Source organism: Sinohyriopsis cumingii, chromosome 19 (assembly GCF_028554795.1).
Source record: "Sinohyriopsis cumingii isolate HCF-2022 chromosome 19, ASM2855479v2, whole genome shotgun sequence".
Taxonomy (NCBI): domain Eukaryota; kingdom Metazoa; phylum Mollusca; class Bivalvia; order Unionida; family Unionidae; genus Sinohyriopsis; species Sinohyriopsis cumingii.
The window spans coordinates 52,743,313-52,887,491 of NC_142979.1; the positions used below are offsets into that span (position 1 = coordinate 52,743,313).

The following is a 144,179-nucleotide window of genomic DNA, read 5'->3' on the forward strand; positions in this document are numbered from 1 at the left end:
GGGTAAGATTAGCGACAATGGAATTTAACATTGGAGAAAGGAAAAAAAAACGAAATATCCATTTTAGCGACAAAGGCATTCGAACAATGGAAAAAAATATCGATTCTAGGGGCAAAGGCAATTGAACATGGGAAATAGAGTTTGGGTCTGTCTAGGGACAAAGGGAATTGAACATGGGAATAAAGTTTGGGTTTGTCTAGGGACAAAGGGGAATTGAACATGTTAGAAAAAAAAAACTACTTTAGGGACAAGGGGAATTGAACATCGGATTTTTTTAAAAAAAAAATTAAAAAAGGTTTAGGCAATGGAAAGTCAGTCTCTTTTCGAGAAATGTGGGTGGCCCTGAAAAGGGCCTTTGGGTTTCTTCTTCTTCTAATTTCTTCTATTTCTCCACCAATTTCTTATTTTCTCTCCTACACTCTTTCTCTTCTTTTCTTTCTTTTCTTCCTTCTTTTTCTCTTCTTTCTGCTTCTCCTCCTCTTCTTTCTTCCTCTTCTCATTTTCTTCTTCCTTTTCAATTTTCTCGTTCCATACTCTGATCCTTATCCTTTCCTCTTCATCCTCCTTCTCCTCCTTTATTTCTTTCATCACAGCACTTATCATTTCCTTTACTTTTCTTAACTTGTTAATCTCCATCTTCACTCTATGTGGGCTATAAGAATAGTGATCCTCGTTTAACCTCACTAACATTTGCTCCATCATACCTAAATTGTCCAGGACGTCTTGCAATGTTTTCATTTTATCGAGCTGGTTCGAAGCCATCTTCTTTTTTTATTCTTTGTAGAATGGTTTGAACGACGAATACTGTGGGTGCTTATAGTGAAAGCGCGGACGTGAAGGAAAACATCCCCCTACTTTCTCATTTTATATAATATACTATTCACATAAGTGAATCAGCAATAAACTAACCCCAAATCTACTATCCACACAATCGTACGTGAGCGGTTACAAAACCCAAACTATACTCTCCACATACGCTAAGAAACAATAAACAAACCCCAAATCTACTATTTACAAACGCAAATCATTAAAACAAAATCCATAATCTACTATCCACACAATCGTACGTGAGCGGTTACAAAACCCAAACTATACTCTCCACATACGCTAAGAAACAATAAACAAAATCCATAATCTACTATCCACACAATCGTACGTGAGCGGTTACAAAACCCAAACTATACTCTCCACATACGCTAAGAAACAATAAACAAACCCAAATCTACTATCCACACAAACATACGTGAGCGCTTACAAACAAACACACACACACACACACACACAAGAAACAAAAAGAGTCAGTGTTTATATTCACACTACTCTACCAAAACACACATTGGCAAATCGATTGTTATATCTTTTCTAGAGATTGGGGTATCCCTGAAAAGGGCTGTTTTTTAACTCCAGATGCACCTATCTAATCTTGGCACCTTCCTGGTCTGGCACCACACACACATCTTCGACTCCAGTCTCCTTGCCAATTCACCCTTGTTGCTGTAAGCGCAGAGGCGGGTTGAGTGGCTTCACTATTCCAATCTTCTGTCTCTGGAATAGTGAAGACTTCCCTTTCTCTTCTTCTATTTCTTATTCTAGGATGAATTGGCATCCTTACCTCCTGTTGTAAATGTGGTGTAGCTACAGGTTGGGGAGATGTTCTTGCCTTAGGTGTCACCTTGCACACAGGGTTCATCATAGGGTGACACCTGATCTCTCTCTTTCTTTCCTCCTCTTCTTTCATTTTTCTCTCTTCCTCCTCCTGTTCTATCCTGGCTTCTTCCACAAGTCCTCTGCAGCCAGCTCGTTCAGGAGGCATCTGGCATATTCCAGGTGCATCTGGAGTTAAAAAAGTTTTTCAAGTCTGCTACTCATTTTTATTGTTGATCAATCAACAAGGGTAGCTAGACTGTCCAGCGAGTTTCAATTTATAGTGAAAGCGTGGACGTGAAGGAAAACATCCCCCTAAAAACATAAAATTGATCTTACCTAGATCATGACCAAACAACGCGCGGACCTAAAAGAAACACTCACTCACTTTTTATACTACCCATTTCTATTCTAAAAAAATTTTACATTAATCACTTCAATATACTATCCACATACGCAAAGCAATCAAACCCCAAATCTACTCTCCCCACACGTCAAACAGCCCAAAAAACATGATCTTAATCTACTATCCACACCAACGTACGTGAGCATTTACAAACTCACAATCCTATACACAAACACATACCCTCACACTATAAAAAGAGTCAGTGTTTATATTCACACTACTCTACCTACACACATTGGCAAATCGATTGTCATTTCTTTTCTAGAGTATTGGGGTAGCCCTGAAAAGGGCTGATTTTTTTTTTTGTTTTTTTGTTTGCTATGGCAATCTTTTAGTTTCTAAGAATGCGACGTCCTCTGAGGATAGACTTTCTGACGATAGGTCTGCTTCTTCGGAAAGAGAAGAAGAACTCTTTGGTGTCGATACGACAATCGACAAAGCCTCTCTCAGGTTCAGGTTCCTGCTGCTGTTGCTGCTGCTGTTGTTGTTGTTGTTGCTGCTGTCTCTGAAGTCTGTACTTCTCTGTCCATTCTTCTTTCTCCCTGTTCACTTCTTCTCTGAAGAGCTCTTCTATCAAGTCTTCAGTGACTTTTAGCATTCTCACATTCTCTATCTCTTCTGGCTTCGGTATCAGACTGTGTCTGACCCTATGCAAATTCACGTAGGCTTCGTTTAGCTTAGCTAGTTTGGAGAACATCTTCGTAGAAGGATGAGTCGACAATGGATGGTTAGACTGGAAACTCCCACCTGTTCTTAAAGTCAAAGCGCGGACGTGAAGGAAAACATCCCTCCACGGTTTTCGAGCCGCAACGTTCAATCAGTGTCATGAGAGGGATAGTAAGAAGTCAAAGAGCATGAATCAACATTCTTATAGCCAAACAAAAGACAAAGGCATTTTTTTCAAAACACAACATTTTTTATTCAAAATCACTTAACATTAACCAAGAACTCTAACATTTTTTAACAATAATCCAACATTATAACATCAAACATTTTTTTCAAATGACAAACATTTTTTTCAATTTACACTCTACTTTAAACAGGGTTGGCAACGTTGTGAATGAAATTGTGATTTCCACTGTTGCAAGTCATTGAGTCATGGATGGACACTACGTTTTCTAGCTGAAGACAACAAAATAAGCATACTAGTCACAAAATCAACGATTTACTTTCTCATCGTTTCTAGAAAAATCATGATCAAAATAAGTCACTAAATGTTCTTTTGCTGATAATAAGTGATCGATTTCGATCTCGACTTTCTCTTTGAATTTGTCAAAGAGGGCTTTGATGTAATGGATTTCTTGAGTCGTTAATGGAGGACAGAAATGTTCACGCAAGTCTTTATACCACCAACGTAACACGTCTTTTTTAAACAGACTCCAAGCTTCGTCCAGATATTCGTTGAATTTTTCTTCTTGACTGATGTTTTGACATTCATAGTAATCATGCTTCATCCATATCGTAACTGTGTCTGCCAGGTATGTAGCACAGTAGGAGACCAATTGCTGTTCTTGTTCTGGACATCTCTCATGATGTCCTTTTCGTCTTTGTCTTGGGATTCTCCTTCCACGGTCTCCTCACATTGCATGTCTAAAGTTTCTCCACTAGGCAAAGAGGGATAACAGTCTTCCATGGCTTCTAATAGTCTAGAATGACTTCTCTCAAACTGTTGATTTCTATGGTATTGTCGAATTCTTCATACAGGAGGACGTTCACTGTGTGATCTGGAGGTGGATTTGCAAACTGAAGTTCCACACGAATCTGGCCCGATTTTATAGGGTGGAAATGTCCCTCGTCGCTGCCTTTGTCTGGAGTGAAATCAAAACCCCACAAAGCATAGCCTCCTGCATAATCGTCGTACGAAATACCGTGACTGGTGTTGGTTCCTAACTGTCCCGTGGCTTCGTACAGGGACAAGTACGATCTCAAATAATTCTTTGCGACACCAAAGTTGGGCTCAAAGGGTCGGGTACACAAGGTCTTGCCGTCGCGACTGACTTCGATCTTGGACACATTGTAATGTTGAAACTCAAAAGGATTTTGATCGTGGGTTCCGTTGAAGGCTGAATTCCTGACGATACCAACAATCAAACGCTTGGGTAACTGTCCTTGGAACAGATGATCTTCGATCATAGATCGCTGTCCAGCGGGAATGGTGAACGTTTTCACTTCTACGCGTCGTATCGGATACTTGGCGGTCGTTCTGCTCAACGTCTGACTGACGTCGTTTCCTACTTTAGGTAACACTTCCACACGACGCACCTAAAGTCGGGCTTCTTGAATGATAGTTTTGTATTCGTTGGTATGGGCCATCAAATGGAAAGCGGCACTGCTACGATTCAGTCTCAGACGGATATCCACCCCGTTCAGCAAATACTTTTCTTGTAACCGCATGTCCAAATGCAAACGATCCATCAGTTCTAAACTTCGCCCTTGCAGAATTTTCTAACGACGGTCGTTAAACCATCGGTTTCAACACCGGGGTCACCGAACGAAAGGCCGATTTTAACATATCTCCTAAACCGTGTCTTCGCTGTCGAGCAACCCCTCGGTACACTGGATACATGACTTACGAGTCGTGAGAGAACCGTTTTCGAAAATGGAGTTTCACCGTGACTTTTCCTTTGGTGAATGAAATATTTTGTCCCAGATCTCCTTTTATAGTAATGTTGACCGTGTCCAAATACGACTTGCTGACGGGCAAATAGTGAGGATGGACAAATTCGCGGTGAACGTGATAAGTGTTTCCACCTTCCTCGTCAGTGACCGTGGCAGAATCCACTTTGAAAGGAATGACACGCAGTAACGGTGCGGAGGTGTGTCCCACCACGTTGTACTCCACCACATCGGAGTACACAAACATCAAATTCAGTCCTTGGTTCAGTTCTACCGGGGCACGAAATAACTTGCTAAAAGATTCGTTGTCGTAAACGATTGGTAATTCGTTTTTCTTGAGCATGGCCATTCTGATGTCCATGTCTCCGCCCAACATGTCAAACAATTCAGGACAAAATAAAATGGACAGGATTTTACTCCCGTCAAATTTCATCGAGAAGCGACGAGCTGCTTTGTGGTATTCCATGGTGACACTTTTTTTTGACACTCTCCAAAGCTTTCAGAAACACGACATTAAATCTGGAGGTTATGGTGCTCACCAAATGTTGACCACTAAAATAATAGCCTGGAGGAATGAACAAGTGATAGGTGGTGTACTTTTGAGTTTTTGTGCCAGAGGTTTTCTTGTCATATTTGCCATAGGTATCCAAGTACTGTTGCAATTGTTCGTCATGAACTTCCACATCAAAAAAATTTTGATTGGGAAGGACATTGAGGACTTGGGTAGGGTGAATGATTTCTACTAAAGCCACTTCACAATGGGCTTCGTGATCTAAGGGTATGGTCTGAGGTAATTTGGCCGTGTAACAGCACCACGTGTTCTTGGGAAACACCTCCATGGTGTTAAGTTTAAGGTTAAGTAAAATTGGTTTTGGTGACTCATAATTCCAGAGTTCTGTGGCTGTCCGAGGGGTTACTGGACGTCAGAGGCGTGTCTCCGCCCAAAATGGGGTTCTGGTTGTGGTTGTTGATGGAGTGGTGACTGGCACTGGCACTGGACACAAGGTTCCTGTGGTTCCCGTTCGAAGAGAATTTCAGGGAGGGATTAGGAAGCAGGTAACCAATGCAACTGCTCAATAAAATGGTCCACAATTGTTTGTCTCCTTGTTGCAAACTTAAATTGGCAATGGCTGCCCCGATGACACAATACACCACGAAGATTTGGCAGAAAAAGACGATTTGCGTTTTAGGCACTCGTTCTCCGCACCACACCCACAAGGGTTGTTTTTGTAAATCTTGCACAGAAGAACTGGGTGAAGGAGTGGTCGACGAAGCTGCGTCTGTGTGAAAGGGCATGATGGTCACTTCTTTTTATAGTCGATGACTTGCGAAGCGTCGATCCAAGAATCAAAACTGGGTGGATATCCTTTCCAACGTACTTTTGACTTCTTTTACACGTCGTTTGCCCACTTTACGGGTACTGCGTTCGAGAATGCTTTCGATGTCGTACACGTCGTCTTCTTTTTTGGTCACACGTTGTAACTCGGGCAAATAAAACGTTCCTTTGAGCACGTCTCTGTTCATGTCTTCCAATTTATAGACGGTAGGATGACGGCCATGCACTCGTCCAGTGACGCGAAACAATTCGGTCGTCCAGTTAGGTAAGTAACCTTTGTCGAAAGTGCGTTTGGTTTTGCCAATGCGCACCCAATCTCCTACAGCCAACTCTCCACTTTTATTTGGGACAGCCCTCGTCGGGGACGTACCAAACAGACGCTCAAACACCAGCACTTCGTTCTCGGGAGTCACTTCTTGCGGGGCACGTCCGATGCTTCGATGGTAAGATTGGTTGTACGCTTGCACCAGGTGCGGTAAGATGTCGATGTACTTTAGAGTGTGGTGATGCGTAAAATATTTCCACATGCGTTCTTTCAAAGTGCGTTGAAAACGTTCCACGATGCTGGCTTTGGTTTCAGGATTCTCGGTGGTAAAAAAATGAATGTCACGTTTCTTTAATTCTTTTTGGAAAGCTTGGTTCAGAAATTCGGTGCCTTTGTCCGTTTGCCATCGAAGAGGGTGACGACCACTTTGTTTCAACACCCGTTGCAGGGCTCGCACTAACTCGCTGCTCCATTTGGAAGTCAAGGGCACGACCCAGGCAAATTTGGAAAAGACGTCGATAACACAAAACAAATATTTGTAGCCACGATTGTAGATGGCCAAATGAGAGACATCGGCTAAATCGGCTTGCCATTGATGATCGATGCCTTCCACTCGGGTGCGACTTCTGGCAAACTTGCGTCGAATGGGTTTGTGTAAAGTGTAGGTAGCTTGTTCTTGTAACCATCGTTGCACTTGAGGTAAACGGAGACTTTTCAATCGAGTTTTGGCAGCACGATACAATTTTTGAACTCCTGCGTAACCTGCAGGATGAGAGGTATCGTAGTAAATGCTGGCTAAGACTTTTTCCATTTTTTGTGTTTGTGTGTTAATAAGACACCCACTCTTGGAGGATGCTACTCTTTTTCTCTTGGGGTAGTTTCTTTGATTGCAATGCTTTGCGTGTGCGACCGGCAATAGGTGTTGAAGAGGAGGATGTCTGAGCGGGGTATATCGGTTCTTGTTTCACTTCTGTCTTCACTTCTGTCTTCACTTTCTTTTTCTCTTGTGATGAAGAAGGGGTGGCCATCATCATTTTAATCCATCCAATTCTGGAGGTAGGTGGTGTTGTTAACTTGCGTACTTTTTCTGGTGGAGTTTGAAACCCTTCTTCTTCTTCTTCTTCTCCTTTTTCTCTCTAGGTCACTGGTAGTGTTGGTACTGGTATTGGTACTGGTGATGGTGCTGGACTTTTCATCAAGGTCTTAAAATCTTTCAGAGTGGGTAGAGCTGTTTCGTCTAAAGCTTTCTGGTGAAAGAGTTGCAGTCGTTGCAAGAGTTGACCGTACTTTTGCGATTTTTCTGTTTCGGACAAATCTTGGCGATCCATCAAGGACTGCAATTCGTGTTGTAACTGGGACATCTCGCTCAAATGGGGATTGGGAGGTAAATGCGGGGTGCGTTGTTCTTGCCAACGATGGTATTCCATCCATCGTTTGTAAGGCACTAAAGCTAGTTTTCGTCCTTCCATGGGGTTGTCAGGGGTCGATTCTGAGATCTTGGGACTTCCGAGGGCCTTTTTATCTTGCTCCCACCAGTCCTCCCAACATGGTTCCCAAGACTCCTTTCAGTATGGGACCTAACAAGAGGGGTAAAATGCCTCCACGTTGGACCAACATCTTCTTCTTTTGACGAATGGGAATTTTTTTTTGAACCATTTGGCGAAGAACGTGACGATGTTTACCTAAGCATTGTTTTTGGTGTTTGGACAAAGGGATCGTGCCTTTCAAGACGTTCAAACAGCATTCGCACACGGTATCGATGACCTCTTTGGAGGCCGATTGAATGAGTTTTTTTCGTCGAGGTGGAGAAGGTTTGGACAGGACAGATAACATGTCCCCATGTTTAACTAAACGAGGAGGCAGACCTTTTCTTTTCTTTCCTTGGGGCTGTTTAGAAGAGGGATGTTTTCTGGAGGGTGACATCTTTGAGTCTTCAGCACCAAAAACACTGATACCCCGACTTGGTCACAGGCCTTTTTTATACTGGAACGCGTCGCCACTGATTGTCTTTACGTCGTATCAGTTTGAGGACAGGCATGACACGTCGTGCAGGGGTACGTAACGGACTAAATCGAGCCAGTTCTTGCTTGGACAAATCCAGTAAACTTTGTAACATGCCCGATCTTTCTTGGACTTTGATTTTGGGAGAAGGTACTTTGTGAGCAGCAGCCACTGCCACTAAATTGGAGGGTCCTGCCACTGGGAAAGTTTTTTTTGGGGGTCATCAACGGAGATGTTCTTGGTGTGATCAACGTCTCCGAGTACTCTTCAGTTCTTGGTGTCATCAACGGAGAAGTGGATGAACTTGAGGCTGCCGGAGACGCAGTCACCGCCCTGGCAGGTCGTGGTTTGCGAGTGTAAAGTTGCGTCCTGGCCGAAGTGCCTCTCTTGCGACTAGTTTTCTTCTGTGGACTTTACTTTTTCTGGGGGCTTCTTTTCTTTTTCCGGGGTGGCGTCTGGTAAGAGGAGGGTCCCGCCACTGGAGAAGTTCTCCTTGGGGACCTGGTCTTTTTCTTGTTCTTGGAGCTTCGTTTGACTTTTTTCTTGGGGAGAAGTTTGGGGGCATTAGGATCCCATCTTAAGAGAGAGCGAATGATGACCCCTCCTAGAGTTCCGCTCCCTCCAGGTTTCAAAATGATTTGTTTTTTGGTTTGAGTGTCGATGCGGGGATCGGCCAGTTGGGTCAAAGCGACTTTGTTTCGATCAAAAAAGCGTTTGGTTTGATGAGGAATCTGAATGATTCCTTGGAGTATTTGACGTGCCGTCACCGTGAACCATCGTAAGACTTCTTTGAGACTAGCTTCTAAGACACGAGCTCGTGTTTGTGAATTTTTTTCTCGACTGATGCCATACAAGGCACGAATCAATTTGACGGGAAGATGCGACTGAAGGGACGTCATGTTCAAAATGTGTGTGAGACAGACGAAAAGGGTCTGAGGTTTTTATAGATTTTTTTTGTGGAGTGAAATGAAGTCGAGGACGGAGACGTGTACAGGACAGGCCCTCCGTCTTGGCACCAGTGGTGAAACAAGTGGGTACGAAATCGCAAATCCTCGGGGGTGGTAGGTTTCAAATTGACGAGTAAATAGTCGTGTGGAGTTTGAGTGGCATCGTCGTACGCCTGAGTCAGCCAAGGTGTCCCTAACTGTTTGGCTAACCCTTGCACTTGCGATTTATGTCGAGGGCTTTTAAACAAGACCACGTAATGCGCATTGAGACTAATGGTGCGATGGGCTTTACTTTGTTGAAACAAATTTTGGGTGATGTAAACGACACTGGCATTACGGTGATGCCCTTTGCGCGTGAACCACAGTTTAATTTCTTCTTCGTCTTCTCCTAACATGTCGTCAAAAATGACCAAATGGGTTTGACGGGATCAGAGACGATGCCGTCGTCTTCTTTAGGAATGCCTTCCACAAACACGATGGAATCGCCTTGACTTTCTCGCAAGAGGCTGTCCGCCGATTGCCACTCTTTGTAACACCACACGATCCGCTGAGGAGGTCGATCGATGAAATGATGTTTATGTTCGATCAAACGTTTGACGAATTCGGTTTTGCCTGAACCGCTAGGTCCTGCAATGAGCACGTTGAAGGGATGGCGAAGATACAAAGCCTCCCAACTGGCACGATCTAAGTGTTCGTCGATGACTTTAACAGTAGAGGAAGAGGGAGCAGAGACAGCAGAGGTAGCCATAGTGTCTGGAATGTCACTTGTGACACGAAAACAAACAAGACGAGAGTTTATATACTTTTTTTCAGAACACGTTTATTCAATGTTTCAAACATGAATACGAAAGACAGAAAAAATACATAAAAGCCAAAGGCTTAAGTACAAGGATAAAAGGCTCATGATAACCACCAACGTGGAATAAACACAAGTGTCTGTACAACATGTTTTGGGCAATGTTCTGATCAGTTCTATAGGGGGTAAGGTCACACAAGTGTCCTCCCGAAAGGGTCTTTCAGGCCTGTCCACGACAGTCCTGTCTTGGGTGACGGGTTCTTCTGGCACCGTCACTAACACAGGTTGAAAAGTCGCAAGGCTCACAATCGCATTCCACTTCAGAAGCCCCACACTTGAATTGTGCCTGTCTAAACTTGTTTTGTGTTTCTCTGAAAGTATTCATCCTGTTCGCTCGGTCTTGGTAGTCACAATGAACTATCGATCATGCCTAGGGTTCCTTTTTATATACAGACCAATACCGACGTGTCCATACGGTAAGGTGAAATGATTGGAAAGTCGCACTCGCTTCTGGAACACGACTTGATAGACTTTTTCCAAGGGTCGACTGACGATGTGGTGAGTGGGTAAACGTACAATCTTGTTGGGTTGATAGGTGGTCACTTTAAAGTTTCCATCCTCTCCCGATTGCAAGGCTTCTTTCAATACCCCAAAGTTCACCACACGACTGGTACGATAATTCAGAGTCAATCCTTTCACTTTACACGTCGTGTGCACTTCTCCTTGTTTGTCACGGTATTCGTAGCCGTAATTTTTGGGACCACCACTGACGAAACTTAGAATCTTGTCGTCGGGATGTTCGTCTGTCCAGGCTCCTAAACGGTCTCCTTCGATGTCAGGGTGCTGTTGACTTGGGTGATGGATGTAAATGCAACTGTCCGTGTCAAAGTACAGGACACGTTCCCCTAACAGTTCTAAAGCTTCGAACAATTTTAAGCGAGCATGAGCTGTCACGTAAGCCGCAATGATGACATTTCCAAAGGGGTCGTCTTGTACAAAGTCCAGATCTTCTTCGTAATTGACCAAGATCAAATCCTCACGAACGACGTCCACGTGTTTCATGTATTGGTTTTGTCGTGAATCATCTGAAAGTAGCGGGAAGGTTCTGTCAAATATTACGTCTTGGGTAAACACGGTCGTTGTGCCATTTTACCCCACAAGCAATTTAACATCACTTTGGCAAACGATCGCCTGCCTTCGTTTTTTTCGATGTGGTCTAAAGAGATGCCTTCTTGTTCATAGTATTTCTCTTTGAATGTCTTTTCGTCTTCGGAAGTGTGACACCAGGAAGGATAGCCGCTGGCTTCTTGCTTCAGTTTCAAAAAGGCATCCACGTAGTCGGCGATAATTCCTTTCTGACTGGGGTCACCCTTGTGGTATTGTTGTGTCTTGGGAAAGTGGCAAATTTCGTACACTTCTAACAGTTGGTATCCCATGTCCAGAGCTTTGAACAATTCTACGCAGACCCAGGTTCCCGTCAAGGCATGTTCTTCCTGGGTGTGCTGACAAGTTTGGTGTTGGTTGCACGTTTCGGCACAAGTACGGCACAAAGGAAACATCAGTTTGCCTTGACAATGGTGAGGTAAGACGGGATGGTATAGGTTCGTGGGAGGCAATACTTTACACTTGATCAAGCCTTCATATTGTCGAATGTTTTTCAGGTCGATGTGTTCCTTGAACAATTGTGGGTGCCCTGTAGGAAAGCGACAATATTTGCACACGTAGGGATACAGCGAACACACGTCCAAGTATTTGATTTCTTCTCCTTTCTCTTCGTCGGCTTGGTACAGGAAACAGGTGGCATTGGTCCTTCCTCCGTACAAACTATCCCTCGGGTTCAGCGGGTCCATGAACTGGTAAGTTTCCACAAGGCGTTTAAACTCGGGATCGGTTTTCATACGGTGATCGTACTCGTGTTCCCACATTTCCACCACTTGTTATCCTTGCTGTTCTAACTTTAGGCGTCGCTGACATGTGTCCTGGTACAAGTCTTCCATGGTCTGTTGTAAAAACTGATTTTTAGTGTCACGGTCAGGGTAACAGACGAGGGCATCCGTGAAATAAGCAACCGTTAAACTCGTAGACGATCTTGGGGTTTTCTAAGTCCCAGCCATCGACCGAATACGTTCCGATGGTCTTTTCACCCCCTCCGTTGCGGGCATGCTGAATCCACTTGTCTTCCTTGTCGCACAAGTAATGTAACCAACGTAGGGCTTTGACCGAGTATTGACGTTTGACAAAGTGGGTCGTTTGAGGACTGATGACAGCCACGGTGTTTTCAGGCATGAATCGTTGTCGATACACTAAGGAACACGCTTTGGCAATGGTGCAAGCTTCTTTCAAAGGATCGACCCCTCCGTGTTCCATGAACAGTTCTCGAAATTTTCCATAGCAACGCCGTAAAATGTCCACGTCGGAACGACAATACTTTAGCATTTCTTCCTGAAAGTCGAAAGGGTCGGAGGCGTCAGTCTGGTACCAAGCGTAGAAAGCTTCTCGTTGTTCGGTACGCATGTTGTCGGGGTCGTAATAGTGAGCCTCAGGCAAATGGGGTAGAACGGCGTGTTGATTGGCTTCCGTATTGAAAAAGTGTGGAAAGTACCCTTTAGCCATTTCTGTCATTCCAAACGTTTTTGGCATTCGACTCAAAGGCATGGCCAAATAGCTCATCGAATCTTTAAACTGTACTTGTCCCACTTGCATGAAAATGATTTTGGCTCCGTTCAAAGTCACTTTAGGACGCTCGGTGCCTTGTTCCGTATAGTATCTGAGAAGAAACTGTCCATCCTATCCGGAGAAATTGTGAGCCATCACCGTGGCATGACGATGACAATCTCCGTAACGTTCGATGTCCTCTTGGCTCCACGTCTTGTCGATGGGGTCTAAGACCCATTGGGCAAAATCGGCTAGCGTATTCGGTCCCCGAAAGATTTTTTCACGTCCTCCAGGAATCTTGCTGCAGTGAGGGCAATGACTGAAGATAGGTTCTTGAATGCACTTCTCGCACGCTCGATGAGCCACGCAGAAATTAGGGATGTTAATGCCGGTCTCTTGCATGCATTCGAAATCGAGAAAGATGAAATTGCCTTTCTTCTTGTGACCGTCCTCTTTCTCTGGTGGGGGTTGGTATTTTTGCACGTAGCATTGGTGTTCCAAGTCCACGATGTGGTGACAAATGTGACATTTTTTCTTTCCTCGACATACGTGTGCCTTGGCAGTATTGGTACATATGCCTTGTCCACAGGTAGGGCACAATTTCAGGAGTTGACAAGCACATTTCTTTTGTGAACCTTGTGTTTTCAAATGTTGTTGGTAACAGGTAGGGCTGACAAACGTGCGCAGACAAGTTGAACAAGGCACTGGTTCTTCGCTCACACAGGGTGGAGAGGCCAAACATCCTGGACATTTCATTCCACAATGCTTGTGTTGCTCTCGATTGTTATAACCATAATCACATTTCTCACAATAATAACCGTATCCCAGGAATCCGGTGATGGTGGTAATGGTATCGAAATGGTCATCGTGATAATAAACATGAATGTATTTTCCGTCCTTAAAATCTTGGCCTCGAAACAACAGAGGCCCACGCACTTCTTGAGGGTGCACTTTCAAGGTGTAGCGTGGAGCTAGGACATCTTGCATTTTTTGCATCTCAGGAATGCCACAGGGTGTGTCTTTGGACAGGCCAGCTTGTTGCAACAGGAGTTCTGCTTCGTTTCGTTGTTTGGCTCGATAGGAACGTTGAATAGTGTTCCAGGTTCTTTTCCATTCTACCGTGTCGTTCTTGTTGGCATAGGTTCGTCCCACCACGATGGCACGGGCTAAACACATCTGGTCATGAGGATTATGAATTTGGACAAGGCTGCGCTTAATGCTGCGAAGCTCGTTCACCAATAACATCTTTTTGCGTCCGGTCCCTTGAGGAGGAGAGACGTGGGTCATGTCCAATGTGGCTTTTCCATCGGTGATGTCAAACTGGTCATTAGATTGTTGCACGTGTTGAATCTTGTTCATGACTTTGGAAGCGGTCAATTCTGCAGGGGTGCTAAACTCGATCCAAACAGGGGATTTCAAACCGTCGTGTTGTATGGAAAGTCTCAAGCGATCGTCTTCTTTGGGTTGACATTGTCGCTTGAGTGCAGTGAGCAAAGAATCCCACACCCCAGTGATAAACACTTCTGCTTTCTCTAAGGGTACTTCAGCCTTGAAATCTTTAAACTTCACTGTGTATTTGTAAGCCGTGGTTCTAAATTTTCTAGAGGAGCGCTTTTCCGTCTCTCGAATGGAATAGTATTTGTCAGGGTTGACTAAGGGTGGTGAACTTGGTTTAGAGGGTTCGGATTCTGGTTCACTCATGTCCTCTTCAAAATCACTGGCATGAATTTGTGCCAAGATTTCAGCCCTGGTACGAGGCGATAGATCACGTTTCTGCCTCTTACTTTCTTCTTCTTCTTTCTTCTCGAATGAATAGGATCGTTTCATCTTGAGTGCAAAATGTCAAATGACTCAAGTTTAAACACCATAGACTAATTTATAGTCATGGCAGACCAGCATATATAAAAGGGTGTGTGTCTTGTCGTTTCACTATTCATTTCACTCTCAAGCCGAGCACAACGATGGAAGAGACTAACCAAATCGAACGTTTCGTCAGAGCTTTGCAAGGGGCCATTAGAAAATTCTCTTCAGACCAGCCTACGGACTACTCTCCTTCCTTTCGAGATAAAAGTCAAGATACTTGCTATATCTGTCAGAAGAAAGGGCATTGGTCTTCAGAGTGTCCAGACCGTCAAAAAAGAACAAAAACAAGGGCTAAAAAAGACAAAAGTCAAGATACCTGTTATTATTGCAAAGAAAAAGGACATTGGTCTCCAGATTGCCCAAAAAAGAAACAAGAGGAGTTAGAAGAAAAAATGAATTCTCCAGAAGAAGAGAGGGATTCTTCGGAAGAAGAGAGGGATTTTTCAGAGGAAGAAAGCAGACAGGTGAAGAAAAAGAAACAGGAGAAGAAAAGAAGAAGGGAAGAAAGCGAGGAGGAAGAAGAGGAAAAGAGTGTGACGGTGAAGAAATTTAAAAAACAGAGAGACTAAACAAGGAGAAAGAAGAAGTCAATGAACTTTTTATTAAAGTGTTCTGTTGTGAATTGTGAATTGGATTGTAAATATTCATAAAAGAATAAATTAATGATATAAGGTAAGTGTCTTTGAGTTATGATTTTAAAATAAGAACGTACACTCACGCACTCATACAAAGACACGTACTATACGGGGTAAAATGGGGTTGTTTTTTTGTTTTTGTTTTTTTGAGTGATTGGAAAATTGAAAGGCTATCTCTTTTCGAGAAATGCGGGTGGCCTTGAAAAGGGCCTTTTTATTTTGGTGTAGGGGTGAGTTTAAGCAATCAACTTTAACTGCCTTAAGCCTTTGCCACGGCAAAGGCCTACTTCTGGACTGCGTAATGCTGATGATGATTGGGTTGAAATCACTAAGGGTGGTACGGTAGGCTTAGTCACAGGGGTAACGTGTTTAGCTCGGGAAGGTCGTAATCTCTTCGGTCGTAATAAAGAAGTCTGATACATTTGTTTCAGACTTCTTAACTCCGCTAAAATGTCCAACAGTACCGTGACCGTTTGATTTTCACCCTCTTGTTTCTTTGCTGCTACTTCTTCTTGCTGTTGTTGCTGTTGTTTTTTTCTTACCTCTTCTTCTTGCTGCTGTAGGAGAAAAGCTTGTTCCGCTTCCTTTTGTCGTTGTATAAATTTCTCCAATTCTTCTTTCTGTCTCTGTCTAAAATTCTCCACTTGCGGTAATGAAGAAGGTAACGAAGGCTCCGGAACAAATTCTTGCGAGGAGAGAAAATCCACAAAATCCCAATTCACCTCTTCTGAAAGTAAGTCCGGGTTCCCTTGGGCGGTCTCCCCTGCTGGTGCACCCCAATGGATTGTTTTCTGAGTTTCCGTCATGTTGAATCACTGTCGCATAGATTGACTGTACACAAGCGCTAGCGAATCTATATAGACCACGTGACGTCATAGACTACTCTCTTCGGATTGGATGCGGGCTGACTGAATTTTGTAACGCGTGTTCGGAATGGTGAATGAACTCAATCCGTTTCAATCCTTCCTCTACCTATAAATAAGCGCAGTTCAGTGCATTGATTCACCTGTTCTCGTCGCTTCAAGATGTGGACCGATGTGCAATCTTCTACGCTTGTGTCTTCCACGACGTCCAGGACGAACATGCTCATGTATGTCCGATCCAAGTGGAACGTTGTCCACAGGACAAACACCAGTCTGTGGATACGTAGGATCTACGTAGAAAGACAAGGATGCCTCAAAAGAGTGCTGATTTACGGGCCAACAGTGAGACGCAGCCTAAGGACAAGAAGAAGACCAATGCGGTGCCCTTTATGTTAATGGATACATTAACATAAACCCAAAGGCCCTTTTCAGGGCCAGCCATATTTCTCGAAAAGAGAATGAGTTTTTCAATTGCCTACCCCTTTTTTAATTTTTTTAAAAAAAAAATCCCATATTTAACAAAAAAAATCCCATGTTAAATTCCCCTTGTACGTATATTGACCCACGATTTTTTCCCATGTTAAATTCCCCTTGTACGTATATTGACCCACGATTTTTTGCCATGTTAAATTCCCCTTGTACGTATATTGACCCACGATTTTTCGCCATGTTAAATTTCCCTTGTACGTATATTGACCCGGGGGGGGGGGGGTCTGTAATGCTAATTCCCATTGTACGTCTAGTATCCCTACTTACTACTTACGTCTAAGCCATTTTGAGTTAGAAGTAAATCCATGTTAGCAGATAGACGCTGCCTTGTTCCAATTGCCATACATTTCGTTTTAGAGATGCTAATATGCATTTTGTTTTGATATATTGTTGAGGTCGATTTGAAGTTTAATTTTAATGGAGTCTAGAGATTTATCAGATAAATGCAATGTCGAATCGTCAGCGAAAAGATCTGTATTAGCGTGCGCTGGATACAAGGCTAAGTCATTGATAAATAGTAGAAAAAGAAGAGGCCCTAATATAGATCATTGTGGAACACCACTTAAGATATGACTTGGTTCGGATGTATGTATGTTTACCCGTGCAAACAACCTGGTGTCTGTTTGTGAGATACGATGTGAACCAGGCAACTGAGTTTGGAGAAAACTTGTAGGCTGAAAGTTTTTTAATGAGCACCGAATGGTCAACCAAATCGAATGCTTTTTAAAATCAATGAAGATTGCACCAGAAAGTTCACCTGATTCTACTGCTAGTAGCCATTGGTCTGTAAGTTTTGTCATTGCAGTCTGACATGAATGATTCTTTCGAAAACCTGATTGTGATCTATGGAGGAGTTGGTACTTGTCAAGATATCTGAAAATATGCTTGCTGACATGTTTTTCCATAATTTTTGAAAGTACGGATATAACAGATATGGGTCGATAGTTGGATGGGTCATTCTTTTCATTTCCCTTATAAATTGCCAAAACTGTTGCTAACTTCAATGACTCCGGGAATTTATTGGAAGTGATACTACAGTTAATTATTTCTTTCAACGACTCTGAGATTGATAAAGCCGACATTTTCAGAGTTTTGGGGTGAATTCCATCTAGACCAGCTGATTTGTTTGTGTCAGGTTTATTCATAATATCAAAAGTGTCATTTATTGTTATTAAGGGAATGTTGAAACTAACATGATCGGGTACCCTTTCATTCACGAATTTAGTAAGTTTGTCTAAATTAGGCTCTGTATTCTTAGACCTGTCAAGCGTTTGGGAGATATTACTAAAAAAAATGGTTCAGCTGCTTTGCAATATCGAGCTCATCAGTATATTTAGTGCCATCAACTATAATTTCACATGGTGCTAGAGGCGCAGGTTTCGTTGAAGTTAGATTCGTAAGTGATTCCAGATGGATCTATTATCGGAGTTTGATGTGATGGCTTCTTTGAAAAAATACTAATACGAATTACGTCCAAATGATGGGTACGGAAATGGGTAAATTAGAAAAAGATTTCCTTCAAAACGAAAAGTTGAATCCATTTGTTTGGTTTGAATTTTAGATGACATGTCGATGATTTGGAACCGTTCATCAGAAGAACTGAACAAAATTCGTTGATCGCCTCAATCATTTTCACCCGACGATTAAATTTACTTTTACCGCATCTAATACGCAAGTTTCAGTTTTAGATGTAAATGTAATAATAAATATTGATAACACTATCTCTTGAAATATTCATGTCAAGGAAATTAATATCCACCAAACATATTTCCAAAATAGAAATTATCCAACACATATAATTGATTATGCACTGAACAAAGCCCGTAATCGTAATCAACATGAGGCTTTAAACACAGCAAAATGTACAATAGAGAAAAATATAATTCCTTTCACAATACGATATACTCCTTCATTACCTAATATAGGCCTTATAATTAATAAATATTGGAGTCTCCTAAATTTATCCAATAAAAACAGCGTAAAAACACTTTACAAAATTGGACCAACTTATGCTTGTACAATACCCAAGAATTTGCAAGATGTTTTTAATTAGAACCAAACAGACAGAAAATTAAAAAAAAAAAGATATTTGTCATCATTTAAATGTAATAAACATCGGTGCACTCAATGTGCAAATATAAGAGAAAGTAATTCTTTTAGAAGCGCCAATAAAAAAGAAGTATTTTCTTTACGTTATAACACTAACTCCGTATCAGCTGATGTGATTTATTTGATAAGCTGTAAAAAAAATGTAACATGTAAAAATCACTCTACTCGATTTTTCTTTTATGCCAATAGATATTGTGCATGAAGACATTAACACACACATAAAAGAAAATTATTGGATTCATAAGATACTTTGTATGATGGCCTTAATACCAAGGAACTATATAAAATTGTATAAAATGTTAATTAAAACATTGATATTGTACATCCTTTATAAAAATTTAATTGTATGTATGACTGTCTCTATTTTATTATTTTACTTTAATTTTAAATTCACTTTTCGTAACATTTCGCAACCTTTCGTAACTTTTCGTAACGTTTCGCAATTTTGGTAAGTTTTTCGCATTTTAGTCAAACCGAATATTCATACATATTCATGGTTCTTGTCCATGTAAACCTATTTTCCGGTCCTTGCCATCTAGGCCCAGTGCGGACCGCTCCATTATGATGAATTATCCACTAAACTGCGGTATTTTTATTATTAGTATTAGAAAAGTCTGACGATAAGAAAGTTGCTTATATAGTATTCTACAACAGGATAATGGCAGAAGGATATTTCAAGCAGAACATTTCATTTGATTTCAGATTAGTGGACAGTAAAGATGCAAAGGGGTCTGCTATTGGTTTCTCCAGTGCTGTGTGTATTTGGATCAACAAGCCACATGTCATTAACAGGAGACTTTGCGGCTCAAGATTGAAATATTTTAAAATTTATAATCGAAGCACCTCAGACACAACTCACATTGAACTACTCGGACAATGTTTAAGCGCACAGTCAAAAATTACGGGCAGTGAAGAGTATGATCTCACTGTTTCCAAGCATGAAGGAGTCGGCGAGGTAGAAAACCTGTCAGAATATGGATCAGACGATGTCATTGTTCTCGAAAGAGAAATGCTTCCCAAACAGCCTGATCGTTGTAAGGCGTACACAGAAATAATCATATATGGTAAGATTGAATAAGTGTCTTATGCCACAATACCAGAGATTTTCAGTCAAAGCGTACCTTGAGCACAGGGGTTCGTTACAAAGAAAATTAGGAGTATCCGTCCATGAATCAAGGGATGGGTGAGGGTCTAACTTGCAGCAATATAACACAAGGGAAGACACCAGTCTGCACCCCTCAGTAGTTCCAACCTTGGCCGATAAATCAGACCTTCACCCGTGATGATATTGATTTTTGGGTGAGGGGCTGATATCACATATTCATTAAAATCTGCAATTATCTGCAAACAGATTTGGTTCACTCATTGATGTATATTTTATACACTTACCGGTATTTCTCGTGGCTGTGCAGCTACCGTCGACTGAAGGGTTCTTTTGCTGACATGTAGACTGTATTTCCTGAGCAAATCATCTGTTTGGTGACTTGTAAATCCACATGGAATAGTACAACCATCTGTCCTGTGGCTATTTTGAATTTCGCGTTTGATGTCGCTGTTTCCAGTTACCTGTATGTATCTAAAGTGTACACTGGTTTGTTCTGGCATGATTTGCATGCAGCAAAATTCCATATTTTAATGAACAGGTGACATCAGACCCACAACATCGTCGATCATTATCAACACAGATTTGTGGGGTTGATTTATCGGACTAGTTCCAACCCTGCTAGCTTATCCTAATTGCAGACATAATCAAGAATAGTTCAATTTTCACAACAGCTCGACACAATACGTTCAGTTTGCGACATATTGTAGAAAATGCAATAATTGTTCGCCGATTTTGATGTCTGGAAAGATTTGCATGCAGCAAAATTGCACATTTTAATAAACAGGTGACATCAGACCCACATATTATCCATCCAGTTTTGGATTATAGGCAGCTCGCTGACAATTAAGAAATTATTTTGAATGGCCTTCGTTTGCAGATGTAAGTAAAATTCCTCATCTTTTGACCTGAAACACTCACTTTCTTAGTATTAATCACTGTCAGAACAGAACACCTATATATCCATAGGTTATTTGACCTGAAAAGTTTGAAGAAATGATTGACCCAATAATCCGCAGGACAAAAGCTGAAAACTCCAGCACAGATAGTGCCCAGCACTATTTGTCTTTGCTAAGATTAATGTCAGAAAAAAGTTGGATAACTACTAAAACTAAGACATGATAATTTGAGCCAATTCTGTGTGTGATTTGGATTTTTAATGTGGCTTTACAAAAATATTCAGTCATATCACTATGATGTCTGCCATGTGAAAGTTTATAGTAATGTCTTGAACTAGGGCATCATGCTGCAGACATGTAGCATGATGTCCCACTCAGTCATATTATCCTGACACCAGGCTGACCAGTCCTAACACTAATCTGTTAATGCTGAGTGCCAAGCGAGGCAGCTGTTTGTACCATTTTTTTAAGTCTTTGGTATGACTCGACCGGGGATCGAACCCACAACCTCTCGCATCTGAGGTGGATGCTTTAACCACTAGGGCACCAGAGTGTTCTTTGGCCAAATCTGCTTTGGTCTGATTTATGCAGCTGATTATCTTGAATCAACAGTGATCATTTTCTTCTGCATCTCTTTTTGTTTAATACTTGAGAATTTAAGGAGTAGTGTAACATATTTAGCTCATTAAAATTCACTTATTACTACAAAAGTAAACTTTTACATGAATCAGATCAATACTTTAGCAACAGAATGAACTGGAAAATATCATACATCTGCAAGTATACACCTAATTCCATGTTTTTGGCAACTTTTGTTCATGAGCAGTGATTACATGATGTTTTTATACCCTTCATTACATTCATTGCTGTAGTCTTTGTGGGAATGCTGATTGTCGTTATAAAAGCTCTTTGACCGACAATTGTCTTGTAATGGGTGCTATAGCAGCTTTTTGCACGGTAGCCGTATAAAATGACAATTTTGCATTAGTCAGATTTATTGCTTACCGACAAGTGAACAGGAAATGTATGCTGACCCACCTGCAAAATCCCACCAAAGCCCAGTTTTGGTGCTTTCTCTGTCCTCAATCTTTTCCACATTTTATTTATCAGGAGCAGGTAGTAGTCACGGTAAATGAGTCACATGTACTTTGGGGAGGGGGACAAGCGTCCAGTTTAACCTGTACAGTGCTAAAAAAAATGTACTTTTTTTCTGGGAAAAATAGCATTTGGAAAAGAGATTTCAACATATTTTACAATGTGATTGTTGTGTTTGTTTAATAATTGTGTTGCAGATTAATTTTGTTGGATAATAGTTGTGCATGTATTTTGATGGATATTTTCTTATGGGTACACTTGAAAATTTAACTGCTATTTATACTTGCCTGTAAGTTGACCTATCATTTTTACTGAGAATTCAGAGTAGGGGTAATGTTATACGCATAACATGCTATCAGTTTAATAAATCTAGGAGTATTATTAGAAATTATGTTTGTAGTGCATTAAAAAAAAACCTGTAAATTAAATGTGTTATATTGTCATGCCACTATTCAGATCCAGAAAATTCATATATGGTATGCACTGTTTATCTTTGATTATGGTATTAATTAGACAATACTATATTAATTTGAAAATATTTCATTAAATACAGTATTACTCACCTCATAGTGAAGTGTCTGTCAATGTTGTTTGTCATTGGGTGTTTACTAATAGGTAATTGCTTCCATTTTCATATAAATCCAAATAACTCGTATTTGCATTATATTTTGTAGTTTGCTGTATAAATACTTTTTGTGTTTGATACAATAAAAGTTTTGATTTTAATTTTCTTCAGAAGCCAGATCTAATTCACAAGAAATATTTCAAATTTATCCATCTACCTACCTACTTACCTATTGAAATTACACCTCTTAGAGTATGGTGTTGAGCCATTCCAAATTAAATTATTTAAAGTGCTGTCAATGGCAGAAGAAATTTCAGAGGCCAAAATGTTACATTATTCTAGGTACCTTTTCTATATTGATCAAGAAAAAACAGTCAAGGCTATTCACAACTTAAGGAGAAGTAGTATCTACTTATACGGATCTTTCAACATAGAAAACTAAAACAGTAGATCTCCAAACCTCAGTGTTTTGGGACTTGCTCTTATTTGTGTATGTTTTGACCTGCTTCTCTATCAGACACTGCGAAGACAGTTTACATATTCTCATATTCCTATCTGTGTGATCATATTTTCCAATGTCGAACACAAGTGCAGGACATCTCTATCCACAGGGGCTCATATTGTTGCTTAATTTGGCTATAATTATGCACATACTATATAGCTGCTCCAGTGTCCTAAGTGGTTAAGGCATCCTCCTTAGGATGTGGAAGCTCATGGGTTCAGACCCTGGCCGAGTTATATAAGAAACGTACAGAAATGGTACTAGCAGCTGCCTTGCTTGGTGCTCAGCATTAAGAGGTTAGTGATAGGATTGGTCGGCCTTGTGTCAGGATAATGTGACTGGGTGAGACATTATGCTACATTTCTGCAGCATGATGCCCTAGTGCTAGACATCACTATAAACTGCCACACTGCAGACATCATAGCGATATGATGGAAAAATTGTTAAAGCTACATTAAAAATCCAAATTACACACACACACACACACGTATTTACTATATAATGCTACAAGGAAGACACTTCTCTCCCTTCTTGCTCTACTGCTTCAGTGGCCTAGTGGTTAGAGCATCTGCCTCAAATACGGGATGTTGTAGGTTTGAACCTCTGCTGAGTCATACCAAAGACTTTAAAAAATGGTATAACAGCTGCCTTGCTAATTACTCGGCATTAAGAGGTTAGTGTTAAGACTGGTCAGCCTGGTGTCAGAATAATGTGACTGGGTGGGACATGATGCTACATGTCTGTGGCTTGATTCCCCAGTGCTAGACATCACTACAAACTGCCACACTTGCCAGATTGTTAAAGCTGCGTTAAAAATCCAAATCGCACACACACACTTACCCCCTTCTTGCACGATCACTTTAAGAGTCAGTGCTGATATTTCAAGTTAAATTTCTCGTACTGTAATAAATTAAGTGCCAATGTTTAGCTCAAGCATTTGAGTTTTATGCCTACACAGACTTAGACTTATTAGCACAACAATAAGGAATGCCATACCATTTTTCCACGTTACCAGTTGACATGGTTGTCATCACACCTACTTAATATGCAAGTACAGCAAACTTATTGGTGAACTAGAAATTACGTTATTTGTAGGTGCATTATATATTGTTTGGTCAACCAGTGATAGGGCAGTATTCAATTCAGCTAGTTGTACTTGGATATTAAGATGATATGATCTGCTACTTAAAAAAGATTTAATTTTTATGTTATTTAGTTTGTGAAACTTCATTTGAAAATGGCATTCAGGTGTTTCTAAACTAATATGAAGCAAACCCTATCACATCTGCATACAACAAAGAACAAACATGGTGCCAAGATTGCCATCTTGGTGCATCTCTTTTTAGAAACAGGGATTTTCTTAATATAACCACTCATACTTTCTAGGTTTGGTACAATAATTCATAGATAGGATTGCATATTTTGCTTTTAATCATTGCCTACTTATTCATAATAAGTTTAAGCATTTTTTAGATATTATGTGCTAAGCTTTTTTGATATTTTCATAAAAATTATTGATGTGAAAAAACAAAAAACAACTTTGACATAACAGTGTTTTTCAAATTCCACAATATTGCTTTGTCCCATAGGTTTCTGATCTGGAAAATTCTATTTTTAAACTTAATCTTCAATCACATAATAACTAGACTTTGCTTATATGAAATATTTATTTCACTTAATTTATGTGTCCAGTGAATTACAAACACAGTCTAATGAAGAGGTTCTGCATAGACTCAGTGATATCTTCTGTCTTTATTATCCATTGACATTGATGATAAATGTTAACTTCGTGTGGGGTAGTGTTTATTTTCAGTCAGCTATTAAAACACATCCCTGTGAATGAGTAAAAGTTTACTATGTCAGCATCAATACCTGCACCAGGTGCATACTATACTGAGTTACTTGGCTGGGTAAAAGGAGCATTTCCAAAGCATTAAGCAACTCTCACTCAGTTTAAGTCTAAAAAATCACAGGACAAAGTCGTTTTCACTTTCATAATAGAAGAAGATGAAGTTTACATTGTTTTGCAACTTAGTTTCCTGCTTCACCTGGTAGAATGACTCCTGAGAATGAGGTCGGTAATGAAAGCCAGATTTGAATCCAGCTAGCTAGCCCCGATCACGAGAAGCAGTAATTCTTTTAAATATGATATCAGTTGGAAAGGTGTCTTGCTGATAGAATAATTTACTGTAAATAATACTGGTATCTATATAAAAGTATTTTTATTTTTTTTATCCACCATAGTTTCTTTTAGTTTGGATTGCTGTACATTGTTACACATTCAGTATGGTTAGTGATCAAATTGCAGTCATGTACTTTGAGATAATGTTAACTGTACAGATGAAACAAATAAATTATTGAGGTACTTTAGTGTATTTTGATGCAGTATTTGTTATACTTTTACCACAGTGGTTTGCCAAGTGTTTATGGTGCTTGCCTTTACATCTCACATCTGTCTGCATGAGTTGGGAGTCTTTGCTTGTTCAGCATGGGTGTATGAAAAGCTTAGTAGCTTTCCTTGCATTGGTGATTCTTCTCAGGTTCTTCTTCCAAAAAATATACTGGCAGCCAGGTTGCAACCATTTTTTGTGATTATAAAACTTAACTACCTTTTTGTCTTTGATTTCAGAGAGATCAGAGGAGACTATAACATTTTATCCAAAAACCTTTGTATGCCAAAATCACCATTTTGATGAAGAATTAGATAGACTGGACTCTGACATTGCTTACCAGTTTATGTATCACACAGATAGGTAGGTAAACACACACACACACAAGTATGAATAATTTTAGGCTTTCACCTGTAATGTAGGTAAAGCACTCATATTTTTTATAGTGTAGTACATATTCAGTACTCCTGTCCCAGACTCCCAGAAGCTTGAGCTGTGGATGCAGTGTCAGTTATTTAGGAAGGTTGTGGGCATTTGCCTGCCCTCACATGGACCTGATACCAAAAATAATATAGAATTTATGGGGTCAGAATTGCAATTTGATTCTGATAACTCCCTTTCTGATGGGCAAGTCCTGGGCCACAGATCTGCCCAGGAAAATTCCAGCCAACTCAGATCTTTTCAAGCAATCAGTCACAGGTGTTTCATTCCTGCCCAGACCATCCTGTTCTCCATGTTTGGCTCTTATCAGAACAGCCTTGTGAGATAGACAATTTAAATCTTCGATTGTGTTGAGAACCTCGAGAGCAAGAAGGCCCTCCATTCAGAAAGCTTATGAGGGAAAGTGGCATGTTTTCAGGGACTGATCCTGTACCAGTAACATCATCCTGCTGAGTGTCTCCATCCCATAACTGGCTGAATTTTTTTTCACTGACTCTTTGAGGTGATACTTAAGCTGAATCTTTACCAAAGGCTATCGCTTCATGATATTGGACACATTACAGTTTTTAGGCATAAGAGCTATCAGACTTTTTAGCCCATTTATTTGGTCTCAGTCAACCACAATCCCTCACTCTGTTAACAAATGGAACCAATTTTGGGTTTTAACTTTGCTCAGATTGTTTCAAGTCGAACCTCTAACCCACACTTTATTAAAGTTCCTATCATACAAGACACATTTCCTGGTTTTCTGGACACAAACAGGCTTTGTAGCCAAAATAGCTTACCGTCCGTTGGTCACCATAGAGTCATCACTCACTTACTCTCTTCCATAGTTAGGTCAAGAACACCAGCCATGCAAGATTTTGTTTATGCTGTCAAGCACTACTTGAAATGCTTCGAGACAAGTCATGGCACAAGCAAATACCTCTTCCAGACGGAGAGAGCACAGACACAGAATATCACCTGTCAGGCCTTTGCTTCATGGCTGAAGTGGGTTGTACTCTGATGTGTCACCAGATCATAGTCACCTCATGAAGATTACAGCTCAGAAGCTTTGAGCCACCGAGATATAATAGAAGTGGTTGGCTGGCATGCACTCAACCTTCTCAAGTTTTTATCTCAAGATTTAGCATTACAGAGGAAAAGTTTACATCTTGCTGGTCTGATGGCAGCAGCACAGTCGGTCAACATATCAACTAGATCAACACAGCCTGTTAGCTTCAATGGATTTGCTGGTTAAATTTTGTAGATAAGAATGGTATGTCACAGTGACCCTAGCTCTGTTGTTATGTGATTAGGAGAAGAGGTTATGAATCAGATGGTAAATCATGCTGCAATTCTTCGGTAAAAGAATACTTCAGGTATAGGTCAGATGCTCAGTATCTCCTCCTGACATAATAAGATTGGGGAACATATTCAAAGGAGAACGCAAATTTTAAAGTAAATTATGTTTCTGAGAATACTTATCCAATCACATTACTTAAAATCTCTCTCGGCCACCACACCATGTGAGCATCTTCTTTTGTATCTCACTCAACTAAAAACTTGGGACACCTGGCAGTGCCAGGGGAAGGTAATGGGCAAGAATTATTGCCCTTTGTTGATTGAAATAGATGAGAAAAGACAATTTTCGTCTTTTAGTGGGGCTTTATTTACAAGGTATGAGGCTAATCTTCCTAATGTAAGTATTTTTAGAGAAAGATTATTTACTTTAAAATTTGCTTTCCATTCCATCATTTTGAATGTGAAGGACTCGAGTTTATGCCAGGGACTTCTATATCAACTGTGGACTCTGGAAATCCATGACTCCTCATCCTGAATTTCTGTTGAGAGCCCTATAAAATCTTACAGGTATTTGAATATATGCTGTTTATGTGCCATAATTAAAACATGTCTTTTCATATAGATTTCAAAGATCACATATCTCACTGAAAAATATCAACTAGTGAATTTGTCGATTAAAGTAAATAAAACATCGATAGACTTCTCAGACCTTTTTGTTCTTGTTGGGATTTTTTAAACTGGTGTTATCTGCTACAACACCCTGTCAAAATTCAACATATCCTAGGCTGGCTAATGTATAAATGGAATGGTCTCTCCATCCCTCAGTTTTCACTTAATAGGTGAGCAATGGGATTGACTTATGATGGACCTATTTGCAACATAGAGGAATGCCAAACTCCTTACTATTGTCTCATCTGTTCTGGATCCGAAGCCTACATAATCAATGCTCTTTATATTGATTGAAACAGTGAAATGTATACACTTCTCCAACACTCCAAAGGTGATAAAGAAATCAAAGGAATCAGTGTCCTCATTCTCATCCTGATTACTACACTCTAATGGGAAATCTTGCATCAGCCTCATCAATTGTACAACAGAATTGCCAAGAATTGAGACATTTCCTTATCTGCTTTAAGCAACCATGACGGCAAGTGTTTTATTCCAGACCAGAGCTCCTGAACCTGCACATCTTGATCTTATTAATATGCCCTTTGCAACAGTTTTCACAACAGGTGGTGGAGGATCCCTCAAGTGGGATGGTCCCTCCACCATAAAGGTATATAAAGGCAGTGGAATATATTTTCAGATTGGTGCGTAATAGAACATTTTATACCACCACAGGCATCCATACCTCAGTAGCTAACTTCCTGTGGCTCTCAGATAAGAAACAACTAGCACCAGTCATTATATTAAACCTACCATTCCACGATCAACAGTACACTGCATTGTCATGGAATAGAGCAGGGGTCGGCAAGCTACGGCATGCGTGCCAGACTTGGCACGCAGAGTGATTTTCAATGGCACATGGCAGACCCCCCAAAAAGGTAATAAGTGGAAAAAAATATTTTTTCAATGCAAGTCAAAACAACGTACGTCAGCATAATGGCTGCTGTGTGCACTGGATTGTGCCATATCATTTTCTTAATATTTCTTGCATTAGCTAGGTGTTGCCACATGTCCGCTTTCACTGGCCAGCAGCATTCTATATTAGTGTTCAGTGATTTACCAAATAAAGAAACTATACTGTCTCGGATTCAAGAAATACCAGCTTCTGCAAGATCAATTGAGAGGCGCATAACTGATTTGGCTGAAAATTTAACAGTTAAACAAATGACTGGATTAAATCAAGCTATTGTATTTAGTGTTGCTCTTGATGAAATCGTTGACTTGAATGACTTGTCACGCCTAGCTGTAGTCGCATGATATTGTGAAAATAATCATATTTATGAAGAGTTGTCTTGCTTGTTAGCTGTTCATGGTACAACCAAAGCAGAGGACATTCTGACTGCATTCGTAAGCTATTTCAAAAATCAGAACATCGAGTTCAATAAATTATTCTGTGTAACAACTGATGGTGCTGCTGCAATGGTTGGCAAAAAGAAAGGATTTGTCACACTTCTTGAGAATCACGTTGGATGTCGACTATTAAACTTCCATTGCATTATATACCAGGAGAGTTTGTGTGCAAAGATCTCATTGTTGGACTTGGACTCTGTGATGGCAACTGTTGTTAAGATAGTCAACTTTATAGTTTCCCGCTCTTCATTGATTCACAGGCAATTCAAGTCTCTTCTACAAGAAATTGAGAGTGAATATGCAGATCTCCTATTGTACAGCAATGTTCGCTGGCTTAGTCGAGGTAAAGTCTTGCATAGATTCATTTCTTGTCTGGAAGCAATTAAGGTGTTTCTTGATGAAAAAGAACAACATTTTCCGGAATGGAATGATGAGAACTGGCTGTTGAAGCTGATGTTTCTGACAGACATAACGACACATTTAAATGAGTTGAACTTGCATTTACAAGGACAGGGTCAAACAGTACTTGAACTTTTTGGCTACTGGAAAGGATTTGCATTGAAACTGGACATATTTTGCTGTAATATCAACGCCAAAACATTCAAGTACTTCCCAGGTGTGAAGGCTCATTCAGAACGATTTACAGTGAATATAGATGAGCTTCAGAAGTACATTGAAACACTCAAAGTGGAGTTTGCTAAACGAAGTCAAGACTTTCAAATTCATGGACCCATATTTTGAAGCCTGACTTGCTTGATCTGACTACTACCCAATTAGATGTGTATCTTTTTAGGTGGATGGATATTGACGATTTTGATTTGCAGCATGTTGAATTTAAGACATCAGAATTATGAACATCAAAATTTGCCGAATTGCAGAAATCTCTGGAAGGAAACTGCTTAGAAAAGTCAGCTGCTATTCTCAACTGCTGGACATCCCTCCCTGAAGCATTCATCTGTTTGAAGAAAGTTGCATTTGCTCTACTTTCAGCTTTTGGTTCAACTTTTACTTGTGAACAGATTTTCTCTCACATGAAAGCTGTTTTTAAGTCCACAAAGAAGTCGCCTAACGCCTGAACACTCAGAAGCCTGTGTGAAGCTGAAAGTTACCAAATATGTACCTGATATTGAACAATTAACCAAGAGCATGCAAGGACAAGGCTCACATTAATTGAGATACAGATTAATTACATTCAATTGAAGTTTTTATGTTCAATTTCTTTAATTAAACATTAATATAATAAATTCAAGATCAAATTTATTTGTTTTAATAGTAGTTTCATATATACGAGTACTTATTTAATATATAAAAATATGGTAGAACAGGTAGACTTATAGGAATATAGGTTGTTGGCACGCTGAATGAATTAGAAATCCTACTTTGGCACACTATTATCAAAAGGTTGCCGACCCCTGGAATAGAGGATATTAGACAAACCAAAGACCTATCCGATATTCTTTTCATTTGGGTTACACATGTCCAGTGACATTGGATCCTTGCCTGTTTACAATTTTTCAGTTGTACTAACTGGGCTGGAAAAAAAGCATTGAAACTGCTCTCAGGATCTTCATTGGTTTACCTCTTGTACAAGTCCTGCCTCCTGACAGCATTGATGAACTGCACATAGAATCAGTGAATACATATCCTGTTGGTGGACCTGTCTTCATGCAGTTCTGAGAAGATGGGTCAGGATCACACATATTGCCCCTGCTTTCATTGTCAGGAACAGACTACTTAAATTGGTAATAGTTCCTATCTACTCAAGACACATAATCTCAAGGTCATCCACAAATCCCAGTGTGAGCTCTGAGATGGTATTGAAGGAAGACCAAGCCCATTATTGTATGGAGGGAGATCACACCTCTTCTTACCTGGAAGGAGGTAAAGTGTCGACACAGACACTTTTATCTTGCATAATGTGGACTATTTGTTCTGCATATCAGAAATAACCCCACACCAATGAATTACTTTGACATCTTAGCTTACTAAGTTAGGACAGTTGCCACAACATTGCACATGAGCAGAACTGATCTCAAACTGTTATTATCCATGCTGTGGGATGGAGATCCAAGTACACTTATCCAGTTTTTATCTAAGAGATGGTGCAACAAGTTACCTTCCCGGGTCATTCAACAGCTTCATTAGGATGTGGATTCATGACCTCTGGTGGATTTGGATTCATAGGAACATGTTTCCCTTTCTAAGTCTCTGTCCAATATATTGAGTCTATTTTCCAGTCGGGTTGACCGGAAACTTTCACACACCTTAAATGAATGGGTGTGGTCTCTCCAGGTTAAGGGGATTAAGATCAGGTAACTTGTTTGAAGAAGAAACCAATATTTTGTAGTAAAATTTGTTTCTTTGATAATACTAATGTTTTCCACTCTGGTATTATTACGACTTTGTGTTCTTAAATTAAGTAACAGAAAAGAGCCACAATGAAAAGTTTTGTAAAATTCAACAAATTTATTTCCGTAGAATGCTAAGTGAAAATTTAAAAAGAACTTAACTTAAATGTGGATTAAATCCCAAATAATCATAAAAGATTTATCACAAGTCCATTTGTATAAAGTTTCAGCTGAGTTCTAGTGTATACCAGATAATTTCCGATATTGAATGTGTTGGTGTGCCAGTAGTTTTGAATGTGCTGATCTGCCATTAGCCTGAATTGTGATGGTGTGCTAACAGTCTTTTGTTGTATTGCAATAATATAATCCAAAAATGTTCTTGTCTAAATTCATTATAATTCCAAATTGATGTTCCAGTCCAAGAATATTATAGAAGAGCATGTTGTATTTCTAGTGAATAATAATTTGAATAGGACCGATTCTGCCTTAGATGTTACATCCAAGAATGAGTAATTGCTCAGGTAAACAAGATTAAAAACCCCTCTACTTGAACTTGGTCAAAATTAACATTTTCTGAAAATACTATGTCACTTAATGGAATTTTCCAATCTAGAACATTCTAAGGTGTCAACAAGACAAGGTTTATTGATAAAATTATAATTAAGAAGATGGGAAACATAAGGTACAAGAGGTATATCCATGGGGAATACCAATGTCCTAGACCCAGACCCAAATAAATATATTTACTTTCATTGATAATGATCTTAATATTTAATCCATACTCATAAAGAAATGTTAGCTATGTGTTATTGCCACTCTGGTGGTCAAAGTGGTTAGAACATCTGCCTTGGATGCAGAATCTTGTGGATTTAAACCCTGGCACAGTCATTCCAAAGACTTATAAACATGGTACAAACAAGGCCTTGCTAGGCGTTCAGCATTAAGAGGTTAGTGTTAAGACTGGTCAGCCTGGTGTCAGGATAATGTGACTGGGTGGGACATCATGCTACATGTCTTCGGCCTGATGCCCCAGTGTTAGACATCACTATAAACTGCCACACTGCAGACATTGTAGCAATATGATTGAAATTGTCAAAGCTACATTAAAGTTCAAAACAAACAACTAATTATTATTTATTTAGAATATAAAAGTTACTGGTGAGGTACATAATGAACTTGATATGTTCAAGTCCAAAATACATTATGTATTACACATTATCATGGAGAAATAAACTAACAAACAATACTAATTAAACACATAACTGTAGTAACTGACAATTTCACATTATTTGGTGCCAATCCTGGTATGAAGGGGAGATCACTCTGCCACATTGGTGGGCAGATACCTTTTTTCTTTTTAGCTAAATCGTTTTAATCTGCAAGGGCTGGATTTGTGACCTAGTAGTAGTTCTCCTAAGGTATTATTATAAGGTGAGTATTCTTGAAAAATTTGGCTGTAAATATAAATATTGGCAATCAGACATTTATTATGATGGCAGCCCATCTTGAAAATCTTGTTATCTGTTCTCTTCCTAAATGGAAGTTGACATATTTTTACTGGAAGACTTCCTACCTGATCCTTAATGAAAACTGTGCCTATCTGACATCAAGTATGGCCACTGTGGCAATCGTTTATTGATAGTGCTGATATTAATCCAGTATGGCCACTAGGATGGCCATCTTGAATATCTTGTTATGGCTGCTTCATCTAATGGAAAGTCATATTGATATGGGTTTTCAGTAGAAGCCATCTTATGATAACTACTTGGTCCTAGTTGAAAATGGTGATGATTTGACATCCAGTATGACCACTGTAGCAGTCATCTTTACAATCTTGTTAAGGCTACTTTCCCAGATAGTTGGTCATGCAGTTTTCACCAGAAGACATCTTGTCATGTATAGTTGGTCCTAAATAAAAATGGTGCCAATTTTACATCATAGATTGTTTCAGGACTAAGCATTTAAAAAGAAGAAATGATCTTACCTTAAATTCATTGAAATTCTTTTTCTCCAATGGAATACCAGTCCCAATGGAGGATTGAGGGGGGGGAGCTGCTTCTTTTGTTATTTTATTTGTGGATATATTTGAGTGAAAGCAGCTGTTTTGGATTGACATTTTGAATTAAATCTGATCAGACTTTTCTGTTAAATTTAAATTTTTCTACTTTCTCATGAAGATTTTAAATAAAACACAAAACAGTCCACCATTACTCTCCAATCTCATCATTCCCAAATACAAGAATATCTGTACTAAATGCATGCTAATTCACAACGGCAACAAATCTTTCATAATTTAATAATTAATAGTTTCTTTGTAATCATTAGTGGAATCACTTTCAGTGATACTGTAAGTAAAGAATTCAACAAACTGAAGCTTTTCTATAATTATGGACAGTATTAAGAACAGTCTGTGCATTGCACCTTGTCTGGCAATTGTGCACAGACATATAGTGGAAAAGGCTGGAAGTATTTTTGTTTCCAGTCTGAGCTAACAGCTAATCACTTTCTCAAGAGATCATTTGCTGCTTGTTACTACTGAAAGATAAAGTGAAAATATAACGGTCCAAATTATATATAAAAAACTGTCTTTTGAGAAGATTGCAAAATTTGGATTGATTAAAATATCCCAGACGTATAATATTTATTGCATTTCAGAATTGACCTAAGGGTGAGCAGTACAGACTTCAGTGAAGACTCCAAGAGAAGTCTATCAATCACTTGGCTGAAGGACAAGCTTTTGACAAAGCTGTGCCGCTGGAGTGAAGAGGAAAATCTTAAAACTACTCTTTCATCACTTCGCCTTTTGAACATTGAAGAATACAATATACAGTACAATGACTTGAAGCAGAAATATGGAATGCATTTTGTAAAGGTGAGACACCATGTGGTGTTATAAAAAGTTTGCAAAATTAATTACGTGTTATAGGACCCTACTATAGTTTTCTCTGGGTTCTTGTGTGGCTTGTACTTCTTCTACATAAGATGAATAAAAGACAAATCATTGCTAATATTATTTTATTTTCTTTAAAATATTTTAACTTTTAAAACGATCCTTTTTCAGTGCCATATCAGCAGTAATTTTTATTCATTTCCACTCCAAATGAATGGCATGACTAATGTTAATCCTGCAGCATTTTTTCTAGGTCACACTTGTTTTATTTTTAAGATGTATGAATCAGTTGCTGCATTTATAAATGAGCTGTTTAACCTTATTCTGTTGGTTTTGCACACTTCTCTTAAGTTACTTTTAATCAATGTACTGTGTTTACTGTATATGTTGGGACACTGTATTTGTTAGGATACCATAAATTATTTTTTAAAGTAACTTTTTTTATGAGCTGTATGTTCTGGAGCACATAATTTTGCTCAAATCATAAGTTGTGGGACACTTTTAAAATCATTCGAAAATTACATGTCGGAAAATGCACTCGAACTAAAATTTTATTCTAAAATATTTAAAAACTGTGTACCTGAGATAAAACTCTTTAATCCACTGTACCATCATATTGTCAATACAGCCCTTCTCTTGCACACGTACAATCAATTCTTTCAGTGCATGAATATGTTTTAGCTATCTCATGCCATGAAAAATTATCATTGGGGCAAGACATCTCCTGAAACAGAAACTGCAAGGACTAAAGTCAGAATTTTTAAAAATCTGCACCAACCATGCTTATTCTCACTTTTAACCCCTATCTTATTTTGTCAGTCCATCCAGGAATGAGATCAAAGTGCACTCAAATTTCATCCATGTTAATGATCATATTGTCTGTGAAATCATCATGTCTTCTGGCCTTCACAAATTCATCAAATGATTTTATTTTCTCCACATTTTCTGGGCGATGCTGGGTCATTGATGTCTATGCATGAAGCACTATATTGTCACTTTAAAAATTGTTCCATTGTTTCAATTTATTTTCAAAATTCCTGTGCATACTGGTGAAAAGGAACCAAAGTTAGCTTCCATATCTCTGCCAACTTTGTTTATTTAAAAAAAAAGTATGTAAAATTTAAAAAAATTGGCACACTTAAAAGAATCCTAAATCAGCTTCTGAGGTCGGCTTTCTTTGTAATAAAATAACCTTTCTATTGATATCCTTTAAAAAAGAATTGGCTTAAAAGTATTCAAGTCGGCTTAATAGGTTGGCTTGCTTTGTAATAAAAATAACCTTTGACATCTTCTTGGTAAGATCAAACAATGAGTTTCCTGGTCGCTGCCAGTTGTGTTTTTTCACTACCTTGGCTTTTATTTACTTGGTATCTATAGTCATAATTAATACAATCTTAGCACATTAACCCCTGCCAACGAATTTACGTGGCAGGAGGTAGTAGACATCTGCCAAGCTCTGTAGCATCACGGTCATGCATGATGCACTGAAGTGGGTGGTATTATAGAAAGGTAGACAGATGTAGCTCTACAATCATCAATGATACCAAATAATTTGGAAGTTCTAGTTGTACTAAAAAGTACAGAGGGAAAACCCTCATTTTTGGACTTGATTTTTTTTTTTCACCCAAAATTCGCCCATGGTCGGAATCCGATTTTGTGTCCGGATTTTAGACTTTTTGGACTCAGATCTGAGGCAGATTGGTATAATCTGCAAACAGACAGATGAACCTTTGCCAAAAGTAGGATAAGATGGGCATTTGGAATAAAGAGTGGTCTTGATACGAAAATAATGGGTCCATTAAGCAACAAAAAAAAAAGAACCCCAACTTTTTCCCTTCTGCTCATACACGAGCCAAATAACCAACAAAAAATGATGTTTCTAACACAACTAGGCATTAGGTTATTTGAAAATCACCTGGAAGTTGATGTATTAGGATGTATTCAGAAACAGCTTTCAAAATGTGTTTCCTACTCAAATTTCAGGCGAAAATGACAGAAACCTCCAGGGGTTAATGTTAAGTCTTTGTACATATCACCTAGGTTAAAAAAAAAGTTTAACCATAAGTTCTGGTACAGAAAAGATAATTATTTTATCACGTGCCAATATATATGGTAAATATGGTAGGTTATTTCTCTAGTATTCACCCCATCTAAAAATATTAGAGTCATCTTGTATCACCTGCATTTGGATGAAGCTAGTCAAGACTACCAAAATTAATTTTGGGTTTCAGATTCAAGGATTGGTTTATCATTAGCCATGCTCTTCACTTTGAATAGAAATGACTGCAGTACTGTTGCATGGATCTTCAGAAGATTGGTTTAAAAGTATTGGAAAGACATGAATCAGTTTCATGCAAATTTAGCAATATTGTGGAAAGCTGCAGAGAAAATTATAGTGTTAGGTAAGTCATATTCTACTCATCAAAAATTAATTTCTGCATTTTCATTCTGGGTGAAGATATGTTTATGTGTCACAAAGCAAAAGCCACAATACTACAACTAACCATAAAACCGTGATCCCCCAACAACAACAAGGCCATCCTTTCTTCACTGAAAATCTTGCAATGGAAAAGGGGTGACCTCTGTTGAAGGTGGGTTAAATAGTATTCTTTTTTGGTGTTGATCGAGGTGAAATCAAATCAAGGGGTGGTTCCGCTTGCAAGGAGCTTCATGAGGTGGGATAACTGTATCAAAGAGCATGCAGATGTTGATGTTCAGATACATATCTTATGGCTGTTTCTGAATTACATGTACAACTGAAACACATCACCATTTATGAAAAGACACATGCTAACTTCTTTTAATTTGATTGAATTCATTTATTGATTAAAATTTAATCATGCATCTGACTTTTAACAGGACCAGTCCAGTGGCCCAGTGGTTAGATGTAGGAGGTTGTGGGTTTGAATCCTAGCCAAGTCATGACTTAGTGCAGGACAACTCTATCCACAGGGGCTCATATTGTTGCCTAATTTATCTATAATTATGCATGTACTATATAACCACACCAGTGACCTAAGTGGTTAGTCTTCATCTCGGATGTGGGAGGTTATGGGTTCAAACCACAGCCAAGTCATATAAAAAAACTTACAAAAGTAGTACTAGCAGCTGTCTTGCTTCATGCTCAGCATTAAGAGGTTAGTGTTAGGATTGGTCAACCTGGTGTCAGGATAATGTTTTCGGGTGGGACATGATGCTACATGTCTGCAGCATGATGCCATGGTGCCCCAGTGCTAGATATCACTATAAACTTCCACATTGTAGCGATATGTCTGATTTTTTTTTAAAGCTACAGTAAAAATCCAAAAAGACGCACACACTGTCTTTAAATGGATCATTTTCAAGGAGCGCATTGAAATTAATGTTCAGATACATGTCTTATGGTTATTTTATGAATTATAACTGAAACAAATCACCATTTATGAAAAGACAAATGCTGACTCCTTTTAATTTGATTGAATTAATTTAAATAGGTTAAAATTTAATTGTACATCTGTATTTAAATGGATCATTATCTTATAGCATTGTTCGTCCATCCACATTTGTATGGGCCGTAACTTTGTAATGGTTTGATACATTTTCATGGAACTTTGCTGAAGTCTTTATCATTACTAGTTAGCGTGTCATATACAGTAGCCGTTCCCCTGGCCCCAAGATCAAGGTCATGGCCAACTAAAATGGATATTTTAATGAAACTTTGCCCAAGTATATATGATGATGAATGCTGTTTCATGTACCATGCATGGGAACATGTAATTCTGTGCTGTATAGCTTTCTGCAATATAATTTTAATTAAGTCAAAGGTATTGAGCATGAATAGGAAGAAGGTCACAAGATATGAGTATCATGAGCTGTTTGTGGTACTCCTGTTTTTATTACTCTCAGGTTTTTACTGTCCTGTATCAGTTGCAAAGTACAGGTAGTTTCTGAGGGTTTAGTATTGGAAGTAAGTTAGATTTATAGTCACAACCTCCAGCATTTGCACTTTGGTGAAAGTAGGTCAGCTGTCTATCGGTATCATAATTTAATAATTGCATCAGGCATTATTGCTCAAACCAAAATGGCTTTTGCTATGGAACAGGAAATGTTTCGGGAACTTTACAGGGATATGAACATGGTCTTCGCTGGAACTGAAAATTCAGTTGGGGGCATCTTCCCTCGATTTGAATGAAAGGGGAGACTTCTCTGAGGTTTTGAGAGATTTAAAGAAGTTATAAAGGTTGGGCTTGATAAGTTGACTTGTCATTTTCAAACGTGTTGATTTTTTTATATAGTGTTTGAGAAATTAGCAGCAATCACATAATCACTCATCCTAGAATAGACCCTGCATCAGTTTGGATGGCTTAGGCAATCAAGCAGATAGTTAGATTTAGGAAGGTTTTGGACTTGCACATTGTCATTCATACTCTGACCCTTTTGATACATAGTTCCTATTCAAACTGCAATCAATGTTCAGAATCACAGATCTTTTTTTAAAAAATTTGTGACGATTAAAGCATAGTTTGTAACCATAGGTAGCCTAATTTTCAAGATACATATATTGTTCATTACATTTGTGGAAGAGAAAGGTCTTCTCACATGACTTAGTTATTTAACAGCACTTTGAACTTTATGCTATATCATTCTTAGATAATGGAAGATAAGTGCCTTTCCCAAGTCATATAGAGATATCTAGACGAGTGGCTTAAGCTGAGATGAAATAAATTTGTACATTGCAGTCTGTCATTGATTTTTTTTTAGGTAACTGGAAATCATTAAAGAAAAGATTGATGTAGAATTTTACAAGATATTTTTGAAAAAAAATTTGTTTGAAAGAACTGAAGTTACTGAAGACCATAACATTTTGCCAATCTGCATTAGTATTTTTTTTTAAACCATGTGTGTCTCATGCGATTTTTAATCTAGTAAACATTGCTTTATATTATTTCATGAAACAGGCTGTATCACAACTGTTTGGTATAGGGCAGGGGTCGGCACGCATACCATGAGGTGGCACGTCAAGAGGTTTTGTGTGGCATGCAAAAGGCAGCCAAAAATATCAATTTTAACAGTGTTACTCTCTCACTGGTGGCACGCACTAATTTGTTTTGTAATTAATCCAGAAAAAAGTGGCACATTATGTAAAATAGGTTGTTGACGCCTGGTATAGGGTATATCTCCTTTTTTTATAACTACCTTTTAGAAATTTTAGAAGAGATTTGCTGCCATGTTTGTGAATTTACAGGCGTTTGAAGACAAGTTCAAACAAACTTGATTGTAAGAATATTATCCTTGGTCCTAAAAAATCTTGCCTGGGTACATTTTCTTTCACAATGTCTTTTTTTTCCACAGATTTGGCCAGAGAAGACAGATCCTCAAAAGTATGTGTATGAAGATGTAGCTATTGCAACCTATCTCCTGGTATGTATTGAATATGCACTGTGTATTAAAATTAAAGCAAATTTTTTATGGTGTATTTGTTTAATCAGGCATTGCTCAGGCTGTGAAGAATTTGTCGACTTTACAGTATAAAGAAGTTCAAGGCCATGGAGGATTATTAGTTGCCTTTTGTTGAGCCCACCTTGGCAGAAGCTTGGGATGGTGATCACTTTGGCATCTGTGTGCATGTCAATACATCTGTCCATATGTTCATCTATATGCATTTCTGTCCACACCCTTGAATAGGATCAGTTTTACAGGTTACTTGTAAAACTTAAGCACAATGTTTGAGATTACTATTTATAGCTAAACAAAAGGCAAGCTCAACAGAAATGGACTTTCTTGTCATGGTTATTGATCCCATATCATGTTCCCCATTAATTCCATATACCACCACTCTGACTTTGTAATGGATTCAAATGTAAGACTTTATTATGGTTCAGTAGACTATCTCCAATCATTTCATCCCAAAGGACGAAATTTGATAAAAGTGGACATTCTGCCCCATGTTGAAATAGAATTTCATGACTGTTGGGTTAAAGTATCCATCTACACACAGATCAGGGGCCCTGAGTGGCTGAGTGGTCTAAAGCGCTATCTGTTGTGGATCACTGCCATCTCACCTCTGTCTGTGTGGGTTTGAATTGAGGATTCGGCTAATGTGGGTATGTGAGAAAGCTCGCCAGTAGCTTCTTGTGGGTCGGTGGTTCTTTCTGGGGTTTTCCCAGGTTCTTCCTCCACCATTAATACTGGCCGCCATGTATAGCCTATCGTGTGCTGAATAATGGCGTTAAACCCTAGAACAACAACAACACAAATCAAATGGTTATACATTCATTATATCATAAATTTCTTTTTCATACTGTAACAGATTGGGGGGGGGTTGAGCTAACTTGTGTAAATGTAATAATAAATTGCAAGAATGCTCAAAGTCAGGACCTTTTTATTTTTACTATGAAATTGTGATAAAATACTTATTACAAGAAATATGACTAAAACATGAATGTACGTGTCTGATTACATGTAACATGTGCAATACACAAATGCTATAATATGCTTGCCTTTGTAACCTTAACGTAATCATTTAGCGAGAAATGGATGACCCACGGAGTAAGTATTTTGAAAGTTCTTCCAGTTTACATAACTTTACATTCGTTTAAAATGGGGTCATTTTGAGAGTTAGTTGTAGACGACATGAACAAATTTTGTCTGTGGCATTATTCTGTAGGATTACAAACATGAAACGAGCATGTTCAGAAATGTGTTGGAGAGAGTTTTGATAATTTATATATCAGATTCAGGGACTTGAATTGTGTGCACAGAGAACTGTATGTTTCATTTATTATCTTTTCCTATAGCTTTATCATGAAAGTACACTTATATGCTTTATTTTAATGAATATAAACTTTTAATTAGATTATGTACTTGGATATAAAAATAATTTTAAAATTGATTTTCTAGTTGCTGTGGAAACAGGAGAGAACTGTAAAGAATCTGACAGAAAAGCAGTCATTTGTTGACCTTGGATGTGGAAATGGCCTGTTGGTTCATATCCTCTCATCTGAAGGAGTAAGTTCCAAAGACACTTCAGAATTGTATTTATTGTCTTCCTACAGAAAATTAAAATATTTGAGTGAACAACTATAAATCCTATGTTCTAAGAATTCTTCCTTATCTGTGATTGAATAAGTCCGAATATTATTGCCCAAGACTGCATTAATGGTGGGTTGAAAATGCTGTATATAGGGAACCGTATAGTTGCTATTTAAGCTAGTTGAGTAAAAAGAATAATGGTAGAGGCATCCTTGACAAATGGAAAACTATTTTTCGTATTTTATGACCCTCTGTAAATGCAATATCATGAAAACCATATTTAGAAATAGTAGAAGGAATAGAATTTATCATTTTAGAGGAAAATTTAGTCATGTAGAAATCAGTTATTCTTTCAGTTATATTCCTATATAGGAACTTTTTTTGATGGAACAGAAAGAAAATTACAGTTAAAGATATATATGGTCAAAACAGAAAAAATGTATATGGCATCAGATGAAATAAATAAAAATATAGAATACTACAGTGATTTCATGAAGTGTCGTATATTTAGAGCATCTTTACCTAATCAATGTATTCAAAAATTGAAAGATAAGGAAAATAGTAAAGATTGTTTATTACATATTAACACAAAGAAGGATAGACAAGGACAATATTTATATCAGAAGGAAATAAGAGCAATTGAAGATTAAATTAAGGCTTGTGAAATGACAAAATGGTTGGGTTTTTTCCAGACGAAACAGTGGAACAGAAACTTGCACATATTATATCCATTTATTGTGCCTTTGACATTAAGTGTAAAAACTTCCAGTAATGAGGAGTCATCGCAAATGAAATTTAAGAAACAAGTCAGATAACTTGGCAAGCAAATGATATTAAGTATTTAGTATTATTCAATGGGTTTCATAACTTTAATTTGAAAGGAGCACAGATGATAGATTCGTTTTTTCACATGATGAAAAATTCTGGTTTTTTTTATTTTATTAAGCTGTAGAATAGCTTAGTGAAATGACTTTGAAATACATTTGGATGCCTGGGTCATTACGCCTTTCCTTTGGGACCCCGAGCAGTCTAAAGTGCTCTCCGTTACGGATCACTGCCATCTCACCTCTGTCTGCATGGGTTCGAGTCTCGGATTCGGCCAATATGGGTATGTGAGAAAGCTTGCAGGTAGCTTCTCAAGGGTCATTGGTTCTTTCCGAGGATTTTCCGGGTTCTTCCTCCACCATTAATACTGGCCGCCATTTATAGCCTATTGTGTGCTGAAAAATGGTGTTAAACCCAACAACAACAACAACGCCTTTCCTTTACATGATGTTATGATGTCAGCATAGCTGCCAGTCCTCACGATTTTGGTGTGAATTTTGTGACTTTTTCATCGATTTACAAATTCACACCGCATGCAGAAAAAATCACGAATTCCCCAGTTCTCAATTATTTTAAATCTTTAATAAAATAACTGATTTCCTGTTAAGTGCAAGTCGTGATATTGGCAGTTGCCAAAACAGTCCGGTACTGCTGGTCACGATATTAGTGCAGCTATAGCTGATTAATACAGTTGGCCCAGTAGCAAGCATTTTAGCGTGTTTTAATCTATATGTATAAGAGTAGTTTTACAAATGCTTTTGAGAGAAACTGGGGCCTAACCAGAATTTTGGTCTGCGCATGCGCCACAAACACGGATTTGAATTACCATTCAACATCGCATAATGAAAATGTCTTCATCAGCAAGGAAAAAGAAATGTATTGCACAAAAAGTGAAGTTTAGTTTGGAATGTACTAAAAATTGGCCGTGCATTCAGCCATCAAACACCGATATACATCAGGCACATTAGTAGCAAAAAGCACATAGAGGTTGGGATAATTAAGAACTCGCAGCAGATTTCAACTCCCAATGGAAGACCTGCAAGCTACCAATGCTGAAGCATTGTTTGTGAGTTTTCTTGTTGAACACAATCTACCTTTATCAGCTGGAGACCATGCTAAACATTTGTTCTGACAAATATTCCCGGACTCGAAGGTCACTTCATGAATTCATGTCAAAATTCACTAGTTTCTATCCCTATTTTCACTAATTGCAAGTCTGGGCAGTTTGCAGCTATGTCAGTTATGATGTTATGAGTGGGGTTGAAATGATCAATTGATATATTGATGCATTGATACTTTTTCTATACCAATAACCATACTGATACAAGAGGTGAAGAATCAATACAAAAATGATGTTTACCTTAAATAAATTACTTTAGTCTTCAGCAGTCATGAATAACTATTAGTTGTTTGCCTTTTTATTCTTTAAATTGAGAATTCATTTGAGACAGCTATGATCACCCTCATATGCAGATATGTATGTTCTATTAAAATATGACAACACAAAATGACTAACTCATAGTTTGAAATCTGCCTTCCCCCAATTCCATGCTAATTATTTCATCCCATCAGCAAGTTCAGCCACTGATAACATAGCAATGTAAAGATGCATTCCAGACTTGTTCTTCTTGTATGATTTAAATACTTTACTGACCATTTAATGCTCACTTTTGTATGAAGCTTTTCTGTTGCTTCATATTTGGTCTCCTTAGGTTCAACTTGAAGGCTACACTTCAGTATGTCATATAAACAAATGATAAGTCTACGGCTGTCTGTAAACTTCGTACTGGAAATACAACCATGATGCCAACACACAAAACGGCACCGCCCTGCCACTAATAGACATTCAAAAGATGAAAAGACCATCAAGTTGATGTGTTTATCAATACTGTATAGTAGCATAGGCTGTGTATTGTGAATGGATACATGGTACAGGTGTATCATTTCATCCCTAGTCAGGAGGTGTTACGTGTGTTACATTATTAGAAATTGTGTTATAGGTCTATGAAAGTAAATAACACAGTAGTGAGAAAGTTTTATTTGAATGCAAAATAGTTGTGCCATTCCTTTGAGTCTTTTTTCACTATACAAGAAGAAACAAATAACCATTTGCTTTTAAACTCTTAATTAATTTGTACATGACTTCTGGGACAAATTTGAGACTTTAGAAAGGAAAACTCTACTGTTTGAATTAAATTATTTTAATATTTATTTCAGGCTTCAAAGACCTAAAAACAAGTATTGTAAACTTTATACTGATATGTTTAAAAATATTATATACAATTATGTAGATGCTGGAAAAATTTGTCAAGAATGTTTATTAATTACGTTTAAATGTTTATTAAATTAAGACAGGAAGTTGAAAAGAATATTTCATTTTATATTGACAAAATGGCAGTGGAAAGTTGAATTTTTTAGATAATCTATATGATTCTTAATCCTTTCACAAAATATTTAATATTTTAAAAAAGTTTTGTAGATTGTTGATGTACTTCAATTGTTATTAAAACTTGTGAACTTGTCAAGGCACACCTTTTTCCTTTTCCACAGCAAAGGACAACTTTTTCCTTCTCCATTCATTTCTCTTCTATATTTTGCCACTATTTCATTTATTAAAAGTAACAGCTAACTAAATTTTATTGTCCTTTACAATCTTTGTATTGTTATGTTCTTGAATGTTGGGGTCACTCAGTGTTTGCTGTGTGCAGGTGTTTTATATAGCAGTAGAAAAGAGATTAAGCTGGGTCTGAAGCCAAAGGGTACAGGGTCTTACCTGAGTGCTCCAGTAACCAATAGTTACATGAACTGGAGCTTAACACATAATGTATATTCCAAAAACCTACAAATAAGCAATTACAACTTGAAGAAAATGTACTAAATGAACACATTCAATTTGAAGTATTAGTTCAAAAAAGAGGATGCTTCTTTTCCTTTTTTTATTATATTCTGATAACATATCAATTGTGGCAGAAGTTTTTTTTCAGACATTAGTATTGTATGATGTGTTGATTTAATCATAAAGAACTTGTATTGTTGAAAATGGTCATAATTGGGATTTAACCTAGATGGGATCCATATGGATTTTAACCTAAATGGAGACTATATGGATATAAATATTGTAAATATTTAAACTTTGAAACTGAAGGAGTATGTTATGTACTAAATAGTTTCCATTTCATACTTGATTTGATACTATTTTCTATCTTTGACAAATACTTCTTCTAAACAGTGGGGGTAACATACATAATAGCATGAAGAAGGGATAAAATCTCTCTCTTCCATATGTGGGGATATTTGATTTTGATCATGACTTGCAAAAAGAAATATGCAATGGAATACTTGCATTTCTCTCTATTCAAAACAAAGCATTTTAGCATCAAAGATACAATTTCCCTGTTACTGGTAATCTGAAATAGCATACAGTGATACCATTAATATTCATGAAACCGGAAGTGCATATAGGTTGTTCCACACAGTATTGCAAATTTTATCTGTAACTCGATAAATTTTCTTGTCAGCTTTATTAAATGCAGTTAAAAGTACTTAATTCATTTTAAATATTTTATGTGAAACGAATTAGGTCCTTTTAGATGCATTCAATGATGCTGACCTGAAAATTTATTGAGTTACAAATAGGATAAAATTCTATGTAGAACGAACTATAATGAAAACAACAAAGTCGAGGTATTAATCTGACCTTATCTTATACTCAGCATTAACTTGTATATAGGTGAAGGATGGGAAATGTACAACATTTGCAAATCTGACTTTACTCCACATCAATTTATAGGCTGTCAGATATGGTACTTAAAATAGTGAACCTGACAAATCTGAAAATTGGAATACAAGCCTGATGATACAAGTTCATTTGGGCTTGGAGATGTATGCAAATGGGAGTTAGGGTAATGATTATGTGTTGATATTTATTTTATTCTCTGATTATGTTCCATAGACATAGTATAGACAGATTGTTTTCAGTTATTACCCTTTGAATCGATTGAGTCTGCTTGGAGTACCACTGCTGTGTCTGCCATTACATTACTGCGAAATGCTGTAAACAAACTGAACTTGCGCTGAAAAGAGCAATGTCTGAAGTGAGTTGTTTAATGCCTGATGTATTTTACAATATAAATGAATGGACTGATGACATGAGAGTCACTAAATGTGATTTACATCGACATTTACAACTATTGAATCTCATCGAAAGTAGTAGATGGAAAATAAATGAAGAACTTTAAAAGCTTACAAAGTTTATATCTACTTCCAGAGTGGAAATATGGATACAATTTTGCACAATACGTTGAACTTTGAGCATACAATTATCATGAAAGGAGAAATATGCTCATCACAGTCAGTAAATAAAGTAAATTAAGCTTTCTTTGTTTATACCATGGAGAGTGTTGTTGAGAATGGGTGGTGCACATGTATGGCAGGGAAATGACATTCATGCAGTCATGTCAGTGCTTTGTTGTGGAAAATTTAACAAGCTGTGAGAAATAATCTTACTGGGGTCAGTTTACGGATAAAACAGCTAAGTGGAACAGGTATGAAAAGAAATGTTAAACCGAAACCCCTTGCAAATATAAAACTTTAAAAAAAAAAAATTGGTGACAGCCCCATTAAAGATGACAGAAAAGTAGTGCCCATTGCCTGAAACGCCATTTTATTTGACAAAGGCAGAGTTTAAAACTGCTGTTGACAATTCACCACTTAAAGCTTTATTTCAGATTAAAGAACAACAATGACCAAAAGTTTCACAAGTAAACCTACGAACTTTACATGTGATACGTGACTTCATTATCATAGCAGTCATGAAAGCTTATCCTGTGGGAAATGTTTAACAATTTTTTCAAAAGTATGTACGTCTGGATTTAGATCAGAATAAACTGCAAAACAAAACTGTCAGTGTAAACGTCCTTTGTGGAGAGACGCTTGAAAATTGAAAATTACAGCTAGTAGTTTACACAAAGCACCCATTAAAGAGACAACTGATTGCATCAATTTCATAAGGATCATTTATATTCAAAATTTATTGGTAACAAATTTACAAACATGGACAGGACAAAGAGGTTAAAGCAAAACAATTTTTAAATTTAAATGGATATACTGTAAGCGACTGTGGATTGTATGTGTCAGATGAGGAGAAATGGTTAAGTGCAAGTCCTGATGGGATTTTAAATGGAGATACTTTGCTAGAAATTAAAAGGCAATTTCCTAATTCTAAATGGACAGTGTTAGAGTAACTCTTTGTTAGTGGCAAATATGAAGTAAACTTTGTAAAGAGTGAAAATGGAAATGTATTAAAAGTTAAAGAAGGCAAGGGATGTTTTTATATGGCATAATGAAAACGACCACATGTTCGTAGATGTTCAATATGACGATCACTTTGCCACGTTTAGTTGATGAACTAGAACAGGACCATCTGATGCTATGTAAAGCATTAAAAATATTAATGAACCTTTAATTGGGATGAGTAATGTCTGCTGTGCTTTTCCATACACTTCATATTAAATGTGTACTGAGATACACAAATATTCCATATCTGATTAATTCTGATGATGTGTTTAACATATTTACGATGCTTCAGCGTGCTGAATGTTACATGGAATATACATGTTACACATTATTATGTCAGTTATTCATACATTAATATCTCTATATTTTTGCTTTCTTCAAATATGTAGAACCCTTATATAAAATGTTCAGCTGTGTAGTATTACTTTAATTAACAATGTACACTTCTCAAGATTACCCCAAATATTTACATTCTAAAATTCAGCTGGACCAGGACCTTTGAGTGCCTATACTAATCAGCCCACCACACTAAAACTGTTGACACATTTGTGATTAAGATTTGGCACACAAAGGGTAATTCATAAGCTACAATGTATATATAACTGGGTGATGTCTTGGAATGCATAGTACAACAAATGATTAGGAATTTTACATCTTGATATCCAGTTGATTAACGATGGAATTATAAATTGGTTTGAAAGCATTATTTTTTTCTAAATGAGGATAGTAAATAAATTAGGTACAAATTTATTTTTTCAAAAGGACTGAATGAGACAGGCCTGGGTGGCTTTAGTGCTATGATCCTCATCAAGTTGACGGGGAAGGATCTTCCATAATTGTATGATCTTAATACATCATGGCATACATTTCCTTTTTATTGCTACACACATCCTGTAAGTATTAATCATATAGTCCACACATTTGCTATTAATGAAAAATTATGTTTAATAAACTTGCTATTTCCAGCATCCAGGATATGGTGTAGACATCAGGAGACGTAAAATCTGGGACTTGTATGGACCTGAAACTGTACTCAAGGTCAGAATAATCACATATTGTATGGACAGAGAAATAATTGATTCATTTTTATTTTGCCTAAAATTTAGGACCAATTGTTTAACCCACTAATAGAATTATATGATAATTATTTGGACTTTTGTAAAACAAAGAACTCTTTTAAAATAAATTATGATAGGGATAAATGCAGTGTTCTTAGGAAGGCTATGGGCACTTCTTACCATAAGGGCAAATTTTTGTGAGCAGGGCCTTTGTTGAGAGTAACATTGTGATAATATTTATAATTTCACAGTGAATGTTTACAATGATATTTTCTGTTCAAATTACAATCAAACAACTAGAATTTAGAAAGACAATAAAACAAATTGAGGAAGTGATGTTTCAGATATATCTTGTTTTGTTTTTAAAAAAATAAAGATTCTAGATTTTACAAAAAGCAACAGATAGTGGATTAATTATTTTGTGCATGTTATCATTCAATGATACTTTGTCAGCAATATGCATTTAAACAACAAAAATTATAAAATACTGATAACATATTTTTTATTGTTGGATGATGTCGCTCACTAAGGGATCTAAATTCCACCTTGATGTGATTATTTTTGTGAGTGTACATGGAGTTTGGCATGGGAATATCTGATATTCTTGACTTCCATCAATAGCCATCCTACAAACCAGTGACACTCCTGTATGTAACGTAAACACTGTTCTAACCATTTACTTGCTACATGTATCAGATGTACAAGGACTGGGTGGGCAGGGACAGTTTGCCTCGAATATTTACGCTCAGAATGAAATAGACCTATAAAGACCAGCACAACTACTTCTTGAAGATTTAAAAAAAAAAAATAAGATGAGTGCATTGCTGTTCATACGACAAATTAGGACAAGTTGTACAGTATCATATTAGGCAGACACATTGCACAGAAAGTATTCATGCCGCAGAATAATAGTTTTTATGAAGTAAGTGATATGGCTTTTATTCATGATGGGTTTGTTTTGTAGCAACTAATTTAATATCATTGGTCATGGTCTCTCTTTTCTGTATTTTTATTAATGCAATATTTTTTATTGTACTTTCAAATTACATCTACAGCTTCTCATTAATTATTAATCCACGTCAAAAAGAGACTGACCGCAGAGACATGTGTCAAGTGTTATATGGCAGGTTATGAAAACATGTTTGTAAAACAATTAAATGAAAAGGAAAATTCTTTCCTGGAGGAGTGTTTGTTTACCAAAGGGCTTAATTGAAATGTTGTTCTTTGCAGCTTTTCTTGTCTGATTTTCAAGTTGTAAATGTCAGTGTTTTAAACTCCACATGGTTTTACCATAGGTGAAGATGCCTTGAACAACTGTTAATTGAATTGGGTTGTTTTGTTTTTCTTTTCTTTTTTGTTATTTGTTTTAAATAATAAATTGGCTTGTACATGAAATATTAAGGCTGTGACAATTATTATTTAATGTGGTGGAGAAAACACATGAAGCCATCTTTGGTGTTATTGTTCTTGAGTGAGATTGATCCTTCCAAGCCAGCTTGTGGTAATGTGTTTTGATCTTAATGTTGACATGTTGCCACTTGTTGTTTACTTAAGTAAGATGTGATTTGCAGTCGTTTAAGTAAGTGATTTAAGCTTTGAAAAAATGATTAAAACTACCATGGTAGCTAAAGAAACGTGGAAAATGATGGTTTGTTTATAAAGATGGTAATTTTGCAGTTCAAGAAGGCAGGGGGGTGTACAGTGGTGTCAGTGGGCTGGGCAAAGGGGACACCCGTCCATTTCTTTCCTTCTGGAACTGAGAAATGATAATAATATGAAGAAACATTGGTAAGTCCAGTTGACATTCTGTTGGTCTTGATGAGTTATGAGCCTGGATAATTTTGATCAATATATGGTCACAAACACTAATCATCATTTATTTTTCTCCAAATCCTTATTATTTTTTTCTTTTCGCATCCCAGTTTTCATTCCACTCAAGGTGGCAGGTCTGTATTGTACACATTGTATGTTGAATTGAGTAAGTTAACTATCTTAAGCAAGAGCTTCTTTTAACAAAATGTTGATAATTTGTGTACTAGTTAATTTTATCGCAGTGCTTTCAATGTAGTTCAGTCCATACATATGTCCATTAAAGCTAGACTACTTAAATTTGGGTTAAATCATGGTCCTTTCAGTGTAGATTGTGTCAGCAGTTTTGTAATTTTGATCTTGCACCTTGGGATGGGACTAAGGGTATGGATGATATTACATAAATTGCACATAACTCCTGAGGATTTTTATCTTTCATGGTTTTGGATTGGCATGTTTGTTTAATGCTTTGGTTGCTTTTTTCAAAGGCACTTTCATATTTCATTTGGCAACATAATACCAAAGGAAAGGGTCACCAGGTCAACTGACCAATAATGGCCTAGCCAGGTATCAAACCCATGACCCTAGGATGACAACTCTGATGCTCTGCCAACTTTGCTACTAGTATGGTTAGTGACCATAGCATCAACATGCATCAGACTGGGACCACTAGGTTACCCAGGGGTCTTTAATTACCTACCAGAAACTAATTAACTTCATAACATATCGTTATAACTATACATACACTTCTTGGGCATGAAAAGAGAAATTAATAGCAGTAATACATTTACCTGCTTTGACTGCATTGCTGTTTATTTTCCTGGCATTAGTTCCCAGTCAAAGGTGATTATTCCCTTCTTCAACGGATGTCTAGAAGTAAAAACAACCTCAACATGATCCCATTTAACATATATACTCACGTATAAACCCATTCACATATAAGCCAAACCCCTCCCCCCAACAAACTGAATAGGTATAAAATCTAGAAAGTGAATAACCCATGAAGAAGCTGACCTAAAAGTCAGAGTCTGTAAGTTCTAAATGCATTTATATAGGCAAATTTACATTAGCAAAAATTACCCATATAACCATTGGCATCCGTGGCAGCAGGTACAGCTGTGCTGTGGGACCTTGCACAACCCGGAAAAAATAAAAAAATAAAGTGACATTAAGGGGTGGGGTGAGGGCCGGTACAAAAAGTTTGCTGTGAGGCCCATTGTAAGATAGTTATGCCACTGCGTATAACTTTCTTAGGGTTGGCAGCTATGATTATTACATATAAATGGTATAAATTTGTTTGAAAAGTCAAGAAATTTATTTAATTGTCTGTTTTCTTATTGTTTTTGACTAATTCGGATTTGTGTATAACTTGATTGGATGATGACAAGAATTGAGCATTCGCAGGTTGCTGTAACACTGCCTCTCCTTTTTGACTCAGTTATTGTTTGTTTATGTGTTACTGCATTAGACTTTTTATATCATTGCACCAGCAATTACATTTTTATTTTGCCTTGGAATTGTAAATACCTAACACATTAAAATATTAGTACAGTATGACAACAATGAACAACAATAGGGTAGGAATCAATGCTCGCAATTATTCTATTAAGCATATTTACATAATATTGCCACCATATGTCATTGTAGGTTTAAACACTCGCTGAATGAAGTACATTCCACTGAATGAAGTATATTCCTTAGATTCAAATCATGGGCACCACTGCATTAAACTTCAACGATAAATCCAAAATACAATAATGAAGTTGCAGAAATAATTGCTTCAAAAATTATGCAAATACCATAAAAGCTGAATTGTAGTTTGCTTTGATATAAGCAACCTTCCATCCTTTTTTTTACCAAACCAGGGTATTCATGCTAATATGGAGTGAAAGGCAATTTCACATCAAAGTACTGGCATTGTTGCCAGTGAAAATTCCCTCTTAATGCAAGCCACTTGCAGCATTTTAATGATTAACTGGCCTGTATTGATGTCAGAAAACAAAAGACATATCTGCCAATTATAAACAAAGGAGATGTTGAAACATCCAGCTCTCCATTATGTGGGAAATTATGATTTTGTTCAGCCAAAACCCAAAAGTAAAATAGATTGATGATGATCTTAGTTGATATATATTCTTAATTTTAGACTTTATTATTACCATTCTTTCATGAACATATAACAGTTATGCTGGTTCTGGCTTGCACAATTGAATGTGTGTACCTTTTCATAAAGATTACCTCAATTTGTATCATTGCTTATGTCATTAAAACTCATGAGCGCATGGGTCAACATGAATGAACAGCTATTACCAACAAGCTGAAGTGTTATCTGAAGAATCTGATTTGGTCAAAAAAATGAATAAAGCAAAATCTACATCTAATATGTTTGGGAATAAACAAGGATTAAAATGACGCTAGGCATGATTTGTACTGTGTAAGTACTGTACATTATAGTACTGCCTGATCTCTGGGGTAGACTCGAATAGTTCTGTGAATTGTGAAGTCTTTTTTTTAACCTTTATTTAATTTTGTGTTGGAGAAATCAGAAAATATGCACATGTAAAGTAATAACAAAAGCAGTCATAGTAGTTTATAACAGTTTAGTAAGTGTTGGGACACCGAGAATATATATTTTTTTTCACATGCATATACATCTTGGGACACAGAAAAATATTTTTTAGTGTCTCAAGATTTACAGCCATTATGGTAGTCAACAAATAGACCTTAGCCTGTGGATAAACCGCCCCCCCCCCCCCCTTCGGGCCTTTCTTTTTTCCTAAATTATTCGATTTATATGTGAGTATATACGGCAGATATCATAGTCATAATATGTGAATCAGAATATCATGATTTTTTTTCCTTGGATTTCATGCAATTTTCATGCATCAGGTTATGGGTTATGCAACTGGTATAATTGACATCTTTAAAGGATCTCCCATAAAATTTGGTTCCAACTGGTATCCCTACAGGAGGAGGTATATCTCTAAGGAAAGGCACAGTGGAGAGGGTGACATAAACTCCAGGATTTTATTTCTGGATATTCCTAATTTCAAAAACCGGGACACTTGTTTCTGACCTTTTCCCATTGAACAAGTTTCTGCTTAAGAGTATTTCAGGATGCAGATGTCAGCTTCAGTCAGGAATACCACCATGCCAAATGATTGCATGGCTTCCATAGATCTCCTTGATGCCTATTTCACATCTCCATCTTCCCAGCCCACAGGAAATTCTGGGGAAGGAGATCTTTCTGTTTCAGTCTCTTCCTATAAGGCTAGTTTACACTTCAGAGCCTTCACCAGTTTGATGGATGTGATAGCCACCCATTTAAAGTCCTTAGCTGTCCCCATCCTCAAGTTTTTTTTATGTCTGTTTGCCACATAATGTCCTCAGATATGCCCATCTGAGGGTCTGTCTGATGGGAGACTGTGACTTGTCTAGGCCTAATCCCAAACCAGAACTTGGATCTAATGCATTTTCAGAATTTTATTTACATGGGCATGAATTTTCTCACCTGTCAAGGGACAGTCTGTGTCCCTCCCTACAGAATCTCTAAAATATTTTCTTATATAGTAAGACTGGATGAGAAGACTTCATTGTTAGGTCACCTCTACCTGTCTTTCCTGGGATACAGCAACAGACTTAGTTTCCCAAGGAAGGCTTCATATGCAGCCACTCCAGTACTTCTGGCAAACTGTAGACCTCATAAGGATCTTCTCTCCACTCTGATTCATTTAGAATTCAGATTTGGTCACCATCTGAGTACTAGGTTGATAAAATCAGGACAAGTTTCTGAACAGAATTCTGAATAACACACTGGAAGCTCAGCTCCTTCCTTTAGCTTATTTCAGATGTCAGCATAACACTTGTACCCCTTCTTTCTACTTTAAGTCTGCAACCTCTTATGTCAAACAGCTTCAGAGGAAATCACTCTCAAGAGTCTGCCACTTTCCAGGAAGAAAGACAAAATAAGCAGTCCTTATAGAATGGTCCTTGCACCAGTAGGTAGAAGAGACATTTTTTCAACTGTGGGCAAAGCTAATGGTAGATTTTTTTGCTGTGAGGCTGAACAACAAGCTCCCTCTTTATATCTTTATAGTGCCAGACCAGAGGCCATAGGTGGTGGACATCTTCAGTCTAAGATTTAATGGACTATACTTCTATGCCTTCATACCTTTCAGAATAATCCATCAGTTCTACACAGAGGCAGGACATCCAAAGTTGTGGTAGCTCCCCTGTCTTCCCATTAATTGGGTTTCAGCAATCTCCTTCACCTGTTGGTCAGTGACCCCTGGGAATTACTACGATCACTTGTCACAGCACAGAGGGTTCTTCTTGCATAACATGCCTCAGATTCTCCAGCTTTATGCATGGCTCCTATTAAATGATCTGTCCACCAGGATGGGTTTTAAAGCAAGAGTGCCATTTACTTCATTCAGGCTACAAGACTATCTACTTATAAGGTTAATGATGCCTAATGGAGAATTTTCTGTAATTGGTGCAGTAGAAAATGCATTAATCCTATCCTTTGCATTTGCTTTATTCAGGCTACATGACTTTCTATTTACAAGGTTAATGATGCCTAATGGAGAATTTTCTAATGTCCCATTTTCTGTTGGACCCATTCCATTCAGAACTGATTACTATAGTCTACTTTCATGCACCAGAAATCACTCTCTTAATCTTCAGTATCTATGTGGAACCTTTTGTGTGTTCTTTAGTCATTACATAAACCTTCATGTAAACCTTTGAGTGAAGCTTCCTTTGAGAAACTTTCTATTAAAACAGTCTTGCTTCTCTCCCCAACATTGGAGAAAAGAAGGAGTGCAATTCATGTATTGTCAGTGAAAAGGATTGTTTATTAGCTACCTTTAGGAGCTCCTGTTCTTGCTGAATTCGTTCTTCTTTGGATGATGTCATGAAAGCTGCATTCTGGCAATCTCACTCCACCATCTTGTCTTTTTGCCAGTTATAATTGTCACAACAGAGTCAGGGCATTTGGCCCAATCGTGTACGCCCAGCAAACTGTCAAGCCATCCTCCAGTGTGTCACCTTAATGACAGCAAGTTCATCCTTTTATTGGGTTGGCAAATTCAGCAATGCAGTAATACTACTATTAAAATTTAGTTTTGGAGTGTAAAACTAATTTTAATTATGTAATATTTGTCTGCAGTTGTTGCCCAATTCCCTTTCTTCCTGCTCCGACACCCTTTCAGTCTCAGTCCAATCAGAGCAGGACAGTATTCTGATGCACCAGTGCTAACTAAGGTATTAGACTGGGATCTCCAATTTCTAATGGAAGCAGGGAAAAATCAACTTTTACTGGGGACTAGTGCTAGGAAAAGATACAGCAATGCAGTAATAGCAGTATGTACTAAGTATTACACAATTAAATTAGTTTTACCTCCCACACCAACTTGTACACAGTGTGTTTAGTTACTGGACATCAAAAGACAAATGAATGAACCAAGCTAACATTTGCCTCCAGAGCAGTCCTTAAGTTCATGGGCCATCCCTAAGAGACTCTCATTTTGTGGCAGAGGTCAAAACAGGGACGTGCAGGGATACATATTTTACAAATGCAGAATTCTAGTTTTCAGACCATATTTATAATAAAATATTTTAATGTTATGTCATTTAGATAAATGGTTTTACTTCTTGTTTGCTGATAATTGGTTCTGCTCTACAATTTTATGCTTTGCGTAGGGTTTGATTTTTAAGAGAAAAGAATTTCCCAGGTTGTCCCTACGGGTTATATAAAAACTACCTTGTGCATCTCATGTGTTGTTAAAATAACTTTTAATTCCCATTATTTTGTTGTATGATTGATGGGTGTAATTTGGGGTAAGAGTTATTTAGCTTGGCCTTACATCAGATCTGCATCTCATAAAACTGCTAGTCTCACTTGGTTGTTTTCATTTCCTATGTTTCAAAGGTAAATTGAAAAAAAGCAAGTCAATAATATTTTTACCTTTCATTTATTTTATAGTTTATTTATTGCACTTCCAGAAGCTGGTATTATCTATTCTGGCAAAATTCATTTTCCATGTTTTAATAATTGCTAAATAGTATACTTTGGAGTAGTTCAGGTTCATTTTTTGAGCACATGGGAGAAACCATTTAGACATGGGAGAAACCATTTAGACATGGGAGAAACCATTTAGATGAGCTGCCTACTCTAGATGGTACTTTGTGTCCATGATTATCACATGTAAATAATTTCAATCACAGTACATGAAAATAGCAAAGAGGTATGTCAACCTTCTCTCCAACATGACAGTTGCAATTGCAAACATCTTCACCTTATACTGGTCCTTCTCTCAGAAGTACATAATAACTGTAGGGCAGAACCTGTACTATCATATTTGATACTTTTCAGGAAGCTTCAATCACTCCATCAGCAGATTGCCTCTTCCCGGATTATGATTGGTTGATTGGTAACCATAGTGATGAGTTAACTCCATGGATACCAGTCTTAGCAGCCAGGTAATAAACACAAATCTTAAATACTTTTCTTGCCTGCAGTTAACATTTGCAATTTTAGGGGCATCCATTGTTAATTGTTCACCTTTTGTGAGCTGTGTCATGGGTCATAGGTCATTTTGCTGTTGGCAATTGCTTGTTATCACTGTAGAGACATCATTTATTCAGAGTTGGTATGTATGCTTTCAATCAAATCTTGGATAGGATCACAAATGAGCAACATACATTTGTATTATTCAGACGTTCTGGCATCTAATTAGCAGAACTTGTTACCACCCTACATATTCCATTTCTTACCAGTTTAATCACACTTTTTGTGTAAGCTTATATTGAGAAGTTTGCAGATGACTTAAGTTATGAGTGACCTATGTGCATACTAATTAGGTGATTTGGCATATGATGGGCTGAGCCTGTTGTTAGTGTATATGATACATTTTTTAACAGACAGAGATCCCACATGGTATGTTAGTTTTTATCACTCAGGTCAAGGACACATTCAAATGGAGTGCTATTATGTTATAACAAGTTTTGTTTTAATGTGATTCTGGATGTAAGACGATACTACTATTGACCCCCTGACCAAAAGCATACCAATGTACAAATGTATGGGTTGAAAGAAAACAACATGAAGATTAGTATTATATCTTTATTACCTTTTCAGAACATTATTCGACAACACTGTGGTTTGGTATATGATGTGGTTTGGTACATAATGTTCTCACTATACAGAGTATAATACAGTCAGTAGTTATGGACCACATAGTATTGGAGAACAAATTCATGTGACAATAAATATTGTGAAATTATTCAAGTCATGTTGAAACTTTTTGGTAAGTTTGTTAGTTTTTCAGCTGATTATTTTATGTGGATCTGGGTTTCATCTTAGAATTAGTAAAACTTAATCAGGAAACCAGGCTAACTTTACAGCAGCACCCCAGACGCTTCAAACTGCACCTATTTGTTCATGCTAAGCATCTGCATGATCAAACTGTTGATTATAGAATTTTTTTAAATGTGAAAGTGATGCATGTTTAAGACAAAAGGGAAAATAAGCTTCTAGAAAAGTGTTAATAATCAACACAGAAGAATAAAAAGGAGTATTCAGATTCTTGTGAATAAATTGTGGAAAGGATAAAATTATGTTTATTGGACATCACATGCCAATTTGAGTATGTCTCTTGGCAGGAGATGTGAAAAATTATGATTACCATCATCATGTGAAATGGAAAAGAATTTTCAATAAGTGTGTAAAGTTGAGACATGACAACAAGCCATTGAGCTGCAAAGGGTTTGGAACTAGAGTTTGTGCAACTTGACTAGTGGTAAAGTCTACATGTACTTCATACACTTTCAGTTGAACATAATGTTGATCATCGATGTATCAAACTTTTAATTATGTTTTCCAGCTTTACATAGCAGTTATTGATATTTGGTTACACCTTACTGAAAACTGGTCAATCTTACAGAAAAAAATCAACTGCCTTACTGAGACGGACTCGTCAGGGTTGGAAGGTCTGAGATTACTGTATTAAATTTTTTTGTCATTTAAAGTAATAAGGAACAGACATGTTGACTTGTTATTATTTGATTGCCTGTATTATAAAATTAGATTAATCTTCTTCCCGCTCACCTTTCTTGGGCCCTTTATTTACTACAAGGAAATATATATGTTATCCGCAAAGTGCCTTGGGAGATAATTAGATATGTATCTTGTGGCCAGTAGTGATGTCAAGGATCAGTAATTACAAGCCTTGGCCCAGTGGAGATAACTACCAAGACAGGCTGAAGTTATGAGTCTTTGCATCATGGAAAATCATGAGAACGATTTCATGACTTTTCCATCAGCCTGAACAATTTACTCTATCTGAATCTGTTTGAGCCACTTTGAACAATAACAGTGAAGAGGATAGTAATGACATTGCGTCAAGTTCTTCGAATGACGAGGATGCTGTTTTGCAATGTGAAGAGTGATGACTTGGAAACATACATTAGTTTGTACTGATTCAAAACATGAATTCTTATTTTAAAAAAGTGAGCAACAACCATATTAAACTTAATTTAAGAAAACTTGAACATTGTCAGATCTTCTCTGTCATTTGATCTCGTTTTTGTGCAACCAAATCATGATAACCCTCCCTCTCAGCACTTGAGGTGGAATTGCCTACAATAGTTAAAATATGAGCGCAAAAAAGTTAAAAAGAGTCCACACATATGGAGATTGATGGTCAGAAGGCAGGGATGGATAACATCATTAATGACAAGTTTGACAATGGAAGCCATAGTTACAGATTGGCACAAAATGGTGCAGAAATAAATGAGAGATTAGCAAGGGCATGTGAACCACTACTTTAATGTATGGCACTTGCTTTATTTCATGTAGGACAGTGCTGGTTTGATTTATGTTGGCAGATATGTCAACATCTTGAAAATACATTTGCACATTTCATCAGCATGATCAAAGTTTCCTCGAGCAAATTATAATTTTTTTTTACAAGCCCAGCCAGCACGTTATTTAGAATACAAGATGGGCCCGATCTGAAATTAGAGGGGCCCCAGAGTTGGGCTATCAGATTTTTTAGCACTGTTCGTAATGGCAGTATAGATGCTTTGTATCCTAATTGTAGTTTTAATTCAGCCACACACTGTCATCACCTCAGATGTTGGCATGAGGTGGTCTTATGGATGATGAAAACTGGAATAATCAGCTAGAATGGGTAACCACTTTACGTGTGCATGTAGTACAATAGAAGAAAAATTTGTCTGCTCCACAGATATTGTGCTTCTATTGTCTTATACAGGCCTAAAGAGGTTTTCAGCAAATAAGGAACATTTGAGCATAAACTTAAAATGAGCCTCAAATACGTGACCTGCACAAAGTCCACCAAAGCTGTGTCCTGTGTCCCGCAAAATGATTGACGTCACAAGGTGTCATGAGAGATAACATAGGTTGTGCTGCCCTTGGGCCATCGAAAATGCCCTCATGTGGCCCTCAGGGTGGTTTGAGTTTGAGACCACTGCACTAAAACCTGGCCTAATGAAAATCTGCATTAAGGTTTCAACATTTACATGTATAATGGTTTAATTTAGCTTACTGCCTGTAAACATTCACAAAATCAGGAACCATTTAAACATACATGCACATGACTGTCAATATCACTGGACCTATCAGTTCGTATTAAATTATATATTTCCACATCTCTGCTTAAGATTTTAGTGGGATATTTTTTATTCTTTATTTCTGAAAAGTAATTATGATTTTACATTAAACGTGGCATCACTAGGAAAAACCTGAAAGTTGACATGAATTTGTTATAAGCAGGTTAATTTGCTGATAATACTGACAACAAATTCTTTGCTCTACATTATTTTACCTTTGAAAGGCATGTTTGTTAACAGAAATGTTGTGTCATTATAATTTAAGAAACATTGTTGCAAGTTGTAAGCCAATGCACATTCCTTTAGTCATAATGGACCCTCCCAAAACATTCTATGCACATTCTTTTAGTCATAATGGACCCTCCCAAAACATTCTATGCACATGCATGGTTCATTCAAGGAATTGAAAAAGGTGAGTTCAAGAGCCCTCATCAGATCAGAAAAAGGGGGGAGGGTAATTTATAAAAGAACAAAAATAAATGCAGGACATGGAAATAAATTTGCTTGCTTCATTTTTTTTTACAAGAAAATTCACACTCAGACACATATTGTCAGACCCCTCCCATCCATAAGCCTTCCATACCAGGATTTGAATCCCTGATGCTAGAACAATGTAGAATTTAGTTTGAATATTAGGGTACATTATTTCCTCTCTGTATGGTACTTTGTGAATAAATGCAGGATCATTTTGCCCCAAGATTTCATCTTCTCTTCATCCCATTTTCTAACCATGATTATCCACCATAGGTTTTTGATTGGTTGCCCAACTAATTAAAATAAGTAAGACAGTTATGTCAACCAGTAAATTGATCATGTTTTGCATTTTTGGCAATGAGTAGACTTTGTTCAGTATTCTAGCTTTGGATGTGCTTGAGCAGTTAGTCTAAGATCAACTGTAATTATCTTTTAAGTAACTTTGTCTCAAGATAAAACTTGAAGGGTCCATAGTGCAGCCTTAAATTAATTATCTGCATGTCCACACAGTATGCATTATTGACCTTACATTATGGATATATATGGAGCAGTACAAAATATTATAATGATGATGTTATGCATGTTTTATCAAAATTGTCACATATATTCAACAATGCCATGTTTTGCAAAATGAATTTTGTTGCAATAGGAGGTAAAAGTACATACAGTAAATGAAGCAATTGCAAGTTGAGTGAGGTACAGAATGCACATTGTCAATGGCCTACATATAGATAAATGCAAGTTGTAGGCCTTACATGCAGATTAGGTCTAAAGTTGAGTTTCATATTGGTTTGAATTAAATGACATTGTTTTGGCTATTGTATACTGTGTACATGTTTACATATTTTTTTCTTAACTGTTGCAACCATGACCTGCACATAGTAACCAACTGTCCACAGAGACCATAAGTTTTCAGTCCCCTCTAAATTTTGAGTATAAGTTTGCCTGCAGATAGCAACCAGTTATTGTAAAGATAGCAACCAGTTATTGTAAAGATAGCAACCAGTTATTATAAAGATAGTAACCAGTTATTATAAAGATAGCAACCAGTTATTATAAAGATAGCAACCAGTTATTACAAAGATAGCAACCAGTTATTATAAAGATAGCAACCAGTTATAACAAAGATAGCAACCAACTTATTACAAAGATAGCAACCAGTTATTATAAAGATAGCAACCAGTTATTATAAAGATAGCTTCCAGTTATTGTAAAGATCGCAACCAGTTATTGTAAAGATCGCAACCAGTTATTATAAAGATAGCAACCAGTTATTATAAAGATAGTAACAAGATAGCAACCAGTTATTGTAAAGATAGCAACCAGTTATTATAAAGATAGCAACCAGTTATTGTAAAGATAGCAACCAGTTATTATAAAGATAGCAACCAGTTATTACAAGGGCACAATTGTTGATGGCTTTACACGATATCTGAATTAATAATCACCTGTATGTTAAAAGCATAATCTCTTTTTTTTTATATGTCCACCAATCTTTTGGAATTTATTTATCTATCCAGATTGTATATAATGACCACCATTTGACTGATCATACATAATTACCACCTGTCAATAAAGACCATTTCTGTGTAGTCTTCTGATTGGTCATTATGCACACATTTGACTGAATTATTTCTTTTTTTAGATCTTCCTACACATGCTGCTACTTTGTGCTACCATGTTGTCCATATGACTTTGGCAGCAAGTTCAATAATAATCAGAAAGACTTCAGCCAGTATCGGTCATATTTGGACTATGTCCATCTTGTTGGAGAAATATGTGGCTTCATTGTGGAAGAGGACATGTTGAGAATTCCATCAACCAAACGAGTAAGCACAATTTTTATGTGATCGATATGCTACATATATGGTGAAACAAAAATAAAAACTTCACAGTAAAATGTAGACACAAGAAATAGTAAAAGGTCTAACTCCATTAAAATAATTATTACCTGATTTGACTGGATAGAAATCTACTGATGAATATAGTTGCTTGGTTAACCTAACTGAAAGTAAATTTTTCCCAGATTGTTGACTTGTAAAAATTAAATTCATATTGGACTGGAACAGAATACCAGAAAAGCTTAAACAATTTTGTGGGATAAAATTGCTATTTCTTTTTGCATTATTTTTTTTTATGTCCCACATTATGTAGTTTTATCCATGTCAATCCATTCATACATCTGTCTATCAACTTAGTCAAGTTTTGCTTGTTGGTCATTTTCGTAGGTACTTTGTTGACCGTTATGTTCCATGAACACCTTTTTAATCATTTTATGTGTGTCTTTCTTGTACATATCAATTACAGGTGTGCTTTGTTGGATGCAACAGATCATATTCTCCAGCAGAAGAGACTGTAATTGAGGGTGAAAGATCAGCTTTTATTCAGCGGAGATGTCTGACATGTCACAAGGATGAAAAGGAAGATTGCAAAGGAGTTAACTCTAAAAAGAGAAGGAATAATTCTGATGATGGTGAAAGTAAAGTCTGGCCTTCAGACTTTCAGCCAAGAGAGAAAGTGGAAAAAATTAGAAACTGTATTACAGTTTCTCAGTCCACAAAAGATCATGTGGTGAAGATAGTGTTTGATAGAGTTTTAAACTGTGAAAATGGTAGCACAGAACAACTGCCAGATGGACGACTTTGGAGAAAAGGTGGTAAGGAGAAACAGCAGCTTCATTTCCTGTTCTTTCTTTGTATTTTCATATTTATGCATTTGCCTCATAAAATTCAATGTCTAGCAGTTTCTTACAAAGATGTATCAATTGATCAAATGTTATTTCATGCATTTGATTTTGGCAAGGTCATACAGAGGTAAAACAACAGCTGTAAGATTCAATGAAAGGTTTAATGTCCAGTATCTGACTGATGCCTCCCTATCTGCTGTATTTTTCAGTTTATATTCCAGTATCTTTATTATATCAGAAATTGTATATATATGTACTGTGACTTTGACCTCCTACCTTTTAACCACTCCATTTCTCTGCTAACATGTGACAAGTCTGATAACAGTACATGTATGGAAACTGTATAATACAGTACACACATCTTGTTTAATGGGTTGCCTGTTCAATCCAGTCAATGTGGACAGAGGGACGGGGGATTAAGTTCCCACTAGGAATAGTGGAAGTCCATTCAGCCTGGTAGATATTACCTCAAGACTAGTGGAAAACCACTCAATCTAGTGGAAGTTAGTCACTGATTTTATTGCAGTCATAGTGGATTTTATGGCACCCCATGCCAATTTTATTGTATTCTCTCCATGAATCAACACACTAAACAAACAGATGGGAGAAACTCAGACACCATAAACCCAACTCAACAGGGGTCAATTGTATACCTTTTTACTGATACAGACCATACAGTGGTAACATTTTTTGTGTCATAATTCTTTCTAAAGTTTATTCTACAAGAATGATATGGCATCATATATTAAATTAAAAAAGATACACTAACTATGCTACAGAAGGGTTCTCAGTACTTTAACCCTTAAACTTTGAAAATAACTTTGGTTATGAGAAAATGTGACAATTTTTTTATCTACACAGAATTGTATACACTGTATTGACTATTGCACTCGATCAGTAGTCATTCATGACAAGAACAAAGTGATTCATTAAAAAAGTTTCTTTCTGTCCTGACTGTTTTTGTTAAAGAAATCTAAATGCATTACCAGGTACTGGTGGAGGAGTGGCATTCTTTCCTTGAAGGCAATTGCTACACCTGCTACTTCAGCTTCCTGCCTCAAGTCAACAACAGGCAGTAAAGACAGTTCCTACATGTATATGTTCAATGTCGCACTTCGATGTTTCAAAATGTACAGTAACTGTTGAATGAAAATATTGCACCACCACACACATTAGAACAAAAATGAGGATAGTTTGTGCGGAAAAAAATTTGGACAGAGAAATGCATTTGATGTTAAGGTCTCATAGTATCATACAACAGGTCTCTAGCATTTAACTTAAATTTAGAAAAAAGTGAAACAGCTTTGATGCACATCTAGACTTTCATTTCTAAAAATTTGAACAAGTGTGTTTGTTTCAAGCCACATCCCATACCATCCGTCTCTCTTTGTCTCCCAGCCTAAAATCCACTCCCAACTCTTTAGCATGTAAAGTGAGTTGAATATAATAGAATCTTAAATGACTTGAATTATAAGGTAACTGGTAATCTCAGCCCATAGTTGAATCAGCCCATAACAAAGTCAGACCATTACAGATTCAGCCCATGCAAATTTAATTAAGAAATTTCCCCATAACATGCTTGGTCCATTATGAAGTCAGGCCACTACAAAGTTGGCCTTGCCATAGATCTTATATGACTTAGTGACACTTGTTGCTATTGAACAAAAAGTATCCCACGTTTTTATTCTTCTTATTGACTTTGTCCTCCAGGAGTTAAAGTATATATGAACATAGTCATGTAGGCACATTTACTCAGATTAAATATTAATTCATAAGTGTCATCAGAAAACTTCAGAAGAAAATTGTTATTCTATGGACTTTTTACAGGTATTAAATGGGGTCAAAAAAGTGGATGTCAAACATTTACTGCTGATAAGAGATTTATATAAATAAAATATTTAATTACAGTTAGTTTTGAGAGAAAGAATAGCAGAAGGCAAAGACACAAAATATTATACTAGACACATATATTAAATGCAGAAGAATTTGAAATGTTTGCTTTGTCTCTGTGCTCCTCTCTTTTTTGTATCTATCTATTAATATCTATTTAGCTCAGTTAACATAGTGGCCTTACAAGGACAGAGATGTTTTACATCTAGAATAATGGAAAAAGGTTACTGTTGATACAAACATTTATAGTGTGCGGATGGGAAGTTTGACTGTAATCAGATTATATTTGTCAACACATGTTTACTAGCGCAAGTAATACAGTGCACATGTGCTACCATCAGCTTAATTAAAAATTAAAAGCAACGGGACAAGGACAGTTTCAAAATTTTAATTATGCATTACATATTTTAAGTAGTCTGGGATTATGGTTTTTTCCCCACTATATTTCTTTTGCAAAATAAATGACAATTGAAAGAAATATACAAAGAATTAAAAAATGAAACTTCGGAATGAAAATGTTTTTATTATATTTTGCAAATTAATTCCAAACTTGACTAAGTAAAATAATGTGGTTAAGTTGCGACATTTTCATGTAAAAATTGGTTTCTAGCTATACATAAAACAAACCATATAAAATTTGTATTATCCCCTTAGTCATTCAGTGATACAGTTTACATCTCTCAGCATCACAAATGTTTACCAAAGCTATATCACACTATAGGCTTTCTTTATTTTATATTAAAAATGCATTATTGCTTGAAATAAAATGTGGTTTTACAAGTAAACAAAAGAGAGAGTTTGAACCATAACTTTTGATCAAAGTTACCCATAGCATTTTATCACCAACATGGAGAAAGGCATTGATACTTAAAGAGTGTGCCTTTTTTAAACGTGCGATATTTATCTTCACTTTGGAATTCAAACGCTGACAAAATTTAAAAATATAATTTTGATTCTGCTATTTATTTAAATAGATAAATTGCTGCTTAGAAATTCATTTTCTATTTAACGAGATTTATATAATTAATTGGGCTATTAACCTATTATTGGTGTGCTTTTCTTGTTATGATCTATTGTCAAATCTTGCCATAATAAACATCTATGAGCATAAAGCTTCAGGAATGTAATAGATTGTAAGCTGCGCTACTGTTCTGATCACATCATACAGTTTATCCTTCGATAATCCAAGCAATTTGTTGTTCTAATTGAACCATCAAACATTCCTTTTGGATCTTTTGTGTAGATTAATCATTCTGCTGTAAGTTGTATACTTTTTCAATTTCTGCCAAATTTGAGTGATTTTTTCACCTTTAGAGACTTTATCTTTTTAAGACCACGTCACACCATGTTGTTTTTGATCTCTGCAAGGTCATTACTAGTTAGTGCGACTTTGACATTTTTTGCTTGTACCATTTGTTGATTTTAGCAAGCTATTAACATGCTGCATTGCTAATTTATGCTTTATTTTTCACTTCTTGTCCTATTAAGACCACATAACATGCTATCATTGACCTCTGCAAGGTCATTATGAGTTAGCACGATTTTTACAATTTTCACTCATTCCATTTGTTACTGAGTTGATTTTAGCAAATTATTAACATGCTGCATTGCTTATTTATGCTTTGTATTTCCTTTCTTGTGTTTTTTCAGTAGAACGGTCAACTAAATACTTGAAATGCACAAGTTCAAAACATAATCTATAAGTTTTGAGTGCAACACTATCTTTTTCGATTCCTTCATTAATATTAGCTAGTTAGCAACTCCATGAATTACTAATTTATGATTTGCTTTCTCTTGTGTCATTTGAGCAGAATGTCATTTAAGTGCGTTATATGCAACTTCAGAGCATGGAAGTCTACCATGAGAACTTGTTTATACAAGTATACATTGTCTATGATATGCAGCATCTGATTCAGTAATACATGGTCAAAGAAAGACTGAGCTAAGCTAGTTAGTCACATACTGATTTGCTAATCTATGCTTTGCTTTCTCTTCTTGGGCCATTTCTGGAGAAATATTTAATAAATGCATGAAATGCAAATTCAAAGCAATAGTCCATTTAGCATTGAAGGGAAGGAAATATGGAATAAGTCAAGGAAGACAACCTATGGTTCATTGTTGGTAATGATGACTCATTGGGAAGAATTCCCGAATTTTAGGCAGTCCAGTGGGTGCAAGTTCCCCCACATGTGTGAGCAATGCCTTTGGGCCTGTAAGTCGGGGCGCATGGAGTTCATACCAGATCAGTTGGATCCACCTCCTTATATCACTGCACCATTACCAGCTGTCCAGCCATCAGCAGCCTTCCATCCATTATCGACCATACATCTGGCACTGACCATCCAGAACAGGAGACCTTTTGAGAAGATGGTCCAGCCAATTAGTTCATTGCTTGTATTTCTGACTCATTGTGGGAGTGTTTCTCAATTTTAGGCAGCCTAGTGGGCAAGTCCCCCTGCTTGTCCAAGCATGCTCTCCAGGCCTACAAGTAAGGACACCTCAGTTTTGTACCAGATCCATTGGATTGAATGCATTAAAAAAAACGCACTGTCGCTGCCATACTGCCATCACTGGTCGTCCAGCCATTCTAGTATGGGGACTTTTTAGTTGAATCAGTCCAGCCAACTATTTATTTATGGGAATCTTAGTGGCAGATCCATCTGTCTAACCATACCTTGGGAGACATGCCCTTTTTATGATGGAGATATCGGTGAGAAACCTCTCTGTACAGCCATGCCCTTGGACTGGTTGGTATCAGTGATAGATGGATCATCTTCTATACTGCCAGCTTCCAGGCTGACCATTCATTGGGTAAACCAGCCAGCAGTACCTGACTTCTGTATGTTCACTGCTTGTCCACAAAGGAAAGTTTTTTCATTAGGATGGAATTGAGTCTTTATACCACCTGGTATGTCTTCTCCAGAGCTGCAAATAGACCCAGATTGGTTCTTGATGCACAGTGAGTGCCACAAAACTCCTTTAAATCCACTATCCTTCACATCATACTCAGATCTGACCATGGAATGGACTGAAGTTTAGCTTTTAAGCCACTGTTGACATTTCAAGGGAGTTGGCTACTTCAAAATGCCCTTAATTCTTGCTGCTACTCTGAAAAATTAGTAGATTGTGAAGAGGAGGAAGAGATGCCATCCTTCTGGTTCCCAATCTTATAGACTTAAGGCGACAAACACATTCAGTACTAATCTTCTGGCCTTTGACAAGAATAGAGCAGCTGTCCATTTGTTGGCTCATCTGTTTAATGAGATGGATAAATGTGCTGCATGCCCCTCAGAGCTGGTTTAGGACGTTGTTGCATCTTCTTCATTGTTGCATTTGGGCTCTGTGGCACCTTTCAGACTCAATGGAGGCACCCAGCAATAGCCATGCTTAGGAGGCGATGGTCATTATTGCTGTAGTCATTAACCAGGGCTTCTTAGCATACCATGGGCAATACTTTGACTGGTTCTACTAATTTACTCCTGATATGATACGTCGCTCAAACCTTGTCATACCCTCCCATTCTGGATGGCTCTGTTCGGGTCACCATTGCTATGGAGGAAGAATAGAGGAAGTTAAGAGGCAGGTAGCTCAGGAACTGCCTCTCCACCTTGCTGCTCAACCCACAGGTGTTTGGAACCACACAACTCCCACCAGAGTGAAGGGATGTTAAACGACCTCAGGACAGGGGATTTTCTCAGTCACATGCACCAATATAGATTCCTGGGAAACAATCTTACAGAGGCAATAAGAAACCAAATTGGATCTCCCTGTTCCCTTAGTACAGGGTAGTGGGTGATCCAGGTCATTTGGAGGGGTTTCAGGTTTCATTCATCTACAACCCCGTCACCTCTCCTCCATCTCCCCTCTTCACAGGTGCACCATCAGAGCAGGAGAAGGATGACTTTCTACAACAGGAGATACAATTGCTCATATGTAAAAAAAGAGCAAAAGAAACAAGGGGTGATGCTTGTGCAAACACCACAGTCCTTGGGGTTTTATTTAGGGCTGTTTCCTTTTTGGACAGCAAATAGCAGGTTGAGACCCAACATCAACTTCAGTCACCTCAACCAATTCACTGCACTTGAAAAATTCAAGATGGAGATGGCAAGTTCAATTCGCCTCTTCTTTGGATGGGATGAGTATGCGGTCAGTCTTGATCTCACTGGTGCACATTTTCACATCCCTTTCCACTCTGTGTTATGAACATTTTTCTGTTTTGCTTACCATGATACAGTTTATCAGTTAATAGTTCTCACTTGGACCTAAACATCAGCCCTTGGGCTTTGACGGAGATTATGGATTACGTCGTCACCTTGTTCCGATCAATGTCATCTACAACAACAGTAGTAACATACCTGGACAGTATCCTCCAGAAACATGGCAAGTTCTATTCTGCCCCAAGGTAGGAATGATCTCCTCTCCCCTTTAGATCATCAAGGCTTTTAGTGAATGGGGAAAAGTCAGACATGTCCATCTCCTAATTTTGGCCATCTGGATTCATGATTTTTAACCAACCGGAATCTGCTGCGACTTCCTTGTGTTCATGTAGCCAGAACCATCAAAATCGTTGAGTCTGTTTCCAGCAGGTCTTGAACAGCAGCCATGCAAGATCCTGTTCATACTCTCAAGCACTACTTGAAATGCACAGAGACAAGTCATGTCATGGCATGCATAAACACCTCATCCTTCTGGTGTGAGCTGGAACACAGATTATTACCCCTCAAACCTGTGCTTCATGGCACAGAGTATTCTGAGGTCTCACCAGATCTGGGTCGCCTCATGATAATTGTTACTCAGAAGCTTTGAGCCATCTCTGCAAGCCTCACATTCAAACACATCGTTTCTATCCAAGATGTAATAGAAGCAGTTGGCTGGCATGCAGAGTCAACCTTCTCGAGCCTTCATCAGAGATTTACCGTTGCAGAGGCAAACCTTGATTCCAGTTGGTCTTGTGGTGGCAGCACAGGTGGACACCAGACCCATCTAAATCAATCAACACAGCCTGTTAGCTTCACAGGATTCACCCAGTGAAATTCTACAGGTAAGAAGATTTCAATCTTCATCTTCTTTACTGTACATAAGGGTCACAGATTTACCTCTGAAGTTCAGGAAGTGAAAATGACCAAGTCGAGCTAGCACTTTTGAAAGGTGCACATCTGGAGTAATGCCAAGCTGTATACCCTATAACCCATATTACATTCATCAATCATACACAAAAATAAAGGGAATTAAAGTTTCTTTGAATTATACCTAAGATATACAAGGGCTTTTTTAAATAGCCAGTATAACCAGTGAGGAAAGCCAGGGAAATTCTTTTTCTGTAGAATTCCAGCCCTGTGCATAACACAAAACTGTAGAGCACCACCTTATGTAATTAGGAGAATAAGTCATCATTCACATGGGGAATCAAGCTGTTCTTCCTTAGAAGGATATCTGATGTAGAGGTCAGATGCTCAGCATCCCCTTCTATTACTTATGCTCCTAACCTAATGTGATTGGGGAGTGTATTCGCAGGAGAAAGCAAATTTTTAAGTAAATTATATTTCTCTTAGAATATTTACCCAATCACATTACTTAAAAACCCTTCCAACCACACTGCCATATAAGCATATTGGTTAGTATCTTGCTCAACTCAAAATTAGTGACACCTGGCAATGCCAAGGGCAGGTAATGGACAAAAGTTATTGCCCTTAGTCTATTGGATATAGACAGGAAAAGATAATTTTCAACTTTCAGTAGGGTTGGATTTGCAAGGTAGCAGACTAATATTCCTAATGTAATGTGATTGGGTAAGTATTCTCAGAGAAACATAATTATGCTTAAAAATTTGCTATACCCTGATAAACATTTTTCCTTTCTAAAGCAACAATAGATCGTACTGCCAGATCCAAAACAATTTCTCCATGTAGTCTTTGAGTTGCAGGCTCCTTAGCCATCAGTCTTTGTATATTTCTTCCTCTCTGATGTATTTGAGGGAAAATTCTGATGAACATTCCCTGAACAAAAAAATACCCAAGTTGATACTAGACAAACAGACACTGTGAACATTGTCTTTTCTTTTCAATGTTTGTCACAGGTAAAACAAAAATGAATGTTTTAGATATATCCTTTTCATAAAAAACAATTATATTTCTCCTCAAATATGTTACCCAATCATAATGCCTTAAGAGTATGACTACTATCCCATAAATCCACTCGTCCCAAGCTAAAGATTTGCTACAAAAGCTAACACTGTCCACACATTATTAGAACTGGAAAGTGCAAATGGAGACAGCATTGAATGATTTTGAACCCACAATTAATGTTGAATGTATGCCAGATGAGTGCGATTTTCATGTTTTGTCTCAAACAATTTAGCCTTGCAGAATTTGGTGTTGTAAACTGTATAACCCTATGACAGTTAGATAAAACGAATAATTAAGAATCTAAAATGAAATCAAAAAGTGCATTCATTTATTTGATCAAAATTTATATCTTAAAAAAGGACACTCTGTCAATGATGGACTGAAAACCCTAATATAGCATTATGGAACATAAAGAAATAGTAGTCAGCAAAGCATTAATTTAAAAAAGTGAAACTTTTGCAGAGCTTATGTTAGTGAAAAATCCTGTTTTGAAGTAGAAGCATCCAAAAGACAATACCTATAAGCTATGGAAAATTGTACATAACAACCATAAAGACAATACCTATAAGCTATGGAAAATTGTAAATAACCATAAAGACAATACCTATAAGCTATGGAAAATTGTACAACCATAAAGAATAGTTTCCCAACTTTTTCAAGCTGGCTTGCATATAGCTAGCTATGTGTATGCCCCTTTCAGATAGCATAATATGAAATGGAGTTCTTAGCATAGAACAATGTTCATAGATAAGGCACAAATTAAGCTCGAAAACAATCAACATATTAATTCTTACATAACTAGAAGTGACATCTTTTAAGTATTTTAATTTCAGTAGGGTTCTAACAGAGTGAAACAGGAAGAGAGATGGATATTGAAATACATCTGTTTCCCCCCTTTAGATAAAGTCTTGGCAGCATCTCTGGATGTGTAGCAATCCACTTCCATCATCCTGAAAGAGCTACTAAAGGCCATGCATTAATCACAACCATTGTCCTCCAACCTACTCTTTAATGGTCATTTGGAGGAAGTAAACAGATGGGCTACCAAGGATACAAATATGACTCATAGCCAGCATCAGAGACAATGGTGATCTTTTCATAATAATGTTCTGAGGAATATAAAGGACCCCGTTAGGGCACACCAGATGGGGAAGCAGTGCATCAGACCCTATACATGTTCAAGGCCACAGTTGTAAAGAATAATTTTGGACATGAATGTGAGGGGGGGGTCATTTTCACCTTAGTTTCTCTCAATACCAACCTCCTTCCAGAAAGAAATGACATTCTCACACCACCAAGGGGTAGGGGAGAATGGAAATTACATTGTCCTTAAAATTCATGGATCCTACAAGTTATTTTGGAGGTGTCTCGATAACATTCACTGCTCATCACTCATTGTCCTAGAGTATCCATATAGAGCAAATGTTCTGCAGCAGGAAATAATCTTCTCCAAAAATGGGTGGTAGAGATTGTTCAAAACATAACATCAAAATGCATTTTTAAGACCCTTTTTTATACTAAAAGCCATTAGCACTCCTCAGCTAGTTTTAGACCTCAGTTTACTCAACACCAAGACTGGTTCTAAGTGCCATTCAGGAGGGAGACTTCACAATCGGTATAGATTTACAAGATGCTTCCATCTTTACATGTTCCAATTCACAAGTCCTCCAGGAAATTCCAGTGGTTCACTTTCAGAGATACATTATACCAGTTCAGGGCACTCTATTAGGTCTCAGCATCAGTCCCTCGGTCTTCAAATGAATTAGAGCAAAATAATGATTCACTTTAGAACCATCATGAGTTGAGACAACAGTATCATCTGTAATGGTCTCACAAACAGGCAACCCAGGATAATCAGACCCAATGCCACATAGAGGAGACCAAACAGGCAAAGGAATTCGTTGAGAGGCAATTCTTTACCAAATCTGAAGCATCTGTTGGGATGATTTTCAAAGCACATTTCTATAGGAGACAGATCCCGCTCAGATTCAAGGCCGAGTAAGAGTGAAAAAAAAAGGAATTTATGTCGACAGCATACTACAAAAACACCAAGTGAGAATTTTAAAAAAAATCTAGACATGAATTCCTTTTTTTTTCACTCTTGATCAGTCTTGGATTCCTTGTCAACAAGGACAAATTCAATACCATACCATCTTGACAGTGCAGTTCAAAATGCGTCTAAAAATTGTCCTGGATTTTGCCCTGCTTGTTCTTTATCAAACAAACACTGCTGAGAAAGATGCAATATATGAGAAATATGCATGGGCACATGAAGAGAACTGAACAAGGACTGGGGTAAAGAAAGAACAACATGTAGTACACAAGTCACAGTATATTATATAATATATATACTCATACTCACATTGTGTACTCACTGTTACTTGCTGTTCATGCTTAGGGTAGATTAATGTGATGATATATATATATATATATATATATATATATATATATATATATAAACATTAATACAGTGTGAGTTGGTAGATATTGATACAGATGCCCTCACTTTCCACAGTTTCCTATTTTTTTTAATATGTTCTAATATAGTAACCCTACCTCAGGTATTATGATTGGATAAATGTTATTGAAAAGGTTCACTTTTGACATGCCCTTCACATATATTTAACAGATGTCCTTCACATAATTATCCATATGCAATGAGCTATGTTCTCTATGTGTACTATTTCAGGTCATGTACCTTTGCTAGAAGTGGTTTCTCTTCTGGACAGAGAGATCCTGGGGCAGCTGAAGTCAGAATGTGGAGGGCTACAGACACTGCTGAGGAATCACAGCCACATATTCCAGGGTAAATCAGAAATTCTTTCATAAAATAAAAATGTCCACTCCTCATTTACATGACCTACAAGACAAACATATTTGAGGTATGATGGATGGACATTGTGACACTATATGCCTCTTCCACACTTATCGTGGGACATAATGCAACTCTATTTGTTCCTCATGGGGTATGTGAGAATTAAGTGTTAATTTTGTGGTTGTGTGTATATTTTAATTAAGTGGATGTGGGTATTGTCTTTCTGTTCAGAGTAGGATGAGGCATGTAGGTTGTCCTGGTCATCCACTGCAACCGATTCCATCTCCCGCTATCTTGACCTTGTCTTGCCACAGGATCCAGATGGTCTTGGATGAGACAGTGAGACAAGATGCAACTCTTCCTCACTTTAAATCAAGTCAATGCGCAAGTCACTTTGTCATCTTTCTCCCCAAAGTCCTGTGGCAATGGATGAGTGACGAAGTGGCATGTGTGGGTCCACTGGCAGCCATAGCCACAAATCTGCACACAGGCAGCTTAAACCATATGGTCGTTCTTCACTGACACGGAGCAGCAGTGGAGTTAGGCAGCCCTCTGAGGGACTGAGGATTCACACTGTTCACCTCCGTGGCATGAGGAAGGGGCTAGGAAAGGTGCCCTAGAAATTGCCTGCTCCATCCTTCCCAAACCAGCTAACTGCGACTGAAGGGGACCCTACATTGGTGGTGGAGACACTACAGTGAAAAAGATGAAAGTTGTTCCTCTCACCCTCAGGGCATGGAACGTATACACACTTATCGACAGAAGTAATGCTGACAGATCTCAGAGGAGAACTGCCCTGAATGGCTGGGAGCTAGCCAGATATTGCAGCCTTAAGTGAAACCTGCCTTGCAGGAGAGGGTGAACTTTGTGAAAGGGGTGCTGGCTACACCTTCTTTTGGTGCTGAAGAGGAAGTGAGGAGCGACAAGAGGCTGGATTAGGCTTAGCAGTGAAGACAAACTTTGTTAACAAGTTAGCTGGACTTCCAAAGGGAGGGAATTACAGGCTTATGGCCATGAAACTCCCCCTGTTGAATGGAAGAAAGCATGTCATGATTGTCAGTGCCTACACTCCAAACCATGGCCAATCCAGATGAAACAAAGGACTAATTTTATGAAGAACTCCACTCTTATCATAACCTCTGTTCCCAAATCTGACAAGCTCTTCATCCTCAATGCAAGAGTTGGCTCTGACATCTCCTTGGAAGAGGTCATTGGAAAGTATGGCATTGGCTGCTGCAACAGCAATGGTCTTCTCTTACTTCAGACTTGTGCAGCGCATGATCTGCTTATCACCAACACTGTCTTTCGTATCCCTACCCACAACAAGACGACATAGATGCATCCCAAATCTGAGCACTGGCATCTCATTGACTTCGTGATAATCAGAAAGAGGGACAGGCAGGATGTATGGATGACCAAGTCCATGTGTGGTGCAGAATGTTGGATGGCCACCACCTTGTGGTCTCTTAAGCTAATTTTCCGTATCAGAACTAAAAGATGCTCACAAGGTAAGCAGATTCCAGACCGGCTGAACATCGCCAAGCTGAAGAACTCCAAATTGACCTATGTCAGCACTCCAGAAAACCATCTTCAGTCCAATCCTCTAGACACCCAGAATGTGGAGGCAGCCTGGGCGACCCTTAGAGAGCTGGTCTACAGCACCACCACAGAGATCTGAGGGCCTTCCCCACGAAAGCACAAGGACTTGTTTGATGAGATTGCATAAACATCAGGCAGCTATTGGATGAAAAACATTGCCTCCACAAAGCATACCTAAATGATCCAAAGTCCACTTCAAAGAAAGATGCCTTCAGTAACATCCGTAGGACTGTTCAACAGAAACTCTGGCAGATGCAGGACTCCTGGCTGAGTAACAAAGCTGATGAGATCCAAAGCCACACTGTCAAGCATGATATGAAGAGGTTTTATGATGCGCTGAATGAAGTCTCTGACTTATAATCTTCAGGATCATCCCTCTCAGTGCAGATGGGAACATGCTGATCACAGACAAAGAAGAGATCCTCGAAAGGTGGACTGAGCACTTCAGCTGTGTCCTGAATCAGCCAACATCCATCAGTGATGAAGCCATTGATCATCTGCCGCAAGTACCAGTCAGTGAATCACTGGATGACCCACCAACCATGTTAGAGACCCAGAAGGCAATATGTCTGCTCTCTAGTGGCAAGGCTCCTGGCTCAGACTCAATCCCAGCAGAGATATATTAGGAAGACATTTCAGCTCTTACTGAAAAGCTACATCAGTTGTTTCATCTCATGTGTCAGAAAGAACTGATCCCAGAGGAATTCAAGGATGCTACTATTATACACCTGTATAAGTGCAAAATAAATCTTCAGGTTTGCAAAAACTACCGAGGTATCACTTTGATCTCCATCATAGGCAGGATGCTTGCCAGGAATCTCCTCAACACTCTCACATCACACCTAGATCATCGACTCCTACCAGAAAGCCAGTGTGGATTCCAAAAGAAGCATGGAACCATCAGCATGGTGTTTGCTGCTAGTCAGTTGAAAGAGAAAAGCCAGAAGCAGAATACTTACTTTTTCTCTACCTATGTCGACCTTACCAAGACCTTTGATGCTGTTAGCAGAGAGGGCCTTTGGATGATCATAGCCAAGTATGGATGCCCACTGAAATTTATCAACTTGGTGCATTAATTCCATGATAGTATGGAAGCATGGTGAGGCATTATATCCCTTTCCTGTCTCAAACTTAATGAAGCAGGGCTGTGTACTAACGCCAACACTTTTCAGTCTTGTGTTCTCAGCCATGCTCACTGATGCCTTCAGAGATGGTGATGTGGGAATCAGCAGCAGATACCGAATTGATGGCAAACTGTTCAACATCAGGAGGCAACAAGCTAAATCTAAGGTCACAAACGACATCATCAGAGACTTTTTATTTGCTGATGACTTCACCCTCGAAACTGGCTCTGAAGCTGACATGCAATGCAGTGTCAGCAAGTTCTCAGATGGTTGCACAAATTTCGACCTTACAATCAAGACAAAGAGACAGAAATAATGCATCAGCCATTCCCAGGAAAACCATATGCTGAACCAAAAATCACAGTCAACAGCTACAAACTGAGCACAGTGAACAGGTTCACCTATCTTGGCAGCACTATGTCCCAGAATGTTGTAATCTATGACAAAGTTAATGCCAGGATTGCAGAGGCCAGTGCAGCCTTCAGCAAACTACATGCCAAGGTCTGGACTAGAAGAGGCATTAGTCTACAGACAAATTTGAAGGTGTATTGAGCAATAGTATTCCGTGTGCTATATATATATGCTGCAAAACCTGGACAGTGTACCAGTGCCATGCAAAGAAATTGAACCACTTCCACACAATCTTCCTCAGAAGACTCCTCATCATCAAATGGCAAGACAGGATCTTGGATACAGAGGTCCTTGCCCAAGCAACCCTCCCAGTATCTATACCATCTTGATGCAGTCACAGTTGCAATGGGCAGGTCATGTAGCTCGCATGCCAGACCACTGGCTTCAAAATAACTCTTTTATGGTGAGCTTGAACAAGGTAAATGCAACAAAGGAGTCCCGAGAAAATGATATAAGGACACCCTGAAGATGTCGTTGAAGAACTTTAGCATAAGCTATGACACGTGGGAGCAGACTGCCCAGAACAGGGTCATATGGCACTCTGTCATCATTAAAAGTGTTGCAGCTTGTGAGGAAAAAAGGTGAACAACAGAAGCAGGCCAGGAAATCCCGAGCCAGTAACCCCACGATCAGCATTGCTACCTTCCCATGTCCGCATTGCCAGAGAGCATTCAGGGTACACATCGGCCTCATCAGCCAACTATACACCCACAGACCATTTGTTCCTGCTAAAACATTGGATGACTAAAGTGGTCCTCATCAACTTGATGGACGAACGACTATAAAAGCTAGCACTTTAGACCTCTCAGCCACTAGGGGCCACTAGGTCAGTCGTGAAGGTAATAAAACAACAAAGTTGTGCATGCAATCACTGCTTTGTCAGAAAAAGCACATTCAGTATCATACAATACTTATCATTTGTTTTGCAAGAATATTATCATAAAAGCAGCAACACTAATCCAAAGTATTATGGTGGAAGTGATATCTACATTTAACCAATATACACACAGCATATAAACCACTCCATCTTTATAAGGTTTGTCTTTTTAGTGATGTTGTATATGATTTTCCCTTTTATAAAGTGGTTTCACTTATAAGGCAGTGCTATTCATGGTTTCTATCAAACTGGTTTCCACTAAAATATCAGTTTGTAAAAGACACTTTTTCTGATGAGCTAACAATATATGGGGTGCTCAAAATTCTGTAAATTAATTTGGCTTCAGTTCAGATACCCATTTCAACCATTTATCTTATGAAACTAGGCTGAATATTCATTTATATTTCAGTAGGACACAAAATAAGCCCAGGTGCCTGGTACACAATGCTGCCCTTCCTGAAATTCACTTTTAGTCCTGCTTCTGAATAGCACAGTTGCAACAGTTTAATGTGCATGTTTATTCTGACAAGTAGATAATTGATGCTGCACATCCATAGGTTGACTATCTTAAGGTCATTCATTACATTCAAGTGATATAGTGTAGCAGTGGAGACTTTTAACTTGTTAGAGAAGATAAGTCTGCTGAATCCCTCTGATGATTTGAAATGCAACCTGCTTTAGATGTTTCAGAATTACAAGAACACCACTACCTTAAGGACCATGAGGCAAAGGCGTTACTACATTTTGATGAGCATGGTTATTGCTCCACCACATAAACTTTTTCCTCCCATCAAAAATATACAGTTTGTTAGAGTAAAGAATCTTAACTTTTGTCCAGGAATGGGAAAATAATTTTGTTAAGAGACACAGTTGGTACATCTCTTCTAGTTGTTTATCATTAGGATGAAATGTAAACAAATCTAGTAAAAATGGACTTGGCCAGCTGACAGTAGCTGAAATTAAGATTGCTCTGAACAGGTCGCATGTAAAATCTACCAGGAATTGGAACAATAAAGCGTTACCCCTTCTGTTGTTGTCTGCCACTGAAAATGATAACAATGTTGAGGAGAAAACGATGACTTTATTGTTTCTGGTTGCATGTAAAGATTGTTTATAATATCTTGCAGGGAATTGAGAATTTCAGAATATTATTAAAGAGAAAAAATATATCCAGATTCATAGTTTATTTTTCAAACTGTATTTCACCAGCAGGACTCACGATTGAAGTACTTGTCCGAACAGACAGTGTAGAAAGCGTTTTTTGGTCATACTTAAGCCACTTATTTATTTTTTCATGCATTTCTGGTACATTCTTAATCTCGTCTCTTGATCATATTAGCAATAATGCTCATTTGTCATCATTCAGTTGCTGCCATTTTGGTGGTGGCTGCACACCTAGCAAATACTTTCACAAGCTACAGTTGTCACTGCGTATTGCATTGAATGTTTATCAACAACAGTATCAATATTAAACACATTGTTCAATATAATTCTAGATTATTTATTGAGTTGATAAGCATGACCTTTTGCAATTGGTCAGTACTAGCTGAAGACCCTGTGCATATTATTACCATCAGTAATGAAATCAATGCTCGGAGGCTAGGTCCACCTGCATGAAGACTTTGGAAAATAATCACACTAATAAACTTGATGGGGCCCCGAGTGGCCGAGCGGTCTAAAGTGCTCTCCGTTGGATCACTGCCATCTCACCTCTGTCTGCGTGGGTTCGAGTCACGGATTCAGCCAATCTGGGTATGTGAGAAAGCTTGCCAGTAGCTTCTCGTGGGTCGGTGGTTCTTTCCGGGGGTTTTCCCGGGTTCTTCCTCCACCATTAATACTGGCCACAATGTATAACCTATCGTGTGCTGAAAAATGGCATTAAACCCTACAACAACAACAATAAACTTGATGAGTGCATGACATGTTTAACACATGTCCATTTGTGCTACAAACATTTGTACTTGGTTAAGTAGGATGTTGGTAAGTACTCATTTAACACAATAAACTGATTAGCTAACCGTTAAAGGGAATTCTGACTTGCAACCACTTCTTTGCTGCTATAATCGCATCTGGCCGTGATTTTCACTGCACCAACATATTAGTGATGGCTGAGTTTTAGTGATCCATTACAAAAATCACAAACATTGGGATAGCAGATTACCAGTAATTTCAAGCCCTGAGCAAGAAAATGTATGGGGGCCGAGTGGTCTAAAGCGCTCTCCGTCACGGATCACTGCCATCTCACCTCTGTCTGCGTGGGTTCGAGTCTCGGGCTCGGCCAATGTGGATATGTGAGAAAGCTTGCCGGTAGCTTCTTGTGGGTCAGTTCTTTCCGGGGTTTTCCTGGGTTCTTCCTCCACCATTACACCGTTAATACTGGCTGCCATGTATGGCCTATCTTGTGCTGAAAAATGGCGTTAAACCCTGTAACAACAACAATAACAAAAAGAAAATGTACACGGTATGATTACTGTCAAGTCTCATATATAATGGTAAAAAAATGTCAATACAGTTTTCAAGAAACAACACACATTTGTATGAATGTTAGTATGAAGAAAGAAAATGATAAACCAGAACTAAAAGTGTCATGTCAGATTAAAAGTGTCATGTACCAACTGGTGAATCATCATAATTACTTTTGCATGAAAACATCTTTGATCAGTAACTTAAAGGCTAGTAAATAAGTCCCTTATTTAATTGGATAAGAAGAAAATATCAGTAGTCTGTTTGTTTTTGTTAATCTGAGATTATGTTTATTGTTTTTCAGTGACATGCTCATAAATAATATCAGGCATGTCACACTGAGCTTGTAGGTAATGCCCAATGTGCCAACTAGAACTTCACCGACTCCTGGTAAGATGGCTTGTACTGAATCATCATCCATGTCACTTCCAGGAGCAGAAGCATCAGTTAATTCTTGGCCATTACTAATTTCGCAAAGAACATCCCCAGTTGTGTCGCTATCAGATTTAATATGATCCAAGAAATGAACATTATCTTTACCGGATCCTGGATCCAAAGTAGGAATTATGCATATCATTATCAATATCACTATCACTAGTATTGGCATATATTTGCTCACTAGACCTTGCCTTACCAAAACAGTTTGCAACACTATGGAAATATCATGCTGACAATACATTTATTTCACTCAGTTTTGTTTCCATTTGTGAGAACCAAACAAAGGCACAAAAACTTCATTACAAAAAGTGATTTTTTCATATTTTGAATATCTATATTGTCCCAGTAGTTATCCAGTAGTTTCATTTATGAATTGATATTGTTGACTTTGTTATAAAACGTTTCCTTATTTTAAGTTTTTGCGGTATAGCCTCAAGAATAATTAAGGATTTGACACTCCCCAACCCCATTTTTTTTCTTCTTCTTGGTATAAGCTTATGGGCACCTATATAAGAATAATGAAAGTGGAGATCATTGAATACTTGTGCAGACACAATCTTGAAAATGTTTATTTTTCATGTTTTTTTGGGAACAGTATGTGTAAATTAAAAATCTATTTCTCTGGTAAACTTTGCTACAACCAAATTCATTGTATATGCTGTTAAAGTTAATGAAGAGTCGGATTGTCCAAAATTACTGACTGCAATACTATCATTAACTAGGTACAGTTTGCTGTTATGTGTGATGTCAGTCTGGAACAAGCCAGTCAGCCACTGATGTCTAAGCATTATTGACTGCATGATTATTTCAAGTAAAAAGATGGATTTTGTGCAGTATATGGCAAAAATTGATGTGAGCACTGTGACAGGAAAGATGTTATTTTCCTTTCTTAATAAAGAAAGATAAAGAAAATAGTGATCTACTGAATATAATGTTAAACCTGGAAGTAAAATGAAAAACATTATAATAAGGCCCTAATGCTCATTCTGATTATTTCCCCAATCATATTTCAAGCAGTTATCACATCATGGATACATCTAAATGAAGAGAAAAGGATTTAGACATATGTAGGCAATCACCAGGAGAAAATCAGAGAGATAAGCATGAAAATCATCTTTTTCAAAGGGAACATAAATTTAAACTGCAACACACCTCTTCGTTAAACCTTTCCTTTGTATATTTATAATGGAGAAAGCAGAGCAGCATATACAGCTCTCCCTCATTATAATGCTATTCAGTATAATGCAACTCTGGATACAATGCTTTACCACTATGGACTGTGACTGAGATGACAGTTTTTAAAAAATATGACATTAACATTTCAAATTATCAGAACATGAAAAATTATGAAAATTGTTATACTCTTGTTCTGTCAAATGTATGACAATAATGGTTAAAAGAAAACAAAAATCTTATTATATTTTTATTACCTTTTCAAAACAAAAGTAAATGTTTTAATACCATATGGTGAAGAAATATATTTAGTGAACTACAATTACTACTACATGTTTGACAGGCATTTTGTTCCCATATGCAGTCATAAAATTTTCATTCATGTTTGCTACTCCAGTTAGCAGTTATGTACAACTACCAGGATAGAACAAGAAAGAGCTGTATCAAGCTGAAAATGGTGGAATATTATTTAAGTAAATCAGGGGTAACATTTAAAGGGTGTAGGTTTCCCCATGTACAATTTCAAAGAACTGTAGTGCATTGTCAGAGATGTTGATAATTTTGAGTTAAAATAGGGAATCTATTTATTTTCTCAATCTGGCTTAAAATGATATCAAAGTTAAATATGTTGAGATTTAAAAGCATCATCATTCTTTCTAGTAAAAATGAGAATTTGTTTTACTGTGCATTAGGTTGATTTATTCATATTGTTGTAAAATTCTTTAAACTAATTCCTTTAAATAAAAAAAAATGACGAGTTAAAATTTACTTTTAAGAAACATTTTATTCTTCATACACCACTTCAGTTTCTTGTAGTCATTGTGTATTCTACTCTAGGCATGTCTAGTGCAGTATGTCTATTTTCATTATGGTTTTTTCCATTATATACATGTGGCAATATAAAATAATCTCTTGAGGTTTTACCGTAATGGTCAATTATTTTGAAGAAGTACTTGTCTTGAAAACTTACTTCTGTTGCAGTAAGATGTAAAAGATGTACAGTAAATAAAAGTACGAGTTGGACATAGCATGCCCATGGTCAGTGGTTTACATACAAATTTTAATCAGCAATGAGCTTGATGTGCAGATGAGGAGAAAAGAATATAGTTTCTAATCATTTCAGTAATTGTTTACCACGTACATGTTAACAAATTTTGGTAAAAATTGCAGCCTTAAGCATTATTCATTTGAATTCCTTCGTTTCAACAGGATAGCTGTTCATTTCATAATCTGTTGCAAATTCCATATGCAATTGCTTCATTTGTAAGTTCTTTTTTCTACGACACTTTTGCATGCATATCTGTTTAGGTAATATTTGTATCATCTTTTGTGAGGGTCATACTTTTTAAGTGCAATTGTTTGTAACAATGCAGTAGAAATTTCCATACTGAAACAATTGTAATGAAGCAATTCCAGATCTGATGGTTTCACCTTGTATTGTTGGTCCCAACTGAAAATGGTAGTGGTCCAACTACAGGACTGGGGGTTATTTTTTGTTGCCTGTGCTCATACAATAATTAGTTCTGTAATTATAGTAGAATAATTAGTTCTATAATTAAAGTGGCTATGTTAAGGGCTTCGGATATGTACTTGCCAAGCATCTGAGTCATAACAATCAGTACAATTTCCTGTTGAATCATTCTTAGTGGAAACTTTTTCCCAATTTTAGGCATAAAATCTTATTTTATTTCATGGATGGGAAACAGTAACAACCCTGGTTTCATGCAATTTCATTTGCATCTTCTTAGCATGCCAAACTCATGACTCAAAGGGCACAGGTTCAAAGTATACATTTTATCATTATTAGCATGTTTGTTCAGATACCCATGTTTAGCTATTATTCTTATGATTATTAATACGTTAAAAAATATATATACTGCAGTGTTTTTTCTGATGGTTGGGCTGCCTGAGGCGACACTTGCCCAGGGTGCCATTTCATCCAGCATGAACTTTGATGGTCATGATGTTAGTGTGAACTTTTACCTGTTTAAGTAAAAATATTCAAATAACCTACTTGCTTTCTCATCCACAACTTAACATTTACACTATTGGAATACAGCATTCCCTCACTATAAGGCCCTTCATTATAATATAATTCCTATTATAAGGCAAGTATGTTCATGAATCCCATTTTAAATAATACTAGTTATACCATGTACTTCATTAATGATAAGATAGTACACATTGCAACTCCCAGACAGTGTTAAATATAAGGGAGTACAGTTATTTTCCTTTAATCAAATACTTCAGAGATTGGACTAGCATTGACAGTAACTGATTTAATACAAACAATCTTCTCTTTCAGTTTCATGTGGAGAAGTGCAGTTGAGAGACTTTACACAGGATGAACCATACAGTAAGAGAGCAGCTGCCCGAATGAAAGACAGAGCTCAGTTCTTTAAGACTGTACCCTGTTGGTTTTATTCACACCATCCTGACGGCTGTCCCAGGACATCCAAGAAATGCAGTTTTGCTCATGGAAATGATGAATTAAGGGACAGACCCATAAAATCTGAGTGATTAGGTGGATCATGTACTTCTCATATATCAGATAAATTTATTAGTTTCAAGATACAAATCTTATGTTCTTTCCTTGGACAATAAAGTAGTGATTGTACACTGGAGAAGAATTATTGTGATTTTAATCTTTGAACAGGTATCTTTTGCAGTTAATAAATCTTGATCAGCACCATTTTCATCACATGGATCTGTTCTGGTCTAAAATAAAATTCACAAAATAAAGTCAAACTTTGCTGCAGTGATAAAAATGATTTATTATTATAAGCTATTTCCAGCAAAAGACATGTTACCAGATTCACATGCTCTGCCAAATTATTTGATGATTAAAACAAAATGGGAGATTAAATGTAGAACTATTAGCAATGGGTGTTCAGTAGTCCCCCTCTTATAAGGCCACCCCTATTGCAGCAGGGAAGTGGCCTTATAATGAGGGTGGCCTTTCTAGAGGGGGATGACAAATGTGAATAGTAAATAACATATGAAGAAAGTCACATGTACATTTAATTCTAAACCATTTAATATTTTCATTAAAAAATCACATGCATGTTGTGAAATAAATGTAAAACAAACGGTTTCATCATTTTCAAAAGAATGTTATGAATAACCATTGATATAGTTTTAGAATTGTCTTTATAATTATGTTTCAGATCACATCATCTGTTTCTTTGTTGGTAACAGTTTAAAAAAACAAACCAGTCTCGTCACAATTAAAAATATCCTTCTTGTCATATCCCCTGCATATGTTGTTTAGTCTTTTGTTCCAATCTTTGATAACTTCATTATTAACATCAGCTGATTCTCCACTAAGGACAGAACACTTAATATTGTGATGCACCTGAAATATGTGCAATCATCCGTTACTTGTTGTAAAGTCGTCATATCCCAATTCAACAGACAAAATTGTTGCTTTTTCTTGTCATTCAAATCAGAATAAAAACATCTTCTGGCTCAAACAGTCTTCCTTTCTCCATCGATTTCACCTTCCCAGTTCTGCAGAATCATTCCTTATCTTTCACAATATTGTTTATCTGAGTCTTTCTGACATTAGTTTTCTGCAAGGATCCTCGACCCCACCCCCCACCTCTAGGTCAGTCGAATTACTTTTACTGTCTCTTCTAAACTGAGAATTTTTCTTTTCCTTGATGACATGTTTATCTTTTTGCAGTAAGTTGTTCATGTTGCCAACTACAATACTGATAAAACAATTTTTTATGCATCTAAAAAAAATTCCCATGTGTTTGTAAAGGAAGTGATCTTGTCACGTGATTTGTTAGTCACAGTCTGGTACCCTATTGTTTTTATACATTTCTTTATACTAAGTGAGAGAAGCCAAAACGGCTTCGATATGTACCATTAACATCATGCAGATTTGACCTTGCGACTGTTAGGATTTGTAATGTTGACAATTATTGTCAGTAGTATTAGCCACTAATTATCAAAGTGAACAAGCTGAACATCTTACTAAGGGAAGCCATAAAGACTCTCAAACCATTTTCCAGCTGACGTGTATTGTACATCGATGCTGCCACATATCAGCTGTTACTACTGTTCAATAATTGTAATCTTAACAATTATCAGAGTGACTAAACTGGACATCTTATGATAACACAGCAGTAAGGCTAATTGGATTACATGTACTTACCCTTTGTACGGATTAAAATTCGAGTCTTTCTCGGCTTTATGGAATAAATGTGGCCTCTCGTGAGGTGTAAATCAAATATTATTAACCTTAGTGGTACATGTACTTTAGTCAACACTTCTTTCAGTAACGAAAACCTGACATCGGGAAACAGAAATCGGATTACTTATCACACATTATGAATAAAATACTGGTTCTGGATACATATTAAAATAAAATGTGGCCGCTTGTGAGGGATAAATTTTATATTATTGCACTAATATGCTGGCCGCGTTAGCCTGGTGGCCTTTCATGAAGGGTACTTTTGAAAACAAACTCGTCGGTGCCAACAGATTCTGGCCATAAGGAGCGGGTGGCCGCTGGTCAGGGGGCCGTTTAAGAGGGGGACTACTGTATTGCAAAGGGCCATGAGGAAATGAAAGTCTCCTAAAATGATGTGGAATGCTGGGAATTAACTTGTACAGGGTATCATCAGTATAAAGGTACCTGTCAGATCTGGTTGGAACGAACAAATATGGGTAAAGCGGTGCTACAGAAACTAGTGTCGGGAAGGGAAATCGGGGCAAAATTCATACAAATGGTATCATATAAAGTTGGAAATAAACTTCAAATGTTTGGGTAAGTAAAGCTACTGAAATGAAAATTAAAAGAATGAGCAATTAGGGATCACAACTCTCTAAATAAAAACAAAAATGGCCAAATCACTCTTCTGAGGTCTTGAAAGTATAAAGCTGCATCCCAAACTGGATTCAACTGAGAAAATTTCCAGTAAAGGAGTCTGACTAAAACCACTGTTTATGGACAGAAGGACTTTAGTGAGTAGGGCCCACATGAGTCTACGTGTTTACTTTCTAAAGAATGGTCAATACTGGATTGTTTCCACTGTAACATGACCTCGGCCTGCGAAGAGGGTTTTAAAAAATTATGAACCTGAACAATTAGGTTAGAATTAAATTTAAAAAATGAGGATGCTAGAATATACACAGGCACTCTTTGTTCGTACCTCACTTTACCCGCAGATGACAAAAGAAACCTTTCATCTGAAATGACAGATGAACATCACTGGAATGTGAAACATTAAATTGATTGCTTTAATATTTATACTTAAGATGACTACTCTCATCAAATACAATACTATAACGTTGTTCATGGGAACTATAAAAGTGGAGTGCCTTACTGTAAGGGAATACAGTACTTTACAATACATTTTCTCATAATGTTTTGCAGACTGGGGACAATTTTCATATACAAGAAAAACAAAATTCAAACAAATATTTTTATTCAAGAGACTTTATATCACTGGATAAACTGTATAAAATTCCAAACATTTTAAGCTGTGAGACTGTTGTCAAATAAAACTTAATTTACAGCTTGTGTGTTTTCAAGTTTCTATCAATTCTCTTTCTTGATAGAAAAATATTTTTGAAAACAATATCTGGTAATTTTGTAAAAAGACTTTCAAATTACCACACAGAGCAATACAACTGATCTATATACTTAAAGAGTCTCTTTTTTTAATGATGATGATGCTCCATTTCTTCCTCGTAACCAGTGCCAGGAATGGCATTGGTCTGGGCATTGTGGAATAGGGAATGGTTTCCATCACCCCATGGGAATGGCTGAAATTAGATAAAAGAGAAGCTAGTTATTTCAATACCTTTAGTGAAATCAAATTTCTGACTCAAGGGAATACAACATGACATTGATGCAAAGCATCAAATCACCCTCAACAAAGAGTTGCAATGACTATAGGTTGAGCAGGAATTTGTGCAATTAAAATTTTGACATTTTACAATTGCGTTTATTAATAAATAACATGTACTACTTTATGATAGAGCTCTCTTTTAAAGCTTTTATGTTTGGCAGTTTTATTAAAGTAATTGCTGATCCTTTCAAATCCCTTATAATATGTAACAATAACCTGTGTCATCATAAAACAGCACGAGTATTACATTTGTAAAAATTGATTAGGAATCTAAATTGTATTAATAACTATTACTATTCATGACATCACACCTGTATCATAGTGATAGTAGAAATCTATGAAAATAATGTAAATTGCAACAGACTGATGAACAAGTGTCCCTAGAAGGGACTAATGCTCTACCGAGTGAAAAGAATTTACAGGAGTTCAAGATGAGACCATTTCTTCCTTTTAACTATTAAGCATTGAAACCATCTTAAGCAGTAACAAACTGTCAAATTAGTTGCCGTGGTGCAAATATTGGATGTAAGCTTGGCACTATTTTCATTCAGGAAGAAGTAGATATCATTAGACGTTTTTTGATGAAACACGATGTCATAATGATCATTCATTCAGGGGGTGTAATGATAATATTTTAAAGATGATTATTATGGCAGCCATACTGGACGTAAGAATGACACCATTTTCCTTTAGACCAAAATAGGTTTCATAAAGAGCATATAGGTGAAAACCATGTTGCTATAGTCATCCATTTGGGAGGAGCAGCCATAACCATATTTCATACTGTATTTCAGAAATGTACCATTTTAATTCAGAATCAAGTGGACATCACAAGTCTTTCAGTGAAAACCCCATGTTCATATGACCTTCCATTCAGGAGTAGCAGCAACAACATATTTTCAAGATAGCAGCCATTTTGGACAGGATATCATAACAAATACTTTAGTAAAAACCACACATGCTGATATCTGAAAGAGTAGCAATAATAAGAGTTTCAAGATTGCCATTGCTGTGGCGAAATTGGACAACAGATTTCATTTATGATCAAAGAGATGTCATAAGAAGTCCAAATTCATTCAGGAGTAACAAAAAAGATTTTCAAGTTGGCTGTCATAGCAGCAATACTGGATGTTGAGAGCAGCATCATTTTCATTTAGAACCAGCTAGACCATGGGCTGAATGGATATGCAGTTTCAGTTGCATTGTCCATTCAAAGAATAATTTTATTAGTTCATTTTTCTTTTAAAGTCGTACTTTTAACAGTCTCCTGAAGCAATATTATAGCCCAACACATTACATGTAAGCCAATACAAAAAGCAGCCAAATAAATCTTTTTAACCAAATGGGAGTTAACTTACTGCCTTTCATAAAATGTGTACTATCGTAGGTTTCACTTTACATCGTCCTATAACACATTATCCAAATATCAAGGAGGATAATGATTCATCTTCTTTCTAATAAGTTACACTTGAACTTTAAGATCTTTCTTTTATTGCAGCAAAAGTTAAAAACCAACAAAATCTGCAATGACCCGCTGACTTTGTAAGTTTACTGATTTCTTTGCTGTGAAATAATGTCTTAGGTTATAATGTGTTCTCCAGATATCTTATGGCAAACGAGGACAGATTTTTAAAAAATTCTAAAATCCTGTCACGAAAGGGTTATTCACTTTTGCAGTCTTTGCAATCACGCGACCAGAAGCCACACTGGTAATCCTAATGAATGTGCCGTATTCCAGTCAAGGGAATTATTTTCTCCATTTTTCGTTAAAGTTAGATCCAGTTACTCTTTTGTGTTCTGCTTCTTTCACTTTCTTCGCTAATGCTTTTTAGTCACGACATTTTAATCTGGAGATCACTTTCTAGTGCAACAAGTCTTGAGGTTAAACATCTAGATGACAGCTTGCTGAGCTAGATGGAAATCGCGAGATTCGGGGAAGCTACTCCGTCATAACATTGCCTATGCTAGTCTGGTTCATTGTTTCGTATGTTCCCGTGTTGCACTCTGCTATACAAATAGAGAAGCACAAGGCAGGGAGCAAACAAAGCAGGGAACTAGTCAATGCCTATACTCGAAGTATATACGATGCCATCCATCGTCCAATGCATTGGGTATTAAATAAATCCTGATCATATTATGAAAATTCTCTGCATCAAAAACAACGCACGGCAACAAAAATGTGTGCATCAATTTTCTCCAGCGTGCGTCCCTGACACATGAATGTGCTTGTAGAGGGAAAGCTACCAGTAGGATCTTTACAAAAGAACTGAATTCTGATAAAGATGCACTAAGCAAGAGGTGTGTGACCGGTATTTTTTCCCTCTTATGATAGATAAGACACAGGGACTGCAAGAGAAATGAAGGATACAGAAAAAAATCAAATCTTCCAATTACCTACCCTCACCTTAGAAACGTGTTCAATACAAAAAATAAATAATTACAAATGTCCCTTTTACACAGAGGGAAACATAACTGACCAATGTACACCAAGTGTATGGAATAATAACTCTCAAGAGAGCTAAAGTGTATAACAACCAAAGAGGTTTTTGTCTTAAAACAATCAGGATATACATTTAAATATAAAAGATGAAATTAGCATGTTTTACAAAACTGAATTACTCATTTTCCTCTAGGAAAAGGCACTAATCTTCTTAAATGTCAACAATGAAGAACACTGCAGCGTGACAACCGAAAAATATATGGGAGGGTCCTTCATGCACGCCTAATGTATAGGATTATATTGCAGGGGCTTATATGGTATTTCATGATAATGAGTTATGTCCCTTTATAAAGCTCAAGTGACTTTTGAAGTCCAAAAGGCTAACAGAGCAATAGGAAGGACCTTATTATTAGAAATATGTACTTTGTAACAGAAGAGTAAACAGCATCCCAAAGCTTTAATGGGATTTTAATTCCGCAAATCATCAATCCAACAAACGACTAGAGAAATGATTCAAAGTGTTGCAAAAAGCAAAAATTTCAGTTGAATATAGCCACTGATGTAGAATTTGTATAACTTACAAAAACAATAACATTGAAGTTATATAACTTTAAAAACATGGAATCTTAACAATCAAACACCACAATCAAAAAAGTGAGTTTGAATGTCGAGTTCTGTGCTCTGAAATTATAGTTATATTATGCACATATCACTATTGGAATACTTGCCTTGGTTCTTTTTCGGAGATGCTCATACTCAATATAATCTGGCCGTGCGTGTTCCTCTCCAACGATAAAGGCATTATAGTAGCAAAGGGATATACCCGGAATAGCAACAAAGAAAGTTAGTAACTTCCATCGCTTCATACCACCTGAAAAACAGATGATGTCCTGTAATGATTGAAACACTATAATTAACCATGACAATGTTAGGATATGGTGATAACATCAATCTTGACTCCATGAAAAAGTTATAATTCTTAAATATGTCAAAGATAGATATTTTTTAGCATGTTTCATGCATAATTGATAAACATTTTGGTTGTTGTTGTTGTTGTGGGGTTTAACGCCATTTTTCAGTACACGATAGGCTATGCATTGTGGCCAGTATTAATGGTGGAGGAAGAACCCAGGAAAAACCACCGACCCACGAGAAGCTACTGGAAAGCTTTCTCACATACCCACACTGGCAGAATCCTAGACTCGAACCCACGCAGACAGAGGTGAGATGGCAGTGATCCGTAACTGAGAGCGCTTTAGATCACTCGGCCACTCGGGGCCCCAAACATTTTGGTAAATCATCCGCTATATATATATATGCCAATGAAGGAGCATGTTGTTGGAAGAATTGCAAAATGTCAGAAATGAAAACAACTTCACAAAAAGTTGGTCCTTTGAGTACTGCTCAGAAATTTCATGTCAAAATGATTCAAATAAACATCATCAGTCATACATTCTGCAGTAGTGGGAAAACGGAATGGACAGAAATTGATAATTACAAACTGATTTTGGTAAAAGTTTCTTTTAACTGCTTTTGCACCACAAATGATTATTCATAATTATTTTAAATAATACAAGTTTCATCACATTGATTTCATAATGGCATTTGATTTTGAAATGAAAATATTAAATATTTTAAAGATAGTTAAACTTCTTAGTTTATATGCAATTATTTTATATAAATATGCTATTGTAACCTGCTAGACTTTTAGCATAGTTGTATGTGCACCTAACTGTGGTACATACGAACCACGATTACTAAAACTCCTGCCATCACTAATCTATTGAAGCAGTGAAAATATACACCAGTTGCTATAATAACAGTTAACATGTCGCCTTGTGCCAGTTGTATCAAACAGAATGTGAGATGTCATTCCCGTTCATTGTTAATTGTGCTGCGTTAAATGAATGGCTACCCACATCCTGTACTTGATGAGATACAATAAATCCCAGAGTGGAAATAGGTTGTTCCATGGTTCAAGCAAATTAGGATGATTATTGTTAAATTAGTCCTATCACACACATGAAAGTATCCTGGTGTACTGGCCCTAAACACTGATTTCAATATGGATGATACAAAATTATACATGTATGTGGTATCAGGCTAGTATTGGTCAATAAGGAAGAGATTTTCTACAAGACAACTTAAGGAATATTATACTGAATACAGTAGCATATTTTAAAATTTATACTGTTAACAATCACTCAATGCACCGTTCAGTGAAAATTGGAAAGTACATGTACACTGTATGTAGTAGCATTTCATGGCCTATGTACAAAAAGGGTTATATGACATCTAAAGATCAGGTCAGACAAATGAAGTTAACTTTTAGAAAGAGTTGCAGGCACCACTGAAACATCAAGAAAAAGATGATGATGAACATAGTGCAATCATAAACAAGAACATAAGAAAATACTAAAAGAATTCCAGAAATGCTGTAAAATGCACATGAATGGCTCAAGTATGACCCAGAAAAGGATGTTAAATTGTGCACTTTCTGCACCACTTATTCAGAGAAATACAAAAGTGTGTAGTGCACTTCATTATGATTCTCTGACAAGTGTAAAAACTTTCATAAATTGTACCTTAAAATTGCACCAATACTGGTACTAAAGTCGTAAACCAATACTGGTACTAAAGTCGTAAACCCAACAGATGCCAAACTATGGCATGCTGTTGGACCAAGAAAAAGATCACAGACTTGGCTTAACACAAAATGAATAGAAACTTTCAACTTTCTATGAGTCTTGTTTGTGAAATATAGTTATTCTCATTTAGAATTGATGTTATGAAAAAGAAATTTTTAATTAGCAATTGAACTGACTTTTGAGTTTTGCAGGATCAGTGAAACAAAATCTTAATTTTAAGCTGACACAGTCAACAAGGCTGCATTCCATGGTAAATGGTTAGGTAATGTATGCATTCTGGCCAGGCATTTTTAATTCAGAAAAATGTAACTCCAGGGCAGTTTTTACTGCTTTATCTGCTCTTTCATTACCCTTAATACTAATGTGATTAATCAGCTAGCGATGCAAAAGACCTTTTCCATATTACTGGAACAAATTGAGTTTCTGCAAGATTTTGTATATAAACTGGTTGTCATATTTCAGGTTTGGCAAGGCTTTCAGAGTCAAAAGAGAATCAGAAAAGATTTTTACAAATTTTCAGGGGTGAAGGGGTGGGTGGGGTTCAATGTAGTTTAAAGTTATGAATACGGCTATAAATTCTATTGAAATAAGGAGTCTTTATTTGGTAATCTGCTTACAATATGGCGACATGTCATGTTGCAATGGCAGAACTAACCATGTCTCCACCATTCAAACCATCTGTGTACAGGAAGATGGGGCCACAATAAGGATCTGACTTCACTGAATCTACCTCCACCAATGATTATTATTTCAAAACCTTTTGAATTTTCAAGGACCAAATATTATTTGGGAGGTTCTGATAACCATGGTAGTTGTTGTTGTTGTAGGGTTTAATGCCATTTTTCAGCACACGACAGGCTATACATGGTGGCCAGTATTAATGGTGGAGGAAGAATTTGGTTAAACCCAGGATAGAACCACCGACTCATGAGAAGCACCTGGCAAGCTTTCTCACATAGCCACATTGGCTGAATCCGAGACTCGAACCCACGCAGACAGAGGTGAGATGGCAATGATCTGTAATGGAGAGTGCTTTAGACCACTCGGCCACCCCAGTAACCATGGTAGTGATTCGGGAATACAGAATGTTCTAATATTTGCAACACTGATTTTTGTTGTTTCTAGGATAAGATTAATTCGTATACCAAAAGGTGGAATGAAATTTGGTTTTGGTGTGTACAATGTCTGGTATTTTAATCTAAAAATGACACAAAGCCACACAAAGCCTGCTAGAGACATGCAAAGTAAAATTATAAAAGTTTATTTATGTTCTAAAATACATGTATATTGATGATTAAATTAACCTAACAAAAGACTAGTTTTCAACATAATCATGCTGAATTAACTGACCAAAATTTGAGTGACAAAGTTCGGAATGTAATGTTGATAATAACAAAGTCTAACAAATTTATATTTAAAATGTTTGTTATTATTATAAACTGCTGATTTGACTTATTATCAAAAGAAAATACAATTTTTAGATATATCATGTCTGAATAAGTTATCAATAATGTGTCTACTTTCATCTCCATTCAACAAAGCAAAATAAAGGCACACAAAGCCAGACAAAGTCATATTTGAAGGGTGCATTTATAATGCAATGTGTTTCATGAATAATCAACCAAACTGAAATTATTATCATTAATGAGATAGAAATCTGTATGCACTTAAATCCTAAGAAAGACAGAGAAACTAGGCAATGAGAAGATACTCTAGTATGGAATGCATTATACACATATTTCCCTACATAATTTTGAGTTGTTAAATCTTCAGTTAGTTTGTACATGAATGGCTTCTGCAAAAAAAAGGATCAATATAAGACTTTCTAAGCGAGAGATATAGACAGATTAAGACGAAATAATATTCATGTTCGATCTCATTACTTAAAGTTCACATATTCTTTCAATCTTTCTTCTTCTACAATTCTACTGGTCTCAATATTGCTGATCACACACACAGCCTAGAAATATTTTCAAGCCAAATCCAACTATTGAAAAAAAAAATCTAATAAAAAAAAATTCATGTTTGTCATAAGCATATGTGACTGCATATAATACAAGTAATCCTTTGTAAGGCTGTGAATCATCCTACATTTTTCAGGAGCCCACTTGTTTCCTGTCTGAATTGTTTTTCTTAATTCCACTAAATTTCCTCAGTATTTTAGAGTTTTATGTTTGCTGTTTTCTCATAATACAATAGTAACATAGGAGTAGCAAACTTATCTACAACAAGGGGTTGGCCATTTAATGTTTGGGGGTGGGGTGGGACCATGATTTTCTTTCAAGCTGAAATATTTTCACTTTATCTCAATCTTTTTTTCCTCCAAATAATACCAAGGATATAATAAGTGTTATACTGGTATACTGCAGTACAAAGTTTTCACAGTAACCAACTTTATTATTGCACTGTTTCTTTGGCTACAGGTTGTTTCGCCCTGACCCCTATTAAGTTTTGTCCCCAAGAAATATCTGTCCTACCAACCACTACAAAGACATGGCCAAAATGGCACATCTGCATTTAAACTGACACTACTGGAAAAATATTTACTGTTGATTAAAAAAAATGATTGTGAATAAATATGTTAGAACTTGAAAATATTTGCTTTGCCTACTTGTTGATCATTCCCAGTGCTCAAAAATCCAAAAGCCACACACATGGGGCCCCTCTAATTTTGGATCGGGCCCCTAATGTATTCTAATTAATGTTTTCATCGGGCTTGTTGATAAAACACTGATGCGCTGATGAAGCAGAAATTTATTTTCAACATGGATCATGTTGAAAGACTAGTAAATTATTAATAGTTATCCACATGTATGCCCCATACCCTTATGAAGATCATCCAATTATTATACTTAGCTGCAAACTTTGTTTTCAAAGCAAAGTACATAATTTATAAATGGAGAACAGATTGCCTGGGTTACCATAACTAAGGTTCAAATGGCTTTAACATACATATGATTATAAAATACTGTTTTGGATAATTATGTGCCAGATACCAGCCAAATCAGTACTGGAACTTTTCAGCAATTGTTTCAACCTGTAGAATGACGCTTGGCCATGTTATAAAACTTAGGTTAGCATGTATACACAAGCTGATAATTGATTACTTTATTGGTGTAATCTGGAGAGTTTAGGCGAAATGGCACAAGTTTTAGAGTATTGTAAGTAATAAAGGGATAAAAGGTGGTTATGTTTGCTTCTGAGTCGTTGATTAAAAAGTGAACATCCTTTGGCGGAGTTGAATAAAAGAGGAAAGCCAGACTAAAAATGATTTTTGCAAAACCACTTGAGTATTTTTATGGTCTTGTTTAATTGAAGTGGTTTCAAGCTAAAGTTTAATGAAAAATAATTCAGCCTTCCCATGCTCATGCTTACACTAGTGTAATGAAACACGAGTTAAACATATTAAACATAAACTATAAATCAAGTTTCAGATGCTAAATGAACATAAACACCGTTGATCCACCGAGTAAGGAGGACATTGTTAGAGCAATTAGACAACAGCTTATCTCAGGACCTGAAGGAAAACATTAAAGTTTTTGAGATCTAACTAAAGACTCAAGTCAGTTAAATATGATTTTGTTTTTGTCTTTTCATACCTGAATTGTAGCAATATCAACCTTTGGTGACAATTGATATTAAAAAATGAGCAATTTTGGGTATATGGAAATTGGAGTCGGGGCTTGTGATTTTTTTTTTGGTCACCAGCTCTTGGCCTATGTTTAAAAGAAAAAATCTTTGAGTCCTGGTTCCTTCTTAATATCTGTTTAACCCAATTAACGCAGCAGCAGTACATGGAATGAGATGTTTTTAAACTTATAATACTGGAAAATATTTACTGTTGATATAAAATGCACATTGTCTGGTAGTAAAGTGCTAATTTGATTAACACGCATCTACATGTATTACAACACACAAAAATAATCACAAATACCTGAGTAGATGTGTACTATCTTTAACTCAATTAACGCAGAGGTAGTATAAGGAACGTTTGAAAATTTTGATTCTATAATAAGTTTATTTCTCTGTGATCTGGATTTTTCTCCTTTACTTCTATTTGAGTTTCAATTATTTTTTATATTAAAGTCAAGTTTACAGTGTATGTATTAGACCAGAACACAATATTTTAAAATAACTTACTATACTTACAGACTAATAAGTTAGCATTAATATTTTAACAAATATGGTTATATAAACTAAAACTTCATCTGAGATAGTGATTATGATTTGGTTACACTGGGATAAATATTCCAAGTTATAATGGCTTAATACAAAGAACCATATTGTAGGCTGTCAAAAACAGTTATAACTACCTGAACACCAAGGCAAAAGAAGTATAAAAAATACAAAAAAAATAAAAGACTCTTGACAGATCAAAGTGGAAATCGGAATGGAACATCTTTCAACATATCAAACTTATTCACTGCCTTCAACTCTCTCACATAATTGGATAGTTTTGATGCAGACTTGGATGATCTTCAACCAATTCTGACAACAGGCGAGTCAACTGTCTCCTTAATGGACTGATGTCTAACATGTACACTATACTGAAAGCCCCAAAATTGTCCCCAAAAAAGCCAAACCAAAGAACAAAGTACCAGGTGACAAGAACTCAAAAATTATGACAAAAGTCTGAAATGACCAGAATACAGAAATTTTAAAAGAATAATACACATTTTTTTGTTACGATTTTGTCAGGCTTTCTATGATATAATAAATTTTCAATTTATCTTCCAAAAGATAATGCACATAATGTCATACACTTTTATAATTACTTCCCTTTAAATCACTGTTACCATATCTTTGGTCATCTTTCTTAGCAAATGTATTGGAAACATTATCTCCATCAAAAATTGAATGATTTCCAGATGTCTGCGTGAATGCAAAAAAAAAAAAAGGGAATAAAATAGTATATAACCAATATTATATACAAAATAAATCCTTTATGTATAGTTCTGAACTTCTCATTATGCTAGTATGTGACAAATTCCATTCCTTTAAATAATGTCAAAGATTCAGGCTGACCCAAAAGATGACAGACACCTTTCACAAGGGAGGTAAACCATAATGGAACCAAAAAGGTCTATTACAATTCATGCATTATCTAATATTTCTCTTCTGGTAGTCACCATTTCTGCAACCACTGACGAGAGCAAAATAATTTGAAACTTTGGTCTATTTCTATACTGCCATTTTGCTATGTCATCATCACTATCCTTGTAGCAGCTCTATGTAATTTTTGGAAAGTTAAGACTATCCAAATACATCTTTATGAACTTTAATACGGACAAAATAACAGATAATCAAATTCCAGAAAAATATACCTTTAAAATTTTGCAAACTTTAAGACATGGAAATATTAGTCATACATATAACTCGTCATATCCACCAAACTGTGCACTATTTATTGTCCTGGATAATTACAGCTAAGACACCAAGAAGTAAATAATAGCCCACATATAATAAAACATGCGAAAACCTTTATATGATGCAGATACAGCCCGTGATAAAGATTCATATTTTGAAACAATGAGTAATAATTTCAATGGTCTGAAATTTGTGTCTGCAATGTTACGTGTAATCCATTGGATCATATGGGGACTTTTTATTGTGGTGCTCAAATAGTTCTCTTAACATCACATTAAACTTCCTTACATCATTAAAACACGCAGATATTGCCATCTGTCGTTATATGCGAAATCAAATGTGACTACAATCAGAGGAGCACCAATTTTGTTCAGGTAGCAGAAGTTTCATCTGAATCAAAGGTAACAGTTACATTAGACTATTGGTTGTAGTAATTTTAATGCCAGAAACGGTGTTTCTGAAGAAGGTATGTTCTTTCTCTGTAGATTTATGTACATTTGGTTGAATCTGTAAAAGTGCCTTTACATGGCTAGCTGCATTATTTTGACCAACATACCATATTACTGTTTTGCATTATAAAAGCTGCATTTAATTTAGGACAGAGTAATGGCTTTTGTATCCGTCCTTAATGCAGCAAGTACTACGTTGCTTTGACATTATCTTCAGGACTATCGTTTTTGGTAATGCAAATAACTAAGACATAAAACTTCATTATCTTAATTATCTCATCTATTTTCTCTCCACCCATTTATTTATTTTGCTTCTATTTACATTTTTTTATGAAATTATGGATTTTTCAACATCTCTTGTAATGTTTTATTTTAATTTACTTGAATATCTATAGATCATTTGCAGTCTTCGTTGGGATTTGGTGTCCAAGTTATGAGTAACAACTGTAGTTTCTAAACAAAATATGGTTCATTACCATATATACTTACGTATAAGTCAAATAATTTAGGAAAAAAATAAAGCCCTGGAAGAAGGGGTGTGTGTTGGTTTGTCCATGGGCCAATGTCTAAGCTTGACAGTTTTTAAGTCTTTTTGTTGACTACTGTAATGGCTGTAAATCTTGGGACCCGAAAAAATAATTGTTTTTCAGTGTCCTAAGACATATGCATGTAAAAAAATCAGTTTCGGTGTCCCGACACTTATTGAACTGTTATAAAACACTATGATTGATTTTGCTATTATTTTGCATGAGCATATTGTCTGATTTCTCCAACACAAAATTAAATAAAGGTAAATATTGACTATAAATTCATTGGCCGGTTGAGATTAACAGGTGACCAGGCTGCACTTACATAGTGCAAAGCATGCATAGTCACTTAAATCCTTTTTTATTCCCAAACATTATATGCAGAATTTGCTTTATTCATTGTTTTGACCAAATTGCGTACTTCCAGATAACATTTCAGCTAGTCCATAATAACTGTTTCATTTATGCTCAATCATGCGCTCACAAGTTACTCATTTTCAATGATATAAGTGCTCATACAAACTGAGGTAATATTTAAGAAAATGAACGCATGTTTAAATGTACAAGGCACATAACCAGCGTAACTTACATGTTCACGAAGCGTGGTAATAATAAAGGATAAAATTCTTATTATAATCAACTAAGATCATCATCAATCTACTTTAGTTTTGTGTTTTGGCTGAACAATGGTAAGCCTGAACGTTCGACGCCTCCTTTGTTGATAGTTGGCCTGATTTGTGCTTCATTTTCCTACAGCAATACAGGCCAGTTAATCATTAAAACCCTGAGACTGGCTCGTGTTAATGGGGAATTGTGAACGGCAACCATACCAGTTCATTTATGTGTAATTGCCTTTCATTCCATAATATCAGCACGATTACCGTAGTTTTGTAAAACTGGGTGTAAGGTATACCTGTAAAGTGTCAGAGGAAACCAATTTGACCGCTGCAGTGAAGGTCGACTGCGTTACAAACAATATAGCAGTAAAGATATATGTAACGAATATTATAATAATCTACTTAAACAAAACATTAGTATAGCTATTAGAAACGATATTCTGCTTTCATACTTTCATGATGTGATCCACCGGCTACTGCGGTGGCGTATCTCCGCAAACCGAGGGTAAATGCTCCCAGTCGCGAGGCCATCTTGTTTAATATGCTGGATGTAGTCTGGATCTAATATCAGAAACCTTTTCAGCCTTAACTTTATACTAAAACAGAAGTACAAAACCAGACCATTATATTTTGTGGTTGATTATTATCAGTTTAATTGTCATTGAACGATAAACGAGCTAAATTTAAATTGAACAATTTAACTAAATATAATTTCTTTTCTCAAAAATAAATGGCAATAATTCCAGTTTTCGTTTGCATAGGTCTAGTCTGGTTCCCTGAGTTGTAAATGCCTTCCGTTGCAATCGGCCATTCGTATAGGGGGCGCTCACCAGTTATTATGTACTTTGGAGAGAGTGACGTATATAAGGTGAAGTTCTTTGCATCTAAAACATGCACCGTGGAGAGAATGTTAGCTTACCTATATGCTACTTTAACGTAATGTGGCGAAATTTCTTTGGATATTGTACTTTTTAAAATTGTACATGATCTTAACAAACTGTTATCTAAAATGACTGTCCCCTTGTGCTAAAAAAATAATAATCAGCTGAATTAGTCTAATGTACACTATCCGTAGCAGCTATTAAAATAGGGGAAATGAATTTTTCCAGACTAGACACTACGAGCCTCTGAAAGTGCAATGAATGAATTACCAAATGTATAAAAAAATATCGGCTCTTTTTAAAATACAATTTACTTCTGAAGTTCAGGAAGTTAAAATGATCAAGTGGATCTAGACCTGTTTGTGAAAGATGCACATCTGGAGTAAGGCCAAGCTGTATACTGTATAACCCATATTACACCCAACAATCAAACACCAAAATAAAGGAAATTAAAGGTTCTTTGAATTACACCTAAAATATTCGAAGTCTATTTTAAATAGACAGTATGACCAGTGATGATAGCAGGGGAAATTCTTTTTCTTTAAAATTCTAACTATGCAAAATATGAAACTATAGAGCGCCACCATAACGAGTGCAACTCAGTGAGCATACGAAACATGGAACTAAACTAATTAATTAGGGAACCGGCCTGGACTGATGCTAGACTAGTCCCATATCGTAATTAAATGCGTATGACAAGAATGCATGTAACAACGACACCACTCTGTGCCATAGTTGCTAAGTACTACTCAATTGGACATAGAGCACAATTAATTTTACTATATGTTCTCTACATTTGTTTCTCAGTACTGACCTTTCCACTGTGTGACAATCAATGCAAATCATATGTTAATTTAAAATACCTTCAAAGATGACTTCATGGTGAAGTTCTTGTCAAAGGTTGACCTGTTCTTTTTTGAGATGCTGGGCTGTCAACAGAGCAGCATGTAAATATAACACAGATTTCACTTCCGAATCATCACCAAGGCCTTATTACTCACTGTGCACTGTCGCCAAATTACACACAGACAACAACACCCTGAGCTCATATTATCAAGAATAAACAATTACCTTTAAATTCATAAATAAAACTCTTCTATCACCAACAAAATGAGAGAGGAAAAAATGTTCCAAAAATAGACTAGAACTACATTACTTAACTGGAAGTACTAATTGTGACCTGATTCCAATTGTGGACATTATCCCTACGCCGACTTGGACCCATCTCTGAGGACACGTAATTAGTTCCAAACACGTTTTTGTTAAAATCAGTCTACTACATCTCATGGAACTAATCTTAAACTAAGCACAATTCTTTCAATTAAAGTGTGTTAACGTGTGTTTGCTAAGCGTACAATTGCCGATATTTATTAGAGCACTTCTGTTATAAAATATTACTTCCTACCTTTCTCAGAGTCAAGACCTTCCACTTCCGCAGAAAAATAAAACTTGGACTAATTTCGCGAGGGAAAATGCTTCAAACACAAAATCCCGTGTGGGAAACACAACCCCCTCCCTTATTTAGCTTAACCAGTCAGAATTAAATAGATCTAACCGTCGAAAATGTACACATAACCAGCGAAGTTAGAATAATAGTTCCGCCTTTATTAAATAAACTAATTGCTGGAATATTTCCCTTTATGGCACTCAGATCAAACGGCACAAAATTGTCCCTGGAATGTCTCCACCTTGTCATTTATTTCCGTTACTTAAATCCTAATTCACATTGCCTGGTCCAAATGTCTGCCGGTTATCCCAATTAAAAATCAATCACGCCCAAAACGAAAGAAGTTAAATCCATTGCGGTCTAAAGATTTAATAATAGTAATAATGGATACAGTATGGTAAATGAGAACATATTAGGAAAAACACCCTGGGAACGTATAGGAACAAGGAATATTTGACATGGGGAATTTTAACATGGGTGCGACTATATAGGGACACAAATTATTGGGACTGTGAAGGGACAATAGGAATGGAACAGGAGATGTGACATCACGGTACTGACTATTAGCAATAATGCAGCAAGGGACTGATCACAATCGGACCAAAGATCGGGGAAAAATAGAACGTTTGGGTTACAGAGACATTGATAACATATACAACAGACAACAGACAAACACAAACAACTATACAACTGACTAAAAAAAATTAAGGCAAGAAAGCAAATCTTTTCGAGGCATACGTCTGGCACATTCCAGGTGCATATGGAGTTGCATCAGTTTTGCGAGTCTGCTGCTCATTCTTCACAGTTGATAAATCAACAGTGGGTAGCCAGACTATCTATCTATAATTGAATTTACGTCGATTTCGCCTGTTAGGGCATGCTCGACGATTTATTTCAGCAAAACTGAATGTTTAATTACTCCTGGGGAAGGAATTAGAGCCTCATCCCCGAGGTATTTATATGTTCAAGGAATACTGATTAATTTGGCCATCAGATCGTTGGACTAATTATTCCATAACGACCTGAATGTAGGGCCGTCATGAGTGGGAATGAATCCAACACGCACTCATTAAAAAGGGATTGAAATTCAGTTGCGATTGAACGCACCAGGTTTCAACCCAAGCAGTATGTAATATCCGCTACGATTGGTTGGCAGCGATGACATCACATTAGGACACCTGGTTTTATGACGGGTGGAAATGGTTCCACATTCCGTCATGGTACGAAGTCCGAGATAGGTCAGGAGGAAAGGTACTCGGAAAGCCAGCCATGATGTTGTGTACTCCCAAAAACGCCAGCCCTTACTTATTTCAAATTTAGTCCAGTTTTTCTAATGGACAGTAAAAACTACCAATAATGTGTTAGCCACCTGTGCAATTAAATCAAATACAACAAGTCATAAAATTTTCATACTTCTTATCAAATCTATCTAAGTGTACATAAGAAAAATGCTCTATTTGTCTTGTTTAACTGATATGTCCAAGCGACATTTTAAATGTTGGGTCACTATCAGGTAATAGAAAGCTTTTGAGATTTGACGTGGCAATCCAATGGATCATGTTTGTGTAAATGGAGTGTTTTTTTAGAAATTGTTTTCAAGCCAAATAGAAAACCTCAAGGCATATAATCTGTTTCCACACTGGACAGCACCGATGGTTTCCCATACCAATTTCTGACTCCTTGCTTTAAGTGGGCCGGGAATTCCACTTGCTGGGTTGCAACATGGATTCCATCGGCACCTGGGTTGATCATATCTGCTACACTGCTGTGTATAAATCTTCCGCTCACAGTCAGTAACCAGAATACTGGGTCTGGAAGGTCATGGATGAATACAATATGGTGGGCAATCATGAGAGCAAGCATGACTGAACAGTTGGTATATTGTACCCCTCTAATTCGAATGGCTTTACGGGCCTTCCCTAAGACCGCTTTGCTGGGTAGCGGTATATTGGGGTGCGGCTCATAGTTTCTCGCATTAAAGACTATGTTATGGTCCGTCAGATGTTTGATGCCCTCGTGTTTGTCAAGAAACAGTTATTCAAGCCCCATTTCATCAGCATGTTTTTTAAATTTTTATTTTTTTTGCTGAGATCCAGTTCAATTAATTCTCCAAGACTCCATGTATCTTCGTCCTCAGATACAGTCTCTGCTAAGAGCTCGACTGCTTCCTCATGTGACTGGGGAGCTGGTGATTCACTTTGGGCCGGTATCTCTTTTCTGCCAACATGTGGAACTGGTGGTGGTGGTGGTTCTGGTGGTGATTGTGGAGGTGGGGGAGGTGGTATAGATGGAATTCTTTCCCTCATCTCATTGTTTTTTCACGTCACCTTTGTGGTGCGGTTAAGGCTGTAGGTGCTCATCTCTTCTGGGGTGGGGGTCACGTCTTTGATCAACTCTTCTAGGGGGGTCCTGTCTTTGCCGTGTTGGCTTGCGTGAAAACGTTCGATCATGTTGTTGTGGATATCTATTACAATATCTATCCTTGCCGTATCTATTTCGCCTGTTTGAGTTATAACTATCTTCTTCTCTATATGTCGTTTCTTTTCTCCCATATGAGCAATAGTGTCGTTCATTTAGCTTGGGCACGTAAGCTCCATCCTGTGGCCAATCTAAGTCCCAGACTTCGCAAGGCATCTCTTGCAGCGGCGGAGATAAGATCCATCGCTAGCGCTGTTTTTCATTATGTGTTGCTTCTACTACGCTCGTTGCAGACTGAATGGTAGCTAGACTGACGAGCATTTCCATTATATTTGTAAAGCATGGACGTGAAGGAAAACATCCCTTGTCACCAAACCTTATATTGCCCATATCATTACCCCAATGATCGCGCGGACATAAAAGAAACACTCAATCACTTTTTACTTACAAACCCTAACTACTGTTTAAAAAAACTCACTGACTATTCGACAAGCTAGATAAACGAAGTGCTTATAGACACACTTCTGCCAAAGTCAAACATATGCAGTGCTTACATACACACTTCTATTGTTTAATTTACTAATATACAATTGACAATTCAATTAGTATCTCTTTACTAGAATATTGTGTAGCCCTGAAAAGGGCTGTTTTTGTGGTCGAGGAGTTATGCCAATCTTTTATTGTCTAAAATTGCGTCCTCTGGTTCCTGCTGCTACTGCTGTCTCTGCTGTTTCTAAAGTGTGTACTTTTCCGTCCATTCTTCCTTTTCTTTTTTGATTGCCTCTCTGAAGAGCTCTTCTATCTGGTCTTCGGTCACTTTCAACATTCTGACGTTCTCTGTCTCTGATGGCTTCGGTATCAGGCTTTGCCTGACACGATGTAAATTCACGTAAGCTTCGTTAAGCTTTTCTAGTCTTGAGCACATCTTCATAGGAGGATGAGTCAACAATGGTTGGTCAGACTAGAGACTACCAATTGCTGACGCGATAGAAAACATCCCTACACTTTTTAGAGTCTGAACGCAAGGATAGTTTGATCTGAGGGTTGTTGTTGTTGTTGTTGTGGGGTTTAACGCCATTTTTCAGCACACGATAGGCTATACATGGCGGCCAGTATTAATGGTGGAGGAAGAACCCAGGAAAACCCCGGGAAGAACCACCGACCCACGAGAAGCTACTGGCAAGCTTTCTCACATACCCTCATTAGCCGAATCCTAGACTCGAACTCACGCAGACAGAGGTGAGATGGCAGTGATCCGTAACGGAGAGCGCTTTAGACCACTCGGCCACTCGGGGCCCCTGATTTGAGGGTGCGGGATAGAGAGAAGTCAAAGAGTATGGTTTATCATAAAAATGGCAAACAAACGACATATTTTTTTCTTCAAAATACAACATTTTTATTCAAATAACTAACAAACAACAATTAACAATCAACCATACAGCATTTTTTTCAAACAATCAAATAAACTAACAAACTTTATGTTCTAATAACAATGTACTTTGGACAAGGATGACAACGTTGTGAAGTTAAGCTAGACTTCCACTTTGGAACTCATTGGGCCATTGATTTACACTACGTTTCGTAGCTAGAGACAAAAGATAACCATAATGGTCACAAAACCATCGATCTATTTTGTCATCGTTTCTAGAAAAGAGACGATCAAAACTTGTCACTAAATGTTCTAAAGAATATCCAAGACTGCGTTGATGAGGAAAATGCACACAATATTGTCCACACACCATGGAATCTGTGCCTTGTAATTTCACATTATTGAATCGTGTCTTCTGGGCATTTCTTCTCAAAAAGTCGATGATATCGTCTTCCAAAGGTGGCAATCCATACGAAGCAAAATACTCCACACAACCTTCTTTAGGAAAGTAGACGGCAACCCAGTTGGTTCCTGGGAGATGACTTTCGTCCGCGTTGATGACATTAGCTTGATGGTCTTGAGGTTTGCGATGACGTAGTTCATCTTTAGCATACACGACAGGATTCCTAGAAGGAGTGTACGAACTGTGGTTCAAAAGATAATAAAGTTCCCAGGTATCCAATTTTGTGAAGTTTTCACTTCTTGTTTTTCTTCACAGTTAATAATAAGTCATCAATTCAATCTGACCTTTTGCTTGAAAATGTCTGACAAGTAACTGTTTCTTCGTTTCCTCTCTACACTCTGTGCCAAGAGAGCTTCGATGTGATGGATCTCTAGAGTCATGAATGGAGGAGAAGAATGATCACGCAAGTCTTCATACCACTGATGCAACACGTCTTCTTCTTCGTCCATATACTCGTCCAATTTTTCTTCTTGACTCAGCATCAGACATTCATCGTGTTGAATTTGACTGGGATGATCATTTTGACATCCATAACAATCTTTCTTGATCAATTCCGAATTCTGCCAGGTGTTTGGCAAAACAGGAGACTAAATATTGTTATTGTGCTGGCCATCTGGACTTCATCACTACGTCCTTTTCGTCTTTGTCTTGGGGTTCTGCTTCCAAGGAATCCTTCCATACCATTTCCATAGATTCTCCACTATCCTGACAACAAGATGGCCGCTATCGCTTAACCGGCTCGAAGCAGTTGTTCCGTTTTTGTAGTGCCGTTTTCATGATATTTGTGCTTGTTGCCTGTTTTCATCTTCGTTATTGTGTTCATTATGTATTGGCTGTTAAATTCGTATGTGTTTCTTCATCTCCTTGTTTTGGAAACGAGAATAATTAGACTTTTTCCCATCTGTCTTGCTCCACTGTTTTTGAAGAAACCGCCATCACGTGATACTCGCCAGTCAACCCGTTTGTGCTATGATGGATCCTCATTAATTGCTTTAAATGTTCACTCCTTGGCTGTCCACACTACACAGTGCTCCAGACTAAACGAACTGGGACTACATTCATCATTACCTAAATGTAAACAGAAGCGAAAGAAAAAACGTTGTTTCAAAGTTGGCCGGCGTAGAATAGGAAGAAGAATTCCTGTTATCTCCCTTATTACAGGGATAAGTACGACAACAAGTAATTCATCTTGACACTAAAGTCAGGTTTGAAGGGTCTGGTACACAAGGTCTAGCCACTGCAACTGACTTCCATCTAGGACACGTCGTAATGTTGAAACTCGAATGGATTTAGACTGTGGGCTCAGTTGAAGGCTGCATTCCTCACGATACCAACAATTAATCGCTTGGGTAACTGTCCTTGGAACAGATGATCTTAGACCTTGGATCGCAGACCAGTGGCAATAATGAAAATTTTCACTTCCACGGATCGTATCGGATAGTTGGCGGTCGTTCTGCTCAAAGTGTGACTGATGTCGTTTCTCACTTTAATTAAAACTTCCACACGTCGCACGTAGAATCTGGCTTCCTCGATATAGGTTTTGTAATCGGCAGCACCAGCCATCAAATGGAAAGTGGTACGGTTGAGATTCAGTCTCAGGTGAACATCCACGTCGTTCAGCAAATACTTCTCTTGTAACCACATGTCCAAATGCAAACCGTCCATCAGTTCTAAACTTCGGCTTCCAGTATTTTATTTGACGTGCATCAAATCCCTTATTGGTGAAATCTTTTTCTGCCACCTCATCAAACTGTGTCAAGTTTCCATACCACGCAAACATCCAGATGGGGGTTTTTTGGCTTCTTTTCCGTACGTCAGGACATTTTCCAAGTACGCTCGATAAGGGTAAGTAACACTGCTGCTGCTAACCAGTTTGTTATTCAAGTACAAGTCTACTTCTCTGAACAAGGAATGCATGAAATTGTTGACGGGAGCTAGTGCTTATCGGCATCTAGATCGCTATCATCCGAATAGTTCACTTCGACTTTCAAATACAAGTAACTACTATTCAGATCAATGAATTTTCGAGAAGTCCTTTGATTTCCAACTCGATGGGAGCTGAGGCCGTCAAAGAAGAGATGGAATGAAATTCGACCCATGGGATTCTTGCATCATCATTATAGTGGGAGGCATGGCAAACAGATCCAGTTCCGTCTTGGAACAGGAGCAAGAATCTCGGTGCATCATTTTTTGTTTCTGTGACGTTTAAGTCTCGAGCAGTTATTTTTTAATAGTTTTTCTAGCTTTATCAGTGTGAAGTCTTCTGAAGGGATATCTTAGTCATATCTTTCTGCCTTGTCCTTCCTGTGACGTCATGGAAGCGGAAATGCCTGACTCAGTAGAGCCCAGGGTATTTATAGGAGTTTCTAGTCGGCCCAAAATGTCCTTGCCTGTTTGAAGTAAGACATTTTTGTCTGCTCTCAGGAAAGCTTCTATGGGGTTTTGTTTGTCTATGATGACATTTTGGAGAAATTGTTTACTGTGCGTCATTGCGGCATCTTTCAAGGCGTGCAATCCTCGTGTCACCATCAGTTTCATCATGGGAGTCACCAAACGAAAGATTTATTTATTAAACCATGTCCTCGCTGTCGAAGAACTCCTCAGTACACTGGATACATGACTTACAATTCGTTTGAGAATCGTTTTCGAAAATGGAGTTTCACGGTGACTTTTCCTTTGGAGAATGAAATATTTTGTTCCAGATCTCCTTTTATAGCAATGTTGACAGTGTCGAAATACGACTTACTGACGGGTAAATAGTAACGATGTACAAATTCGCGGTTAACGTGATAGATATTCCCACCTTCCTGGTCATTGATCTTGGTCGAATCCACTTTGAAAGAAACGACACGCTGTATCGGTACGGACGTGTGTCCCAACACGTTGTACTCCACCACATCGGAATACACAAAGATCAAATTGTGTCCTTCGTTTAGTTCTACCGGGAATCCAAAAGCCCTGAAAAATCCACATTACTGTTGATATTTTGGCCCAGATTCTGTGCTACCATGTGTGTATGTCCACCCAAAATTTCAAATAAACTACCACTAAACCTGTTGGACAACGTGTCGGTGTCCTGAAATTTTATCAGTAGGCGACGATCCACTTTATGATACTCAGTCTTAAACCTTATTTTGGCTCTGTTCAGGGCTTTGCTAAATGCTAACTCGAACCTGTCAGAAATGGTGTCCACCAAATATTCATCTCGAAAATAATAGCCTGATCAAATTTTCAACGTGTAGATGCTAAATGATGGATTGCAAGCTGACTTTGTGTCACCTGAAAACCCGATTTTTTTATTTCTTCTAGCAAGTGGACGTTCAGGATTTAGACCTGGAAAGTGTTTTGCTTTTCAGTGATGTTTTTGATTTGTGTAGAGTAAATCATTTGCACCAATGCCACTTCCCAATGGGTTTCAGGATCTAATTGGATGGCCTTAGGGAATTTGGCCGTGTAACAACACAAAGTGTTATTGGGAAACACCTCCATGGAACTGTCACTGGGTAAGGTTAAGTACAATTGGTTGTTATCGTTCATAATTCCAGAGTTCTGTGGCTGTCCTAGGGGTAACTGGAAGTCAGAGGATGTCTCCGTCCAAAATGATGTTATTGTTGAGGTGGTGACTGACGCTCGACACAAGATTCCCGTTGTTCCAATCGAGGAGTATTTCAGGGAAGGATTGGGAAGACGGTAACCGATGCAACTGCTCAGTAAAAAAAAGCCACAATTGTTTGTCTCCTAGCTGCAAACACAGATTGGCAATGGACGAGCCGATGACACAATACACTACAAAGATTTGGCAGAAAAAGACGGTTTGCATTTTAGCCACACGTTCTCCACACCACACCCACATGGGTGCTATTTTAGATCTTGCAGAGACGAACTGGGTGAAGGAGTGGTCACTGCGGTGGTATCGGCAGCTGAGGCTGTGTGGAAGGGCAATATGGTCACTTATTTGTATAGTCGATGACTTGCGAAGCGTCGATCCAAGAATCAAAACTGGGAGAATACCCTTTCCAACGCACTTTGACGCGTTGTAACTCGGACAAGTAAAACGTTCCGTTTAACACTTCCCTGTTCACGTCTTCCAATTTATAGACAGCAGAATCATGGCCACGCACTCGTCCAGTAACATGAAACAATTCGGTAGTCTAGTTAGGGAAGTAACCTTTGTCGGAAGTGCATTTGGTTTGTGAATGCGCACGTAATCTCCTACAGCCAACACTCCACCTTTCTTGGGGATAGCCACCGTCGGTGACGTACCAAACAGGCGCTCAAAAACGGTCACATCGTTGTCGGGAGTCACTTCTTGGGCGGCATGTCCAATGCTACGATGGTAAGATTGGTTGTACGTTTGGATCAAGTGGGGTAAGACGTCAATGTATTTGAGAGTGTGGTGATGCGTAAAATATTTTCACATGCGTTCTTTCAAGGTGCGTTGAAAACGTTCCACGATGCTGGCTTTGTATTCGGGATTCTCGGTGGTGAAAAAATGAATGTCACGTTTCTTTAATTTCATTTTGGAAAGCGTGGTTCAGAAATTCGGTGCCTTTTTCAGTTTGAAATCGAAGAGGGTGACGACCGCTTTGTTTCAACACCAGTTTGAGGGCTCGCACTAATTCACTGCTCGGTTTGGAACCAGGCAAATTTAGAAAAGACACAAAACAAATATTTGTTGCCACGATTGTAGGTGGCCAATTGAAAGACATCGGCTAAATCTGCTTGTCATTGGTGATCATTCGGATGAGACTTATGGAAATTTTCGTCGAATTGGTTTATGCACGTGGTTTGTGTATGTGGTTTTTTCTTGCAACCTTCGTTGCACTTGAGGTAAACGGAAACTTGGCAGCACGATACAATTTCTGAACTCCTCTGTATCCCGCAGGATGGGATTGCTGCCTAACACTTTCTCCATTTTTGTTAATAAGCCACTCACTCTTCGCTGATGATACTCGTTTTTGTGTGTGGTATTTTCTTGGTTTGTAATGCATTGCGTGTCCGGCGAGTGATAGGTGTCGACGAAGAGGAGGATGTATGAACAGGGATAATCGGTTCTTGTTTCACTTCTGTCTTCGCATTAATTTTTTCTTCTGATGAAGAATGGGTGGCATCATAGTTTTAATCCATCCAATTATGGATGTAGGTGGTGTTGTTAACTTGCGTACATTCTCTGGTGGACTCTTCTTCTTCTCCTTTTCTGTCTTAGTCATCAGGGGTGGTGATGGTGATAGACTTTTCATCAAGGCCTTAAAATCTTTCAGATTGACCAGAGCTGTTTTGTTTAAAGCATTCTAGTGAAAGACTTGTAGTCGTTGTGAGTGTTGACCGTACTTTCCTATTTTTCTCTTTCGGACAATTGCAATTCGTGTTTTAACTGGGACATCTCGGTCAAATTCAGATTGTGAGGCAAATGCGGAGTTCGTTGTCCTTGCCAACGATGATATTCCATCCATCGTTTGTAAGACACTAAAGACAGTTTTCGTCATTCCATTCGATTTCAACAGTCACATCTGAGATGTTTTGTCTCAAGAGGTCCCTTTTGCCTTCTTGGTACTTTTATCTTGCTCCCATGAGTCCTCCAGCATTGTTCCCAATACTCCTTTCAGCAAGGATCCCAACAATGTGGCAAAATCCTCCGCGGTGCAGCAACATCATTATTTGACGAATGGTGATATTTTTTTGAATCATTTGGCGAAGAACGTGAAGATGTTTGGCTAAGCATTTTTTCTGGTGTTAGACAAAGGCATCGTGCTTTTCAAGACGTTCAAACAACATTCGCACACGGTATTGATGCTATCTTTGGAGGAAGTTTGAACGAGTTTTGTTCGCATCGGTGGAGAATCATTGAACAAGACGGACAATATGTCCCTATGTTTGACTAAACGAGGAGGCAGTCATTTCCTTTTCAGAAAAACACTGATTCTCATTCTTTTCCTCAGGCATTTTGTTATACTGGAACGCGTCGCCACTGATTGTCTTTACGTCATATAAACTTGATGACAGGCATCAAGCGTCTTGCTTGGACAAATCCAGTAAACTCTGTAACATTCCCGATCTCTCTTGGACTTAAATTTTGGGTAGTTTGTGAGCAGCTACCACTGCAGCTAAAGAGGAGGAGTGTGGTACAGCTGAAGGAGAAGGTTTTGGCAGGCATCACCAAAAACGGAGACGTAGAAGAACCTGAGTCTACTGTAGACGCGATCACCGTCGCTACAGGTTGTGGTTTGCGAATGTAAGGTTCCGTCATAGCCGAAGTGTCTCTCTTGCGAATAGAAGCTGTTTTCTGAGGTCTTTTCTTTGATGGGGGACTTTTCTTTTTCTTTTTCTGTGGGTTTTTTTTTTCCTTGGGTTGTGACCTGGTCTTGACGCCACTGGTCCTTTTCTTCTTTGGGCTTCGTTTGGGTTTTTTGGGAGTGGCTTCTTTTTTCTTTGGGAGAACTATGGAGGTATTAGGATCCTATTTTAAGAGAGAGCAACTGACGACACCTCCTAAAGAACAGCTACATCTAGGTTTCAAAATGATTTGCTTTTTGGTTTGAGTGTCGATGCGAAGATCAGCCAGTTGCGTCAAGGCTACTTTGTTTCTCTCAAAAAGCGTTTGTTTTGATGAGGAATGTGAATGATGCCTTGCAGTAATTGACGTGCTGTCACCGTAAACCATCGTAAGACTTCTTTGAGACTGGCTTCTAAGACACGAGCACGTACTGTGGATTTTTTTCGCGACTGTTGCCGTACAAGACTCGAATCATTTTGACTGGAAGATGAGACTGAAGGAACGTCATGTTGACTTTGTGTGAGACAGATCCAAAGTGTCAGAGGTTTTCATAGATTTTTTTCGTTATGTCGACGACGAGGACGTGTACACGACAGGACCCCCGTCTTTGCACCAGTAGTGAAACAGATAGGTACAAAATCGCAAACAATCTGGGATGGTGGGTTTAAAATCCACGAGTAAATATGCGTGTGGGGTTTGAGTGGCATCGTCGTACGCATGGGTCAGCCAAGGATTTCCTAACTGTTTGGCTAAGACTTGCACTTAAGATTTATCTCTAGGGCTTTTAAACAAGACAACGTAATGAGCATTGAGACTGATGGTGCAATGGGTTTTACTTTGTTGAAACAAATTCTAGATTGCAAATGACCCTTGGATTACGATGATACCTTTCGCGGGTAAACCACAGTTTAATTTCTTCTTCGTCTTCTCCTAACATGTCATCGAAAATGAACAGATGGGTTTGATTGGGGTCAGACACGATTCCGTCCGCTAGGAATGCCTTCCACAAACACGATGGAATCGCCTTGACGTTCTCGCAAGAGGCTGTACGCGGATTGCCACTCTTTGTAACACTACACGACCGTTTGAGGTGAACGATCGATCAAATGATGTTTATGTTTTGACAACATTTGACAAATTCGGTTTTGCCTGAACCAGTAGGTCCAGCAATTAACATGTTAAATGGAAGTCGAAGATACAAAGCCTTCCAACTGGCATGATCTAAGTGTTTTTCGATGACTTTGAAAGTGGAGGAAGAGGGTGCAGAGACAGCAGATATAGCCATAATGCAAGGAATGACACGAAGACAGACAAGACAAGAGTTTTTAAACTTTTTCATGACACGTTTTTTTGCAAGTTAAAATGGAACAACACGAAAGACAAAAATTCATAAAAGCCAAATGGTACAAAAAGTACAACAATAAAAAAAAACATCAAAACGATCAAAGTTGAAAAGGAACAAGTCACTGTACAACACGTTTGTGGTAACCAAGGTGTCCTAGGGACAGGTTGTAAAGTTCTTACAGTCGCTACATTGGTTAATGTCGCACAGGTGTCTTCCCTGAAGGGAGTCGTTGATCTCAGGGACCGGTTCGTCTTCTAGCACTGTCACTAACACAGGTTTAAAAGTTATTCTTTTCCTTGGACGTTTGAATTGAGGATCACAACTCTTGGGCATAACTGGCCACTTCTTTGGTCCAAGTCTCAAAAACCTATTTGTTCCAGTCACTTACATCTGTCCAGTGAGGGTGTAAGTCACAAGCTACACACACAAAGTCTTACACATCTTCGGTACCTAAAAAGTTACTAATCTTTATTCCCTGTAGAGGTATACGGATGAAAACGCAAGGCTTTTAACAAAATGAGTCTCTCGTGGACATTTAAAGGGACCACTTTCTTGTTTTATTTGGTGGCAAGTACTGTTCGTAAAGTGTCCACAAGGAATCGGCTGCTAAACGAAATCCCAGAAAAAGTCATCAAGACACACACCACATGTCGACCCCAATTCACTGGACACAGTTCCTGTAATAAGTGTTGGTAATCCTCCATTGTCTGAATAGTGACATTGATTTCCTTCCACGGAATTTGATAAAGGTTGTGGTATGGTAGCACGTTGTATACCCTCTTAAGTGTTTTTTCTGCATTGAGATGATCGTATGTCAGAGATGACCCAGTGACGAATATAAATTATTTAGTCACTATCTTGCACGTCACACTTCGTTTGAAAGATTTTGGTAACCCTCTAACTCTTCTTCTGGAATTCGTTGCAGTAAGTCTACCTTGTAGAAAATAGAGTCAGCAGTAACAAAACAATCATTTGTGCCAGTCTGAATTTGATCAATGTCTGACCACTGAAACACTTTCTCCTGAATCAAACCTCTTATATCATTCAGGTACCAGTGGTTTAAACATCGGTGACGCAACGTATGCAATTGTTCTTTGAACTTGTATTTTGATCAGCTCTCGGTAAATGCGTTTTCTCAACTCCACAGGCAAACCACGAATATTCTCTTGTAAAGTATTTATGATCGTGTAATTTAGTTTTACTTTATTTAAAATCTTCCCTTAGAGCGAAAGTAATGAATATAGTGAGTAATTTCTTACCACTGTCATTCAGGGTAACAGTCAAGAATGTCAATAAAATCTTCCGATGTAAACGGTCTAAAGCGGAAAAATAGGATGAACGCACACTTGATCCAGAGAAATCTGACCCGTTTGTTTCACTTTCCTCTTGCGAAATTCTCGACACAAATGTTCTACAATCACCCATTGAGATTTTGCTCTGGCAAGTCCCTGCCAAACTTTCGTGTAGATCTTCTCTTGCAGTTGGTTTGGTAATCCTTGAATATTATTTTTTAAATGAGATTTAAATACTTGTCTTGGTGTTGTCCAACGTTTCACTCCTAGCCAAGCTGGTTCCAAAACGATGGCTAGGGTCCCACTAAAGGGTCCCACTAAAGGAAGTGACAATTCGGAGACCATCGAGCATGTTCCATGCAAGCCGAATCTTTCTGCTCCCACCGGTGAAGCGACACACTACAACTGAAGCACTTGACTTTATCCCCTTCACCCAAGTAGAAAAATCCATCTCCGGCTAATTCTTCGGGGGTAGGTCCTCACAGATATTTAGGACATCTTCCAATGTCGTCGTATTCAGGCAACGCACAGGGAACGAATATTTGTCTTTCACAGGCGCATTTAGATGAGAGCAGGGTGAATGAGTTCGCTCAGTTTTGGATGACATTCGTAGGGTGGTAGACGCATGGTCTCGCCTGACGGTTGACATTGACAGTGAAAACCAGCAAAGATTCCGCGATAACGAGTGGCATGGCTTTCGCATCTCTCAGGTTTGACACGCACATCATCCCTTTCCATGGTAGGTGTAGTGGTAGTAGTAGTAGTTATAACAATGTTCCCATGATGTGGTACTGCATCGCTGTGGCCACAACTTACTGCATCGCTCTCATCGCAAGGAACTGCATCAAACTCCACTTCAGAATCTCCAAACTTGAATGATGTCCTTTTTAAAGGATTCATCTTCCTGTCTTGACGTTGGTAGTTACAATGAACTATCTGTCTTGGACGTTGTACCTTTTTATATGATGGTCAAAATCAACATGACCGTACGGCAAAGTGAAGTAGCTGGGAAGCCTCACTCGCTTCTGGTACACGATTTGATACAGTTTTTCAAAAGGCCGACTTACAATTTGGTATGTGGGTAAACGTACAATCTTGTGCGGTTCATAGGTGATTACTTTAAATTTTCCACCCTGTCCAGACTGTAAGGCTTCTTTTCAAGACGCCAAAGTTCACCACTTGACTGTTGCGATAATTGAGAGTCAATCCTTTTACTTTACACTCCGTGTGCACTTCTGCTTCTTTGTCCCGTTATTTGTAGCCGTAATGTTTCGGTCCGCCACCAGCAAAACTTAGAAGAATCTAGTTGTCTGTCCAGACTCCTAAATATCTCCTTCTATGTCACGGTGACCTTGACCCAGGCGGTCAATGTAGTTGCAACTGTTCGTGCCAAAGTTCAGGACACGATCACCTAACAGTTCTAAAGCCTTGTACAATTTTAAACGACCATGGGCTGTCACGTAGGCCGCTAAGATGACATTTCCAAATTCGTGGGCTTCTACAAAGTCCAGTTTATTTTCGTAATTGACTAAGATCAAATCCTCACGAACGACGTAGACGTGTTTCATGTATTTGGTTTTGCCGTGAATCATCTGGAAGTGGCGGGAAGGTACTGTCGAATGCGCCGTTTTGGGTACACACGGTCGTTGTGCCATTTTGCCCCACATGCATTTTAACATGCCTTTGTCAAACGATCGCCTACCTTCGTTTTTCTCCACCTTTTCTAAAGTGATGCCGTCCTGCTCCCGGGATTTTTCTTTGAATTTCATTTGGTCTTCGGGAGTTCGGCACCAGGAAGTTTAGCCACTGGCTTCTTGTTTCAGTTTCAAAAAGGCATCCACGGAGTCTGCGAAAATGCATTTCTGGGTCTCGTCACCCTTGCATTATTTTTCTGTCATGGGAAAGTGATAGATTTCGTACACTTCTAACAGTTGGTATCCGAGGTCCAGAGCTTTAAGCAATTCCATGTTGACCCACGTTCCCGTCAAGGCACGTTTTACCTCGGTGTGTTGAGAAAGTCGGTCTTGGCAACACGTTTCGGCACAAGTAAGGCACAAGGGAAACATCAGTTTTTCTTGACAATGGTGAGGTAAAACGGGGTGGAAAAAGTCCGTGGGAGGCAAGACTTTGCACTTGATCCATCCCTCGTATTGTCGAATGTTGTCCAGATCAATGTGTTTCGTCAGTAATTGCGGGTGCTCTCTAGGAAAGCGACAATATTTGCACAGGTATTGATACAGCAAACAAACGTCCAAGTATTTGATTTCTTCTCCTTCCTCATCGACAGCGTGGTACAAAAAACATGTGGTATTCGTCCGTCCTCCGCACAAACTGTCTCACGGGTTCAGTGGGTCCACCAACTTATAACTTTTAACGATACGTTTAGACTCAGGATCGGTTTTCAAACAACTATCATAATCATGTTACCACATTGCCACCACCTGGTATCCTTGCTGTTCTAACTTCAAGCGCTGCTGACAAGTGGCCTGGTACAAGTCTTCCATAGTCGGTTGTAAAAACTGATTTTAAGTGTCATGTTTAGGGTAGCGAAGGGGACATCCGTGAAATAAGCAACCGTTAAACTCGTACACGATCTGAAGTTTTTCTAAGTCCCAACCATCTACTGTTCTAAGTTCCGATTGTCTTTTCGCCTCCCCCGTTTAGTTTTTTATTTTATCCATTTGTCTTCCTTGTCGCACAAATAATGTAGCCAGCGCATGTCTTTGACCGAGTCCTGACGTTTGACAATGTATATTGTTTGAGGGCTGATGACAGTCAGCGTGTTTTCGAGCATGAATAGTTGGCGATACACTAAGGAACACGCTTTGGTAATGGTGCAGGCTTCTTTCAAAGGATCGATCCCACCATGTTCCATGAACAGATCTCGAAATTTTCCACAGCAACGCCGTAAAATGTCCACGTCGGAACGACAATACTTTAATATTTCTTCCGAAAGTCGAAGGTGTCCGAGGCGTGAGTCTGGTACCAAGCTTACGTATGTTGTCGATACGCACGTTGTCGGGGTCGTAGTCGTGAGATGGTGTTGATAAGCTTAGGTATTGAAAAAGTGCTGTAAATAGCCTTTGGCCATTCCTGTCATTCTAAACGTTTTAAGCATTTGGCTCAAAGCATGGCCAAGTAACTCATCGAATCTTTAAACAGCACTTGTCTCACTTGCATTTTATTAAATTTAGCTCCGTTCAAAGTCAATTTCGGACGTTCGGTACTTTGTTCCGGATAGTATCTGAGAAGAAACTGCCCATCATCTCCCGAGAAATTGTGAGCTATCACTGTGGCAAGGCGATGACAATCTCCGTTACGTCTTTTCGATGAAATATAAGATCCATTGGGCGAAATCGGCAAGAGTGTGTCTTTGGATAGCCCCGCTTGCTGTAACAAGAGTTCTGCTTCACTTCGTTTTCTGGTTCGGTCCGATTTTTGAATGTTCTCACATACTCTTGTCAGCCTACGTTAGTAGTGAATGGGGATACCCTACGGACAATGGGAATTAGCATTAAAAACACCCTTGGGACACTCTACGGACAATGGAAATTTAACATGGCGAAAAATCGTGGGACACTCTACGGACAAGGGGAATTTAACATGGGAATAAATCGTGGGACACTCTACGGACAAGGGGAATTGAACATGGGATTTTTTTATTTTTTAAAAAAAGGGGTAGGCAATGGAAAGGCTATCTCTTTTCGAGAAATATGGGGGCCCTGAAAAGGGCCTTTGGGTTTTTTCTTCTTCTTCTTTTAACTTCTTAACTTCTTCCACCATCCTCTTATCTTGTCCATCATTCCTTTCTTCTTTTTCTTTTCTGTTTCCGGCAGCCAGTCCGGGTGGCCCATGGCCCGGAACTTCTCTTGGATTTTCATCCAGTTTGTGTTCAGTTTTTCAAATTCATCCCTTTTTTTCTATTTTCTTCTTCTTTTCTTTCTTTATACCATCTCTCTTTAATCTTCTTGACTTCTACCTCCATCACTTTTCTCATCAACTCCTCTCCTTTCCTCAGTCTTTCCTGGCCTCTCTCCACATAAGAGCACTCTGTCCCATGTGACATTTTTTCAAGAAAGCACCTGACTTTGCTTGCATTGTCAAGTGCTTCCTTTAGGCTTCCCACTCTGACATAGGTGGGATTTATCATACCTCTCAATCTTTTTTCCTCCTCTTCAATCATTCCTGCTATCACTTCTTTTGCTATGTTTAGACATTTAGCGTAGTCCAGGTACTCTGCTATCTTCCATTCTTTTTCCAGTCTCTCCACTACATAGATACCATCTATTATCCAGTTGTATATATGTACCAAATTGTTGAACAAGTCACTTGGAACCACCACCTTCGTTTTTATTATTCCGTAGAATGGTTCGAACGACGAAGGTGGTGGGTTATTATAGTGAAAGCGCGGACGTGATGGAAAACATCCCCTGAAAACATAAAATTAATCTTACCTAGATCATGACCCAACAACGCGCGTACGTGAAGGAAAACATCCCCCCTACTTTTTTCATATAATAAAACCCTAACTATACTCTTCACATACGCTAAGAAACCCATAATCTACTATTCACACTAACATACCTGAGCTCTTACAAACACAAACACACAAACACACAAACACATACCCTCACATTTTTTAAAAAGAGTTAGTGTTTATATTCACACTACTCTACCTACACACATTGGCAAATTAAAGTTATTTCTTTTCTAGAGTATTGGGTAGCCCTGAAAAGGGCTGTTTTTATGAACTCCTGATGCACCTATCTAATGGTTGCACCTTCCTGGCCTGGCGCCGCACACGCATCTTCTTCCCCAGTCTTCTTTCACCTTTCTTCTGGGGAGCGCAGAGGGAGGATGATTCGCTTCAACACCCCAATCCTCTGTTTCGGGAATATTGAACGACATCCTCTCTTCTCTTTTCTTTTCCTCTTCTTCCCTCTCTCTTCTCTCCTCCTCTTCCTTCTTCATTCTTGCTTCTTCTACTATAGCCTCCGCTGATAGTTCGTTTACTATGCGCCTGGCATATTCCAGGTGCATCTGGAGTTCTAACAGTTTCACTATTCTGCTATTCATTCTTCTGGCTGTGTTCATCAATCAACAAGGGTAGCTAGACTGCCCAGAGAGTTTCAATTTATAGTGAAAGCGCGGACGTGATGGAAAACATCCCCCTAATAACATAAAATTCATCTTACCTAGATCATGACCAAAATAAAACAACAACGCGCGGACCTAAAAGAAACACTCACTCACTTTTTTATGCTACCCATCACTATTGTAAAATTTTTTATAAATCACTTCAATAGACTATCCACATGCGCAAAGCAATCCAATCTAACTCCAAATATACACCTCTAACAGCCAAAAAAACAAACATCATTTTAATCTACTATCCACACCAACCTACTTTATCACTTACAAACACACAAACACACAATCCTATACACAAACACATACCCTCACATTTTTTGAAAAAGAGTTAGTGTTTATTTTCACACTACTCTATCTTCACACATTGGCAAATCGATCGTTATTTCTTTTCTAGAGTATTGGGTAGCCCTGAAAAGGGCTGTTTTTTTTTTTTTGCTATGGCATTCTTTTTTAGTTTCTAAGAATGCGATGTCCTCTGAGGATAGACTTTCTGGCGATAGGTCTGCTTCTTCGGAAAGAGAAGAAGAACTCTTTGGTGTCGATACGACAATCGACAAAGCCTCTGTCAGCTTCAGGTTGCTGCTGCTGTTGTTGTTGTTGCTGCTGTTGCTGCTGTCTCTGAAGTCTGTACTTCTCTGTCCATTCTTCTTTCTCCCTGTTCATTTCTTCTCTGAAGAGCTCTTCTATCAGGTCTTCAGTGATTTTTAACATTCTCACATTCTCTATTTCTTCTGGCTTCGGTATCAGACTGTGTCTGACCCTATGCAAATTCACGTAGGCTTCGTTGAGCTTAGCTAGTTTGGAGCACATCTTCTTAGGAGGATGAGTCGATAATGGATGGTTAGACTGGGAACAACCCCGGTTCTTAAAGTCAAAGCGCGGACGTGAAGGAAAACATCCCCCACACGGTTTTCGATCCGCAACGTTCAGTGAATGTCATGAGAGGGATAGTAAGAAATGAAAGAGCATCAATCCAACAGTCTTATAGCTAAACAAACCACAAAGGCATTTTTTTTTCCAAACACAACATTTTTATTCAAAAATCACTTAACACTAAACAACAACAACTCTAACATTTTTTTAACAATAATCCAACACTATAACATCAAACAATTTTTTTTCAAATCACAAACATTTTTTTCTCAATCTACAGTTTACTTTGAACAGGGCTGACAACGTTGTGAATGAAATTGTGATTTCCACTGTTGGAAATCATTAGGCCATTGATGGACACTACGTTTCCTAGCTTGAGACAAAAGATAAGCATAATGGTCACAAAACCATCGATCTACTTTCACATCGTTTCTAGCAGAAGAACGAGGATCGAAATGAGTCACTAAATGTTCTAAGGAATAGCCCAGGCTGCGATGATGCAGAAAATACACACAGTACTGTCCACACACCAAGGAATCTGTGCCTTGTAATTTCACATTATTGAATCGGGTGGTTTGAGCATTTCTTCTCATAAAGTCAATGATATCGTCTTCCAAAGGGGGCAATCCGTACGAATCGAAATATTCCACACATCCTTCTTGAGGAAAGTAGACGGCTACCCAGTGGGTTCCTGGGAGATGACTGTCGTCCGTGTTGATCACGTAAGCTTGATGGTCTTTAGGTTTGCGATGAGGGAGTTCATCTTTAGCACAGACGACGGGATTCCAAGAAGCCGTATACGAACTGTGGTTCAAAAGGTAATAAAGTTCCCAGGTATCCATTGTTTTGTGTTTTCTTCTTCACAGGTAATAATAAGTCGTCAATTCGATCCTGACTTTTTGCTTGAAAATGTCTGACGAATAAACGGTTATTCGTTCTGTTTCCTCACTCTGATTCAGGAGAGCTTCGATACGATGGATCTCTTGAGTGGTTAATGGTGGACAAGAATGTTCACGCAAGTCTTTATACCACTGGTGCAACACGTCTTTGTTCGAGATGAGACTCCAAGCTTCGTCCAGATACTCGTCCAATTTTTCTTCTTGACTCAACATCAGGCATTTATCGTGTTGAATTTGACTGGGATGATCGTTTTGACATCCATAGCAATTTTTCTTGATCAATTCCGTCATTTTATCGACCAAGTGTTTGGCAAAACAGGAGACTAAATGGGCTTCTTGTTCTGGCCATCTCGACTTCATTATGATCACTTCTTCTTCTTCCACAGTCTCCTCACATTTCATGTCCAAAGTTTCTCCACTAGGTAAAGAGGGATAACAGTCTTCCATGACTTCTAGTAATCTAGAATGACTTCTCTCAAACTGTTGATTTCTATGGTATTGTCGAATTCGGCATACAGGATGACGTTCAACGTTGGATTAGCAGTAGCGGGGTCTGTTTGGCTTGCAAACTGAATTTCCACACGAATCTGGCCGGATTTTATAGGGTGGAAATGTCCCTCGTCGCTGCCTTGGTCTGGAGTGAAATCGAAAGCCCACAAAGCATAGCCTCCTGCATAATCTTTGTACGTAATGCCGTGACTGGTGTTGGTTCCTAACTGACCGGTAGCTTCGTACAGGGACAAGTACGATCTCAAGTAATTCCCGTCACCAAATTTAGGTTCGAAAGGTCGGGTACACAAGGTCTTGCCATCGCGACTGACTTCGATCTTGGTCACGCCAAAGTGTTGAAAGTAGAAAGGATTTTTTTTTCAAATTTCCGTTGAAGGCTTCATTTTCGACGATACCAACGATCAAACGTTTGGGTAGCTGTCCTTGGAACAAATGATCTTGGATCATGGATCGCTGTCCCTTGGGAATGGTGAACGTTTTCACTTCCACGCGTCGTATGGGATACTTAGCGGTTGTTCTGCTCAATGTTTGACTGATGTCGTTACCCACTTTAGGTAACACTTCCACGCGTCGTACGTAGAGCCTGGCTACCTCGATGTCAGTTTTGCAAGCGTCATTACCTATCAAATGGAAAGCGGCACTGCTACGATTCAGTCTCAGGCGAACATCCACCCCGTTCAGCAAATATTTCTCTTGTAACCACATGTCCAAATGCAAACGATCCATCAGTTCTAAACTTTTGTTTTCTATGATTCTGTTTCTTCGTTCTGTAAATCCCTCATTGTATGATTTAGTTTTATCCTTTGTATCAGTTTCGGTTGTTTCAAACTCGTTAGCATCGTCAGCTTCCCATACCACACAGGCATCGAGATGAGTGTTCTTGGCGTCTATTCCGTACGTCAAGAGATTTTCCAGGTACGCTCGATAAGGGTAAGTATCCATGCTGCTGCTGACCAGTTTGTTATTCACGTACAAGTCCACTGAGCTGAACAAGGAATGCATGAAATTGTTGACTGGAGCTATTACATCAGTACTTTCTAGGGGCGAATTATCCTCTTCGACAACTTTGACTTTCAAGTACAAGTAACTGCTATTCAGATCGATGTAATCTTCGGGCTGTCCTTTGATTTCAAACTCGATGGGAGCTGAGGCTGTCAATGAGGAGACGGGATGAAATTCCACCCACTGGGATTCTTGCATCGTCATCATGGTGGGGGGCATGGCAAACAGATCCAGTTCCGTCTTGGAACAAGCGCAAGACTCTCGGTGCATCATTTTTTGTTCTGTTCTTTCTCAATAATCGAAAACGTCTAAGTCTCGAACGGTTCTTCTTTTCTTGGCCTTTCTAGCTTGAAGTCTGGTGAAAGGGTGTTTTCTTCGTCGTCTCTTTCTGCCTTGTCCTTGCTGAATGCCTGACTCGGTAGCGTGCAGAGCATTTATAGGTGTTTCTCGGCGACCCAAAATGTCTTTGCCCGTTTCAGCAAGACATTTTTGCCTGCCCTCATGAAGGCTTCTTTAGGGTTTTGTTTGTCGATGATGACATTTTAGAGAAATTCTTTGCCTTGCGTCAGTGCCGCATCTTTCAAGGCGTGCAATCCGCGTGTCACCATCGGTTTCAACACCGGGGCCACCGAACGAAAGGCCGATTTTAACATGTCTCCTAAACCGTGTCCTCGCTGTTGAGCAACCCCTCGGTACACTGGATACATGACTTACTTACTTACGAGTCGTGAGAAAACCGTTTTCGAAAATGGAGTTTCACCGTGACTTTTCCTTTGGTGAATGGAATATTTTGTCCCAAATCTCCTTTTATAGCAATGTTGACCGTGTCCAAATACAACTTGCTGACAGGCAAATAGTGAGGATGGACAAATTCCCGGTGGACGTGGTAAGTGTTTCCACCTTCCTGGTCATTGGTCGTGGTACTATCCACTTTGAAAGGAATGACACGCAGTAATGGCACGGAGGTGTGTCCCACCACGTTATACTCCACCACATCTGAGTACACGAACATCAAATTCAGTCCTTGGTTCAGTTCTACAGGGAATCGAAAGAACTTGTAAAATTCCGTATTGCTGTTGATCTTCGGTTTAAAATTTGGAGCCATGTTTGTGTCTCCACCTAAAATATCAAACAAGTCACGATTAAAACTGATGGACAACGTTTGGGTGTCCTGAAATTTCATCAGGAAGCGACGAGCCACTTTATGGTACTCCAGGGTGACACTTTTTTTGGCTCTGTTCAGGGCTTTGCCAAAGGCGAACTCGAACCTGGAAGTAATGGTGTCCACCAAATGTTGGCCACTAAAATAGAACCCTGCTGGAATTTTCAAGGTGTAGATACTGAAGGGTGGATTGCTGGCTGGTCTTATGTCCCCTGAAAACCCGATGTCAGTCATGGCATCTTGTAATTGTTGGTTCAGGATTTCGACCTCAAAAGTGTTTTGCGTTTCAGTGATGTTTTTGATTTGTGTAGGGTGAATCATTTCTACTAAAGCCACTTCCCAATGGGCTTCGTGATCTAAGGGGATGGCTTGAGGTAATTTGGCCGTGTAACAGCACAACGTGTTGTGGGGAAACACCTCCATGGAACTGTCACTGGGTAAGGTTAAGTAAAATTGGTTTTCGTGACTCATAATTCCAGAGTTCTGTGGCTGTCCGAGGGGTTATTACTGGATGTCAGAGGCGTGTCTCCGCCCAAAATGGGGTTCTGGTTGTGGTTGTTGGAGTGGTGACTGGCACTGGCACTGGACACAACGTTCCCGTTCGAGGAGAATTTCAGGGAGGGATTGGGAAGCAGGTAACCGATGCAACTGCTCAATAAAATGGTCCACAATTGTTTGTCTCCTTGTTGCAAACTCAAATTGGCGATGGCTGCCCCGATGATACAATACACCACGAAGATTTGGCAGAAAAAGACGATTTGCGTTTTAGGCACACGTTCTCCACACCACACCCACAAGGGTTGTTTTTGTAAATCTTGCACAGAAGAACTAGGGGAAGAAGGAGTGGTCGACGTAGCTGCGTCTGATGTGTGAAAGGGCATGATGGTCACTTCTTCTTTTTATAGTCGATGACTTGCGAAGCGTCGATCCAAGAATCGAAACTGGGTGGATATCCTTTCCAACGTACTTTGACTTCTTTGACACGTCGTTTGCCCACTTTACGGGTTCTGCGTTCGAGAATGCTTTCGATGTCGTACACGTCGTCTTCTTTTTTGGTGACACGTTGTAACTCGGGCAAATAAAACGTTCCTTTGAGTACTTCTCCGTTCATGTCTTCCAATTTATAGACGGCAGGATGACGACCATGTACTCGTCCAGTGACGCGAAACAATTCGGTCGTCCAGTTAGGTAAGTAACCTTTGTCGAAAGTGCGTTTGGTTTTGCCAATGCGTACCCAATCTCCTACGGTCAACTCTCCACTTTTCTTGGGGACAGCCCTCGTCGGGGACGTACCGAACAGGCGCTCGAACACCAGCACTTCGTTGTCGGGAGTCACGTCTTGCGGGGCACGTCCGATGCTTCGAAGGTAAGATTGGTTGTACGCTTGCACCAGGTGCGGTAAGATGTCGATGTACTTCAGAGTGTGGTGATGCGTAAAATATTTCCACATGCGTTCTTTCAAAGTACGTTGAAAACGTTCCACGATGCTGGCTTTGGTTTCGGGATTCTCGGTGGTAAAAAAATGAATGTCACGTTTCTTTAATTCTTTTTGGAAAGCTTGGTTCAGAAATTCGGTGCCTTTGTCCGTTTGCCATCGAAGAGGGCGACGACCGCTTTGTTTCAACACCCGTTGCAGGGCTCGCACTAACTCGCTGCTCGATTTGGAAGTTAAGGGCACGACCCAGGCAAATTTGGAAAAGACGTCGATGACACAAAACAAATATTTGTAGCCACGATTGTAGCTGGCCAAATGAGAGACATCGGCTAAATCGGCTTGCCATTGATGATCGATGGCTTCCACTCGGGTGCGACTTCTGGCAAACTTGCGTCGAATGGGTTTGTGCAAAGTGTAGGTAGCTTGTTCTTGTAACCATCGTTGCACTTGAGGTAAACGGAGACTTTTCAGTCGCGTTTTGGCAACACGATACAATTTTTGAACTCCTGCGTAACCTGCAGGATGGGAGGGATCGTAGTAAATGCTGGCTAAGACTTTTTCCATTTTTTATTTTGTGTTGGTGTGTTAATAAGTCACCCACTCTTCGGTGATGCTACTTTGGGTGGGTCGAAAGGGTGGTTTGGAAACGGATTTACGTGTCCGATGTTCTACGGGAGTAGAAGTCGAAGGTAGTGGTGGTGGAGGTGGAGGTGGCAATGGAATGGCTTTGGTTTTCTTTTCTTTTTTCGCTTCTGGTTTCCCTTCTTTCTTTTTCACTTCTGTCGAAGGAGGCGTGGACATCATCTTTTTAACCCAAGCTTTCATTTCTTCTCGTTGGGGTGTGGGGGACGGGGTCAATAAGGATGCTGCAATCTTACTCGAAATGGGAGCTGCTGGCGGTGTTTGAAACACTTCGCGCATCTCTTCTTCCTCAGGTCTTTGTGGGGTGGCATCTCTGGTGACCCTTGGGGATGGTAGTGGTGGTGGTAATGATGATGATGGTGCTGGACTTTTCATCAAGGTCTTAAAATCTTTTAGAGTGGGTAAAGCTGTTTCGTCTAAAGCTTTCTGGTGAAAGAGTTGCAGTCGTTGCAAGAGTTGACCGTACTTTTGCGATTTTTCTGTTTCGGACAAATCTTGGCGATCCATCAAGGACTGCAATTCGTGTTGTAACTGGGACATCTCGCTCAAATTGGGATTGGGAGGTAAATGCGGGGTGCGTTGTTCTTGCCACCGATGGTATTCCATCCATCGTTTGTAAGGCACTAAAGCTAGTTTTCGTCCTTCCATGGGGTTGTCAGGGGTCGATTCTGAGATCTTGGGACTTTCGAAGGCCTTTCTATCTTGCTCCCATCAGTCCTCCCAACATGGTTCCCAAGACTCCTTTCAGTATGGGGCCTAACAAGAGGGGTAAAATGCCTCCGCGTTGAACCAACATCTTCTTTTTTTGACGAATGGGAATTTTCTTTTGAACCATTTGACGATGTTTGCCTAAGCATTGTTTCTGGTGTTTGGACAAAGGGATTGTGCCTTTCAAAACGTTCAAACAACATTCGCAGACGGTATCGATGACCTTTTTGGAGGCCGTTTGAATGAGTTTTTTTCGTAGGGGTGGAGAAGCTTTGGACAGGACAGATAACAGGTCCCCATGTTTGGCTAAACGTGGTGGCAGTCCTTTCCTTTTCTTTCCTTGGGGTTTTCTGAAGGGTGACATCTTTGAATCTTTAGGAGCACCAAAAGAACACTGATACCCTACTTGGTCACAGGCCTTTTTTATACTGGAACGCGTCGCCACTGATTGTCTTTACGGCGTATCAACTTCATGACAGGCATGACACGTCGTGCAGGGGTACGTAACGGACTAAATCGAGCCAGTTCTTGCTTGGACAAATCCAGTAAACTTTGTAACATGCCCGATCTTTCATGGACTTTGATTTTGGGAGAAGGTAATTTGTGAGCAGCAGCCACTGCCGCTAAATTGGAAGGTCCTGCCACTGGGGAAGTTCTTTTGGGGGTCATCAACGGAGAAGTTCTTGGTGTGATTAACGTCTCCAAGTACTCTTCAGTTCCTGGTGACATCAACGGAGAAGTGGATAAACGTGAGGCTGTCGGAGACACAGTCACCGATGTGGCAGGTCGTGGTTTGCGAGTGTAAGGCTGCGTCCTGGCCGCAGTGCCTCTCTTGCGACTAGTTTTCTTCTGTGGACTTTTCTTTTTCTGGGGACTTTTTCTCTGTTTCTTTTTCTGGGGGCTTCTTTTCTTTTTTCGGGGTGGTGTCTGGTAAGAGGAGGGTCCCGCCACTGGAGAAGTTCTTCTCTTTGGGGACCTGGTCTTTTTCTTCTTGGGGCTTCGTTGAACTTTTGTCTTAGGGATAACTTTGGGGGCATTAGGATCCCATCTTAAGAGTGAGCGAATGATGACCCCTCCTAGAGTACCGCTCCCTCCAGGTTTCAAAATGATTTGTTTTTTGGTTTGAGTGTCGATGCGGGGATCGGCCAGTTGGACCAAAGCGACTTTGTTTCGATCGAAAAAGCGTTTGGTTTGATGAGGAATCTGAATGATTCCTTGGAGTAATTGACGTGCCGTCACCGTGAACCATCGTAAGACTTCTTTGAGACTAGCTTCTAAGACACGAGCTCGTGTTTGTGGATCTTTTTCTCGACTGATGCCATACAAGGCACGAATCAATTTGACGGGAAGATGCGACTGAAGGGACGTCATGTTCAAACTGTGTGTGAGACAGACGAAAAAGGTTCTGAGGTTTTTATAGATTTTTTGATGGGGAGTGAAATGAAGTCGAGGACGGAGACGTGTACAGGACAGGCCCTCCGTCTTGGCACCAGTGGTGAAACAAGTGGGTACGAAATCACAAATCCTCGGGAGTGGTAGGTTTCAAATCGACGAGTAAATAGGCGTGTGGCGTTTGAGTGGCATCGTCGTACGCCTGAGTCAGCCAAGGCGTTCCTAACTGTTTGGCTAAGACTTGCACTTGCGATTTATCTCGAGGGCTTTTAAACAAGACCACGTAATGTGCATTGAGACTGATGGTGCGATGGGCTTTACTTTGTTGAAACAAATTTTGGGTGACGTAAACGACACTGGCATTACGGTGATGCCCTTTGCGCGTGAACCACAATTTAATTTCTTCTTCGTCTTCTCCTAACATGTCGTCGAAAATGACCAAATGGGTTAGACGGGAGTCAGAGACGATGCCGTCGTCTTCTTTAGGAATGCCTTCCACAAACACGATAGAATCGCCTTGACTTTCTCGCAAAAGGCTGTACGCCGATTGCCACTCTTTGTAACACCACACGATCCGTTGAGGTGGCCGATCGATCAAATGATGTTTATGTTCGATCAAACGTTTGACGAATTCGGTTTTGCCAGAACCGCTAGGTCCAGCAATGAGCATGTTAAAGGGATGGCGAAGATACAAAGCCTCCCAACTGGCACGATCTAAGTGTTCGTCGATGACTTTGACAGTAGAGGAAGAGGGAGCAGAGACAGCAGAGGTAGCCATGGTGTGAGAAATGTCACTTGTGACACGAAAAACAAACAAGACAAGAGTTTATTTACTTTTTTCAGAACACGTTTATTGAATGTTTCAAATATGAACACGAAAGACAAAAATACATACAACCCAAATAGTGATGTACAGGAATATAAAACACAGCAAAGCGATCAAAGTGGAATATAAACAAGTGTCTGTACAACATGTTTTGGGTAACCAAGATGTCCTAGGGACAGTGTGTAATGTTCTTACAGTCTCTACATGAGGTATTGTCACACAAGTGTCCTCCCGGAATGACCTTTCAGGAATGTCCATGACAGTCCTGTCTTGAAGCGAGTGGTTGTTCTCGGTGACGGGTTCTTCTGGCACCGTCACTAACACAGGTTGAAAAGTAACTTTTTTCCTTGAACAACTCTTGTGCATACTGGGCGACTTCTTGGGTCCAAGCCTCAAAACCCCCCTTTTTCCAGTCACGAACATCTGTCCAATGAGGGTGTAAGTCACAAGCTACACACACATCGTCATACACGTCTTGGGTAGCTAAAAGTTGACGAATCTTTTTTTCCTGTTGAGGTCGAGAAGTATCCAGATGAAACCGCAAGGCTTTGAGCAAAAGGAGTTTTTCGTGACCATTTAAGGCCATGGAGGTGGTAAGTACTGATCGTAAAGAGTCCACAAAGAATCGGCTGGTAAACGAAATCCCAGAAAACAAGTCACTAAGACACACACCACTTGTCGTCCCAAATTGAATGGACACAGTTCTTGTAATAATCGATGGTAATGATCCACGGTTTGAATATGGTCATTGAGTTCCTTCCACGGAATCTGTTGGATTACATACGACATAAGTCGTGGCATAGCTGCCTGTTTTTATAGTCTCTTTGTTTCGAAAAGAATACACGTACTTTCTAGCCAGTGATGTTCGTTTTCCAGCTGGGAATGTAAATCTTGCATACTGTAACCGAAACGTCAGAGTTCGATTAGAAGTTTCCTCTTCCGCTAAGTAGATTCCACGGAAAATATGTTGGTAATCCTTTACCTCGTCTTCCTCAATGGGTTGCTCTAGGTGAATCTCGAAGTAACCAAAATGATCAACACGTGAATCATCGGGGGCCTGGAAGTATTGAACAAGGTCTGACCACGGAAACAATTTCTGACGAATCAGTTCTCTTATACCCTTCAGGTACCAGTGGTTAAAGATCTGGTGACGTAACGGATGCAATTGTTCTTTACGTTTCACTTGTATTTTGACCAGCTCTCGGTAAATGCGTTCTCTCAACTCCACAGGCAAAGCACGAATGTTCTCTTGCAAAGTATCCATGAATAGGTCATACTAAATCCTCTTTGGTCTGACACAAGAAATGTACTCTTTGCACAAACATGGTTTCACTTCAGTGTCGAATTTAAATCGTTGAGTCACTAATCTACACATTACAATTCGTTCAGAAGTTTCCTCTTTCACTAAGTTGACATTGTGTTCAAGATGTTGGTAATTCGTTAACTCTTCCTCTGGAATTCGATGCAGTACGTTTACAATGATGTAACTACAATCGTCCATACCAAACCAATCCTTTTTAAAACTAGAGGATCGTTGATCAATGTCTGTCCGATGGAACACTTTCAATTGAATCAATCCTTGTATAGCTTTCAGGTACCAGTGGTTCAAACACCGGTGACGTAACGGATGCAATTGTTCTTTACGTTTCACTTGTATTTTGACCAGTTCTCGATAAATGCGTTCTCTCAACTCCACAGGCAAAGCACAAATGTTCTCTTGTAAAGTATCCATGAACAGATTATTATGGTAAGAAGTTACTTTAATGTCTCGGTCCCACTAAGGGTAAGTAATGACAATTCGGTGACCATCGAGCATGTTCTACGTAGGCCGAATCTTGCGGTTCCCAGTGGTGCAGTGACACACCGCAACTGAAGCACTTGACTTTATCTCCTTCGCCCAAGTAGAAAAATCCGGCTCTGGCTAATTCTTCAGGGGTCGGTCCTCCCAGATACTTTGGCCATTTTCCTTTGAACGATTGAAGACGATTTTCAAAGTCGCAGTATTCCGACAAACGCACAGGGAACGAATATTCGTCTTTCACAGGTTCGTTTCGATGAGGGTTAGGTGACAGGAACAGGAGTTTGCTCAGGGCTGGATGACATCCGTAGGGAGGTAAACGTGAAGGTCGACATTCCCCTTTAAACCCGGTAAAATGTCTAAGAGGACGAGCGGCATCGCTTTCACATCCCTCAGGTTTGACACGCACAGCATCACTTTCCATGACAGGGGCAGTGAGAACAAAGTTCCCATGATGCTTTACGGCATCGCTCAGGTCACAACGTACAGCATCGGTCCCATCGCAAGGCTCACAATCGCACTCGTCTGCAAACTCCGTTACGCAGTTACAATGGTAACCACATGGACAATCGCAGTTTCCTTCCGGACATTTTCCGTCGCAATGCATGGGTCTTATCCATCCAATATTAGTCACACTAGAGGAAGATACAACTTTTTTACAATCCCCAAACTGAAACGATGTCTTTTTCAAAGTATTCATCTTGTTCGCTCGGTCTTGGTAGTCCCAATGAACTATCGATCTTGCCTAGGGTTCCTTTTTATATACAGACCAATACCAACGTGACCGTACGGTAAGGTGAAATGATTGGGAAGTCGCACTCGCTTCTGGTACACGATTTGATAGACTTTTTCCAAGGGTCAACTGACGATGTGGTGAGTGGGTAAACGTACAATCTTGTTCGGTTGATAGGTGGTCACTTTAAAGTTTCCATCCTCTCCCGATTGCAAGGCTTCTTTCAATACCCCAAAGTTGACCACTCTACTGGTACGATAATTCAGAGTCAGTCCTTTCACTTTGCACGTCGTGTGCACTTCTCCTTGTTTGTCCCGGTATTCGTAGCCGTAATTTTTGGGACCGCCACTGACGAAACTTAGAATCTTGTCGTCGGGATGCTCGTCTGTCCAGGCTCCTAAACGGTCTCCTTCGATGTTAGGGTGATGTTGAATCGGGTGATGGATGTAAATGCAACTGTCCGTGTCAAAGTACAGGACGCGTTCTTCTAACAGTTCTAAAGCTTCGTACAATTTTAAGCGAGCATGGGCTGTCACGTAAGCCGCAATGATGACATTTCCAAAAGGGTCGTCTTGTACAAAGTCCAGATCTTCTTCGTAATTGACCAAGATTAAATTCTCTCGAACGACGTCCACGTGTTTCATGTATTTGGTTTTGTCGTGAATCATCTGGAAGTAGCGGGAAGGTTCTGTCAAATATTCCGTCTTGGGTAAACACGGCCGTTGTGCCATTTTACCCCACAAGCAATTTAACATCACTTTGGCAAACGATCGCCTGCCTTCGTTTTTCTCAATGTGGTCTAAAGTGATGCCTTCTTGTTCGTAATATTTCTCTTTGAATTTTATTTGGTCTTCGGGAGTGTGACACCAGGAAGGATAGCCGCTGGCTTCTTGCTTCAGTTTCAAAAAGGCATCCACGTAGTCGGCGAAAATGCCTTTCTGAGTAGGGTCACCCTTGTGGTACTGTTGTGTCTTAGGAAAGTGGCAAATTTCGTATACTTCTAACAGTTGGTATCCCATGTCCAGAGCTTTGAACAATTCTACGCTGACCCAGGTTCCCGTCAAGGCCCGTTCTTCCTGGGTGTGCTGACAAGGCTGGTCTTGGTTGCACGTTTCGGCACAAGTACGGCACAAGGAACACATCAGTTTGCCTTGACAATGGTGAGGTAAGACGGGATGGTATAGGTTCGTGGGAGGCAAAACTTTACACTTGATCAAGCCTTCGTATTGTCGAATGTTTTTCAGGTCGATGTGTTCCGTGAACAATTGCGGGTGCCCTACAGGAAAGCGACAATATTTGCACACGTAGGGATACAGCGAACACACGTCCAAGTATTTGATTTCTTCTCCTTTCTCTTCGTCGGCTTGGTACAGCAAACAGGTGGCATTGGTCCTTCCTCCGTACAAACTATCCCTCGGGTTCAGCGGGTCCATGAACTGGTAACTTTCCACGGCACGTTTAAACTCGGGATCGGTTTTCATACGGTGATCGTACTCGTGTTCCCACATTTCCACCACTTGGTATCCTTGCTGTTCTAACTTTAGGCGTCGCTGACAAGTGTCCTGGTACAAGTTTTCCATGGTTCGTTGCAAAAACTGATTTTTAGTGCCACGGTCAGGGTAACAAACAGGACATCCGTGAAATAAGCAACCGTTAAACTCGTACACGATCTTGGGGTTTTCTAAGTCCCAGCCATCGACCGAATACGTTCCGATGGTCTTTGCGCCCCCTCCGTTGCGAGCATGCTGAATCCACTTGTCTTCCTTGTCGCACAAGTAATGTAACCAACGTAGGGCTTTGACCGAGTACTGACGTTTGACAAAGTGGGTCGTTTGAGGACTGATGACAGCCACGGTCTTTTCAGGCATGAATCGTTGTCGATACACTAAGGAACACGCTTTGGCAATGGTGCAAGCTTCTTTCAAAGGATCGACCCCTCCGTGTTCCATGAACAGTTCTCGAAATTTTCCACAGCAACGCCGTAAAATGTCCACGTCGGAACGACAATACTTTAGCATTTCTTCCTGAAAGTCGAAAGGGTCCGAGGCGTGAATCTGGTACCAAGCGTAGAAAGCTTCTCGTTGTTCGGTACGCATGTTGTCGGGGTCGTAATAGTGAGCCTCTGGTAAATGGGGTAGAACGGCATGTTGATTGGCTTCCGTATTGAAAAAGTGTGGAAAGTACCCTTTAGCCATTTCTGTCATTCCAAACGTTTTAGGCATTCGACTCAAAGGCATGGCCAAATAGCTCATCGAATCTTTAAACTGTACTTGTCCCACTTGCATGAAAATGATTTTGGCTCCGTTCAAAGTCACTTTAGGACGTTCGGTGCCTTGTTCCGTATAGTACCTCAAAAGAAACTGTCCATCGTATCCGGAGAAATTGTGAGCCATCACCGTGGCATGACGATGACAATCTCCGTAACGTTCGATGTCCTCTTGGCTCCACGTCTTGTCGACGGGGTCTAAGACCCATTGGGCAAAATCGGCTAACGTGTTTGGTCCCCGAAAGATTTTTTCACGCCCTCCGGGAATCTTGCTACAGTGAGGGCAATGACTGAAGATAGGTTCTTGAATGCACTTCTCGCACGCTCGATGAGCCACGCAGAAATTAGGAATGTGAATGCCAGTCTCTTGCATGCATTCGAAATCGAAAAAGATGAAATTGCCTTTCTTCCTGTGACCGTCCTCTTTCTCTGGTGGGGGTTGGTATTTTTGCACGTAACATTGGTGTTCCAAGTCCACGATGTGGTGACAAATGTGACATTTTTTCTTTCCTCGACATACGTGTGCCTTGGTACTATTGGTACGTATGACTTGTTCACACGTAGGGCACAATCTCAGGAGTTGACAAGCGCATTTTTTCTGTGAACCTTGCGTCTTCAAATGTTGTTGGTAACAGGTAGGGCTGACAAACGTGCGCAGACAAGTGGAACAAGGCACTGGTTCTTCGCTCAGACAGGGTGAAGAGGCCAAACATCCTGTGCATTTCGATCCACAATGCTTGTGTTGCTCTCGATTGTTATAACCATGGTCACATTTCTCACAGTAATAACCGTATACTAGGAATCCGGTGATACTGGTAATGGTATCGAAATGGTCATCGTGATGATAAACATGAATGTATTTTCCGTCCTTAAAATCTTGGCCTCGAAACAATAGAGGCCCGCGCATTTCTTGAGGGTGCACTTTCAAGGTGTATCGTGGAGCTAGGACATCTTGCAATTTTTGCATCTCAGGAATGCCACAGGGTGTGTCTTTGGACAGTCCGGCTTGTTGTAACAGGAGTTCTGCTTCGTTTCGTTGTTTGGCTCGGTCGGAACGTTGAATAGTGTCCCAGGTTCTTTTCCATTCTACCGTGTCGTTCTTGTTGGCATAGGTTCGTCCCACCACGATGGCACGGGCTAAACACATCTGGTCATGAGGGTTGTTAATTCGGACGAGACTCGTTTTGGTGTTGCGAAGGTCGTCCACCAATAACATCTTTTTGCGTCCTGTCCCTTGAGGAGGAGAGACGTGGGTCATGTCCAGTGTGGCTTTACCATCGGTGATGTCAAACTGATCATTAGATTGTTGTACGTGTTGAATCTTGTCCATGACTTTGGAAGCAGTCAATTCTGCAGGGGTGCTAAACTCGATCCAAACAGGGGATTTCAAACCGTCGTGTTGTATGGAAAGTCTCAAGCGATCGTCTTCTTTGGGTTGACATTGTCGCTTGAGTGCAGTGAGCAAAGAATCCCACACCTCGGTGATGAACACTTCTGCTTTCTCTAACGGCACTTCAGCCTTGAAATCTTTAAACTTCACCGTGTATTTGTAAGCCGTGGTTCTAAATTTTCTAGAGGAGCGCTTTTCCGTCTCTCGAATGGAATAGTACTTTTCAGGGTTGACAAAGGGTGGTGGACTTGGTTTAGAGGGTTCGGATTCTGGTTCACTCATGTCCTCTTCAAAATCACTGGCATGAATTTGTGCCAAGATTTCAGCCCTGGTACGAGGCGATAGATCACGTTTCTGCCTCTTACTTTCTTCTTGTTTCTTCTCGAATGAATGGGATCGTTTCATCTTGAAAGCAAAAAGTCAAATGACTCAAGTTCAAACACCATAAACTACTTTATAGTCATAGCAGACCAGCGTATATAAAAGGGTGTGTGTCTTGTCCTTTCACTATTCATTTCACTCTCAAGCCGAGCACAACGAAGAAAGGGCATTGGTCTTCAGAGTGTCCAGACCGTCAAAAAAGGACAAAAACAGGGACTAAAAAAGACAAAAGTCAAGATACCTGTTATTATTGTAAAGAAAAAGGACATTGGTCTCCAGATTGCCCAAAAAAGAAACAAGAGGAGTCAGAAGAAAAGAGGAATTCTTCAGAAGAAGAAGAGACGGATTCTTCAGAGGAAGAGAGGGATTCTTCTGAGGAAAAAAGACAATTCTATTTACAAGAGGCAAAGAAACAGGAGAAGAAAAGAAGAAGGGAAGAAAATGAGGAAAAGACGGTGAAGAAATTTAAAAAACAGAGAGAGTAAACAAGGAGAAAGAAGAAGTCAATGAACTTTTTATTAAAGTGTTGTGCTGTGAATTGGATTGTAAAAAATGGAGAAAAGAATAAATGAATGATAAAAGGTAAGTGTCTTTGAGTTGTGATTTTAAAATAAGAAGCTACACTCACGCACTCATACACAGACACGTACTATAAGGGTAAAATGGGTGGGTTTTTTTTTTTTTTGAGTTATTGGCAAATTGAAATTGTATTTCTTTTCGAGAAATGTGGGTGGCCCTGAAAAGGGCCTTTTATTGGTGTAGGGGTGAGTTTAAGCAATCAACTTTAACTGCCTTATGCCTTTGCCACGGCCAAGGCCTACTTCTGGACTGCGTAATGTTGATGATGATTGGGTTGAAATCACTAAGGGTGGTACGGTAGGCTTAGTCACAGGGTTGACGTGTTTAGCTCGGGAAGGTCGTATTCTCTTCGGTCGTGATAAAGAAGTCTGATACATTTGTTTCAGACTTCTTAACTCCGCTAAAATGTCCAACAGTACCGTGACCGTTTGATTTTCACCCTCTTGTTTCTTTGCTGCTACTTCTTCTTGCTGTTGTTGCTGTTGTTTTTTTCTTACCTCTTCTTCTTGTTGCTGTTGCTGTAGGAGTAAAGCCTGTTCCGCTTCCTTTTGTCGTTGTATAAATTTCTCCAATTCTTCTTTCTGTCTCTGTCTAAAATTCTCCACTTGCGGTAATGAAGAAGGTAACGAAGGTTCCGGAACAAATTCTTGCGAGGAGAGAAAATCCACAAAATCCCAATTCACCTCTTCTGAAAGTAAGTCCGAGTTCCCTTGGGCGGTCTCCCCTGCTGGTGCACCCCAATGGATCGTTTTCTGAGTTTCCGTCATGTTGAATCACTGTCGCATAGATTGACTGCACACAAGCGCTAGCGAATCTATATAGACTACGTGACGTCACAGACTGCACTCTTCGGATTGGATGCGGGCTGACTGAATTCTGTAACGCGTGTTCGGATTGGTGAATGAACTCAATCCGTTTCAATCCTTCCTGTCCCTATAAATAAGCGCCGTTCACTGCATTGATTCACCTATTCTCGGAGCCTCAACATGTGGACAGACGTTGAATCTTCAACCCTTGTGTCAACAATGATGTTCAGGACGGACATGCTCATGTATGTCCGATCCAAGTGGACCGTTGTCCACAGGACCAACAGCAGCCTGTGGATAAGAAGAGTCTATATAGAGAGACAAGGTTGCCTCAAGAGGACTCTGATGTATGGCCCTGCTGTAAGACGAAGTTTGAGGACAAGAAGATGTCGCAAATGCCCTTTATGTTAAGGGCATATTAACATAAACCAAAGGCCCTTTTCAGGGCCAGCCATATTTCTCGAAAAGAGATAGCCTTTCCATTGCCTACCCCTTTTTTAAAAAAAAAAAATCCCATGTTCAATTCCCCTTGTCCGTAGAGTGTCCCACGATTTATTCCCATGTTAAATTCCCCTTGTCCGTAGAGTGTCCCACGATTTTTCGCCATGTTAAATTTCCATTTCCATTAGAGTGTCCCAAGGGTGTTTTTAATGCTAATTCCCATTGTCCGTAGGGTATCCCCATTCACTACTTACGTTCGTCCCACCACGATGGCACGGGCTAAACACATCTGGTCTTGAGAGTTGTTAATTTGGACAAGGCTACGCTTGATGCTACGAAGGTTGTCCACCAATAACACCTTTTTGCGTCCGGTCCCTTGAGGAAGAGATACGTCGGTCATGTACATTGTGGCTTTTCCTTCGGTGATGTGAAACTTGTCATTGGATTGTTGCATGTGTTGAATCTTGTCGATGATTTTGGAAGGTGTTAATTCTGATGGGCTTCTAAACTCGATCCAAACGGGGGACTTTAAACTGTCATGATGAATGAAAGTCTCGAGCGATCGTCTTCTTTGGCTTGACATTTTCGCTTCAGTGTGGTTATCAAAGAAGCCCATACCTCGGTGATGAACCCCTCTGCCTTCTCCAATGGTAGTTCGGCCTTGACATATTTAATCTTCACAGTGTACGTGTAAGCCGTGGCTCTAAATTTTCTAGAGGAGCGCTTTTCCGTCTTTAGAATGTGGAAGTACTTTTCAGGAGTTAATTTTAGTTAACTTTCGTTAAGTGTAGACTCTCTGGGTCTGGATTATGTCTCACTCATGTATCTTCAACATCACTGGCATGAATTTGTGCCAAGACTTCAGCTACTGTACGAGGCGACAAATCACGTTTCTGCCTCTTACTTTCTTCTCCTTTCTCCGTGATATCTTGACTGCAAAAGTCAAATGGCTACATTCTAAACGCAATGGGTCTATCCATGTTAGACCAGTGTATATATAAAGGGTTCCTGTCTTACCTTTCAGCATTCATTCACTCTCAAGCCAATAAGAACGATGGAAGAGCCCACACAGATCGAACTTCTGATAGAGCGTTGCGAGGTGTCATAAGAAAGTTTTCTTCAGCCAATCCGACGGACCAACCCCCCTTCTTTCGAGATATAAGTCAATATACTTGGTATATCTGTAAGAATAAAAGGCATTGGACTTCAGAATGTCCAGACCGTCAAAAAAGAAAATAGGTGTCAGAAGAGACAAAAGTCAAGATACCTGTTATCATTGTCAAGAAAAAGAACATTGGTCATCGGAATGCCATAAGAAACAACAAGAGAAAGAGGAAGAAGAGGTAACCTCCCCAAAGGAAGAACTCAGACACGTGCAGAAAGAGAAATAAGAACAGAAAAGAAGACGAAGAGAATGTGAGAACAAAGAAAACGGAAAAAACTGTGAAAGTGAAGAAATTTAAAAAACGGAGAAAGTGAACAAAGACACAGAGCATGTCTATGAAAATTTTGAAGTGTTGTGTTATGAATTCAATTGTAAAATTTGTACCAGAATAGACCAGGCATAAAACATATGTATCTCTTGGTTTTGATTTGTTTGAATATAGACCTACACTCACGCACTCACTCACTCACTCACACACGTACATCATGGGTATAAAAGGGTTTTGAGTTTAATTGATTTTGGCGATTGAAATACTATCACTTTTAGAGAAAAGTGGGTGGTCCTGAAAAGGACCGTTGGGTACTTGTTTGTTTAAAAAAAAAAAACTTAGAAACGGAACGTTATGACATTTAACTGCCATAAACCTTTGCCACGGCCACGGCCTACTTCTGGACTGGCTCCTGTCGATGATAACTTGGTAGAAATCACTAGGGGTGGTATCGCAGGCGTTGTAACAGGGCTGGGTTGTTTGGCTGGGGAAGAACTTTTTCGCTTGGGTCGTAATAAAGAGGTCTGATACATTTTTTCCGACTCCTTGACTCTGCTAAAATGTCTAAGAGTACCGGTACGGTTTGGCTTTCAATATTCTCCTTCTCTCTTAGACCTTGTTTCTCCTCTGCTACTTCTCCCTGTCATTTCCTTCTTGCCCTTTCTTCTTCTCGCTGTTGCTGTTGAAAAAAACCCACAACTTGTTCTTCTTCTTTCTGCTGTTGTAAAAATTTCTCAAATTCTTCTTTATGTCTCTGTTTAAAATCCTCGACGTGTGGTAAAGAAGAAGGTGGCGAAGGTACTGGTACCGGAACAAATTCTTGAGAAGAAGAAAGAAAATCGACTAAATCCCAATTAAAATCGACCTCTTCTGGAAGTAGGTATGTGTTAACTTTGGTACCGCTGCTATGCCATCGATTCTCGTCCCCACAGCTGGTGCGCCCCAATTCATCGTCGTCTTAGTCTCCGTCATGTTTGAAAACTGTCGCATGGATTGACTGCGCACAGACGCTAGCGCATCTATATAGGGAATGTGACGTCACAGGTAGCTCTCTTCGGATTGGAAGACAGACTCCACAATGTGACTGAATTTTGTAACGCATGTTAGGATTCGTGAATAAACTCAATCCCTTTCGATCCGCTCCTCCACTATAAATATATGTTCACTGCATTCCCTCCACATGTTCTCGTCACAAGATGTGGACAAACGTAGAATCATCTACTCTCGTATCGAAAATTCTGTTCCGTACGGACTTACCCATATATGTGAAATCGTCATGGACAATTATCCGGATCACCGATAAGAACGTTAGGAAAAGAAGAATTTATGTGGAGAGACAAGGCTGTATGAAGCGAGTTCTCATCTACGGCACAGAAGTCAGAAAATGTTTGAGGAACAAAAGAAGACATGCGTTGCCCTCTATGTTACCGGAATTATGTTAACATAAACCCAAAGGTCCTTTTCAGAGCCACTCTTATGCATCGAAAAGATTTACTTTCTTGCCCAATTTATATTTAATCGGTTGTATAGTTGTTTGTGTTTGTCTGTTTTCTGTTTTATGTGTTATCTATGTTTCTGTCCCGCCAAACGTTATAGGTTGTATCCCGCTCTTTGGTCCGATTGAGGTCAGCCCCTTGCTACATTGTTGGTAATAGTATCGTGATGTAACCTCCCCTGTTCCATTCCTAATGTACCTATACTGCCCCAATACTTTTTATACCCATATAGTCGCACCCATGTTAAAACTCCCCATGTTAAATTCCCCTTGTCCCTTTACGTTCACGGTCTGTTTTCCTTATATGTTCTCCTTTGCCCTACGGTATCCCCATTTACTAATAATAAGGTACCTAATCCATTAGTCAATTAATTGTTACGTGTCACACCGACCGCGCGCGGCAAAATATGTTGTGTTGCGATAACATCTAAAAATAAATTACAGTTATTGTATATATATATATATATATATATATATATATATATATATATATATATATATATATATATATATATATATATATGTGTGTGTGTGTGTGTGTGTGTGTGCGCGTGTGCGTGTGTGTGTATGTGAGTGTGTGTGTATGTATGCATGTGTGTATGTATGTGTGTATGCATGTATGTATGTATGTATGTGTGTGTATATGTATGTATGTGTGTGCGTGTGCGCGCGTGTGTGTGTATGTATGCATGTATGTATGCATGTGTATGTGTGTGTGTGAGTGTGTGTGTATGTATGCATGTATGTATGCACGTGTATGTGTATGTGTGTGAGTGAGTGTGTGTGTGCATGCATGCATGCATGCATGCATGCATGTATGTATGTATGTATGTATGCATTTGTGTGTGCATGTATGTGTGTGTGTAATAAATCTAATCACTCGCGCTTTTTATTTTGTTTTTCTTTTCATCGATCGTTTTCTGTTAAATCGTTTCTCTTTCCACCTTTATGTTTGTTACTGCGACGAAGTATTAGCATTAACAACTAATTCGTCTCCAGGTTTATCACACCAGCTTTATACTTTTCAGCAACTTTAAATTTCTGCTTCTTCTCATCGTTAATTATTCCTAGAATGGTTGAAGTTAAGATAAAGAAGTTTTATAATTTTTAAGAAGCTTTTAAACGTCCTCTTTGTTAGTCTCTAAGACTGGCATATCATTTACCCTTTGTTCTTTTGGTTGCAAATATTGATGCATGTTTAGCATTTATACAGGTCTTTGGCAGTTTCTAAAGGGCGTAAAGCACTGGAAATATTCATTAATCTTCTGGTAACAAAATATCTTACGCGTCTTACATCTTCCATGTGTGATTGTTCGTTTGTTTCTAAACGTCTGAGAAATATTGGATTTTCTTTTCTATTATATTCTTATCAGCAGGCATTTGTTAATGTAATCTCAGCTTCTTCTTATCATGGCTTTCTATTTCTAAAACTATTAACCGTAAAATTATCACGTATTTTTTATGAACTCGTTTTTTTACACAAACATACAATTGCTCTTACAAGGTCAACTACATTAATAAAAATGCTGTTTACGTTTGTTTCTCTCTTTGTTGATGACTGACTATAGTGACGAATATTTTGCCGGGATGATTCGCTTATCTCTGTACTGCCAAGTCTAATGTCGCTCGGACCGCTTAAGGATATTTCCATTATTCTGAACATGTTCTCTCTGCTGTTTACTTAATGTGAAAACAATACGTTACATGTATTCTGTGGAAACACATTACTTTCATCTGTAATCCTAATATATGATCTGTTTGTGGTATATGTTTACAGTTGCTTATAATTTCTATGAAAATTCTATGAAACATTCACCTAAAAAATAGACGTTTTCGACTGGTAATAACTCTAGATTAAAAGGGTTCTACCATCAAAGTAATTTAATGATTTACCTGGTATTGCAAAATGTATGAATTGTTATGTCTAACAAAAACCACAAGCTATATAAGATTCAGTACTTGTCTATATATATATATATATATATATATATATATATATATATATATATATATATATATATATATATCCGTCTATTAAAATTAGATTTGTAGTTTGTTGTATATGACGTGTGATTATTATTAATTTATACGTTTGGATATGTTTAATTATTCAATATTTGTTCTTGTTTCATTATCGTTATTAGCAGCTATTCAATCTGTGACTTTTTATATACATTTCGAGATCTGGAATGAAAACGGCCGTTGCTTCATTCTATTCGTTAATGTACTAGAATATGTTGTCTGTTTTATGGTGGGGTGTTCTGATAACTGAAAATGTTATAATATAACTGAAAATATTATAATATGCAACTTTAAAATCAATTCTATGTAGTAAGTTTGATATTCATTTAATTTCTGTTAACAAATGGATTTTTGTATCGCTTACTGACAATATCACTATTACTATTTAACTTCATTCTACCAGAGGTTACAATCTCATCCCGTTTTTAAACCTCCTTGTATAGCATGTTGTACTTGAGAGTTTAGGAACAAACCCTTGTAAAGTTGTACCCAGTAAAAAAGGTAGAGGAATAATAAATCATATTGCTTTTCCAAGTCACTTCTACATATGTACCACTTAAAGTTTTAATTTTTGTTTGAACTTGTCAGCGAATTCACTAAGAATTTCTGTAGACTTACTTAATCATGTTCTGTTTCACTATTAGCTGACTTACAAAACTCGCTTGCTTATTATTAATATGTTTCTCCTGTTCTTTTACTGCCATTTTGTTACCATACGGCATATATAAATATTAATAGTGACACCAGCAGTTGATAGAAAAGATGCGTATATTACATGATATTCAGTACACACGGAATAGGTTTAGTAACTCTCTCTTTCTCTCTCTCAGAAATTTCTCTTGCTTTCCTCAAATGAATGTGTGTAATAAATCATGTACTTAATACAGATAGAGGTAGTTACTTTTACCGAATAGCCTGCTAAAATTTAATATAAACAAACCTTACCTTGTATACTTATTTGATGGAAA

General features: G+C 38.6%; 2 protein-coding genes across 2 annotated transcripts; one reads left to right on the top strand and one right to left on the bottom strand.

The window, feature by feature from the left end:
• Window positions 1-19,128: 19,128 nt before the first annotated feature.
• Window positions 19,129-85,339, top strand: LOC149775708 (putative tRNA (uracil-O(2)-)-methyltransferase). Its single transcript, XM_089943879.1, has 11 exons — window positions 19,129-19,689; window positions 25,418-25,541; window positions 33,923-34,139; window positions 39,489-39,557; window positions 41,037-41,144; window positions 48,255-48,326; window positions 56,532-56,638; window positions 61,911-62,094; window positions 62,573-62,921; window positions 73,656-73,772; window positions 84,172-85,339. Exons 1-11 carry the CDS (start codon window positions 19,284-19,286, stop codon window positions 84,384-84,386), a joined length of 1,968 nt encoding a protein of 655 aa, XP_089800005.1. The 5' UTR covers window positions 19,129-19,283; the 3' UTR covers window positions 84,387-85,339.
• A 1,948-nt stretch (window positions 85,340-87,287) lies between these two features.
• Window positions 87,288-100,388, bottom strand: LOC149775709 (cytochrome c oxidase subunit 6A, mitochondrial-like). The gene is made up of 3 exons (XM_089943880.1): window positions 100,231-100,388; window positions 90,899-91,041; window positions 87,288-87,644 (listed from the first exon to the last, which is right to left on the bottom strand). Exons 1-3 carry the CDS (start codon window positions 100,307-100,309, stop codon window positions 87,540-87,542), a joined length of 327 nt encoding a protein of 108 aa, XP_089800006.1. The 5' UTR covers window positions 100,310-100,388; the 3' UTR covers window positions 87,288-87,539.
• Between the last annotated feature and the right edge of the window lie 43,791 nt (window positions 100,389-144,179).

What these genes read in the sequence shown, in the direction of transcription:
- LOC149775709 (XM_089943880.1), bottom strand. Translation starts at nt 100,309, where the DNA reads ATGGCCTCGCGACTGGGAGCATTTACCCTCGGTTTGCGGAGATACGCC. An exon ending in CGGTGGATCACATCATGAAA is followed by an intron (nt 91,042 to 100,230) that starts GTATGAAAGCAG and finishes TCTGTTTTTCAG; the next exon opens with GTGGTATGAAGCGATGGAAG. An exon ending in ATCTCCGAAAAAGAACCAAG is followed by an intron (nt 87,645 to 90,898) that starts GCAAGTATTCCA and finishes ATCTAATTTCAG; the next exon opens with CCATTCCCATGGGGTGATGG.
- LOC149775708 (XM_089943879.1), top strand. Translation starts at nt 19,284, where the DNA reads ATGGCAGAAGGATATTTCAAGCAGAACATTTCATTTGATTTCAGATTA. An exon ending in ACGACTTTGGAGAAAAGGTG is followed by an intron (nt 62,922 to 73,655) that starts GTAAGGAGAAAC and finishes GTACTATTTCAG; the next exon opens with GTCATGTACCTTTGCTAGAA. An exon ending in TCACAGCCACATATTCCAGG is followed by an intron (nt 73,773 to 84,171) that starts GTAAATCAGAAA and finishes CTTCTCTTTCAG; the next exon opens with TTTCATGTGGAGAAGTGCAG.